Source organism: Mus musculus, chromosome 1 (assembly GCF_000001635.26).
Source record: "Mus musculus strain C57BL/6J chromosome 1, GRCm38.p6 C57BL/6J".
Lineage (NCBI taxonomy): Eukaryota > Metazoa > Chordata > Mammalia > Rodentia > Muridae > Mus > Mus musculus.
The window spans coordinates 9,666,410-9,810,588 of record NC_000067.6 but is presented as its reverse complement, the minus strand read 5'-3'; the positions used below and the strand labels follow the sequence as shown (position 1 = coordinate 9,810,588).

General features: G+C 39.7%; 3 protein-coding genes, 2 long non-coding RNA genes and 2 pseudogenes across 15 annotated transcripts in view; 4 read left to right on the top strand and 3 right to left on the bottom strand.

The window, feature by feature from the left end:
* Positions 1-12,459, bottom strand: part of Sgk3 (serum/glucocorticoid regulated kinase 3) — a 104,441-nt gene extending 91,982 nt beyond the window's left edge. For both annotated transcript variants that reach the window (NM_133220.2, NM_177547.3), the window contains exon 1: positions 12,343-12,459. The gene's annotated coding sequence lies outside the window, so the exon portion shown is untranslated. The remainder of the gene's footprint in view (positions 1-12,342) is intronic.
* Positions 8,036-8,401, top strand: Gm6195 (annotated as a pseudogene).
* Positions 12,460-19,269: 6,810 nt separating the features above from the next.
* Gm39590 lies at positions 19,270-34,353 on the bottom strand. 6 transcript variants are annotated; one of them, XR_865181.3, is made up of 5 exons: positions 33,836-34,353; positions 29,776-29,859; positions 28,981-29,056; positions 20,809-20,933; positions 19,270-19,464 (listed from the first exon to the last, which is right to left on the bottom strand). It is a non-coding gene; the product is annotated as a predicted gene, 39590 (long non-coding RNA). The 6 variants fall into 6 exon arrangements; XR_865182.3 differs by lacking the exon at positions 33,836-34,353 and adding an exon at positions 30,158-30,264; XR_865179.2 differs by lacking the exons at positions 28,981-29,056; positions 29,776-29,859; positions 33,836-34,353 and adding an exon at positions 26,598-26,900.
* Positions 28,231-28,727, top strand: Gm51615 (annotated as a pseudogene).
* A 4,979-nt stretch (positions 34,354-39,332) lies between the features above and the next one.
* On the bottom strand, positions 39,333-62,941 carry 1700034P13Rik (RIKEN cDNA 1700034P13 gene). Its single transcript, NR_040462.1, has 4 exons — positions 61,985-62,941; positions 58,025-58,140; positions 39,794-39,917; positions 39,333-39,629 (listed from the first exon to the last, which is right to left on the bottom strand). It is a non-coding gene; the product is annotated as an RIKEN cDNA 1700034P13 gene (long non-coding RNA).
* Positions 62,207-91,967, top strand: Vcpip1 (valosin containing protein (p97)/p47 complex interacting protein 1). Its single transcript, NM_173443.3, has 3 exons — positions 62,207-65,139; positions 73,537-73,623; positions 85,239-91,967. Exons 1-3 carry the CDS (start codon positions 62,433-62,435, stop codon positions 86,105-86,107), a joined length of 3,663 nt encoding a protein of 1,220 aa, NP_775619.2. The 5' UTR covers positions 62,207-62,432; the 3' UTR covers positions 86,108-91,967.
* An 18,182-nt stretch (positions 91,968-110,149) lies between these two features.
* Mybl1 (myeloblastosis oncogene-like 1) lies at positions 110,150-143,182 on the top strand. 5 transcript variants are annotated; one of them, NM_008651.3, is made up of 16 exons: positions 110,380-110,654; positions 117,197-117,302; positions 117,800-117,871; positions 120,416-120,508; positions 122,808-123,028; positions 124,779-124,953; positions 127,421-127,492; positions 128,700-128,804; positions 132,084-132,317; positions 134,254-134,622; positions 136,702-136,844; positions 137,374-137,488; positions 137,933-138,049; positions 138,273-138,377; positions 138,831-139,010; positions 140,577-143,178. In NM_008651.3, exons 1-16 carry the CDS (start codon positions 110,635-110,637, stop codon positions 140,703-140,705), a joined length of 2,256 nt encoding a protein of 751 aa, NP_032677.2. In that variant the 5' UTR covers positions 110,380-110,634; the 3' UTR covers positions 140,706-143,178. The 5 variants fall into 5 exon arrangements, with proteins under 5 accessions (XP_006495524.1, XP_011236651.1, NP_032677.2 ...); XM_006495461.1 differs by lacking the exon at positions 128,700-128,804 and having other exon boundaries at positions 110,150-110,654; positions 140,577-143,182; XM_011238349.2 differs by lacking the exon at positions 140,577-143,178 and having other exon boundaries at positions 110,268-110,654; positions 138,893-139,000.
* The last annotated feature ends 997 nt before the right edge of the window (positions 143,183-144,179 follow it).

Below are 144,179 nucleotides of genomic sequence, written 5' to 3'. Positions count from 1 at the left end.
GACAAAACAAGCATTTCCTCTTCTATCTTTTACACTCTTTTCTATGCAGTACATCAGTCACAGCAACACTGAAGGAACTAATGCACGTGGCAGGTGCTGGCAAAATACTACCATTCCTTTGAAACAAGTTTATATATGTAGTTGTCTTTTTTAAACAATAAGACTTCATTAAGAGCTATATGAAAAACTCAGGATATCCTTCTTAATAGCTGAGTAGTATTCCATTGGGTAAATGAACCACATTTTCTATATCCATTCTTTCATCGTGGGACATCTGGGTTGTTTCCAGCTTCTGGCTATCACTGTTTCCAGCTTCTGGCTATCACAAATAAAGTTGCTATGAACATAATGGAACATGTGCCCCTATGGCATGGTGGAGCATCTTTTGGGTATATTCTCAAGAGTGTCATTGCTGGGTCTTCAGGTAGATCTATTTCCAATTTTCTGAGGAACCTCCAGAGTGGTTGCACCAGTTTGCTATCCCACCAGCAATGGAGGAGCATTCCTCTTTTTCCACATCCTCACCAACATGTGTTGTCACCTGTTTTGAGTTTTGCAGGCAAGTGGATGGAGCTAGAAAGTATCATCCTGAGTGAGGTAACTCAGACCCAAAAGGACACACATGGTATGTACTCACTAATAAGTGGATATTAGCAAGAAGAAGAAAAGGAGAAGGAGGAGGAAGAGAAGGAAGATGAGGAAGAAGAGAAGGAGGAGGAAGAGGAGGAGGAGGAGAAGGAAGGAGAAGGAGAAGGAGAAGGAGAAGGAGAAGGAGGAGAAGGAGAAGGAGAAGGAGAAGGAGAAGGAGAAGGAGAAGGAGAAGGAGAAGGAGAAGGAGAAGGAGAAGGAGAAGGAGAAGGAGAAGGAGAAGAAGAAGAAGAAGAAGAAGAAGAAGAAGAAGAAGAAGAAGAAGAAGAAGAAGAAGAAGAAGAAGAAGAAAAACAAAGAAAAAGTACAGAATACCCAAGATACAGTCCATAGAACTAAAAAAGGTCAACAAGCTGAAAGGCCCAAGTGAGGACTCCTCAGTCCCACTTTGGAGGGAGAAGAAATCAATCACAAGTGGGGAGGGAGAGAGGGAAGGTGGGTTGGGGGGGCTGATCTGGTACTGGGTAAGGGAAAAGGACTGAAGCCCTGAGGGCCAGCAGAAAGAACTGAAACAGGCAACCTCAGTTAATAGGAGGTTAGGGACCCCTCCCCCCAGAATGCACCAGAGACCTGGGAGGTGAGAGACGCTCAGGACTCAAGGGAGGGACCTTAGATGAAATGCCTGACAGTAGGGAGAGGGAACTTACAGAGCCCACCTCCAGCAGGAAGACAGGGCATCAAATGAGGGAGGGGGGCCATCCCACAGTCACAACTCTGACCCATAATTATTCCTGTCTAAAAAAATTACAGAGATGGAAATGGAGAGGAGCCTAAGGAAAAGAAGTTCCAGAGACAGGCCCAAAGTGGGATCCAGCTCAATGGGAGGTCTCACAGCCTGACACTATTACTGAGGCTATGGAGCGCTCAAAAAAGGGACCTAGCATGACCGCACTCTGGAAGACCCAATAAGCAGCTGAAAGAGTCAGATGCAGATATTTGCAACCAACCAACAGACAGAAGCAGCTGACCCCTGTGGTTGAATAAGGAGAAAACTGGAAGAAGCTGAGGAGAAAGGACCAGCAGTCCCAATTAACCTGGACCCCTGAGATCTCTCAAACACTGGACCACCAAACAGGCAGCATATACCAGCTGATATGAGGGTCCCAACACACATACAGCAGAGGACTGCTGGGTCTGTGTTCATTCAGAAATGATATACCTAACCCTCCAAAAACTGGAGGCCCCAGGGAGTTTAGAGGTCAGATGGGATGGGGGGGGACGGGACATCCTCATGAAGACAGGTGGGTAGGGAGGAGGAATGGGATGTGGAATAAAGCGGGAATAAAATCTGGAGTGTAAAAAAATAAAAAAAGGGCTGGAGAGATGGCTCAGCAGTTAAGAGCACTGACTGCTCTTCCTGAGGTCCTGAGTTCAAATCCCAACAACCACAATGAGATCTGAAGCCCTCTTCTGGTGCATCTTAAGACAGCTACAGTGTACTTACATATAATAATAAATAAATCTTTAAAAATATAAACAAATTTTTAAAAGATAATTTTAAACACAATCTATATGAAATATTATGGATGGATGGATGGATGGATGGATGGATGGATGGATGGATGGATGGAAGGACAGACAAACAGACACCAAGATTCTAACTCCAAAAAACACACGCAAGAAATTGAAGAGATGGTTCCATGGTTAAGAGCACTTTACTCATGCAGAGGACTAGAGGTGGCTCCCAGTGCTGACATCCTACAGGTCAACGACCTCTTCTTTCCTATGTTCTCTCTCTCTCACCTACACACACACACACACAGTACCTTTACACACATAAGTGAGACTATTATATTTATTTAAAAACCTATTCACACAAAAAGAGAAAAGGAATAAACAATGATAATAATAGTAGAAGCCAGAAGTAAAGGAATTCTAATACAAAATCCAAAGAGGAAAAGGGGGCACACATAGAAATAATTAAAACCCTCTGCTAAAACACTGGAGTACTTTATCTTTCATTAATTAAAAAAAAAATCCCCTTTCAAAGAAGAAACTAAACCAAATACTGGTGAGGGGGGAAACAGATAAAAAAGAGAACAATACTCATGTCCCAGTAAGCTCCCCACTGTGCAAGTTTACATACATATATAAAACCACAACAGAGAAGCCACACAGTGGAGGCACAGGCAGGAGGATCTGTAAACCGAGGCCAGCCTGGTCTGCATAGTGAGTTCCATGACATCCAGGGCTACACAGAAAAAAACCTGCCTTGGTGGGGGCAAAAGCAAAAAAATACAACACAAAACAAAACAAAACAAAAAGACAAAGGAAAGGTGGGGGAAGGAAGAAGGCAGGCAGCTCCACCAAGGGGCTCAACAGGTAGGGTGTCTGATACCAACCCTGATATCTGGTCTGGGTCCAGATCACACAAGGTAAAAAAGAAAGAACTGGGACTGGAGAGATGGCTCAGTGGTTAAGAGCACTGACTGCTCTTCCAGAGGTCCTGAGTTCAAATCCCAGCAACCACATGGTGGCTCACAGCCACCTGTAATGGGATCCGATGCCATTTTCGGGTGTGTCTGAAGACAGCTACAGTGTACTCATATTAAATAAATGAATAAGTAAATAAATCTTTAAAAAAAATAAGAAAGAAAGAAATGAAAGAAAGAACCAACTTTTGCAAGTTGTCGACACACACACCCCACACTAAACAAACACTTTCTTTTAAGAAGAAGAAAGGACCGAAAGAAAAAACAGTAGTCTGAGTTCTGAATGTTTTCTAACAATGTCCAAATAAATAAAATAGTAGTTCATGTTTCACTTTTAGTAGCCTGCTGTGGGGAGGCTGAATAAAAACATCTTTTAAAAATCTACTAATGTTTATAAAAAGTAAGCCTCTACTCCTATGCAGTTCACGCAGCTTCGCCCGCGCCGCAAGCATCTGATCCAAGCACCTATGCAGACTCCCTGGAGTCAGTCTGAGTCACCGCCCACCCGCCCACCCGCCCGCCCGCCCGGCCCCGGCCGGCATACCCACGCACATCTCCAGCTGAGGCCCTGCTCAAGGAGTTTTGCTGCGTCTTTGACCCCAGAGCACTCAGCTGGACCCAAGATCTCATCCATGTGTACCTATGATGGAAACTTGGAGGGAAGAGTTCAGAAACTTGATATACTACTTCCCAAAGCTCCATAGCCTTTGGTCTGGGATTGCCTTAATCTTCGGCTTATTTGAAAACCAACAACAACAAACAAGTTGTTTTTAAGCCAGATACTTGAACTTTGGATGTATTGTCTAAAGGCAACGTGTCATATTGCAGAGTTATCTTTCCAGGCCAAACACTCTATTTGATTCATTTATATGCCTGATACCCTTTATAGAAAACAACAACAACAACAACAAAACAAAAAAACCACAAACCAATGTTGTTGCAATAGCATGAAAAAAAAATATAAATAGTGTACATTTTTTTAGGTCATATCAATGCTTAAGGACAAATAGCTTATTTACTGATGAGGAAGTAGGTGAAGTTTGTGTGGATATTTTTAAAGGAATTACTGGGCATTCCACAGGGTTTGGAGGTTGAAACCACTCATTCTTTATAATATCTACCTTTCCTTGCAAACTAAAGGCTCTCCTTTTCCTTATTAAAGGCCTTCTCTTAAATGTACCACTATAATTAGTATCTTTTTTTGTTCAAGTTCAAAGTGAAGACCCAACAGAGAAAAGAAGGCTGGAGAGATTGTTTGATGCTGAAGCTAGAAAGAAGAGGAAGGAATGAGAATAGAGAAAGAGAAAGGCAGAGAGGCAGCATTCAGCAAAGAGGAAGACACATGGGGCTGGAGCCGGTAGGTGTGGATTGCGTCTGTACACAAACTGGTAACACAAAAGGGAAGTGAAGGATGTCAACACAGATGCTGTCTGGAAAACCTGGGGTTGTCAGGATGCAAGGAGGGGATGTGAGCGTGAACTTTAACTACGTGTTATCTCCCGCAAGGCAGCCTATCTTCAAGTAGGATCATAAGAACGCCACATTTCCACCTTTCACGACGGTGCCGTCCCACCACTGACCTCAAACAATGTGCTTATGCTTACTAGAACCTTCTGCTTTCCTTCCTCACAGCTTCAGAGCAGCCACTTTTTCCTTGGTTCAAATCCATCATTTCTGCTTCTCTTAGTGATTACAGCAAACCATCTGTAAATACCCCATCGTTGCTTTTCTTGATTTATCACATGTTTTAATGCGCTGGCAACACACGCCCATGACCCATAACGTGTGTTATACTGCTTGGGGTGGATTTGCCAATCCACGCACACACTCACTCATTCTCTTTATTAGCAGTAGTATAAATTTCCAAGAACGTCAGCCAGGTTTGGGGCATGGCAGCTGGCCAGGAAACACAGGCAAATAACTGATTCAAAGGTGTATGGAATCTCTGACGTTCACTGGCTGCATAAGCATGACTCTAACCAGCAAGGCAAGCCTGTTTGTTTTTAAAATGGTACCAAGGGTCTGGAATGGTGGCTCACGCCTGTAATCCCAGCTCTTGAGAGGTTGAGATGGGAGGATTATCCAGAATTTAAGCCTAGTCTTGGTTTCAGAACAGCCTGAGCTGCAGAATTAGACTCTCAAACAAAATAAAACAAAAACACCTCAGAAAATATATGTGTACATGCACATAAAAATAGAAGCCTAGAAGACTATCTTTTAAGGTACTTCAGAGACACTGACAGGCTCAGCCATGTTCACTGCTGTTCTATTCACAACAGCTAAGAAGTGGAAACAGCTTTGATGTCCTTCACTGATGAGCACACAATGAAAACTTTGTACATTTGCACAAGGGAATTCTACCCAGATACCAAAAAAGAAATTAAATGAAATATGCAAGTAATGGATGGAACCAGAAAATATTATACAGTGAGAAGCAACTCCAGGGAGATGTGACGCTTCCAGCCTCAAAGACACCAGGACTCGTATGCACATAACACATATAGACACAGACTTTAAAAACAAACAAACAAACAACCTTCCTTCTAACTACTGGTCAGGGGGTCCATGAGACTCCCAAAACAAAGTAAGCTCTTGCCATTATGCTCGGGCCTCCCAGAACATTAATTTAAGTCTCGATTGCTGAAGACAGCACAATCTTCAGACACAGGACTTGGAGGAAGTCTCCTCTCTGAGGACGAGATCTCACAGTGTTAGGAGGCGCTGTACAAGCTGCCAAGGACAGAAGCAGTCCCTCTCAGCTACAAATCCTGCCAACTAGGACAAAGACAGCTTCCCCAGGAAGACATCCCCAGTGGTGTAGTAATAGTACTTGTGTCTTAAGATAGCCAACAGCCATCTAAGTGGATTTATGGCTCCCCCCATTGGATGAGAATTCAGGCCCAGTACTGTAAACCTAGCCAACCACCATGGCTGTTCAGATCCCAGATCCCAGAGGAACCTACTACTGCTATTTTCCTAAATCCATACAGTGTCTAACTATTTTCTAAACACTTACACCCACAGATAAATGTAGACATCACCTTCACCAAAGGATTTTCATTTTTGCAGCAGATGGAGACTGCTACACAGATCTTTAACTGATCAAAATGCAGACAACAGATGAGCATGGGGAGCCCATTGCTAACTGTACATCTACAACGTAAGCCCAACACCCAAGGCTCAAGGAACATCATGGACGAAGAATAAAAACATTCAAAGCCAGAAGACTCAGATGCCAGCTGGAAGATAGTGTCCTCTAGACATGACAGGGATTTGTGACCATAAACTCTCAAAATATGGTTGCATGAACAAGACCTCCCTAGTGACCACCCCGGTGGACATGCCTATGTGGATGGGGGAAATCTCACAAGGTTCCCCCACCTAAGCATGCATCTCATGTCTCATACATGAGCATACCATTTTCACACTTGTCCTGCAGTACTTGGTACTTTCTCTACATATGTAAATGATGAATTGCAAACTCAGAAATTTAAAATTAACTAAGCTCTGTTTTAGATGGCCTTGATACATAGCCCAAGCTAGGTTCAAGCTCTTGATAGTCACTCGTCTGAGTTCCAAACACTGGGATCACAAATGCGCCTTCCCACACTCAGCCCAAATTTAATCTGCTTTTATTTAAAAGCCAGAATAATACCTGACATGGTGGCATGTGCCTGCAGTTCCAGCTACTCAAGATGCCTAGGCAGGAGAATCACTTGAAGCCAAGAGTTGTGGCCCCACTAGGCAACAGACTGAGAGCTTCCATCTCAAAAACAATTAAAAAGTAAGAAGCAAGTGATGGCAGCAACAGGTTTCCTCAGTTTCAACTCAAACAAGGAAACGACTCCGATCCTAATGACATACCTCTGAACTAAGTTACAATCCAGGGCTCCCAGCGGCGGTGTGTGTGTGTGTGTGTGTGTGTGTGTGAGGGGGGGGGAGCACACACCCATGCACATTCACAGGGAGGCCCAGCCCAGGATCTGTCTTACTCTATCATTTCTGTCTTATTACCTTGAGACAGAGTCGCTCACTGACCTGGAAACAGTGCTAAACTTTTTGGCTAAGCTAGCTTATCATCCAGTCTCAGGATCCACCTGCCTCCACTCTCCAGTGTTGGAGTTACAGGGATATGCATCCATGCCCACATTTTCCCGTGGGTGCTTGGGATTCAAACTCAGGACAGTATAGCAATCTCCCCTCCAATCTCCCCAACCTCAGAATCCCACTTTTTATAGCTGAGTGTTATGAAATACATTTTACCTAGATGACCGAACCCGTGGCTTTAATTGCTTAGCAATTATACCAGAAAACTGGGGGAGTTTGGGGATAGCTAAGTTGGGAGCCCTTTCCAGATATGCATAAGAACCTGAGTTTGATGACCAGAATGTATGTATAAAGCAGGGAATGGCATGCATCTGTAAATTCAGCCCTGGGGACAGGTGATTTCAAGGGGCACACTGGCCTGCTGACCTAGACTGACCTAGGCTGACAGGCAAGTTCACAATGAGAGACTCTGTCTCTAAAACAAGGTGGACATCTCCTGAGGAATAATGCCTGAGGTGACATCTTGCCTCATGCACATGTCCACACACCTGTACAGACATGTATACACACACATATACATGTATATGCACAAACATACACACAATACATGAATCATGCTTATTACTACATGTTATGTAAATAGTGTTATTTGTTTAAAAATCACAGAGGAGACTCACAGTGCAAAGAATGACATCTCAGTATGGCAGACATTCTCAAATAGTACAGTCTTAGAAAGGAACAAAAGCCAGGCCACTATTCAATCCAGAGTCACCCTTGCTCTCATGTTTCAAGCTACTAAATCAGTTCTCTACCTTTTAAATTATCTGCAAAGCCCTCACTCAGTGGCCTAAAGAAAGAGCTACTGATTTTCTGCTTTCCCGTGGGTTGCGAGTGTTGGCGACAGAATCATGAAGGACATAATGGGGCACCCCAAAGCGCGCATCAACACCAGCATGTTACCACAGTATATCGACCAGTCCGTGTGCTTCGTGGGGAAGCTAGAAAAGATTCATCCCACTGGAAAAATGTTTATTCTTTCAGATGGAGAAGGAAAAAATGGAACCATTGAATTGATGGAGCCACTTGACGAGGAAATCTCTGGGATTGTAGAAGTAGTTGGAAAAGTCACAGCCAAGGCGACCGTGCTCTGTGCGCATCTTATACCCTGTTTAAGTAATCGCTTTGATCTTGAACTTTACAATGAAGCTGTGAAAATTACCAATGAGTTTCCTCAGTTTTTCCCTTTAGGGCTTCCACAACATGAATGAGCTTCTTCAATTTCTTAAGATTGCCAGTAAGCTACATTGAAGGCTATTAAAGAAGACTCCTGCAGTTTAATGGAGCGACTCCTATAATTTCTAATATTCAATTTGTTCTTTTATATATATATATATATATATATATATATATATATATATATATATATACATATATACATATGTACATATATATTGTAAATCTATTATGACAGTTTACAACTAAGCCTTTTTATAAACGTTTTAAAAAGTGATACTTCAATATATGGTCTGAATAATAAAAATCAAAATATAAAAAAAGAAAAAGAAAGAAAGAACAAACTGCTGGTAAGGACACATCAGCCCATGTGAGCTTACAGGAACTCTCTGCACATGGAAACTTACCACACGGGTAGATATTTCTAGCCCTTCCCAGGTGTCAGTCCCCTTAGGTTTTTCCTATGTCTGTCTCCATGGTAGAAACCGAGTCTCCCTACAAAGGAATCTCTCAGAGTCTGACTAACATCTCTTATTTCACCCATACACCTTAGAAAAGATCAGTCCCTAGCCAAGAGACAACTGCCTCACCCATAACCTTACACGAGCAAACATCATTGGGTTTATTCTGTTTGGTTTTGAGACATGACCTTGCTATGTAATCCAGGCTCCATCAACCTAGGGATGCAAACGACTGAGTCTCCTACCCTAGTTTATAGGAATGGGACGCCATGCCCGGGTAGACTTCTATTGTTCTGTTTGATTAATGACAATGGAGATCATGCCCGGGGCATCCAGAACAGTGGGGAAACACTCTACCAGTGGAGCTACATACAGTTTGGTTTTAAGTAGAACAGTGGATACCCAGAGATAGACATAGACACACTTACAAGACCCTTGTAAGGGATGAGTCTGAAAAACTAGAAGAAAGCAAGGCTTGCTGCACACTGCCCTAATTCTCTCTGAAGCCCTTGGCCTTGGTCTCATGCAGCCTGACACTCTGGGCTGGCCCACATCTTCTTGGCAACAGTAATTAACTCAGCGATCCTGTTAAATTAAATATTGATGTGAACTAAAAGACCGGGCATCTCAGCCCCTCTTAGATTTATCACTTTTCTCCATGAAATGAGGGGCGGGGTGGGGGGGTGAATCAAGATCAAAGCTTCCTTCAACAGGAATGGAGCAGGTAAAGAAAAACAGAGACACATCTTCACTTAAAAGAGTGTGGGAGCCATTTCTATCAGGAATAACACGTTACATAATTTGACTCTCATGAATCAGCAGTTTAGTCCATAATTTACATTAAGTTTTAAAAGAAAGAACACGTGAAGATTGAAAGGGTAATGGTAGTTTCTACAAGGCAGGTTTGAAAAGCACTTATTCCACCTCCACGCAGAGGGCTGACAGGCAGCTGACTCAGATGGGCTTCATTACGATGTTCTAGCTACCTAAAGTCCCTGGGGGAACTGCCATGCTGTCTTTCACCCAGTGGCCCTTCTCAAGTCCTCTCCCAGGTAGTGGCCATACTGTCCTCCCTATTTAAAGGTAATATATCTGGGGCCACATAGTTTAGGATGCAGAGGCCCACACTTAAAGGATATAAATAAATGAAGATACTTTTTTTTGCTTTTTTAGAAGTATAAACTTAAGTAATTAGCTTCAGAAAACACACCGCCATGTCAGACACTTCAGAAGAACACTGAGAAATCCCTTTGATCATTGTATTTGAACTCCCTCATAAACCCAAGTGCTTAGAGACATATGTAAGAAAGCTTTCAGCACAAGAACAAACAGCATTTGTCCCACTTAACACCCCTTAAAACCAGACCAAAAATAAAATAAAATAAAAAATAGGCAGGGTGTTTGACAAGAAAAAAAGAAAGAAAAAACAACCACTAAGTTATTTTTCAAAAACTAGAGATGATAAATCCTTAGTCCATAGGGTATCTTTGTCCTTTTTATAAGGAGAATACTGCATCAGGTACTGTTTGAAATAAGAGAAGCACTGGGTTAGGCCTCTCTTCAGCACAAATCAATTACGATGGTATTTTGGGATGTATGTTTTGAAAGAGCAAGCTTTCTGAAGCCATTCATTCCACAAATATTTATTACAGGCCTGCACGTGCCAGGCTCCGCCCATTTATGCGCCTTCTCCACCTGGGCTCACCCTCCATTAGCTTGGCAAACAGGCAAACAGCAAAGCCAACAGTTTGATACCGTGGTGTCTTTACTTGTACAAAAGGGAGAGCGTTTTGAGATGTACTGACCTCACACGGTCTCTCTGAAGACAATTATTAGATGTTAGGTTGAATTTAATTCACGAGTAGCACTCATGTCTGCGGTATCTACAGAAGCTGTACTGGGGCGGGAGAGCCCCTTTGCTTCGTACAGTCCTATTAATCAGGCTTACCAACTCATTTAGTTACCTCCCAGGAAATGGAAATTTATGAGAAGGAAAAGAACCAACAGAGGCAGTGAGTATGATAAAAAAAAATCTTGATATTACATTTATAATCACCACAGTTGTTATTATTTATTGACCATTCTCAGTCTTTACCATCTAGGCACCAGGCCCAAAACACTCATTTAAAAAGATCATTTTATTTTGGGGGAAAATCCTCTCTCTATATATAAGCCGCAAGACACAAAATGGACACCTTACAGGATTCATCAACCAATTCAGTGCCAGCAACAACCAACCGCAAAAAAAAAAATTACCAAACTGTTAATGGTAATGTCTACAAACAAAAAGGGTTCTGTTTCACAGTTCAAGTTTAATCTGATGCTCCCATCTGAGCCACGTCATATAAATTGTCAAACATATTGAAAACAAAGCTCCCTATAAAAACAAAACTAGGTTCAGTCCAGTGGCAGTGTAAAGAAAGGGAACTTCTGATGTCTGAGTTGTCAGACTTGGAATCAGAGAGTCCACCTTTCTGAAGTTACATGGGATCTGGCCTGAGACCTGCCAGCAACAGGTCCCATCTCTCCACGCCTGAATCCTACGGGGAATGAAGGGTAAGAACTTGCCTTAAGGGAGTGGTAGCCTAAGGGGGCAGAAGGCACACCCATTCCTAAAATATGTCTGAAACTTCCTCTAATGTTTCCAGCTCTTTCTATAACATTGGGGAACTAGAGTATGCATGGCCTCTTCGTGGCTACAACCACAAATAACTTATCATTTTGAGTTAAGAATTTGAGGTAATATTTATAAAGCACTTAGGAAACAGAGCAGTTCATAGTATGAGCTGTGTTTGCTAAATAAAGCAGGCACTTTCCAGGCCTGTTAGGTAAACAATCTAGTGAGAAGGGCAAGACTCTACCCAAGAGGCGTTTTTGGGGTTTTGTTGTTTTGTTTTCCTCTCTCTTTCTCTCTCTCTCTCTCTCTCTCTCTCCCCCTCTCTCTCTCTCTCTTTCTTCTTCTGTGTTTATTCTCGAATCCTAAGTGCATCCAGCATAGTCTCTGCCTGCAGAACTGCAGTTCAACCAGGCATTCGGTGCAACATTAAGTCAAAGACCTTTGTTTCAAGAGGCGAATCCCTTCTCTTTTCTACCGGTCCAAAGAACCATCCCTAAGCGCGCCCTAGAACCGAAAACCTCAGCGCGCTTTAAGGCGGCATTCGTCGGTGCTTGAACCGTGAGAATCGACCGAGCGAAAACAGACCGAAGGGTTCGAGTCTGAGAACTTGAAAAAGAGTGGCGACGCGATCTAGCCCTGCCGACCACTTCACACCGTCGCCCCGGCGGGTCCGCGCAGAACCCCATCCCGCGTCAGGTGGGCTCCCGGGTCCTCGCCACCCGCTGCCCCGCTCGGGGGGCCGGGCGAGCCGCCCGCGCTCCCCCGCGCGAGGGAGCCCCACGCCACGGCGCTGAGCTCTCCCGGAGCACACAAAGACCGCGCCGGGCCGCGGCGGGACCCCGGCGCCCGAGAGAGCCCGGCCGGGACCCCGGCACGCAGACCGGCGCACCCGCCCCGCACCTACCCGGCTGTGCGGCGTCCGGGCGCCCGGGCGCGGAGCCCAGAGCGCTGGCAGTTTCTTCTTCCCGGCGGCGCGGCCGGGCGCCGGCGTTTCCTCCCTGACGCGTCACGGCGGCTCCTCCCGCGAAGCGCCGGGCGGCGGGCGGGCGGGCGGGCGGCGCGAGGGGACGGCGGGGTCGGCCGGGACCCGCGCGGATGGCGGGACCGCTCGGCTACCCGCGCTCGCCCGTCACGCGGGGTGCAAAGTTCAGGAGGAGACGCCGCCGGACTCCTGCGCTCAGCTGACGGGATGCGCGAGGTCCGCGGCGAGGGTGACCTTGGCCCACTCGGGAGCCCGGGCGGCAGAGCGGACCCGGGCGGTGGCAGAGGGCTGGGGGCTGCGGCTTCCTGCAAGCTGGACGCTGCAGAAGCCAAATAAGTATTCGGACGATCTGGAGAGCCCACTGTGCTTCCTTTAGCTTTTTCTGGGCAGTTTTCTACACTTTTTCCCACGTCAGCAGATTGATTTTTTTTTTTTTTTTTGACCAGTGTTTATGGATGAGCGAGGGCTCTCACAAATTGGCAGATAGATGCTATGTACAGATAATATGCGTTTCTCTTGATCATTTTAGATCTATGGATTATTTTTGTTTGTTATTTTTAAACTACCCAACACACTCTACTGCTGGTGCTTGTCCATTTAACTACAGAAGCTGCGTTTTTAAAAACCCGTTCTGTGAATGGGGAACTAAGAATTACACGATTCAATGGTTGTGGAGTAGAGTTAAAATTTTGAACTAGAGAGCCACACCACCACTGTAGTTTAGGTTTTATCTGATACCACGTGAAAGTAGACCCACACAACTGTTTAAAGGATTTCTGTCTGCATGGCATGCTTCATATTTTACATTAATCTACCCTTTGAATCATATGGTTCCAGAAAATTTGCCACAAATCTATGAACAAATAGAGGAACTGAGATGAATGAGTGAGTTCCGTAAATTCAAAGAACTCTTTATATTTTAGAACGATACTCAGAAGATTTAGCCTCATGAATAAATGTAAGAAAAGTTATTTGTACTATCCATGCTGCAATATGGCCTTGTCCTTAAAATAGGTTGTGAACCCAAATTCTTTTATACTGTGAAACCTATTATTCTCACAGGACTTTCTTAACAGCGATTCTCCATGGCTTTGGGAAATGGACAAGAAAATACAGTTCATAGAGCCCAACATATTGCAGCAGTCATTTATATGTTCCACTATGATCTGCTTACAAAGCAATACACACAATAAAGCACACATCTTCTCTGTGACAAAAAAACAAGTGATCAGTGTATCTGCTAATTAAAGCCATATTCATAATACTGAAGAAATGCTCTTGGACAAAAGGAAATTTTATGTCAATAAACACTAAGGGAATGACATCATTCTCGATTAAAAGATAAATACCTAACTATCACCACATTTTGACGTTAGGGAAAAAAAAAAAAACAGATGGAAACCATTTTAGTGTTTCCAGGATAAATTTGTCTTACCACTATAAAGAACGTGGGGCGGGGGAGGGGGGAAGAGAGATCGAGAGCCCACCAACATTTATGGACAAGAAATGAGGATGATCTTCATTTGATTAAGAGGAAGTTAGGTATGGGCTTGTGAGTGAGTGTGTGTGTGTGTGTGTGTGTGTGTGTGTGTGTGTGTGTACATGCACACACATGTAAGCATGCATACAGGGTGGAGATCAGAAGTAGTTTTCTTCCCCAGACGTTGTCCGGCTTATTTTCTGAGATGGAGTCTCTTGCTGATCTTAGACCTGGCTGTTGGCATCTTGGCTGTCCTGTGAGCTCCAGGGTCCTCCCCTGTCTGCCTTCCCAGCGCTGTGATTAGGCACCATCATAGCTGGCTTTGTACATGGCACCCAAACTCAGGTCCTCACATCAGTGCAGCAAGCACTCTACTGACTGAGCCATCTTCCTCACCCTTAAAATTAACTTTTCTACTTAATTCTAGGGATCAAATCCTGGATGCTGTATATACACTAGGCGTCTGCTACACCGCTGAGATGCGTCTCCAGATGCATGTAAGGGTGTGCTTTGAGTAGCATCCCTTTAATTAACTCCTATGGTGATACAGATCTTATTCCCATTGTCCAGTATGTTTAGGGTTAAACTATAAAAGTTGTTGAGTGTTTGGTTAAATACTTATGTCTTTTTAAAAGGCTTTCTGTAAAATCAAATTTTAAAATAGGTGAAGCTTTTTTGTTGAAATGTAGATGTTAATGTTTTCTTTGAAAGAATGGCTCTGTTCATGCACACAAGGCAAATATTTTGCCTATCTGTTCTATCTTTAGCGTAGAGATTATAAAAACAAACTTTGGAGTCGGGCCCAGGGTTAATGCATATCTTCCCCCTTTGGACTTTGGGCAAACCATTCCACCGCTGTTTCAGGAGTAAGAAGAGGGTGATGGTAGTGCTTTTTCAACCTCAAAACAGATATGACAGTGCATCATGGCATGCTGTAAAGATCAAACGAACTTAATTAAATGTGGGCAACCTAGGATTGATTGACCAGTGTGACTTAACAGAGCTCAGTTGAGAAGCATAGCCTGACAGAGGATTAGGTCCTAAAGGATAAACCCCCGCCGGGGCGTGGTGGCGCACGCCTTTAATCCCAGCACTCCGGAGGCAGAGGCAGGCGGATTTCTGAGTTCGAGGCCAGCCTGGTCTACAAAGTGAGTTCCAGGACAGCCAGGGCTACCTGTCTGGAAAAAACAAAAACGAAAAAAAAAAAAAAAAGGATAAACCCTCAGGAGTGGATGGACGGCTGAGTGATGTCATTATTGAGGATGCGCTACTGAGAGAGTGCGTCGTTATGCACGAGTCTGAGCCTCTTCTTACTTGCATCTTGGGATAAAACAACATGGGGTTCTTCACCTCGTGATGGCACTTTTGGGTGAGCCAGCTATAGAATCCTGAGCCTGATGGATGTCTGCTCAGGACACACACCCGTTCCGTGTTTTGGAGGCTTGTTTTGTTTGGGGCAAGGTCTCACTATGTAGCGTCAGCTGGACCGGAACTTGCTTGGGTGCCCAGGCTAGCCTCCAGCTGCTTCCAGAGCACTGGGATTAAAGGCATGGGCCACCACTGCCCAGTCTGGTATTCTTTTATACTAGCAGAAAATAGAAATAATATGTTCAGAATCTTGGAAAATTAAGCTGAGAATATGAATTGTTGACCTATGTATTTCTTTTAAATTCCCAACCACTTACCCAGCTAACACATTTTTAAAATAATATATTCCACTGCAATGATCACTTGGATTCTCATTATTGCTATTCAGAGTAGAAAACTTTTTCTCTAAAATGGTGCCTAATCTGAAAGCATTATTAATCTTAATGTGAAAATAATGCCCTGCATTACTTGTAGTTCTTTTCTTGTAGCCTTCCAATAGGTTAGGGGCTCCCAATAAAAGAAAAATAACTTTCTTTAGGGAGGACGATTGGTTTAATGGCTGACAGGACCTGAATGATTTCCTTTCATGAGTTAACTGTTAAGGCAGTCAGGGCCACCATTGGTTCTATAGAGATGAATGTCCAGGCAAGAGATAACCAATGGTTGGTTACAAGAGCAATGATGTTTTTGATGTTTGCACAGCTTTTATAGTCCCCTTTCTGTAGTCCTAGTACAGACTTGTCTGCTTAAGTGGGTCAGCCATCATGAGTTGTTGATGTAGTTTTTGATATATTCACCAGTGGAAATGCTGATTTATAGCACCCGACACCCTCAAATAAAAGAAAGCCATTTTGAAGAAAGGTAGTTTAAGACATGATACTAACCATGAACTGCTTATGAATACAGACAGAAATGAAGTAAATATTGAAAAGGAGTTAGCTTTCTGAGCAAAATCCCTTTGCATAGAACACAGGGCAACCTAAGATATAGCTAGAAAAACCCGCAGACCAGCGGAAGGGAAAAGGCCTGTCACTGCCTCCTTGGCATAGAGCAAGGTTAATGTGTTTCTTTGATCTAAAGAACAGTGCTCTGGGTGCTGATGTGGAGCTGAAGGATGCAGGTAAAAGGCACAGCTCATCCTTGTTTCTGGGACCAAATCAGCCAGCCTCAGACAAAACATCTGATATGAGTGCCTGAAGTTTAAGTGTGTCTTATAATTAAGGGAAAAATGCATTTTAAAGCATTTCAGGTCACAGGTCACTCTTTCTATGTTATTTAGAGACATGAAAAACAAAAACAAGGGAAATTTTAAAAGTTTAGAGCTCTTAAACTGCTCACATCAAGATTTTGAGAAACAGCCAGGAAGTGATGGCCCACACCTTTAATCCCAGCACGTGGAAGGCAGAGGCAGGTGGATTTCTGAGTTCTAGGCCATCCTGGCCTACAGAGTGAGTTCCAAGGCTATACAGAGAAACCCAGTCTCAAGAGAAAAAAAAAGTTGGCAGTAACTCATTTACATAAGTCCTGTCAGCGTTATTTGTGTTCAAAGAATTCATTAGTCCTCTGAGGTCCAACCTGCCAGTGGAATTTGAAGATAACTATTATTTTAATTGCTTATCAGTGGGAAATAATAGCTTTTCTTAAATGCTGTTCATTTAGTGACTCAGTCATTTATGTTGAATTGTCTCTAATTAATGACTGAACTCATCTCAAAACCAAGGGCTTACGAGTTTGTAGTTTGGAAACATGCACTGTTACTTCCTCAGCTAATTCTCTGAGCAGTCTGTCCGTCTCAACCAGACGTGTCAGGACTTAAGCAGACCTTAAGAGCTTGTAGCTACTCATACATTAGAAGACTCCAATTCTTTAGCTTTTCCAAGATAAAGCAAAACACTGGTTCTTTTTGACATTTCTCACAGTTTTTACATTTTATGACTCATATAACTTTTTTCCCCTACTCTCCACGTTCCCATCTAGATTGTCGATGGCATATCCAGTAGAAGATGTGGAACTCTGTAAATGATGGCATAGTTCCTTGTGCTTACATTGATGGTGGTCTCTCATAGCTCAGTCCATACTGATAAGGCAGCCTAGTCCAGAGTTATGTTTAACAATCATACTTCCTAACAGATTTTATTATCTGTAACCTCCTTTTGTTTCTCAGATTATATTTAAAGAGTTGTTTTGATTAACCCATTGAATTCCTCTGTGCCTGTTTTACTAACACTATGTTTTTCCTGAATTTACTCCATATTCTTCATGTCTGCTAAAGAATTTCAGCAAATTTCTTCCTGGGTGGAAGGAAGAAGGTACACAAGACAGTCTCCTGCAGTTGAGTAATACACGTGACAATGTACATTTTTCATCTACACATAAAAATGAAATGCCACTTCATTATTTAAGCACACTTGCCGACACTAACATACTCATGCCCCACAGGCCTTTGTCAGGTGACTTGAGGAATGAGCCGTCCACAGCTTGAAAGGTTTAACGAGGTACTGTAACAGTTCAATTTTTAGTCACTGGGCTAGTGACAAGATGCAACTTAGAGGAGGGAAGGTTTGAGCTGAGCTAAAGTTCAGAGGAATGCAGCCCACCATGTTGAGGAAGGCCTGGCAGACATAGTAGCTTGCTCAGCAGGGAACACCAGGGAGCGAGAAAGAAATGGCTCTGTCTCAACTGGCTTTCTCCTTTTGTCAAGTACAGAGCTCCCTCCTACTGTAGGGCAGGGCCATCCACATTCTGGGTGGCTTTCCTTCCCCAGGGAAATTGTCTCTGGAGACTCCCTCGCAGACAGACCCATAGGTGTGCCTCATTGATGCCCCTGGGTATATTCTAATCCAATCAGGCTGGTCATAGAGATTAATCATTGCAGGCACCTTCATCCATGATCAGTACATTATACTTTTATGTAGTACAGGAGTGGATCAATATGCTTCATTTTGTAAAAGTGGATCCTTTCCATTGAGAGTATTAATGCCTGCAGGGTGAGACTGAAAATTATCATTAAAACTTTATCTCCAGCAAAATACTCAAGGCACTCCTGATTGAAAAGAAGTACCTGGGCATGGTACTCCCAGCAAACACTTGAGAAGCTGAGGCAAAAGGATTGAAAGTCACTTAGGATACATAGCAAAACCCTGTCTTAAAACAAGCATAGGTCCTCTGCATGTATGTTATGACTATGTGGCATGGTGTTTTGTGGCACTCCTAACAGTGGGAGTGGAGTGACTCTAACTCTTCTGCCTGCTCTTGGGACCCTTTTCCTCCTACTGGGTTGAGTTGTTTAGCCTTGTCTTACTGTATCATGTTATCCTGAAAGACTCCAAGAGGAGCCCCTCGCTCAGGCCTCAGGACAATAGCAGGCACCCAAGAACTTACGACAGACCGAGCTTGTTGCAAACCACATGAGGCTTTATTCGGGGAAAGCCAGAGCTCTGGGGACGACTCATATCCCACGCAGGGGTAGAGGAGTCGACCTCGAGGGAAAAGAGTTCCCAGTTTTTATAGGCCCTCAGGGGGGAAAGGAGAAGGGGGAGATTAGGGGATTTCCAGATCTAAACAATGTCTATTCTCAAGAAATGGGTATGGGAGGGGTACAAGGAAAGAGTCTAATGAAGGTGCAGCAATGGGCACACACCTGGTCAGAACATTGGCAGACACACAGGTTCAAGGAGTGGCCAGAGCATTGTGCACTTCTATTTTTCTAAATCAGTGAAGCTAGTTCTGCTAACACTGACGTCTATCTTGCCAATTTCAGGGCTTCTGTCCTTTTACATTCTGCCAGGATCTTTCAATCCCATGTTTGGTTCATATCCCTGGAAGGCCTTCTGTTTTCTGAAGGGAAATGGAGGAGTGGATCTAGGGGAGAGGAGAGGCATGTGGGGCACCTGGAAAGGATGGAAGGAGGAGAAACTGTGGTTGAGATGTAGTGTGTGAAAGAAGAATAAAAAAATAATTAGAAAAATAAAAAGGCAGGCAAATGACAACAGAAAAATATATGCACTGTTTGGCCTTGACTATATTTTTTTTTTTGTCACCAGCTATGAATTCCTAGGAATGTTGCCAAGTTCACATCCAAACTGTCATCTGTAAAGTGAAGATAGTAATTGTATAGTGTCTCAGCTGTTCTGAAGATGGAGTATATTTTCAGTGTCTTCCATGTCCACAGGTTCCACTCCTCTGTTGAATTGTCCCTGTATCAGATAGGAAGATATTTTTCTTGTCATTGTTACCTAGCTAGAGCAACTATCTGTGTTGTTTTAAGTATTACAAGTAATCTAGAGGTGACTTAAAGTATATGGTAACATACATTTAGAATATATACAAAATGATACTTTTTTATTTTTAATTTATTTTTTATGTATTTATTATATGTAAGTACACCGTAGCTGTCTTCAGACACACCAGAAGAGGGCATCAGATCTCATTACAGATGGTTGTGAGCCATCATGTGGTTGCTGAGATTTGAACTCACGACCGTCAGAAGAGCAGTCTGTGCTCTTAACTGCTGAGCCATCTCTTCAGCCCCCAAAATGATTCTTTTAAAAAAAACATTGTGATGCTGGAAATCTCCCCAGGGCCTGCCTGTTAGACAGACCCCTGAGTGTCAGCTCCAGCCCTTGTGTTTCTTTGAGACAGGGTCTCCTGATTTGACCCAGTGTGTCTTTGAACTCAGGACCCTCTGTTCCAGCCTCCTGAGTGCTGGAGTGACAGAACTGAACTACCATGCCCAGCTATGCCACTTTAATGCTATTTTAAATATCATTTTCTATAAGAGAGTTGAGCATCTGCAGATCTTGGTATCCATGGGGGTCCTGGAGCCAATCTTCCATGGATACAGAGAGACAGCAGTATATGGAAATCTTTGTATAATAAGTGTTACATAAGCACTAGCTGTTATTACTAAAAAGAGTACTTGACTTTCAAGATGAATTATGCAGTTTTTCTCTGACAAAAAAAAATCCAAATAATCAAAATTTCTTTACCTTTCATGTGATACTGCCTGTGGGAGGTTGCTACACAACTAATAAGTATGCATAGACACATAGGTTCTCTCTCTCTCTCTCTCTCTCTCTCCCTCCCTCCCTCCCTCCCTCCCTCCCTCCCTCTCTCTCTTTCTGTCTGTCTCTCCGTAAAATTTTAGCAGTGACCTAAAAAGTAATTCCCTTCCACCATCCACTTTTAAGTGTATACATGTTCTGAAGAAGTACTTTGCCAGGGGTAAGGGGGCGGGGGGAACATTTTGAAAAGGTTTAGAATATTTCTAATCAATATATCATTGTAAAACAGTGATCTTTGTGTGTTTTATCCAAGCATTCTATCACTAAACTACATCCTCAGCCTTTGGTTTTGCTATATAGCCTAGCTTGTCCTCAAACCCCTGGTCCTCCTGACTCCAAATGCTGGGATCATTCTTTGAAAAATAATTCAATGTGTATATGAGAAAAAGGCATATTAAACTCTATATACATTAAAAATTTGAAGAATCTGTTTTCCACATATTTAAAAATTTCCCAAGTAACTTTAGTGAGTCTCACTCGTATCTGTTGAAAGGGTCATCTGCGAAGTCTTGTGTTGGGAAGGCTTGCTGATCTGAGGCAGAAAGGTTGACAATTTACTAGTGGAACTTCAACCAAAGCCTCCACAGAGCTGGGTGATAAAACTGAAAAGAAAAACAAGTTACTTAGTAGATACAGCCAATGGCAAAGCAATTCTTCTAATTAAATCAAAATAGCTTTTTGAAATATCTTTTCAGCAACAGGAGCTATTAAAGTGAAGCATTCCAGTAACAAAACCTGGATCCTGACCTTCAATTCACTATATTCACAGAGACTGAAAACCAACAGTAAAAAAACAGCATGTATAAGTTTTGTGTTTTAGTAGTTCGACAGATTTTTGCAGAAAGACTTTTTTAATAAAAATAAAATAAAATGCTGTCAATAAAATGCTATGTATGGGGCAGGGTTGGGATAAGTGTGCATAGTTGACAGATGGGTCAGCTGTTCAGAGCACTGATTACTCTTCCACAACTGTATCCTGTAAGATACCGGACATGAATTCCCAGCATCTACATTGCAGCTTACAACCATCTGTAACTCTGGATCCAGGTTTTACAAGGCCCTCTTCTGGTTTCCACAGGCTCCAAGCATGTACACATACATGCAAGCAACACACTCATACACAGAAGTAAACTTAAAAATGTTTACACGAGCCGGGCGTGGTGGCGCATGCCTTTAATCCCAGCACTTGGGAGGCAGAGGCAGGCAGATTTCTGAGTTCAAGGCCAGCCTGGTCTACAGAGTGAGTTACAGGATAGCCAGGGCTACACAGAGAAACCATGCCTCGAAAAAAACAAAAACAAACTAACAAAAGTCTCAGCAACTATTCACTGAAGGGAGAGAACAAAGGACATTGTTTCCTTAGATGACAGGAAATTAAAGAAGTTAACAAACATTATGTGTTTTACATTTTTTTTTTTTTTTGATTTTTGGTTGTTGTTGTTCCAGACAGGGTTTCTCTGTGTCATCCTGGCTGTCCTGGAACTCACTCTGTAGTGGCTGGCCTCAAACTCAGAAATCCGCCTGCCTCTGCCTCCCGAGTGCTGGGATCAAAGGCGTGCACCACCACTGCCTGGCTAGTTGCTGAGACTTGATGTAAGCCAAGTCCCGTAGGTTCAGAGTAGAAAAATAAAGAACATGATTATTACCTTTAAACCGTATTTGCCATCATGTACAAAACACATGATAAAGGAACTATACTCACAACCAAACTCCACAGACTCATTTGATTCTCTGCTCTGCCTTCTGGCTCTTCTCAAAGGCCTTTAAACAAGCAAGGGTCTTCTACTTAAATTCAAGGATTTGCATTTGAAACTGATCCTTTGAACACTTTACCTAGTTTCTCCATGAAACTTTGTGACCTTTCCTTTTTCTGGATAGCTAGCTACAGGGTGGTTTATGGCAATCATGTGAACAGAAGCCTTACTGATTGGACAAACGTTTCCTTTGCGAAGCACTGTGTTAGACAAGGTACAAGGTACAGAGATACACTGGATTTTCAGGGGGTGAGGGGTTCTTTTCTTTCCTTGCATGCTGTGGATTGAATCCAGAGCCGAGTGTGTGCTAGATGTGAGCTCTATCCCTGAGCTCAAGGGGATGTTATGTCCTTGACACAAGGTGAGCTAACTGAAGGAAGGAGGAAAGCCCCTGCTTTTCCTTCGTGGTCTGAGAATTCTTTCCTCTCCTGAGAGTACCAGTGGTTACTTTGTGTTTCTAACTATTGTGTTAATTCCACTGCCAGCTGTTATCTCTAGCCTGGTGTTGTATTGTTTTGGAGGTTTATGGTATTTTCTTTATCACTTTTTAACCTCTTTCAGATGTTGTCTCTTTCCTTGTCATGCCAGTCTGAGACAGGCAAATTATGTTTTATTTCTATTTATTTGCACTGAAAATCAGTCATCTGAAAAAAAAAATGGACAAGAAAGCACGTTTACTAAGACCATGGAAAAAGGTTGAGCATATGCCCCACCCAGGCTGGGATTGAACTCAGGGCCCTGTGTGTTAAGGTGGAGTCCTATACTTCTCCCCAAACAGCCATGAAAAGTGGTGGCAGGGAGGTATTTAAGGCAAAAGGCCGACCACATGACTTCCTGTGGGTTTGTTTACTTTTAGATTGCAAATAAGCAAACCCAAAGCTCCCAGATTTAGAAGACTTTACTCCAGTTTTATTTACTTTATTTATTTCCAAACAGGGTCTCTCTGTGTTATTACCCTAGCCTAGAATTAGTGAGCCTCTCCTTTCAGCCTCCAGTGTGCAGGGATTTACAGGCATGTGCCACCATGCCTGGCCAGCTTATCTTTTTTAAATCAGCAGTGAAGTTCAGAAACTTCAGACGTGGAGTGAGAAGAAAAAAAAATCACCTACCTATAGTGTCTGGTGATTAATCATCTACACGTGATGGTGACCATGTTGTTTAGTGTGCTGTTTGTTTGAATTTTAACTGGTACTTCTTGCTCTATCCCTCCCACAAAATGCCTGTTTTCATTACAATAATCTTTTGTTGGAAAATAAAAAGACAAGCAGTTTGAACCAATTTTTAAAGCAGCCAATGATGGAGGACACAGCTCTAGGCTTAAATCTCACTGTATCACTCACTTATCAGCCCAGGATCCAGACACATTTTTAAGTAGCCTCATTTCTTTTTTTCTTTTTTAAGATTTATTTATTATTATACACGAGTACACTGTAGCTGACTTCAGATGCACCAGAAGAGGGTGTCAGATCTCATTACTGGTGGTTGTGAGGCACCATGTGGTTGCTGGGATTTGAACTCAGGACCTTCGGAAGAGCAGTCAGTGCTCTTACCCGCCGAGCCATCTTGCCAGCCCGCCTCATTTCTTATAGTAAAAGTAACTTTTACTTCATAAGGTTATTTGAGAATTTAGTTAGACAAACACATACACGATAAAAGAAAAAAATCTGAACCATCTCCTCTGAATTACACATATAAAGGATACACACATGAAGGTTGACTGGTGATTTCTTCCAGCCACTACTCTGAAGGACACATATGTTATTTGGCAAAGACTTAATGTTCCACATGGAATTAAGTTTGTCTACCAGCTGTCAATAAGAAGGTGGGTCCAATGTAGGACCCTAAAAAATAGAAAAGGGAACAAAAGTGTCAGAATAAGGAGCTGTTGCTGTCTAGAGTATGTGAGGCTCTGCGCTTGATCCTCAGACTGCAAAAGAAGAAAAAGGCAACATACACTATCAAGGTTGTGGTGGTGCATGGTGCTTGCCTTTAATCCCAGCATTTAGGAGGCAAAGGCATGCTGATCTCTGAGTTCAAGGCCAGCCTGGTCTACAGAGCAAATTCCAAGTCATCCAGGAATATAGAGAGAAACCCTGTCTTGAAATCAAAAAACCAAACCAAACCAAACAAGTACCTTTTCTTCCTTCCTTCCTTCCTCCCTTCCTCCCTTCCTTCCTTCCTTCCTTCCTTCCTTCCTTCCCTCCCTCTTTCTTTCTCCCTTTTTCTTCTTTTTTCCTTTGTTTCCTTCTTCCTTCCTTCCTTCCTTCCTTCCTTCTTTTTTAAAAATATGGATAGCCAGGCAGCGGTGGCATAAGCCATTAAATCCGAGCACTCAGGAGGAAGGTGAATCTCTATGTTCAAGACCAACCTGGTCTACAGAGTGATAGAGTGAGTTCCTGGACAGCCAGGGATACACAGAGAAACCCTGCGTCAAACAAAACAAAACAAAAAACCAAAAAAAACAGAACACGTCATGAATTTTGGTTGCATTCTTGAAAAGACCCCTACTAGTCTCTATTTTTAGTATATGTGTGTAGTGTTTCTCTATGCTAATAATGAATTTGTGAATCAAGAAAGAAAGTGGGAGGGGGTCTCACAATAGCTTTGGTACAGAAGCAGATCTGTAGACCACTGAAATAGAATAACCGGCTCAGAAATCACACAGCTATAGCCACCTAATTTTTGGCAAAGATGTTAAAATACACATTGGAGGAAAAAACATGATGCTTGAAAAACTGGATTCCTACATGAATGAAATTAGATATGTTTCTCTCACCCTGCACAAAACTTATTCAAAATGTATCAAATATTTTAATGTGAACCTAAAATTTTGAAACTACTGGAGGTAAAAGACTTCAACATGTAGACATTCCACGACAAAGAGATGGCTCAGTAAAGGTACTTGCCAACAAGCCTGACAATCAAATGTGAATACCTTTGATCTACAATGGTGTACTATCTACAAAATATGCTAGGACAAGGTGGCACAAAGCCTGTGGGAGTGAACAACCAATGTCTTATCTGACTTAAGGTTCACCCCAAGAGATGAAACCCGCCAGGCATGGTGGCACACGCCTTTAATCCCAGCACTCGGGAGGCAGAGGCAGGCAGATTTCTGAGTTCGAGGCCAGCCTGGTCTACAGAGTGAGTTCCAGGACAACCAGGGCTGTACAGAGAAACCTGTCTCGAAAAACAAAACAAAACAAAACAAAACAAAACAAGAAAAAAAAAAAGAAGTTTCCTTCTGCAAGAGATGGGAACAAATACAAAGACTCCCACACCAACATAATACAGAGAGAGATACTTTGGAACACATAGCTTTTATTGGGATTTCTCCATCAAATCCCTCCCCTCAGAGCTCAGGGAACCCCGCAGAAGAGGAGGCAGAGAGTGTAAGAGCCAGAGGGGATGGAGGACACCAGGAGAACACAGTCTTCTAAATCAACTGAGCAGAGCTCCTCTGAACCCAGAGACTGAAGCAGCAAGCTCAGGGCCTGCAGGTCCTCTGTGCATACCTTACAGCTTTCAGTATAATGATAGATGGGACTCCTGCATGTGAGAGCTAGTGGGGCTCTGATTCCTGGGCTTTTGCGTGAGGCTCCTTCCGTTGATCTGCCTTGTTCAGCTTCTTTTTTTTCTTTTTTCTTTTTTTTTTTTTTTTAATATTTTTTGGTTTTTCCAGACAGGGTTTCTCTCTGTAGCTCTGGCTCTCCTGGAACTCACTCTGTAGACTAGGTTGGCCTCGAACTCAGAAATCTGCCTGCCTCTGCCTCTGCCTCTGCCTCTGCCTCTGCCTCTCTGCCTCTGCCTCTCTGCCTCTGCCTCTCTGCCTCTCTGCCTCTCTGCCTCTGCCTCTCTGCCTCTGCCTCTCTGCCTCTGCCTCTGCCTCCCTGCCTCTGCCTCCCTGCCTCTGCCTCCCTGCCTCTGCCTCTCTGCCTCTGCCTCCCTGCCTCTGCCTCCCTGCCTCTCCCCTGCCTCCCTGCCTCCCTGCCTCCCTGCCTCTCCCCTGCCTCCCTGCCTCCCTGCCTCTCCCCTGCCTCCCTGCCTCCCTGCCTCCCTGCCTCCCTGCCTCCCTGCCTCCCTGCCTCCCTGCCTCCCTGCCTCCTGCCTCTGCCTCTGCCAAGAGCTGGAATCAAAGGTGTGTGCCACTGCCGCCACCACCACCCGGCTTCTTGTTCAGCTTCTATGTGATGATTTTGATCTTGTTATTTTTGTGTGTGTGTGCTATGTTTGGTTATCTCTTAGAAGCCTGTTCTTTTCCAGTGAGACAGAAAGGGAGTGGATCCGGATGGGAGGAGGTGGGGAGGAGATAGAAGGAGTGGGGGTGGGAGGAACTGTATGAGAAAAGAATCCTCTTTTAGTGAAAGGGAAAAAAGATATAAAAATAGGAAATATATTAGTAAGTGATAGCCCTTCTATGGAGGGACAGCATGGTACAGTGAGATGTAAGGTGTCCCAGGATGGGTACAGACAGATGGCAGGGCGATTGTAACAAGGGCTGGAGTTACTTACAGGTGTCCTTGAAGGTATGCACAAAGCAAATGACTAGTAGAATGTGGCTCTTTGTAGAGTCTTTAATTTCTTATAGCTGCCAACAGATAGGGTGAAGAATAAAGGCCAGAACTTAATGGTAACAGGTGAAGAGCAATTAAACACAAACCGTGTGGTCACAGATGCTACACGAGGGCCCTTGTGGGAAAGCAGATCCTGGATGACGACTGCCAGCGTTGGGGCAGCATGAGTGAGGCTCTTATTCTGTTTTGTTATGCTTTGTTGTTATCTCTTAGAGACCTGTTCTTTTCTAATGAGAGACAGAAAGGGAGTGGATCTGAATGGGAGGGAGAGGAGGGGAGGAGAAACTGGGAGGAGTAGAGGGAGAGGTAATAATCCAAATTTATTAAAAAAAAGAAAAAGAAAAAGAAAAAAGAAATGGACACAAAAACTTTCTAATCAAGACTCCAATAACACAGGAACAAAATGTAAGAATTGACAAGTAGGTAAAGTTAATTAATTAACGAGAAAGAAAGAAAGAAAGAAAGAAAGAAAGAAAGAAAGAAAGAAAGAAAGGGAGGAAGGAAGGAAGGAAGGAAGGAAGAGAGAAAGAAAAGTTGACAAGTAGAGAGAGGCAAGAGTGATTGCACATATTTTTATTTCCTGCACTTGGGAAACAGAGTCAGGAGGATCTATGTGAGTTTGAGGCCAAGCCTGGTTTACATAGAAAGTGCCAGGACTACTTTGAGAGATCTGTCTCAGAAAACAGACAAACAGACCAAGAAAGAAGAAGGAGGAAGAGAAGGAAGAGGGGGGCAAAGAAGAAGAGGAGGAGGAGGAAGGGAAAGGGGAAGAAGGAGAAGGAGAAGAAAGAAGAGGAGGAAGAGAAGAAGAAGAAGAAGAGGAGGAGGAGGAAGAGGAAGAAGAAGAAGAAGAAGAAGAAGAAGAAGAAGAAGAAGAAGAAGAAGAAGAAGAAAAGACAAATGCCATGAAATCATGAAATTAACTTCTGCCCAACAAAGGAAACAATTACCAAAATGAAGAGCCAGCCCACAGAATAAGGAAAAACACCTTTGTCAACAATTCATTAGACAAATGATTAATACCGAAGACATATAAAGAACTTCAGAAATTAATTGCCAAAATACAAGTTATCCAACAAATAAATATGCCAATAAATTCCTTAGGTTCATATGCAGAGCCTAAATTTAAAACTGTACATGTATATGTGAGAATGTGTGTGTGTGTATTTTTCCAAAAGAAAAAATATAAATGACCAATAGATACTTGAAAAGTGTTTAACATCCCTAGGCCTCAGAGAAATACAAATTACAACTACTCTAAGATTCCCTTTCACTGAGTCAGAAAGACTATCATAATGAAAAAGGATCATAATAAATATGCTGGTGAGGATATCGTGAAAGAGGAACAGTTCTTCACTGCTGGTGGAAATATGAACTTGTGTGACCACAGTGGGAATCAGTATGGGAGCTCCTCAAGAAACTGAAAATTGAGCTACCATGTGACCCAGTATTCCCACTCTTGGCATTTACTCAGAGGCCTCGAGCTAACATAGCAGACATTGCACATGCATATCTATTGCTTCACTGTTCACAGGAGCCAAGAAATGGGACCAGCTTAGATGGATTTTAAAAAGTATTGATAGGATAGGATCAGGGGCTGGTGAAGGGGCTGGAGGCGCCATGTCGGGCTGGGAAGGTGGCAAAAAGAAGCCCCTGAAACAGCCCAAGAAGCAGGCCAAGGAGATGGACGAGGAAGATAAGCTTTCAAGCAGAAACAAAAGGAGGAACAGAAGAAACTGGAGGAGCTAAAAGCCAAGGCAGCCGGGAAGGGCCCCCTGGCCACAGGTGGAATTAAGAAATCTGGCAAAAAGTAAGCTGTTCCTCACATCTGGGGTAATGGTGACCCTCCTCTTCCATTCCTATGTAAACATCTGGATTCCCTGCCATAGCATCTTTGCCACCTACAGCTAGAATGAAGTGTTATCCTGTAACCTGTCAAACATCTGAATTCCCTGTCATAACACCTTTGCCATGTAATAGCTAGGATGAAATGTTATCCTGAAGCCTGTTGTACATTGTAATAAACTTTTGTAAAAAAAAAAAAAAAGAATAAAGTAAATAATGAAATAATGCAAAAAAAAAAAAAAGTGTTGATATACCCACTGGCAGCAGCTGTAACTCAAGTTCCAGTGGAGCAGACTCCCTCACAGAAACACACATGCAGGACCAACAGCAGTGCACAGTATATAAAAATTTTAAAAATAAAATAATTTTTTTTTAAAGTAAAAAAATGTAGGAAAGTCAAATGACTTCCCTTCCGAATCTCTGAATAAAGGAGCACAGCCCTGCCACCCTTGAGTTTAGTTCAGTAATGCTCATACCTGACACCATCTCACCCTGGAGCTGTGGAACGGTTCTAGCGGCATTGTTTAAAGCCTCTCCACTTATGGTCACAGTCTGTAATGGCAAATGCAAAACAAAGCAGTGTGGGTGCATATGTCAGGAGCCCTTTGAAAAAGATTGAAAAGTGAGAGTAATATGGAAAACCTTCTTTAAAAGTGTGCCTGTGAGGCAGAGGCAGGTGGATTTCTGAGTACGAGGCCAGCCTGGTCTACAGAGTGAGTTCCAGGACAGCCAGGGCTACACAGAGAAACCCTGTCTGGAAAAACAAACAAACAAACAAACAAACAAACAAAAAAGTGTGTGTGTGTAGAAGCCAGAGATTGATGTCAAGTGCCCTCATCTCTCCACCTTCTCTTTGAGATAACCTAGCTAGTCAATTACAATGGACTGCAGGGCCAACAAGCCCCATTGGTCTTCCTGTCTTGGCTTCTCTGAGTCCATGGATGCTATCCACTGTGTCTGGCTTCTTACATGTGTGCAGAGAGTTTGGATTCAGGTCATTGTGCTGTTGCAAGGACTTTACGAGTTGAGCCATCTCTCCAATACTAGGAAGTTGTGTTTGAACATTATTTTCCACAGGGAAAGTCAAACCAATTCACCGAATTTTTTTTGTTTTGTTTTTGTTTTTGTTTTGTTTTGTTTTGTTTGTTTTTTTGAGACAGGGTTTCTCTGTATATCCCTGGCTGTCCTGAAACTCACTTTATAGACCAGGCTGCCCTCGAACTCAGAAATCCTCCTGCCTGCATTTTGTTTTCTAAATGAATTTGGCTTACCATAGCATAAGATGATCACCCAAGCAGTAGATGGCTCCTGGTTTACCAAACATTTTAATCCATGATAGCTTCTTTCTGGTGGGACTTTATAGAAAATAAAATTTACTTAAATGATGTCTAGCATCATATCTTTTTCTTACACGTATACAGACACCTGAGAGTATCATACAAATGTGTTCTGTGCTGATAATACCAAAGTCTGACAGGCATGACCCTGCCCTTTCTCTGAGATCATGGGGTTTATCGGACTTTGTCAGCCTCCCTGAGAGCTTCCTGCCTCCCTTCAGCCCCATTATCATTATTGTCCTTTAATCCTCATAACTACCCCACCATTATGCTCATTCTCAGATAAAAAGCGGGGAGATCAAAGAGGTAAAGGCACCTGACTCAGTTCAGTGAAGGCCATTCTGTCCGAGGCTCTGCGCTCCCCAGGGTACCCAGAACCTCCCATGGCAGTCAGCAGTGCTGCCTGAAAGGCTTCCTATCAGAGATGTAGAAAAGTTTACAAACTTAATTTTTTTTAGCTTTATTTTTATATATATATGAGTTCACTGTCACTGTCTTTAGACACCAGAAGAAAGCATCGGATGCCATTACAGATGGTTGTGAGCCACCATGTGGTTGCTGGGAATTGAACTTAGGACCTCTGGAAGAACAGTCAGCGCTCTTAACTACTGAACCATCTCTCCAGCCCCTACAAACTTAATTTTTTTATTAGATATTTTCTTCATTTACATTTCAAATGCTATCCTGAAAGTCCCCTATACCCTTCCCCCTGCCCTGTTACCCAACCCACCCACTCCCACTTCCTGACACTGGCATTCCCCTATACTAGGGCATATAATCTTTGCAAGACCAAGGGCCTCTCCTCCCAATGATGGCCGACTAGGCCATTTTCTACTACATATGCAGCTAGAGACACAAGCTCTAGAGGTACTGGTTAGTTCATATTGTTGTTCCTCCTATAGGGCTGCAGACCCTTTCAGCTCCTTGGGTACTTTCTCTAGCTCCTCCATTGGGGGCCCTGTGTTCTATCCAATAGATGACTGTGAGCATCCACTTCTGTATTTGCCAGGCACTGGCATAGCCTCACAAGAGACAGCTATATCAGGGTCCTGTCAGCAAAATCTTGCTGGCGTATGCAATAGTGTCTGCGTTTGGTGGATGATTATGGAATGGATCCCCGGGTAGGGCAGTCTCTGGATGGTCCTTCCTTCCATCTCAGCTCCAAACTTTGTCTCTGTAACTCCCTCCATGGGTATTTTGTTCCCCATTCTAAGGAGGAATAAAGAATCCACACTTTGGTCTTCCTTCTTCTTGAGTTTCATGTGTTTTGCAAATTGTATCTTGGGTATTCTAAGTTTCTGGGCTAATATGGACTCATCAGTGAGTGCAAATCATGTGAGTTCTTTTGTGATTGAGTTACCGCACTCAGGATGATATCCTCCAGATCCATCCATACCTTGGTGTGACTCTAACTAAGGAAGTAAAAGATCTGTATGATAAGAACTTCAAGTCTCTGAAGAAAGAAATCCAAGAAGATCTCAGAAGATGGAAAGATCTCCCATGCTCATGGATTGCAGGATTAATATAGTAAAAATGGCTATCTTGCCAAAAGCAAACTACAGATTCAATGCAATCTCCATCAAATTTCCAAATCAATTCTTCACTGACTTAGAAAGGGCAATTTGCAGATTCATCTGGAATAACAAAAAACCTAGGATAGAAAAACGTATTCTCAACAAAAAAAGAACCTCTGGTGGAATCACCATGCCTGACCTCAAGCTGTACTACAGAGCAATTGTGATAAAACAAAACAAAACAAAACTCATGGTACTAGTACAGTGACAGACAGATAGATCAATGGAATAGAATTGAAGACCCGGAAATGAACCCACACACCTATGGTCACTTGATCTTTGACAAAGTGAAAGATCCTGGCAGAATGTAAAAGGACACAGAAGCCCTGAAATTGGCAAGATAGACATCAGTGTTAGCAGAACTAGCTTCACTGATTTAGAAAAATAGAGGTGCACAATGCTCTGGCCACTCCTTGAACCTGTGTGTCTGCCAATGTTCTGACCAGGTGTGTGCCCATTGCTGCACCTTCATTAGACTCTTTCCTTGTACCCCTCCCATACCCATTTCTTGAGAATAGACATTGTTTAGATCTGGAAATCCCCTAATCTCCCCCTTCTCCTTTCCCCCCTGAGGGCCTATAAAAACTGGGAACTCTTTTCCCTCGAGGTCGACTCCTCTACCCCTGCGTGGGATATGAGTCGTCCCCAGAGCTCTGGCTTTCCCCGAATAAAGCCTCATGTGGTTTGCAACAAGCTCGGTCTGTCGTGAGTTCTTGGGTGTCCGCTATTGTCCTGAGGCCTGAGCGAGGGGCTCCTCTCGGAGTCTTTCAAAAGGAGCTAATACCATCCGGTGGAAACACAGACAGCATTTTTAACAAATGGTGCTGGCTCAACTGGCAGTCAGCATGTAGAAGAATGCAAATCAATCCATTCTTATCTCTTTGTACAAGCTCAAGTCCAAATGGATCAAGGAACTCCACATAAAACCAGAGACACTAAAACTTATAGAGGAGAAAGTAGGGAAAAGCTCAAAGATATGAGCACAGGGGAAAAATTCCTGAACAGAACAGCAATGGCTTGTGCTATTAGATGGAGAATCGACAAATGGTACCTCATAAAATTGCAAAACTTCTGTAAGGCAAAAGACACTGTCAATAAGACAAAAAGGCCACCAACAGATTGGGAAAGGATCTTTACCTATCCTAAATCAGATAGAGGACTAATATCCAATGTATTCAAAGAACTCAAGATACTGGACTCCAGAAAATCAAATAAACTCATTAAAAAATGAAGTACAGAGCCAGGCGTGGTGGCGCATGCCTTTAATCCCAGCACTCAGGAGGCAGAGGCAGGGGGATTTCTGAGTTCAAGGCCAGCCTGGTCTACAAAGTGAGTTCCAGGACAGCCAGGGCTACACAGAGAAACTCTGTCTAAAAAAAAAAAAAAAAAAAAAAAAAAAAAAAACCCAAAAAAAAAAAAACAAAACAAAAAAAAAACCTTTAGCCGGGCGTGGTGGCACACGCCTTTAATCCTAGCACTTGGGAGGCAGAAACCCTGTCTCGAAAACCCTAAAAAAAAAAAAAAAAAAAAAAAAAAAAAAAAAAAAAAAGGTACAGAGCTAAACAAAGAATTCTCAACTGAGGAATACCGAATGGCTGAGAAGCATGTACAACATCCTTAATCGTCAGGGAAATGCAAATCAAAACAGCCCTGAAATTCCACCTCATACCAGTCAGAATGGCTAAGATCAAAAATTCATGTGACAGCAGATGCTGGCGAGGATGTGGAGAAAGAGGAACACTCCTCCATTGCTGGTGGGATTGCAAGCTGGTTCAACCACTCTGGAAATCAGTCTGGCGGTTCCTCAGAAAATTGGACATAGTACTACCGGAGGATCCAGCAATACCTCTCCTGGGCATATATCCAGAAGATGTCCCAACCGGTAAGAAGGACACATGCTCCACTATGTTCATAGCAGCCTTATTTATAATAGCCAGAAGCTGGAAAGAACCCAGATGCCCCTCAACAGAGGAATGGATACAGAAAATGTGGTACATTTACACAATGGAGAACTACTCAGCTATTAAAAACAATGAATTTATGAAATTCTTAGACAAACTTAAATTTAAATGACCAAAACACCTTGAATAGACTACAGAGGCCTCGTGTCAGGAGAGATCAAATGAGATGATTACTGTTAACTAGACAATTAATTAGTCTCAAAGAGTGGCAGTTGTAGTGGGGGAGGTGCAAAAAAAAAACCAAAAGGTTCACGAGCCTTCTCTAAAGGGAACAGCTAGCAACAGCCAGCAGCTAGTTATTGCTATAGAAGGGCATAGACCCAGTGTTGCCCTGGGTACTAGTAACTTTTCTTGATATTGTCAAATACCAACAAAATGCTGGACAAAAGTAACTTAAGAAAGGAAAGATGAGCCAGGAAGATGGTTCAGTGAGGAAAGGCACCTGTCTCCTAAACTCACCTGATTAACTAGGTCCATACTTAATGCTTACATGCTGCAAAGAAAGAAATGACTCCTGAAAGCTGTCCTCTGACTCACTTGTGCGCGTACACACACACACACACACACACACACACACACACACACACACACAGAGTATCATGCTCATGGTGAGACTGAGGAAGGTGAATATCATTTGTTCCCATACACACTTGGCCCCCACCCCACAGGCACTAGCTCCCTCAATATCAATGTCTCCACCCCCACATACTTGTGTTTCAGCTGATAGACCTACATTGCAACATTATCACCCAAATTCCACATTGTACATCAAGATCACTCTTGGTGCTATGAAGTCTGTGGCATTGGACACACGTATAATAACATGTACCCACCATTGTTATAGCATCTTGCAAAATAGTTGTACTTCCCTACAAATCTTCCATGCTGTGTCTATTTATTCTTTCTTCTGCACAGCCCTTGATCTTTGTTACCGTCTCTGCAGCTCTGGATAGCATGCAACTGATCTATATAGTAAGTGGCCTTTCAGACAAGGTTACTTTCCCCTCGTAACATACACCCTCCTCCAGTCTTCCCATGGCTTAAATGTTCATTTGTTTTCAGTGCTGAAAAAAATGTTCCATTATGTGAACATGCCAGTTTATTTACCCAAAATACCACTCTGGGCCCTTGTGGTGGCTGCCATGCTTTCTGCAGTTATGAACAGAGTGAAGCAGTAGTTTACTTTTGTGCCACTGTGACCGAAAAGCGCAACAGAAGCAGGTGAGAGAAGTCTGGTTGTGGCTCAAAGATCCAGCCCGCCTGCAGCTGGGAAAGCCCAGAGAGCTCCATGTGTTCAGCGTGGTGGGGCTTTCCTATCATGGGACAAGGGGACAGTAGCAGAAGCAGAAGCTGCTCACCATCTTTAACAGCCCTCTCCAGGCACCTGCTTCCACCAGCCTAGGTCCCGCCCCCTACAGAGTTCAGAACCCACCCCAAATAGTAGCACAGGCTGGGGAACAAAAGTTTAAAACATGAACATATATCGAGAGACGTTTCAGATTCAAACCATCGCAAGCTGCTGTGAATATTCTTTGCAAATTTTTCTGCAGAGAGAGCATTTTTGTTCATAGAGTCTGAACATAGGTGCCAATTCTCCTGGCTAGATCCTGACGAGCCACGTGTAACCTGCCAAGCCAGAGCATTTATTTAATGACTAAATATCGCTCCTGTAAAAACACAATGGGAATCGAGAAAACAGCTGAGTAAAGTATTTGCCATGCAAGGATGAAGACCTAAGCATCCCTACAAGATAGACTGTTTTAAAAGCCGGGGCCATTGGCATTCACTTGTAATCCTAAGATAGAGACAATCAGATCTCTGGGGCTCTCTAACCAGTCAGCCTACTTGGCAAGTTCCAGACAGTCACACACACACACACACACACACACACACACACACACACACACACACACACACAGAGGAGATGGTACTTGAGGAAGGACAATAGAGATTGACCTCTGACCTCCATGTGCACACACACATAAGCATAATGAATTCAGGTATAGTGAGTGGCACATGCGTATAAACCATCCAATTGGGAGGCTCAGGTAGTATGACAGAGAGTCCAAGGCTAGCCCGGGCTAGATAATAACCCAGGCATTGTCACAGAATGGGGAGTCAAGAACAAAGGAGAGGGGAAAGCCGAGAAGGGAAGGGAGGAAAGAAGAACAATGAATTAAAACTGTATCACCATGATATTATGAAGTAAAAGTTTGAAACAGACCATCTCAACAAGTGTTTTGAGAACTATCATCATTGTCATCATCGTCACCACCACCACCATCATCATCATCACATTCATCTACTGACCCAGCATCAGACAGTCACACAGTCAAAGTGTGTCAAGGTTTCTTGGTACTTGTGTTCTTTAGCTCTGACACTTTGGACTGGATGATGTGGACAAGCCACTGTCCTAGTAAAGGTAACATCGCTATGCCTCTTCATCCAATCTGTAAAATGGGAGCTTTTAAATGTCTCTATGTCATGAATAAATGAATTTCTACCCACAAACTCTTAGAATTATAACTTGCATGTAAAGTTCCTTAGATAGGATAAATATGTATGTGGCTCTCTTGTATACATGTTGGCCTCATACATCTCCAGTGAGGTTATCTAGCTGAATCCAAGTATCAACCAGGTAGGCAGATTTTACTTGCAAGCCCACAGTGTAGCCTGTTATTCTTTCATGGGTATAGCAGAAGCACTGTCATCAAACCAGGCCACATGGTGCCAGTCCCTGAGACAATGAGGTTTGGTGAGAAAGAAAGTTTATTCTCAGGACAGCTGAGCCTAGACGGTGGCCCAAGTTCTCAGGTTAGGGTTGAGGATATTTGAGACAAGGCTGCTGACTGGAGGGTGGCGCCTGCATATTGGCAGAGAAATAATAAGAGGTCTGTGGATGTGCTAGCAAACTTCCCGGCTCCCCAGGATCCTCATGGTGTGAAAGTGGTGATGTTGGCATGATTCCACAGTGCCATGTGGCGTCCTGACATCAAATAGCGGTTATCAGACACTTAGGCAAGCCCAAGTAAAGTGCTGTTGTTATTGTTGTTTTTTAAAACAAAAACAGCTTTCTTTTTTTTTTTTAAAAGATTTATTTTATTATTATGTGTAAGTACACTGTAGCTGTCTTCAGACACACCAGAAGAGGGAGTCAGATCTTGTTACGGATGGTTGTGAGCCACCATGTGGTTGCTGGGATTTGAACTCTGGACCTTTGGAAGAGCAGTCGGGTGCTCTTACCCACTGAGCTATCTCACCAGCCCCCCAAAAACAGCTTTCTAGTCCCTGAGAAGTAATCAAGGCCACTGTTACCATTATAACAAAGTCAAAGGTCCTATCTACTGTAGACTCAGTGGGAGATTAAACGTACCCCACTATGTGACCTCCAAAAATGAGAAGTTTTCAAGTCAAGTGAAGGCACAGATCTGAAAGCAACGGAGTTACCATTTCAACGGGAGATGTCTGAGTCAAAAAAAAGGAATTTTATATTCATAGCACAGCAAAGCCACCAAACATGAACACCGGTATGCTGGTGTCCTGCCCGTTGCCCACAAGCCTTCAGGGGAGACATAACATAGAACAGACAGCTTGGGGAACGAACACATTGCTTTCACAACAGGTGAGAAAGCACTGAGTTTAGCCTGTCCTAGAGGAACTTGTCACATGCCACAACTCAAGATTGCTCTTTTCATGTAGGAGTGTCTCTCAAAAGCCTGTCTGTCTTTCTCCCTCCCCCTCCCTCCCTTTCCCCCCCCTCCTTCCCTCCCCACCTCTCTCAGATTCCACCAAGACTCTTACCACAACCTTTGTAGGTCAGACTACAGCAGTATTCTCAGAGAGGGGAACTGGTTTATTTAGTGGCCACTGCCTAAGCTGCCGAAGTGGGAGGCAGATAGTGAAGTGGAACCTGGAGCTTGGGCATGCTTGTGTAAAACTAGCCTGACCAACCCTGAGTGAGTGAGTGAGTGAGTGAGTGGAAAACTGACTTGGTTCAGAACCTTATGCCGGGTTTAAAAATAGGGATGTGGCCACACTTCTGTTCCTGTATATACTGGGAAGCAAGGAAGAATTCTTTTTCATTGTCAAAATCGTACACTGCATTCATTGAGCCAAATTATCCAGCTGTATGATCTTTCCCGTACTCATTAACCGTCTATTTGACTGAAGCAATGTGAAATTTTGAAATATTTTCTGGTTTCATTAGTACTCTAGGAATTTGAGTGCTTGACCCACACTATTCAAAGGGAAAGCCCGCCCCCTAGAGGCCAGGGCGCTCATGTTTACAGTCCTCCAGGAGGCTAGCGTTAGAAAGTTCCATGCTGTAAACACAGTACAGTGTGTGTGTATGAAATTCTCACAAAAGATTTAATAAAATAGCATACTTCATCAAGGATTAATAAATAAATATTTGGTAAATATTTAAAAACATTTTTATCTTAAAGCCCTCAGTAAACTGGTGTGTAATGATTAAAGAATTAGAAATACTTATTACTTGATTTAATTATTATATACTATATATATGTATACTAAATTGCCAGCTTACTTCATACACTAAGCACAAAAAGAACAAGTAGTATGTCTCAATAAAAAATAAAATACGTGAATATGTATGGAAGCTTTATTTTTTAACACAATAAGGACTTTTTCCCCCCCAAACAAGTCAGCTTAGGGAGGTGGGATGGTATACACCCGTTTCCAAAACTCTAGAGGCTGGAGCGGAGCTAGGGGGAGTTTGAGGACAGCCTGGGTTATAAAAAAAAATGACAACAAAGGTTGATTTGAAATGTGACAGCTTTTCTTTGTTGCTCTGTATCTGGAAACAAACGTGTAACTCTGTCTACTTACAAATGTCCAAGTTTCACTGAGGTGTTGTTTTATTTCTTACTGAATCAGAGTCTTGATAGGTAGCCCAGGCTGGCCTTGAACTCCCTATCCTAAGTCAGCTTCTTGAATGCTGGAATTATAGATGGATACCAACATGTCTGGCTAGCTCATTAGAATAAAAAAGGTAATTCAGTGAGGGGACATATACAGTGTCCTCACTACTTGACAACCTTGGCATGTCAGAGCCTCTGTGAAGAGTTATCATCACTGTACAGGATGCTAATAGTATTTCAGATGAGAGCTTCTGTAGATATCAATTGGAGTAAGTACGGAAACGGAAGACTAAGCTACAAGAAAACCTAAGAACATTTGTGAGGATATGGAGAAAACAAAATCTGTGGAAACTTTCTCCTTCTTCAGAATGAATTCCCTGTTGTGACTGTTAGTTTGGTGGTGGTGGTGGTGGTGGTAGTGGAGAAGGTCATTTTTGTTAGGTTTTTATTGCTGTGTTAAACAACATGAACAAAAACAACTTGGGGAGAAAACACACACACACACACACACACACACACACACACACACCATCAAACTCTAATCAGGACAGGAGTGCTTTGCTTTGTTTTGCTTGTTTTTGTTGAGTCAGGGTCTCCGTGTACGAAAGGCTGGCCTTGAGATTCTTCTGCCTCCCTTAGGATAGATGCTCAGAAGATGATGAGACGAGTAAGGGCACTTGCTACAAAGCCTAATGACCCAAGTTAAATTCCCAGAATCGACAGTGGGAGGAAAACACTGACTTTTGCAAATTGTCTAACTTCCATTTGTGTACACAATGTGCCACACCCCTAACACAAAATCAATAACTGTGAAAAGTTTTTTAAATTTTACTAAGAGAAAAATTTAAAACCCATTAAAAAGCTAATTATTAGACTGGGCATGGTGGCATATGCCTTTAAAACCAGTACTCAGGAGGCAAACAGAACCAAAAATAAAGGGACAGAAGGTTGTTTGCTTATCTGGAGGATAAGAGTTTTGAATGCCTATAAAGTTGTGAAAAAATAGCTTGTGAGCTGAGTATAGTGACCCACAACTTTAATCTCAGTAATTAAGAGGCAGAGGCATGTCTCTGTGACTTCCAGACCAGCCTGGTCTACATAGTGAGTTCTAGGCTAACCAAGGCTACATAGTAAGATCCTGTCTCAGAACAACAGACAAATAACTAAGAAACTTGTTATGAAATAGGACTTGGTCTATAAGACACTAAAAAAATCAGAAATGGGGCAGAGTCCAGAAAATATTCCAAGACTGGTGCATATACAAGATCTTACACATTTTCAAAGTAGCATTTCAAATTAGTTGAGAGAAGATAAACATCTCAGAGATAATTTGCTATCTTCAGACTTCTGGTATTTTAAGATCTAAATGTCTCCTGTAATACAAAAAGAAAAAAATCATGAAATTATTTCTAAAGTGAATAGAAACAAATATTTTTAATGAACTTTGGGTAGGAAAGTACTTTCTGAGGCTGACAGAAGGCCATGAAGAAAACGACAGATTGGCCAGATCCAGAGATTTAACACCTTGAGCTCAAACCTGTTCTTCCTTGCATATTTTCTTCTCCTCAGGAGTCCCAGAGGCTAGCCGTGTTCAGCAATGACAGCATGTAAGGAACAGGGCTTGGAGCGGGGAGGTGTCCTGTGGGCTGGGCTGGGCATCACTGCATGCCCGGGGAAGAAAAAAGGATTTCACATTTAGGGGGTTGATATATAGGCTTGCCAAACATTTTAAAATGAATTAAATGGAGTAAAGATTCACTTATACCTTCCCCTCAACACCAACATAATTTCCACACTGTACAAGACAACATACTGAAATAAAGAGATGAGCAGGGTGTAGTAGTCCACACCTGTAAACCCAGTGCTTGGTGGCAGAGATGTGTATGCTCACAGTTCCAGACCATCCTGTCCTACATAATGGAATTCTAGGTCAGTTAAAGCTACGTATCAAAAAGCCAAAATAGGGGCTGGAGAAGTCGGTGCTTAAAAGTACTTGTCCTACCAGAGGACCCAAGTGCTTTCCCAGTGCCGTTATCAGCACAAGGCTCTGGGAACCCAAGCTCCAGGGGATCCCATACTTTCTTCTGGTGTTCATGGGCACAGGTAAACATGCACGCGCATGTGCGCGCGCGCGCGCGCGCGCACACACACACACACACACACTGTAAATAATAACAGTTTTAAAAGTAATCCAAGTATGGTGACACACACCTGTGTTCCCAAAACTTGGGAGACAGAGCAAAAATATTAGGATTCTTGGCTACACTGTAGTGAAAACTTTGGTTTCTTAAAAAACCCAGTTACATGAATATGTTTTTGGTTAATCCCAGGTGTGGGGTAAGAGGCTGCATATAGCAGGCGATTACGATTTGCCTTGTGTACTAACAGGGCTGTGATTTTTGCCAGCTGCAGATAGTTCAATTCTGGGGATTCCAGAGAAGATACAAATGAGAGACCCCGAGAGGGCCTGTGGGGGTTGCTGCTCTCCTTGCTGCTGTGTTTGCTTCAGTTACTGGTTTGCTGCACTGTTGAATATTCTGACAAGTATTGGGATTGCTCAACGTCCCTATTCAACAGGAAGTGGCCTAGAGTAGTGTGCATTCCCCTTTCTCTCTAACCTTCATTTCCTCCTAACTACTGTGGAGGCGGAAGGGATCAGGGTGGGAAAAAGGTTGGAAGGGAGGCAGAGGTATAAGAATCCAATAAAAGGACAGCCAGGGCTATACAGAGAAACCCTGTCTCGAAAAACCAAAAAAAAAAAAAAATAATAAAAAAAAAATAGTAAATTGATATACCAACACTACACAGCAAGTTCAAGGCCAGCATAGGCTACCCTGTCTCAAACAATGACTTACAAAAAGAATATCTTCAATTGTAACAAAGGATTATTATTTATAATATATAAAGAATTTATTTAAAAAAAAAAAAAGAAACAAAAGCAAATAACCAAGGGGTTGGGAGACAAAGTAGAGAATTGTCTTGGTTAATGCTTTATGCTGGGAAGGGACACCATGACCAAGGCAGTTTATACATTTAAAAAAGGCATTTAATTGGGTGCTTGCTTACTGTTTTAGAGGGAAAGTCCATGACCATCGTGGAGTGTATCAAAGTAGCAGGAGTGGAGGAACTGGGAAGAGTGCGCGCGGGGGGTGGGGAGGGGGCCAGTGGCCACGGGGGCGGGGGGGGGTGGCGGGGAGATAAAGGGGAGTGGAAGAGAACTGGTGTCCAACCAGAGTTCCAGTGCTCTGGGCGGGCAGACTGCTGCACGCTTTCCGCAGCCCAGGGTGGGTGTCTGCCTGTGGGAAGCCACAGAATTCCAGCTCGGCCTGGGGTGGGGGGTGGGGAGTGGGGGCGTGGACAAAGGGCAGCCCTAGGCTCCAGGTTCTCAGCCTTGGGCATTCCATGCTGGATACTACGGAATAGCTGAGAACAGAATGCCTCCCACCCCCAGGGGGTGCGGCTCAGTCAGCTCGGTCAGTCCCAGGGCCAAAGGGAGGAAAGGGCAGGGAGAGAGGGTAGTTCTCACTTGGTGGGGGGTAGTTCCCACTTGGTAGGGGTGGGGAGGTGGGGGCTGTGAGGATGGTAACTACGTGACAGGAGCCAGGTGCTCAGGAGACATGGCTGAACTCTTGCCGTCCCATGCAGGTGGAAATCTCTGGCCATCGGGGCTCTGGGGTTCAAGACCTATGCTTGACTGGAGACCAGGCTGCCAGTGCTCAGCCACTGCCCCTCAAAAGAGCTTACGTCCTAATCCAAGGCAGCAGGCAGAGGGAAACTGAGATTGGGCCTAGCCTGGGCATTTGAAACCTCAAAGCCCTCTCCCAGTGACATACTTCCTCCAACCAAGCCACACCCCCTAATCCTCCCTAGGCAATCCACCAACTGGGAATCAAATATATGAGCCTATGGGCGCGTTCTCATTCAAACCATGGTCAGTACACAAATGCTATTTATGGAATCACATCTTTTGTGGGTGTCATGCTGAAAGGATTAAATCATATTTTAAATATGTATTTTTCCTTGCCCTACTTGTTATTTTGGACAGGTTTTCACTATGTATCCCTGGTTATCCCAGAACCCACTATGTAGACCAGGTTGGCCTTGAACTTGCAGCAATCCTGGCTCTGCCACCTTAGTTCTGGGAACTAAAATAAAATATGCATTAGCTTAATGAAAGAGACATTTGGAGGATAATTCAAATAATAACTGCTACATTCACTCAGGTAGTGACCCGCATGACAGGCCAAAAGCCTGGACACAGTCCTGAGGCGAAAAGTTCACTGAAACTTAGTCTCCTGGAACCGTTGCGAATGGATCTGTGTGCTTCCTTTCAGTATTGTTTTATTATAGGTGCCTCCAAGCAATGACTTGCCAAATACCTAAAGAAAATTGAACTTTGCTTCCTGGCCTTCACCAATGCCCTAGGTAGTCCTTGAGCCGACCCTAGGCTTGGAATTCAGTAAGAATGTTGCCTATTCAGTGACATCTAGATACAGCACACTCCCTTGTGTCAGTATTTGTTTGTCACTTCTCGACGACTCCTGTCCACCTGTTGGGAACCCTGATTTCTTCTGTGGACTGGGGATGGGGGTGGGGGGGCGAGTGAGGCTGGTCCTCGGCAAATAACCACTTGAAATTGAGTAAACAAATTATAGTATATGGTAGAACCCTGAAGTTGGTAGCATATGGGGCTTTATTTGTTCTCAGATTTCTTCAGTTCTGATATTATAATCTTAATTTTAGACTTTTGAAGACAATTCCAAATTAAGGGCATTAAAAGAAATTTGGGCAATGACAGCATTAATGGGATGACTATGAAATCCCTTAGATAATCATCAAGAAGAAGACATCTTAAAAATTTTAGAAAGAGAAAATTAATTTTAGAAAATACTTTTCCTTTAGGACTAGGGGTATAACTCAGTGGTCAAGGGCTTGCTTCATATACATAAGGCCCCAGGTTTGATCCTCAACCCAGAAGAAAAAAATCTTTAAGATAGTTTAAGAATTATTTTTTACATTGTATGTGTATATGTGCATGTATGTGCACATAAACATCCCACAGAACACACATGAAGTTCAGAACATGAAGGAGTGTCTCCTACTATATGGGTTCCAAAAATAGAACTCAGGTCATCAAATTTGGTGGCAAGTATCTTTATTGAATAAGTCATCCCACTGGCCAATGTCATAATTTTATGTTAAGAGAAGAGTTCAGAACAAAGATGGCACAGTTTCCACATGCTCTTTATATTAGTTACTTTCCTTGTTGCTGCTATGGGTGCTGGGAACTGAACTTGGGTCCTCTGCAAGAGCAGCAGGTGCTCTTCACTGTCAGCATGGGCACCACGGCAGAATCAACCCCAGGGAGAAAGGGCTTCTTATGGCCAGAGGAAACAGAAAGTGACAAGTGCTGTGCTCAGCAGGCTTTCCCCTTCATGTCTTGTCCGGGACCTAACCATGGAATGGTGCTGCCACATCCAGGGTGGTTCTTCCCATTCCAACTCTTATAATCTACATACTAGTTTACAGACATGCCCAGTGGCTTATCTCCTAGATGACTCTAGAGCAGTGGCTCTCAGCCTTCCTAATGCTGTGACCTTTAATACTGTCCCTCATGTTGTGGTGACCCCAAACCATAAAGTCATTATGTTGCTACTTCATAATTGTAATTTTGCTACTATTATGAATCATCATGTAAATATCTGATATGTTACCTCCCCCAAATGGGTATCAAGACATTGCCTGAGAACCACTGTTCTAAAGCCTGTTAAGTTGACAATGTTAACTGTAATAGTCTATCTAGTTATGGTATATAAAACAAAGAAATTGATGTTTATGCAGGTACTGTTGACCAAACCACAGATGTAATTCAGATTTCACCACTCTTTCCATTAATGTTCTTCTCTTCTTCCACAATCCAGTCTAGAACACCATATAGCATTTAGTCACTATGCCAAATATAAGATTCATTATATAAGGACCACCATTCACATGTGGTCCTAGAATAACCAAATTCATAGATACGGAAAGTAGAGTAGCAAATGCAGGAGGCTGGGAGAAAGAGGAGAATGGATTGCTGTTCAGTAGCTATAAAATTGCAGTTTGGTGAGATGAAAAAATTTCTGGAAACTGGGAATGTACTTACTACTAAACTATACACTTAAAAAATAGTAAGCCTGTGGCTGGAGAGATGGTTCAGTGGCTAAGAGTACTTGGTGCTCTTTCAGAAGATCTAGGTTCAATTTCTAGTGCTACATGGTGACTCACAACCATCTGTAACTACAGTTCCATGAGATTTGACACCTTCTCCTGCCCTCTACAGATACCAGGCATACACATGATGTTCATATATGTATGTAGGCAAAACATTCATACACATACATTTATAAAAACGAATCCTAGAGTTAAACCAATAAATTGCATACTATGTACCTTATCACAACTTTAAAAATAATGAATGGGAATGGAGAGATGGCTCAGTAGTGAAGAACACTTGCTGCTCTTGAGGAGGATCCAAGTTCAGTTCCCAGCACCAACAGCTGGTGGAGGATCAATGCAGTGCCCCTGCTCTCCTCAGGCACCTGCACATGTCCCATACATGTAATTAAAAATAAAATTTAAAAAATCCAAAACGAAAACATCTAAAACATGGCACTAAAAAAATCATGGGCAAGGTGATGGCTTAGTTGGCAGAGTACTTGAGGATCCAAGTTCCTCCCCTGAACCCACATAGAATGTTGTGCTTAATGGCCCACCTGTGCAGTCTTGGTGCCCAGGAGGCAGGGCCAGGATGTAGCCGGGGCTTGCTGGCCAGCCAGTGTAGGCTAATTGGTGAGTTTTGGGTCAAAGGGAGACCGTCTTGATGGAAGTAGATGCCTTCTTGGGGAATGACAAACATGCACTTGCGCGCGCGCGCGCATGCACGCACACACACACACACACACACACACACACACACACACACACACACTTCTTCTTTGTCTCTCATTTATTTGGAAATTGTGTTTGACTGCATCATTTAGAGTAAACATTAGAAACATTGCTATTACAGCTACATTGTGTCTATACTACTGTCAAGAAGGCAAACCACAGGCACTGGAAGGAAAGATTTGGGGATTTTCAGACTTGGACACGTCTGCATTTTATTCTGGAAAGAGTGGAGGACCAGGCTTGAGACAGAGTACAGACATCAAAAAAATCTTCCCTAAATTTTTGAAACATTTTGCTGTTGCTGTTGTTGTTTATATGTTTTTTTTTTTTTCAGAGACAGGTTTTCTCAGGGTAGCCAACTCAGAAATCTGCCTGCCTCTGCCTCCCAAGGGCTGGGTGTGGGGATTGAAGCCATGGTCACACAAGTCCTAGGCCCTACCACTGTTGTACCCGTTTTTAAACAACCAGATTTTATTTTTCTTTTAAAATTATGTGTGTGTTTTGAGGGGTGGTGGGGCATGTAAGTACAGGTACCCTCAGAGGTCAGAAGAGGGCATCAGATCCTCTGGCACTGGAATTACAGGTGGTTATAAACTTCCCAGTATGGGTACTGGAAAGTAAAATCCAGTTCTTTGGATGAGTAAGAAGACTCTTACTTAACCACTGAGCCATCTCTACATCCCTATCCAATCCTGGTTAACAACCTTTATGTATATTGTGAACTGTGCAATGTCATTGGGGTTCTCATAGTTTATCATACATGGTTTCTAATATTTGCTCAAAATCTTCACTGGTGATTCAGTATTGAGTAATATTTAATTAAAGCTGTCAGACTGATTCTATTTCACTTACTAGCCATTGTGGTTTTAGGCTAATTACCTAATCTCTTCAAGTTTCTATGTCTTCATCTGTAGAGATCTTCATCTGTGAGGATCATATTATATGCAGAAGCAGAACGACTAGTCTAGATCCTGACATAGTTGATATCCAAGGAATCAGTAATTGTCCTTCCTCACAGGACTCCCGAAATCTCCAAATCCTCATGTGGTCTTTCTATTATTGAAGATTATTCATATGTTAAATGCAGAAATTACCACAAATTCCATGAAGGCAGACACTTTGTCTTCTTACCTTCCAATCATGAATAGTATCTGACATACAAGACGTTCCAATCATGAGTAGTATCTGACATACAAGACGTTCCAATCATGAGTAGTATCTGACATACAAGATGTTCCAATCATGAGTACTATCTGACATACAAGACGTTCCAATCATGAGTAGTATCTGACATACAAGACGTTCCAATCATGAGTAGTATCTGACATACAAGACGTTCCAATCATGAGTACTATCTGACATACAAGACGTTCTCAGTAAATGGCTGGCAAGTGGATGAATAAAGATTCAGGCCCATATTTTGTGATAATTATAGGATGAAGAGATATCAGCCAATCTAATTAAACAAACATTTATCAATTTCTTGAGTTTTTTGTTTGTTTGTTTTGTTTTTGTTTTTGTTTTTTTCGAGACAGGGTTTCTCTGTGTAGCCCTGGATGTCCTGGAACTCACTTTGTAGACCAGGCTGGCCTCAAACTCAGAAATCCGCCTGCCTCTGCCTCCCGAGTGCTGGGATTAAAGGTGTGCGCCACCACCGCCCGGCTTTTAAAAAATATTTATTTATTTATTATATGTAGTTACACTGTAGCTGTCTTCAGATACTCTAGAATAGGGAGTCAGATCTCATTACGGATGGTTGTGAACCACCATGTGGTTGCTGGGATTTGAACTCAGGGCCTTCAGAAGAGCAGTCAGTGCTCTTAACCGCTGAGCCATCTCTCCAGCCCCCATTTATCAATTTCTTATTGTATTACAAAGCTCTGATCTAAGCCTACAACATTAAATAAATAAGCTATGACCTGAGCTCTCAAGATGACTTTAGTAAGGTTGAAAGCTGGCTCAGCAACCTTCTCCCTAGTGCCTTCTACCTAGACGATTGCCTGGTTTTAATGTCAACTTTGCACAGGGTAAGATCAACTGGGAAGAGGAAATCTCAAAGGAGAAAATGCCTTTCTTCATCAAACTGACTGTAGGCAAGCCTGTGGGGCATTTTCTTGATTAGTAAGTGATGCTGTGAGGTAGGTGGTACTGCTCCTAGGCAAGTAGGCCTGGACTACAAGGCAAGCAATGAGAAGCAAGCCAGCGAGCAGCACTTTTCCATGGCCTTTGCTTCAGTTCTTCTCCAGTGTCCTGCCCTTGCTTAAGTTCCGGCTTTGGCTTCCTTTAGTGGCCTGTGACCTGGGATATGTTAGGCAAAGCTTCTGTTTCCCATAAGTTGCTTTTGGTAAATGTTTTATCACAGAAATAGTAAGCAAACTCAAGTCATATGACAACATGTTGAAGCAATAAAACTCCAGTGCTCTGATTCTAGTTACAGCCAGCATGAAGACCTTGTGCCACTGACTTCAGAGGCTATCATATTCTTAGGGAGGACTTCTACCGAGGAGAATAACATACATATTGCTTGCCCGGCTTCTTCTTGTATGTACACTTTTTTTTTTTTTTGAGACAGGGTTTTTCTGTGTAGTCCTGGCTGTCCTGGAACTCTCCACTCTGTAGACCAGGATGTCCTCGAACTCAGAAATCTGCCTGCTTCTGCCTCCCAAGTGCTGGGATCAAAGGTGTGCGCCACCACTACCCGGCAGTGTACATTCTTAAAGTAGAAAATAACTTGGCTTTTACTGATGCTACCTCCAGTTCAACTATTTGTAACTTTCTAGTTTCAGAGATTAAGAAGACCATGGTCAGCGAACTGAAGTGTCATCTTAATTGTTTTAAGAGGGTTGGAGAGATGGCTCAGCAGTTAAGAGCACTGACTGCGGGCTGGTGAGATGGCTCAGTGGGTAAGAGCACCCGACTGCTCTTCCGAAGGTCCGGAGTTCAAATCCCAACAACCACATGGTGGCTCACAACCATCTGTAACAAGATCTGACGCCCTCTTCTGGAGTGTCTGAAGACAGCTACAGTGTACTTACATATAATAAATAAATAAATCTTTAAAAAAAAAAAAAAAAAAAAAAAAGAGCACTGACTGCTCTTCGGAAGGTCCAGAGTTCAAATCCCAGCAACCACATGGTGGCTCACAACCATCCGTAACCAGATATGACACCCCCTCTTCTGGAGTGTCTGAAGATAGCTACAGTGTACTTACATATAAGAAAGAAAGGGAGAAAGGGAGAAAGCAAGCAAGCAAGCTTAGGGAGCGCGGGCCTGAGAGAGCAATCATCCAAAATGAGATGTAACTCCCTCTTCTGGAGTACCTGAAGACAGCTATGGTGTACTTATTTATAATAGATAAATATTTTAAAATTGTTTTAAGAATGTTTGTGAAGCTCTCTGCTATTTTCATGTCTGGTAATTCAGTAACAACTGGCAGACTACAGTGAGCAAGCAAATCAGACCTGAGAGTGGATTAAAGCATGGGGTGTGGGGATGTGGCCTCATGGGTAATGTGCTTGCCTGGCACTCATGGAACTGCGGGGTTGCTCTCAGGTGCCATGTAAACAATGTATGATGGTGAGTAGCCGTCATCCTATAATTTGGGATATAGAAGCTGAAGGACCAGAAGTTAAAGCTCATCCTTGGGCTGAGGCCGCCTGGGTCACATAAGAACCTGTCTCAAAAAGGCTAAACACTAGGCACGTTCTTTTAAACAGCTCGGTTATAGGTGCCAAGTGTGGTGAGTTTTATAGTTCCCTGAGCAGGCTGTCTTGTATGCCAGATACTTCAAAGAACGTTCCAGAGATGGTTTGACTCACTGGCAATTTCAAGCTAAGCCCCAAACTCTGTATTTTGCTCTATTCTCTTTCTTTTTAATTAAGAGACCTTAAGACTATACTTACAGGGACCACTTCTATAGTCCATTAAATTAAGAGCTTTTATTATGGAGTGTTGAGACATTTTACAGGGCACTTTAGTTCCTATAAGTCAATGACATAAATCTTGAAATTGAGAGGTAGATGGGGAGAGGGGTCAGGATGAAAGAGAATTAAAAGTTCTATGACATCATTTTTATCCTGCCTGAACAACGATAAAAGGATTTTTTTTTTTAAAGAAAATCAAGACTATTTGGTTATGGATGGGGCTGGAGCAGTGGTCACAAGTGACTCAGTGGTCACCAGCACCGTTCCTCCTCAGGTTTTTCCTAGATGATCTTAATTGCCTTAAGTTCTTAATTTAAGTTGTGGCTTAAGCCATTCTTTTTCCTCTCAAATCTATTAAAGAAGATTTTTCCAGGCGCTGAAAGGATGGCCCAGCAGTTGAGAACACAGGGTTCAATTCCTAGTGCCTACACAGTGCTCATAGCCATCTGTAACTATGATCCCAGGGGATCTAAGACTTATGTGGGCACCACATACATGCATACATGCAGACAAAACATTCACACACATAACATAATTAAATAAATCTTTTGTAAAAATGTAAAGATGAGTCTGGCATGGTGGCACACACCTTGATAACCAGCATTGGGAAGTAGAGGCTTTGTGAGTTCAAAGCCAGCCTGCTCTACAAAGAGTTCAGGACAGCCAGGACTACACAGAGAAAACTTGTTTCAAAAACACACAAATAAATTTTAAAAGATATTTGCTAATGGAACTGGTATTAGACCTTATTGGTGTTAGTTTTATGATCTCTTATTGTGTTGTATAAGAAAATGCTCGTATTAAAAAGAAAGAAATTAAAAAAATTGTATGAATGTTATCTGTGGGTGTGTGCAGGAAAGTTGCAGGTGCCCCAGGGATCAGAAGATGGTACTGAGTGCCCTGAAGACAGAGTTAAAGGTGGTTCTGAGCTGCCAGATGTAGGTTCTAGAAACCAAACTCAGGTCCCTGAAAGAGCAATAGGTGTCCCTGACTACTGAGCCACCTCTAAAGCCCAGAACATTTAGAGCTGAATGACTAATATACCAAGAACAAAGTCCACGATATTTTGAAGGCGTTCTGACACAGTTCAGCAAGAGAAGAAGACAAGGACAGACGGACAGACAGACAGATGAAAACATCAGCACACTGAATAATCTGATCATTTCAGAATAACAATGGTTAAGACAATTTTTTCTCTGAGACAGGGTCTAGCTACATAGACCAGGCTGGCTTCCTTCCCTGGCTCTCCAGGTCCTGGGAAAACCCACGCTATCCCACACCTGACGTACCGAGGTTGTCTCTTGCCAATTACAACTTCCTATAGTTGTCTGAATTGCATGCCCGATTCTATCAAACAAAGTCATTCATTCTCCATCTACCAGCTACGGTTATACTTAAAAATACAAACCCCTGTCATCTGAGGCCATGTGGATGGCCATGGTCTGTGCTACCACTGACTGTAAAGGACAAGGAAGCTACTTCTACAATGTTATCAATGACTGCAGACTCATGGTTGAGAAAGAGGGACATAGAAGGCTTCTGTGACAACCCTTACCTGGGCCCCAAAAGTAACAGCCTAACAATTTCGATAGGGATGCTGAAGTGTAGCTCTCCACAATTGAAAGCTTCCGGTTGGGGAAGGGGAGGGGTCCAGGGGCGAAGGACTCAGTTATTTTTTTTCCACCTTGTGCACTTCACTGAATCTAGTATGGACAGATCTATGAAGGTAACATTTAACATTTGCATATGTGTAGTGTAAAGGGTCAAGGCCTCAGCCTGATGGGAGAGCCAGATGTGGACATTGGAGGATGGGGCAGGACTAGAATCCAGGACGTGACACCATTGCATACACTAGCAAGATTTTGCTGAAAGGACCCTGATATAGCTGTCTCTTGTGAGACTAGGCAGGGGCCTAGCAAACACAGAAGTGGATGCTCACAGTCAGCTATTGGATGGACCACAGGGCCCCAATGGAGGAGCTAGAGAAAGTACCCAAGGAGCTAAAGGGATCTGCAACCCTATAGGTGGAACAACATTATGAACTAACCAGTACCCCTGAGCTCTTGACTCTAGCTGCATATGTATCAAAAGATGGCCTACTCGGCCATCACTGGAAAGAGAGGCCCATTGGACTTGCAGACTTTATATGCCCCAGTACAGGGGAATGCCAGGGCCAAAAAGGGGGAGTGAGTGGGTAGGGGAGTGGGGGGGGGAGGGTATGGGGGAGTTTTGGGGTAGCATTGTAAACGAGGAAAATACCTAATAAAAAAAAAAGAAATTAAACCAAAAATCTTGCAGTTATGAGAACAGCACTTATGTAAGAAAAATCTTTTCAGTAATAAAGAGAGATTTATATTTTGTCTACTTCCAAACTAAAAAAAAAAAAAAAAAAAAAAAAAAAAGAATCCAGGACGTGGTATCCTTTGTGAAAAGGCTTTGGTGGAGACAGTCAAGATGTAGACGATGGCTGTAGGATGCTGAAGACCAGGGACTGCTGTTTGGAACTTGCCAGTGGAGGGCTAGGCCTGGGCTCCAATCATCATCCAGCACCTTCCTGTCCTTGAACGTCACAGAGCAGGCATAACAGGCAGCAGCTGCTCAAGAGTAGGGAGGTGAAAGGGGACCAGACCACCTGGTGTGGCACGGAGGTCAGGAACAGAGACCTACCTCTCCGAGCATGTTGATCACAGAGGTCCTCACAACGGCTGAGTTGTGGGGTTCCTGCAGCTTAGTCACCCCTTACTCCTCTTTGATTGTCTCATAGCTTGGAGAAAGTCTGGCATTGGTGATCAAGGAGGCTTAGGAATTGGGGCTTATGGTATTGACTCTGAAACAATGAACTCAGTTATCTTTAAGAGCCTGACCACTGGGGGTTTGACCAAGTTCCAGTGAGTATAGGGGCATCACAAATTATACTTGTGTTTCTTCTTTGATCAGAGTTATGATGTGAAATTCTCAAATAACTAAAAATATTATGTTGAAAAACAAAACACAAAGCTTTTGTCTTATTCTCTGCTTAAAACCCTTCAAAAGATTCCAGTTCCTGAAATGTAACCAAAAGTCCCCGTGGGAGCTGGCTGTCTGCTACCTCCCTCCCTCAGCCTAACCTTGCTGGCTTCTTGCAGATCTTCCAGGCCAAGGTCTGATTAGGCCCCTGGCCTTCCCATGGGACACCCTCCTCTACCCATTGTTTTCTCTGCTCTACAATCCAGCTACTTTAGACAACAATTTTTATAGCTTGTTCTTTTGTTTCATGCCTGTCTTTTTCCACCCCTGAAATCTGTGTGTGTGTTCTATTTACTACAGTACAGACAATAGCATTTCATTTTATGGATTCACTAAGAAACATGTTTTTCTAAGCTTCAATCCTGCGTCACAGAAATACACTTGAAGTGTAAGCTTAAAAGTGTTAGGAAGAGGGAATTTGGTGAATGCTATCTAAAAGGTTGGCTCAAACTTTAGAAGAAACAGGGCTGAGGAAAAATAATTTGAATGAAGTATCAGAGGACAGTACGTGGTGACTAGGCTCCTAAGTGAATTGTTAATAACAGGGACACCAGGGAACCACAGTGGTTCTCTGTGTGCCTGGATTCATTCATTTCTAGGCCTGTGATGCCCCATCTTCTCAGTCAGTGCCTGACCTGCGGCTGAGTTCTTTGAAGTGCAGGGAAGGAAGCACAGCCCCACACTAATGGGCTGCATCAGGGGGCAGGAGACAGATGAGGGGCACAGGGCTCTCACTTGAAGCTAGGAAACCAGAGTTGAGACGTGCAAAAGTGTATCACTGCACAAATAGAGAGAGCTGAACACCATGTTCTGAAAACAAGAATAGGCAAACACACAAAATTCTAGTAAGAGAGTGAAAAAATTGAAGTCTATAAACTTAAGTAGAATTACATAATAATATTTATTTTCAAAACTCAATACTACATAGCATTTATGGAGAGGGCACTAGAACTCATTTAAAGAATTAGAGAGTACACATTAATTTCCAGGTTCTATGGAACATTTGGAAAAGCACCACACACTGGGCCACAAAGCAAGTGTCAGTCTCCACCAGCAAGTCAATACTGACAAGTCTAATGAAAGGGAGCTCAGAGGACGAAAGCACGTTAGAGAGTGGGCTCCATGACAGAGAAAAATAAACACAGGATGAGGGAGATGAGTGAAGAAGAGAGAGATGGAGGGAGGGAAAGAAAGAGAGAGAAAGAAATCAGAATTGAGGGACGTTCTACAGAAGTAACTGTAAGAATGTCAGCATTGTGCTGTTCATTGTGGTACACACACACACACACACACACACACACACACACACACATATCCTAAGCACTTGGAGAACAAGACAAGAGGATTGCCAGTCCAAGGCCAACCGGACCTACACTGTGAAACTTTGTTTCAGGCCGACCAGCAGCACAAGGTCAATGGTCAGAGAAGATAGAGGCTGAAGAGCTGACTCTTCAGAATAAAGAAGATTATAGACACATATCAGGAAGTAATGCCTGACCCAGGATTTTCTGTAGCCATGAAATATGTTATAAGAACAATTGGTGAGTTTGCAAACCAGTCTTTTATAAACATTGGTTTCCTGGATTTTAAAAATTGGTTTATGGTTATAGAGAAAATGCCCTTGTTTTAAACAAGGACTGGGGTGCTAGGGGTAGGGATCCATCATGCCTGTAAGTAAAGTAGTTCAGAAAAGCTCTGTGCATGCAAGACAGAGATGAAGACCAAGTAAGCGGGGGAAACCCTAACTCCAGGGAAACCGTCATGGGCGAGAGAAGACTTCTCATTATATTCTTTCAAATTTTCTTTAAAAAATGTAACAAACTTGTATGTATGTACATGTGTGTGCATATGCGTGTGTGTGTGTGTGTGTGTGTGTGTGTGAGAGAGAGAGAGAGAGAGAGAGAGAGAGAGACAGAGACAGACACACACACACACACACACACAGAGAAAGAGAGAGAGAGAGAGAGACAGAGAGAGAGAGAGAGACAGAGACAGAGACAGAGAAACAGAGACACAGAGAGAGAGAGAGAGAGAGAGCACGAGCACACACAGGCATGTGTCTGCCATAGCACACCTCTGGAGGTCAGAGAATAACTTCCTGGAGTCTCTTGCCTCCTTCCACCTGGTTTCCTCGGCAGGGTCTGTCTTATGTCTGCCGTTTACGGGCTTTGTATCCAAGCTAGCTGGCCCAGGGGCTTTCTTTGGTCCCTCCCTCTCTCCCACCAGGTGCAGGAGAGCGAAGATTACAGATGTAATCTGTACCATGATGTAATGTACCATGTCATCTTTTTTTAACAAAGATTCTGGGGACTGAACCATGCCATTAGGCTTGTACGGAAAGAACCTATACTCACTGAACCAGTTCTTTGGCTCCTTTTCCAACTTTTCTAAAACTTTGAAATGGAATAAAAAAAATGTGTATGTGTTCATATGCCTCAAAAATTTAAAGTTACTGTATTCAGAGGTCTCAGTTTTGGATAAATAGGTACTTCATTATCCCCTTTATGTTTTAAATATTTTATAATTTAAAGGGAAAAAATGTAGCCTAGCCATTAAATCTAGCCTTTGTTCTTAAAAGGACTGCCCTGAGTCAGAATTGCTGAGCTGTTATTCACTGCACAGAAGGTCACCTGTAGATAGGACAAAGTGCCCTCTGGGCTGCATTCCTAAGGCTTTAAGCACACAGGATGTGCTGGAAGTGACCTGTCCAGTTCAGCAGCTCTGGCTTGACTTCTTATCTGTAAACAGCAGGGGCTCTGTTTTTCTCTTTACTTTACAGGTTACAGAGGTAATAAACACTTAAAAACAAACAAACAAACCAAAAAACAAAAAAACAAGACCCTTTAAAGCTTGTTTACTCCTTCAGTTCCTGTACTTTTGCCAGTGCAGTCAACATTTATACACCACACTGTAACTGAAACACTGTACTGATGATATAGGCAGGTTATCAAAATGAATAAAGGGGGCCCTTGAGGTGGCTTAGTAGACACCTGTCCAGCAACCGGCCAGCCTGAGTCTAACCTTCAGACCTGTGATGGCAAGACAGAACCAGCTCTTGAAAGTTGTCCTCTGACTTTCACATGTGCACTGTGGTACGAACATGCCTAACACACACACACACACACACACACACACACTGAATAAACAATCAAATAAAGACACAGTGAGCTCTTACTCCAAATCCACAACCCAGGATAAGGGCCTGGAAAGTGGAACTCAAGACCCAAAGTGGAAGTCCAAAAGAAGTCAGCTTGTTCCATATTATACACCTAGTGACCAATAAATCCAAGATTTGCCTTCTCTGTCTGACTCCAAGCCACATCACAGGAGAGAATCTCATAGACTGGATGTCTCTAGGGATGAGTCACGCTGGATAGAGAAGTAAGTGAAAAGCTCTAAGCTACTCCAGGTTAGAGCAGAAACCTCAAAATCATCTGGGGAAGGTTTCCCCCATGAGTTACTGTTACTTCTAGAGATTCTGGGATAAGAAGGCCAGCAAACTTGGTCTTTACAGACAAAGTCTCCCTAAATCTTCTGGCAGAAGATAGCTAGAAAGCCCTTTAACCAGTTTTGTGCTCCCCCAACCCAAATAAGACAAACTGATAGTTCAGTAATAATTTTAGTGTATATAAAAGAAGACAGGGGCTGACGAGATGGCTCAGTGGGTAAGAGCACTGGCTGTTCTTCCGAAGGTCCTGAGTTCAAATCCCAGCAACCACATGGTGGCTCACAACCACCTGTAATGAGATATGACACCCCCTTCTGGTGTGTCAGAAGACAGCTACAGTGTACTTATGTATTATAATAAATAAATCTTTGGGCCAGAGCGAGTGGGGCTGACTGGAGAGAGCAGAGTCCTAAAATTGAATTCCCGACAATGACATGAAGGCTCACAACCATCTGTACAGCAAAACCCCTCAGCCAACATTCAAACAATGAGGTTTGCTGATCTGGCACACATTTTCCTGTATATTAAATACTCTGAGGTAGTTCCAGAGAGCACGTGGTTTGTGTGGTTTCATAGGCCTGTGTCCAAGCATTTCTGCCCTGATACACTCACACACACACACACACACACACACACACACACACACACACACACACACAGCGCAGCATCCTGCTATATAGTCTAGTTTGGTCTTGAACTCACGATCCTCCTGCCTCATTCTCTCAGGTGTCAGAATTATGGCTATGTTTCCTATCTGATTACTATTTTGCTATTTCCTGGTCAAGAAACGTTTAGTATTGCTATGAGTGAGTCCTAGAAAGTGATCTAATGAGTCACTCTAGTCTTTGATATGTAACCTCCCTGGTTGTAGTTTTTTTGGTCTGTATGAAAAGGAATAAAAGCCTGTCATTCCAACACTTGGGACACAGAGGTAGGAAAATCAGAAAGCCAGACTCAGCTATATAAGGAGTTCAAGGTCATCCTGGTCTATGTAACACCTTGTCTTAAGACCACAAAAGAGGTGCCTCTTTTAATCCTACCACTCAGGAGGTAGAGGCAGGCAAATCTCTGAGTTCGAGGCCATCCTGGTCTACAGGGTAAGTTCCAGGATAGCCAGGACTACATAGAGAAAGCCTGTCTCCAAAACCCAAGTCAAATTAAACCAAACACCAGAAACCTTAAATCAAACCAATTCAAAGAGCAGCAGGTACACAAATACAAACAACAAATAAATAAACAAACCCCCTAACTTACAAAGATCAATGGGGGAAAGCATAAAGTCTATGATTCCCAGTGAGTACTCTAGCGATTTTCTTCTCCCACCTCTGCACACATAGCTAACAGTAATACTGACCATATGATGATCCACCCTCGCACATGGCAGGCTATGCTCTAAGCACTGTCCAGGATCTCCCTATTTAATCCTCAGTTCAACCTGCACAATGAGCACCTTTATTCTATAAATGAAGATACAGAGACTAGGGCAGGACAAACACCTATTTACTAAATTAAATATTCTCATGTTGCTTTAAATATATATCCAATTCTGGCCAACACTGGAGTTTTAAAAAAGATCTATGCTAACTTTTAAGGCAAAACTCTACCCCTGCTTTGCACATTTCTTTTTATACATATCGCAGTTTCTTATTTTGTTATACTGTAAGGCTCTTTAAAGTATGAGAATGGCACAAAAAGAAAAAGGTGAAATAGATTTTAAAAAAAGTTAAATTTCTCCCTTATACTGTCTACAATACAATTCATGTGGACTAAAATGTTAATGGGACAAGTTTCCATGTAACTTACAAGAGAGTATGAGCCAGCATAAACTGATCTTGGCACAAAGAGAAGTTTTTTGTTTTTTTTTTTGGTTTTTGTTTTGTTTTGTTTGTTTTTGGAGACAGGGTTTCTCTGTATAGCCCTGGCTGTCCTGGAACTCACTTTGTAGACCAGGTTGGCCTTGAACTCAGAAATCCGCCTGCCTCTGCCTCCCAAGTGCTAGGATTAAAGGCTACTGATTAAAGTGGAACCCATGACAAGGGCACCGTTTGTACACGGTTTTCCAAATGTGTGCTTCTGATATAGTTCAAAGTGGTTCACTACTTATCAATCGTACCAAGAGATGGCTTTGGAAATCAATACCATGATTACTCAACCTATCAGTAATTCAAGATCACCATACATTATACACTCTAAACAATGCAAACCCAGCAGATGTATCTGAAGAACATGGTCCAGTATCTTATGCCCAAAGCATACCCTTGTGTATTTTTACTGGTTGGACTTTGTGTGTGTGTGTATATGTGTATGTGTGTGTGTGTGTGTGTGTGTATGTGTGTGTGTGTGTATGTGTGTGTATGTGTGTGTGTGTGTGTGTGTGTGTGTGTGTGTGTTGGAGGAGGGGGAGGGAAGAAACAGAGATTCTCTAAATACCCCAAACCAGGCCAGTAATCTTTATCTTTACCTTTATCTCCCTTCCCCATTCTTCTGAGAGTTAGGAGCAGCCAGCACACCTGATTTCTTAAAGCAGACACTTGACAGACTCCTGTCTTCAGACAGTCTGGAGCCACCACTTGTCCTCTGCAAAATGAAAATCCATTAGCATCAGAGGTTTGGAGAAGTACTACCATGGAAAACAAGTCAAACTAATTGTATTCTTTACTTTTTGGTTGTTGTGGCAAAACACTATTACTAAAAGCAACCATTGAAGAAAGAGTTTATTTTGGCTGGGGAAGAAGGTCTGTGTGTGTGTGTGTGTGTGTGTGTGTGTGTGTGTAAAAGTCCATCACGACAAGGGGCAGCATGGCTGTAAATGGACATAGCGGCAGGACCAGGAAGCTGAGAGACTATGTCTCCACCATTAACACAAAGCAGAGAAAGCAAGCTGGAAGTGTGTGGCAGGTAGCTATAAACTTTGAAAACCTGCCCCCAGTGACTTACTTGCTCCAGCAAGGCTGCACCACCAACTGGGGACCCAGTGTTCCAGTATCTAAACCCACTGGGGAAACTTCATTCAAACCATTACACTGACTTAGTCTGACTTGACTACAAAATCTTTCCTTCAACTTGATGCTGCTAACCTCCATCCGTTAAAGCATACTTGAGTGGGAAAGTGCAGTTGTCTGTGGAGAAAGTGCTGTTGTCCCTGTGTTGTAATTTTCTTGATTGAGGCTCCATTTGAAGGACTTTCTGAATGCCCTATTGAGACTCAGTTCTGATGCTGTAAATACACAAACTCCACATTAACTTGCTGTTTGCCAAAATACACATCCCCCAGAAGACTGCCTTAGACTTAATTTTTGTTATATCATATTTTGATATATTCACATGTTAGAGAACTATAAAATGATTTACATTAGCAACAAATAGTTCTAAAATGTATTTTGAATTATACTTTGCCTTTATCCATTAAGATATCTCCTATGCAAGTATGAATATGAAGTACATTTTGTTATGATTTTTTTTTTTTTTGATTTTTCGAGACAGGGTTTCTCTGTGTAGCTCTGGCTGTCCTGGAACTCACTCTGTAGATCAGGCTGGCCTCGAACTCAGAAATCCACCTGCCTCTGCCTCCCAAGTGCTGGGATTAAAGGCGTGTGCCACCACGCCCGGCTGTTATGATTTTTAAGTATCACAAAATTAGAACGAGTTATACTGTTTAAGGAACAGAGCTAATTGGAGGGAAGGAAAAAGGAAGGGCAGAGGAGGGAGAAGGAGAGAGAGACTAAGACCTTTGAGAAAAATGCAAGGTTATTACTAGAATTAAGTTGTAACTGTTAAGTGACCTCTTAATCCTTATTTTCCTTCCTAACAAACGTATACATTGTGTACTATGTAAAAAGAAAGAGAGAGGAGGAAGAGGAAAAGAAATACAAATGCAATCACAAACAGCCCTGGGGCACTGGTTACTTAGGCTGGCTATTTAAATTCATATTGATTTGAACTGTAAAATGTTAGGTTTATGTCCATTAAGACTCAACTTCAAGCCAGGCACGATGGTACAAGCCTTTAATCCCAGCAATTGAGAGATAGAGGCAGACAGACCTCATGAGTTCTATGCCAGACTTGTCCACACAGTGAATTCCAAGCTAGTTATGATTATATAGTGACAGCCTGTCTTGGGAAGGAAAGAGCTTCAACTTCAGCCATATATTGTATCTGTAATCCCAGCACCTATAAGGAAGATTGAGTTTGAGGCCAGCCTGAGCTAGAGGTCAAAACTGATAGCCTGTGCTACACAGAGAGACCCTGTCTAGCAAAACAAAATAAGACAAAAACAAAACAAAAAACCTCCTCTGTGCCTATGGCTCAGGCCTGTAATTGCAGCTAGTCCAGAGGCATAGACAGGAGGATGGAAAATCAGGGGTCTATCTGGGCTATAGAGTGAGTTCTAGACCAGCCTAAGAAACTTGGGCCTTGTCTCAAAACAAAGATTAAAAAGAAGCCTGGGATCACAACTCAGCTGTAAAGTTCATTTCTAGCATCCATGAGACCCTAGGTTCAATCTTCAACATTACAAATTAAAAACAAATACAGCTTTGGAACAATTTCTATTACATTTGCTTTTAACCCTAATTATGTTACTAATGAGGACTCAGACACTGAATAAAGTACTTAACTTACTGTTGCTCAGTTTCTTCATCTCCAAAATAGAACTGGTTATGATGGTACCTGTTTCAATATTTTAATGTTAACTAAATACACAGGAAAGATGCTAATGTACAGTTGGTGGTAAGTAAATACACAGGAAAGATGCTAATGTACAGTTGGTGGTAAGTAGGCGTTAGTAGCTACTACTACTACTGTTATTATTAAACAATTTTGATCCCTTTAAAAACAACAATAAGCATACTAAAGTGGAGAGGTGAAAGCCTGTATGGCCCCAACCCTGCACAAAGAACTCTAAGCAGTGAAGGAATGTTGAGAGGAGAGGAAGCAGTCTTACCTAGGGAAGAGCACACCAGTAACTTATCCCATACCAAATAATCAACCTTGAAAACATGCATGCAAATAACAGTATACAGACTGAACAGGTTGTACTTATGTATTTAGAAATACATGACTATGTCATAGTAAGCAATGAAAAAGCTATTATTTTTACATTACTTTTAATTAAAATAATAATCAGATAACTTCAACTTCTGTCCACTTCTGTCAAGTGGACAGAAATAAACATAGAGCCTAATTATCCTGAATTTCAGAGAAAAGAGTGTGTTTAACACAAAGAACAGTTATAGATCTACACACACACACACACACACACACACACACACATACAGTTTGAAAAATGCATCAGTTGAGACCACGAATTTGAAAGAGAGCAAGGAGGGGCATATATGAGGGTTAGGAAGGAGGAATGGGAAGGGACATATAATTATATTATAGTCTAAAAAATAGAGTGAAGTGAAAATCTCCTATATATTATGCAGGCTGGGATTATATCTCAGTTAGTAGAATGCCTGCCTATCATGCATGAAGCTCCAAGTTCAGCCCTTAACACTGCATAACCTAGGTGTAGTGGTATGTACCTCTGACCCTGGCATTTGGGAGGTGGAGGCAGAAGACAGAAAGTTCAAGGTCAATTCTCTACTATAGGGAGTTTGAGGTCTGCCTGGGCTAAAAAAGTAAAACTGTATACTATATATGCATAGAAAAACCTTAATAATTGTGATCTCTAACTGCTAACAGACAACGTTAACTTTCTTTTAAACTTATTTTTTAAACATTTGATGACAAGCAATTTCCTTAACACTTAAAAAAGAAGACAGGTTGGTGGCAAACATCTTTAGTCCCATCACTCAGGAGATAGAGGCAGGTGGATCTCTGTGGATTTGAGGCCACCCTCGTCTATTTAGTGAATTCTACACAAACAAACAAACAAATAAACAAATAAACAGACAGACAGACAGACATACAAAAAGACAAATATAATAACAGGATGTTTTCTTTAAAAGTGTTCTTACAAGTTGGCGATCAGTAATTCTCAAACTGTGACCTTTCATCATTAACCTACCAGCTTATAACTACGAATAAGATAGAAGCTCAGTTACGGCACTTGCTAGCTAAGTGGTAATTTTAAAAAAATGACATCGTATTTGAAAAATTAATATACTTAAAAAAAAAAGTAGCCTCATAGAAAACTCCTTCCATGTTCTTAGGACCTTTAACCCGGACTTCCTAGCAGTGGTGGTGGACTTTAGACCCTCTTCCACACCAATCCTTTGCACTTTTGTTTTCCCCAAGCACACTCCTTTCTGCGCAAGGGGAAAGTGCAGGGGGACACTACCCACAGCAGCCTAGGAATGTGATTTCTCTGACTCTTTCTCGTGGGCCATAGAATGGGGGACAAACTACAAAAGAGATCCAGTTAAAAATACAACTACCGACAAGCTCCGCGAATCATCGACTTCCTTTCTGCCCCCACCTTCCGAGTGCCTTCCTCTTCCTCCTCCCCGCGTGCGTCGAGTCGCTTTGCATCACGGTATTTGAAGTTCTTTCTGGACGGAAGCGCCTAGCACTCCTTCGCGAGAGAGGAGCCGGAAGACTCTGGTTCCCAGAGGGCAGAGCAGAAGCTACGCCTGCGCAGTCTCAGTGAGGGCGTGTATGTCTGTGTCTGAGGGAGAGAGCGAGAGTGAGTGAGTGTGAGTGCGGGGTGGGGTGGTGGCCGTTACGTTCGGGGCAACGGCTAAGGCAGTGGAGAAGTGAGAAGAGAAACAACGTCCGGCGCTTCCGCCTTCGCCTAGGAGGAGGAGGAACTGGTAGGAAAAGGAAAGCCATTCGCCCTGGGCCTGGACTAGACCTCGTCGGGCCGGCGGAGGTCTGGCTATGTGCCTTTGAGGGTCGCTTGGGACGCCGAGCGAGAGCCGAGAGCGATGTCTCAGCCGCCGCCGCCTCCTCCGCTGCCGCCGCCGCCGCCTCCCCCTGAGGCTCCGCAGACTTCGTCGTCTCTGGCGGCGGCGGCTTCTCCGGGGGGCCTTTCGAAACGAAGGGACCGAAGAATCCTTTCCGGGAGTTGCCCGGATCCCAAGTGCCAGGCGCGCCTCTTCTTCCCGGCCTCGGGTTCTGTCAGCATCGAGTGTACCGAGTGCGGACAGCGGCACGAGCAGCAACAGCTGCTGGGAGTGGAGGAGGTGACCGACCCGGACGTAGTGCTGCACAATCTGCTGCGGAACGCGCTACTCGGAGTGACGGGGGCTCCCAAGAAGAACACGGAACTGGTAAAGGTGATGGGCCTCTCCAACTACCACTGCAAATTATTGTCGCCAATATTGGCACGCTATGGAATGGACAAACAAACGGGCCGGGCCAAGCTTCTCCGGGACATGAACCAAGGCGAACTGTTCGATTGCGCGTTACTTGGTGACCGGGCCTTCCTCATCGAACCAGAGCACGTCAACACAGTGGGCTATGGCAAGGACCGCTCCGGAAGCCTCCTGTATTTGCACGACACGCTCGAGGATATCAAACGGGCTAATAAAAGTCAAGAATGCCTCATCCCAGTGCATGTGGATGGGGATGGACACTGCCTAGTGCATGCTGTGTCTAGGGCTCTAGTAGGCCGAGAGCTCTTCTGGCATGCTCTGAGGGAGAATCTTAAGCAGCACTTTCAGCAGCACCTAGCCCGATATCAAGCCCTGTTTCATGACTTTATTGATGCTGCCGAGTGGGAGGACATTATCAATGAATGTGACCCTCTGTTTGTGCCACCTGAAGGTGTCCCCTTAGGCCTGAGGAATATCCACATATTCGGCCTTGCCAATGTGTTACATCGTCCCATAATTCTTTTAGATTCCCTCAGCGGCATGAGAAGCTCTGGTGATTATTCAGCCACCTTTCTACCTGGCCTCATACCTGCAGAGAAATGCACTGGGAGAGATGGTCATTTGAACAAGCCAATCTGTATTGCGTGGAGTAGCTCTGGTAGAAACCATTATATTCCCTTGGTAGGCATAAAGGGGGCTGCCCTGCCCAAACTACCCATGAATTTGTTACCTAAAGCATGGGGTGTGCCTCAGGACCTTATTAAAAAGTACATCAAGCTTGAGGAGGATGGTGGCTGTGTTATTGGAGGAGACAGAAGTTTGCAGGATAAGTACTTACTTAGGCTGGTTGCTGCTATGGAAGAAGTCTTTATGGACAAACATGGTATCCATCCTAGTTTGGTTGCTGATGTACATCAGTATTTCTACAGAAGGACTGGGGTGATAGGAGTTCAGCCTGAGGAAGTTACAGCAGCTGCTAAAAAGGCAGTAATGGACAATCGCCTTCACAAGTGTTTGCTTTGTGGTGCCCTTTCTGAACTTCATGTCCCTTCTGAGTGGTTGGCTCCAGGAGGGAAACTGTATAACTTGGCAAAAAGTACTCATGGGCAGTTGAGGCCTGACAAAAATTACAGCTTTCCCTTAAACAATTTGGTTTGTTCATATGATCCAGTAAAAGATGTTCTGCTACCAGACTATGGATTGAGTAATCTAACAGCTTGTAATTGGTGCCATGGCTCATCTGTGCGAAGAGTCAGAGGAGATGGCTCTATTGTGTATTTGGATGGAGACAGAACTAATTCTAGGTCTACTGGTGGCAAATGTGGTTGTGGATTCAAACATTTTTGGGAAGGTAAAGAGTATGACAATCTTCCAGAAGCTTTTCCTATCACTTTGGAGTGGGGAGGAAGAGTAGTCAGAGAAACAGTATATTGGTTTCAGTATGAAAGCGATCCATCTTTGAATAGTAATGTTTATGATGTTGCAATGAAACTTGTTACCAAGCACTTTCCAGGTGAATTTGGGAGTGAGATCCTAGTTCAGAAAGTTGTCCACACTATATTGCATCAGACTGCAAAAAAAAATCCGGACGATTACACTCCTGTAAATATAGATGGTGCTCATGCTCAGAGAGTTGGAGATGTGCAAGGACAAGAATTGGAGTCGCAGCTACCAACTAAAATTATTCTTACTGGACAGAAAACAAAAACTTTGCATAAGGAAGAATTAAACATGAGTAAAACTGAAAGAACTATTCAACAGAACATCACAGAACAAGCTTCTGTGATGCAGAAACGGAAAACAGAGAAATTAAAACAAGAGCAAAAGGGGCAGCCCAGAACTGTTTCTCCAAGTACTATTCGTGATGGGCCATCATCTGCACCTGCCACCCCCACCAAGGCTCCCTACTCACCTACCACTTCTAAGGAGAAGAAGATTCGAATAACAACTAACGATGGACGGCAGTCTATGGTTACCCTTAAGCCTTCAACAACCTTTTTTGAGCTTCAGGAAAGTATAGCCAGAGAGTTCAACATTCCTCCATATTTACAGTGTATTCGATATGGCTTTCCTCCTAAAGAGTTAATGCCACCCCAGGCAGGGATGGAAAAGGAGCCAGTTCCTTTACAGCACGGTGACAGAATTACAATAGAGATCTTAAAAGGAAGAGCAGAAGGTGGTCCATCCACTGCTGCACACTCAGCCCACACTGTGAAACAAGAAGAGATTGCTGTTACTGGTAAACTGTCATCTAAGGAACTTCAGGAGCAAGCTGACAAAGAAATGTACTCCTTGTGTCTTTTAGCTACATTAATGGGTAAGAGCAATTAAACTCTGATGGTGTATTTTTATTGTGAGTATGAAATACTGAGGATTTTGTTGTTGTGGAGAGGGAAAAGAAAAACCTGTTGTTACCATAAATATTTGATTCTATACATAGGAGAAAATTATTTTCCTGTTTGGTAGTAGATACTAATATGATTATTGAGTGAATTAGAACAGCTTGAAACTACAGAATGAAAGTAGTTACTCAACTGTAAATGAGATTAATTAAATTTATTTCAAAATTTATTTTTAAAAAATGTATTTATAGTTAAAGCCCTTTCTTTTTCTCCCTTTCTGAGCTCCATCTTGATCATTTTTCATTTATTTTTAATTTCATTTTCCTGTCTGTCATGTGATTTCAGGACTTCCTGTTTGATGAATTGCAGTTTCTGGTGTTTATAGTCTCACTGAGCTCCCACCTACTAGCCTATCTCTTCCATTTCCGGTTCTTCCTTCATTATGTTTTTCTTATGTGTATGATAGGTTTTGTGTTTAATTTTATGGTTCAGTGACTCTGGCATAATTGCAGTGAATAGCTCATAAGAAACAAACAAGAAAGATGGCAATGGGGTTAGGAATTTCTTTTTGATAATTTAGTATAAATTGAAGGAAAATATACTATCAGCTAAATACTGTAATTTCAGCCTTTAGATAATTTGGGATCCTGCCTAGTGGTACGCTATTTACATTATTTGCTTAATCTTTGTCTTTAAGTTGGTGTGTTAACATGCTTTACACAGTTTTCAAGTATGAAGAAAATTTAAAGGTTAGTTGTTACAAGAGACTTAATTTTGTTGAGATTAGACCTTTTTGCTAGAAAAGGGCTGGCTTTTAATTCTGTTTTCTCAGACTACTAAATAGTAGTGAATTGGGCCTTGGTCTACTATAATGATTTGTTATTACTGGCTTTAAGTTGGGAGCCTACTCATGGGAGATATAAAAGCTGTACAAACTTTCAACTTGATATTGTCCATTTTGGTTTGGTAGGCATAAAAACTGAATTGGGTAAATGAGGAAAATACCTAATAAAAAATATTAAAAAAGAAAAAAAACTGAATTGGGGAAATCATCCGAGGTATTTTCTATATTTCTGAGACATTGTGGTTTCTTAGAGATTTTGTGGAATAGAAGAATGGCTGTATGATGTTGGGAATCAGAAGACACAATTTGATTCTTGGCTCAAATTACTTAGTGATTTCAGGAAAACTATTAACTCCCCAATATTTCAATTGCTTCTGTACAAAAGATCACTTGTAGTTGATATGAACATGGGTAAAGTATTCCCAGAACTCTGAAAATAACATCCTCACAAAATGGGCAAAATTAGGTATATACAGAATTTTTTTTTCTGACTGCCTGGCCAGAAAATATTTTAAGACTGGCAGTTTCCTAAGCTAAAACAGCGTGATAATGTCTGTCTTAAGAGAGGGTAAATTTGAACATTTATGTGGTGAATATCTGCTGTTGACTTTGTATATCCCATAGCTAGTGCCCAACGTATAGTAAGCAATTTGAAGGGTTTTGTTTTGTTTTTAATTGAATTTAACATGTTTAAAGAAAGACTGTAGCCGGCGTGGTGGCGCACGCCTCTGATCCCAGCACTTTGGAGGCAGAGGCAGGCGGATTTCTGAGTTCCAGGATAGCCAGAGCTGTACAGAGAAACCCTGTCTTGAAAAACAAAAGAAAGAAAGAAAGAAAAAGAAAGGAAGAAAGAAAAGAAAAGAAAAGAAAAGAAAAGAGACTGTATCTGCAGAAATGGAATGGATAGTCAGCATTCAACATTGAAAAAGAGTCTGAAAAGCAGAATTTGGCAGTGCTTATACACTGTTGTACATAAGAAATTTATCACCTGGGGTTCATGATAATTCTGGTAACTAGAAAGGTAATCTTTGCTGAAGGATAGGAATATTTTTTGAGTCCTGGTTTTTTGCGCCTCTGCCAGAACACCCTCTTTACCTGATTCCATGATTTTATAAGAGCATTTACTTTTACCATTCATTTAGCTTCATTTGATAACAGGGGAGAGTATAGGTAAGGATTCCGTTTACTCCATTGTAGATTAATACATTGGCATGGGTGAGATTATGAATCAGTAGTCTTAAGTATTTGCTTAGTATGGTAATATATTCTGTATTGAAAGTTAGTAAAAATACTAGCTTATAATTACTTTTCAAAAAGTATTGATTTAAGCTTCCTGCATCTAATTTTCTAGGAACGAGTTTAGACTATAATGAGTTCCCCAAGATGCTTCTATTCTGATCCTTTGCTGAGGAAGTCTTCTGATTTTATAGCTTTTATCAAAACACAACCAACCTTCTTTTCTGTAGACATAAAAAATGATAAACCTCAAATATATCAGTCATAGCATTTTAGAAAAATGTCTTATTTGATTACACACACACACACACACACACACACACACAGGGTTGGGGGAGAGAGAGGGGTGTGTGTGTGTGTGTGTGTGTGTGTGTACTTGAAGTAGCCAGGGATGTGTTTTCCCTTTTTTTGGGCTGGTTCTTTTAGCTAATGGCTTCAGATGGTTCAATTTATCATGCTGGGGAGGGTGTGATAGAACACAGTTTATATCATGGAGGTCATGGGGTAGAGAAAAGGGCTGTTTTGAGCTTTTATTTGTTTTTGTGGTGCTAAGATTGTACTTAGGACCTTACCTTCTTATGTTTTAAAGTACAATATTCATTAAATAGATTTTGTATTAGATCAACAAAATAATATTTCAGTCATCTTGGTATGGGGCATTCATGGAAACAGTCACAGTTGCTTTGAAACATTTAATGGTAGTATATTTCACATATACTTTCAGTACATTTTATTCAGACCATTGGAGTTTATTTAATTTAGTTTTTGCAGACTGCCATCTTCATTACTTGTATAGTGTCTAAATCAACCCCTAACTATGACTTTGCAAAATATATTAGTACAATTCCTTGTAGATCACTTGTTTGTATTTTATTATATGATAACTATGGTAGATATGATCTACCATAAGAATTTGGCTCATTTCTTTTTTCTTACTATTTTCTGATTATCATAGCATTATCAGGAGGTAAAGATAGGTTTAGTGAAAACAAAAATTGACTGTAGTTTAGTTATCTCAGTTTGCTACCAACTTTTGAAAAATGGAGAAGCTTATTGGATTTTATTACACTGTTTTTCTTCCTGAAAGGACTGTGGCTTTTTACTATATTTTTAAAACATAGGACCTATTTGCGTCAATCCCCAGCATCCAAAATTCTCATAACACTTGTAATTTCTTTTTTTCTTATTGGTGAAGGTGGTACTGGTAGTTGAATCCAAGATCTCATGCATGCTTAGCAAACGTGTTTCTACTTACTAAGCCCATCATAATACCCCAGGATTTTCCAAGATCACATTTGGAATTCAGATGTTTATTTTTTAGGTGATGTTGGATCTCTATATTATTATTCTCTCTTTATGTTTTTCTTCAAATGCTAGGTGAAAGTTTGAAATCTAGATTATGCTTATACATTTATTTATGGTGGTATTCCTTATGTGCCAGTGAATGGTTTCACTTATTTATATTTATCTGTAGTGAGAATAGTCATAAAGTTGAATATGATGTTGATTGTATACATTATAGGTAATTTATATAATTATACTTTGAAGATTAAGTTAATCACTTCTATGATTTAGCCATTTGATATATTTTACTTGCTTTTATTTTCTTCCAAAGAATTGCAATATATATAAAGTAACATGTGGTAGTTTTTTTGTTTTGGTTTTAGTTTTAGTTCGAGACAGGGTTTCTCTTGGTAGCTCTGGGTGTCCTGGTACTCACTTTGTAGACCACCTGGCTTCAAACTCACAAGAGAGCTACCTGCCTTTGCCTGGACTTAAAAGTGCACACCACCACACTCCACCTTGAAACAAGGTTTTTAATGTAAATTTTAAAAATTGAAACTAGCTTCTGTTTTTTTTTTTAAAGATTCTAATATATATACATGTATATATTTAAGATTCTAATATATATATATATGAGATATGTACACTGTAGCAGCTGTCTTCAGACACACCAGAAGAGGTCATCGAATCCGGTTAAAGATGGTTGTGAGTCACCATGTGATTGCTGGGAATTGAACTCAGTACCTCTGGAAGAGCAGTTAGTGCTTTTAACCGCTGAGCTATCTCTCCAGCCCTAAAAATCGCTTCTGAAATAGAAAAGAAACAGTAGATAAAGTAGAAGAAAATCATCTTGTAGTACTCCTGCTATGTATATCTCTGTTTAGAGAGGAGAACTGAAGGCTCTAGGAAGGATTCCAGAAGAAGACAGTGAAAAGAGATTATTTATGGTGGTTTATTTTCTATCTTCACACATAGTACATCAACTAGAAATGTTTACTGTTGTACTATGAAAAACAGCTGACTATCAAGTAAAACTAGTTGGGGGACTATCACAGAATACTGTGTTGATATAATGGAGGCTTCACCATAATATTCCTCTTTTTTTTTTTTAAAGATTTATTTATTTATTATATGTAAGTACACTGTAGCTGTCTTCAGACACTCCAGAAGAGGGCGTCAGATCTTGTTACAGATGGTTGTGAGCCACCATGTGGTTGCTGGGATTTGAACTTCAGACCTTCGGAAGAGCAGTCGGGTGCTCTTACCCACTGAGCTATCTCACCAGCCCTTCTCTTGAGAGTTTGTCCTAGCGCTGGAGAGATGGCTTAGTGGTTAAGAGCACTGACTGCTCTTCCAAAGGTCCTGAGTTCAAATCCCAGCAACCACATGGTGGCTCACAACCATCTGTAATGAGATCTGATGCCCTCTTCTAGGGTGTCTGTCTGAAGACAGCTACAGTGTACTTATAATAAATTAAAAAAAAAAAGTTTGTCCTAAAAAGATGGAGCTACTTTTTGTTTTTGCTGAGTTGATTTATTAGTCTTGAAAACAGGTGATGGTGTTGGTTAGGCTTTACAGATTCAGTTATGTTACTGTCATTTTTTCTTCTTTTCATACATGCATGTGTGTACCACTTGCTTGCCTAGTGCCCCCAAAAGCCAAAAGAAAATGTCAGATCTCCTGAAACAGCTGATTGTAAGTGGCCAAGAATGTGTTGAGAATTGAACCCAGGTCCTTCCTGTAGAAGAGGAGCAGGTGCTCTTAACTACTAAGCCAGAAAAACAAACAAACAAACAAAAACCCCTCATTTGTGGTACTCATTCTATGTGTTTATTCAACCAGTATTAAGAATGCAGTTGTTCAGTGCTGTGCCAGGTCCTGGGAATAGAAGTCTAATGAACCACTGACCTTTCCCTGAATCTGAAAACCTTTTAGTTTAAAAGAAGAAAGAAAAAGTACACTAAGTTAGCCAGCAGTATAATAGTGGCCTTGGTATTTCTGTAAATATTGATATCAAAGTAGGTATTACTCCACCACTCAGATGAATTGTAGAGGAAGTGACACTTACATTGAATTTTATACTTTATTTTTATTGTACCTATTTAATTTGTGTGTGTGTGTGTGCATGTGTGTACATGCTCCACAGCACATATGTGTAGGTCAGAGGACAGCTTGAGGGAGTTGGTTTTCCTCCTACCATGAGGGTCTGGGGATTGAATTTGGGTTGTCACGCTTGGCAGTAAATGTGTGCCTGTACCTGATGAACAATTATTGAATTTTAAGTTTATTCTTTAAACTGCCTTTTAAGGAATACGTAACAATTATTGGTCTTAGGACACTGGAACCGTTTTGGTCTTAGGACACTGCAACAGTTTGCGTTGTGTCATAGAAATTAAGGCAGAGGGAACTGGGCTTGATGATGGTGTGTGCCTATAATTCCAGCTCTCAGGAGGTGGAAGAAGAGGAAGGACGATTGGGAGTTGTAAACTAGTCTCAGCTACTTGGTGAGACCCTGTCTCACAACAACAAAACAAAACTTCACGGGAAGGTGTGGTGTGAGGCTGGTAGAGAAGGACTAGCTCTTGTATTATGTAAAAAAGGATCTTGGGCTTTTATCTATGTTCTTTTCCTTTTTTTTTTTTTTTTCTTCTTTCTTTTTTAGACATTGTCCGATAACTTACACTGGCCTTAGGACTCCTTGTGGAGCTGAGGATTTCTTTTGGACTACTTTGCTTCAGTGTGGGAGATTTAACTCTACATGAACAAGGGAGTTGGGGAGGACAAGACTCAGGGAAAACCAGTTGAGTGGGGGCAGTAATATAGGCAGGAGACAGTAGTAGGAGAAGGTACCATGGAGACCTTTATGTGACTGTGGTGGGCTTGTACTAAGATCCTGATCTCCAGTCCCCTATCTTATTTATTTCTCTTACCAACAAAGATAACTTACTGGAGGTATTTATATACCAAAGGGAATAATTTCTCTTTTTTATAGCCAGTTAATATCGTGCATATTTATAAGGCAGGACCCTGAATAGAGCTGTCATGTTTGTTTTAACATGATTTGAACTCTAGTAGATGTTTAATTTTAGGGTTATGTATGAACTTTGGATTGGTGTGAAGATTCATACCGTATCTTGCCACTGCTGCATGATCTTGGGAGAATTATTTAAGCATTGTTCTGAGCTTTGTTTGCTTGTAAATGAAATAGAGAGCTTAGTTGTGACAGTAGAAGATGATATTAAAGGTACCTTCTCAGCTCAAAGATAGGTGAATAATAATAGCAGCTTGGATGGTATTATATTTCCTTTAACCTATTACCCTTTCTGGGGCAAAAATTAGTTCTTGGGGGATAGAGAGTAAAAAACTTTACCCTTAATGTATAAAATTAAACACAAATACATAACATAAACAAAATAGTATAGTAGAGTTATCTGCTATTCATACTTTATGGGGAGTGCAGCTGATGAGACTTTATGGGGAGATGATGAAAAACAAAGAGATACATGACCTGCTTAAAGATGACATGGTCTGGAAATGTGCTATTTTTCACATTACTCTCACTTTGGCACCTGTTCAGATTCTTACCCCCAAAAGCCAAAACAACAACAAAAAACCCAAACCAACCCCAAGCCCTGCTACCCTTATGTTTTCCAAATAAATAATATCCTTGAATATTTTAGAAAAACTGTGACTATTTAGGATAAGAATGATCGTAATTAAGTGAAAGGTTATCACCATAGAAAGAAATTTTCTAGATAAAATTTAGTCAGTATAGCTGTTATTAGTATAGGAGTTATTAGTTTATTTGTACTTGGGGGGATTTGATATTTTAAGTCAAACTTTCCTCTATGTTTTTATTTAAATATAACCATTTTGGTAATAGTACTGTATTATTAGTAAAAAGTGTTTTTGTAATTGAATGTTCTAGTTAAATGAAGGTTCACGTGCCAAGGCTTTTAAAATTTTCTATTTTAAATTGGTTCACTAAAGATAAACTTTAGGGGGCTGGAGAGATGGCTCAGTGGTTGAGAGCACCGTCTGCTCTTCCAGAGGTCCTGAGTTTGGTTCCCAGCTACCACATGGTGGCTCACAACCATCTGTGATGGGATCTGTTGCCCTCTTCTGGTGTGTCTGAGGAGAGCAATGGTGTACTCATATACATAAAATAGATAAATCTTGAAAGAAAAAGAAAAAAAGATAATTTTAGCTGAGTATTGCAGACATATGATTAATTAGCATCAGTTATTTCCATACAAGACTCAGGCCCAGCAGTATAATTTTCTAGTAAGAAAGACAAAAATTAACCCATTATTGCTCTGTGTTCTTATTTTCTATGATGTAATGATGAAAATAATGAAAGTATAAAGAAGCAGCGCATTGGCATATTCTATTCTTCCGTTCTGGTGCTTTCAAATACTGTTATCTTTTTTTCCCTTTTGTTGGTAGGGATTGAACTCTGGACTTTGGGCAACAAAAAACAACTAGTTAATTGCTTATATTTAATCTCTACTTATTTTTCTCCATGGCTGTTTCTTTTTCTTTGCTTTTAACACACACGTACACAATATAATTCTGTATTCTAGTTAAAAGTGAATATCTTTTCATAATCTTTTCTGTTCCTGACCAGTGTTTACCAGCAAGTTTTCCTTGAGGAACTCTGAAACTTCAAATATATTTTGTTTTATATGCTCAATACTGATTTGTGCAATTTTAAGAACATTTTTGTTAGCTCCTATATTTAAAAATTGAGGGAACTTATTAAAAATGTAGATTGTTATGGTGTCCTGAAGAGTGACATGGGCCTTCAAACACTGGGTTAGGCTTCTCTGTAACAGCAGTTAGCAGTAACTCTCACCTTTACATGGTCTGTCTCTTTTCTAGAATGCCATTGTATCTGTGTTATTCTGGATCTGGGCCCTGCAGTCTCCTTTAGGCTAACCTGTGTCAGCATAGTCAACGATGGCCCTCTTATGTTTGAGCTCACACTTTGTCTGCTTTTGTCTTTCAGGAGAAGACGTGTGGTCTTATGCAAAGGGACTTCCTCACATGTTCCAGCAGGGTGGTGTATTCTACAATATTATGAAGAAAACTATGGGTATAGTTACATTTTGCTTTTATTCTTGGATAATGTTTCCATCTAAGCTATTATAAACTTGAGAACACTCAAATAGGGGCCCAGTGAGATGGCTCAGTGGGTAGAGGCAAGGCCTGTGCTGACAAGCTTGAATTGACAACCTGATTTTCACCCCTAGGACCTCCATGGTAGAAGGGGAAAGGCAGGTTCTACAGCTGTCCTCTGAGCTACACAGTGCACTGCGGCCCATGTGTACCATACACACACACACACACACGCACGCGCGCGTGCGCGCGCACACAAACACACACACACCACACAAAAGAAGTCAAATACAGTAATAGTATACAAGGACAGTCAGGATAGTTTATTAGAAATACTGACAGTTGGGCTTAGTACCACATGCCTATACTCCAGGTTGGAGTGTTGATACTGGAGAACTCCTTGAGCCCAGGAGTTCCCACCCAGCCTGGGCAACATAATGAGACACCCCACAACCACCATTTTTTTTTCCATTTTTTATTAAGTATTTAGCTCATTTACATTTCCAATGCTATACCAAAAGTCCCCCATACCCACCCACCCCCACTCCCCTACCCACCCACTCCCCCTTTTTGGCCCTGGCGTTCCCCTGTACTGGGGCATATAAAATTTGCAAGTCCAATGGGCCTCTCTTTCCAGTGATGGCCGACTAGGCCATCTTTTGATACATAAGCAGCTAGAGTCAAGAGCTTCGGGGTACTGGTTAGTTCATAATATTGTTCCACCAATAGGGTTGCAGATCCCTTTAGCTCCTTGGGTTCTTTCTCTAGCTCCTCCATTGGGAGCCCTGTGATCCATCCATTAGCTGACTGTGAGCATCCACTTCTGTGTTTGCTAGGCCCCGGCATAGTCTCACAAGAGACAGCTACATCTGGGTCCTTTCGATAAAATCTTGCTAGTGTATGCAATGGTGTCAGCGTTTGGATGCTGATTATGGGGTGGATCCCTGGATATGGCAGTCTCTACAAGGTCCATCCTTTCATCTCAGCTCCAAACTTTGTCTCTGTAACTCCTTCCATGGGTGTTTTGTTCCCAATTCTAAGGAGGGGCATAGTGTCCACACTTCAGTCTTCATTCTTCTTGAGTTTCATGTGTTTAGCAAATTGTATCTTATATCTTGGGAATCCTAGGTTTGGGGCTATTATCCACTTATCAGTGAGTACATATTGTGTGAGTTCCTTTGTGAATGTGTTACCTCACTCAGGATGATGCCCTCCAGGTCCATCCATTTGGCTAGGAATTTCATAAATTCATTCTTTTTAATAGCTGAGTAGTACTCCATTGTGTAGATATACCACATTTTCTGTATCCATTCCTCTGTTGAGGGGCATCTGGGTTCTTTCCAGCTTCTGGCTATTATAAATAAGGCTGCTATGAAGATAGTGGAGCATGTGTCCTTCTTACCAGTTGGGGCATCTTCTGGATATATGCCCAGGAGAGGTATTGCTGGATCCTCCGGTAGTACTATGTCCAATTTTCTGAGGAACCGCCAGACTGATTTCCAGAGTGGTTGTACAAGCCTGCAATCCCACCAACAATGGAGGAGTGTTCCTCTTTCTCCACATCCATGCCAGCATCTACTGTCACCTGAATTTTTGATCTTAGCCATTCTGACTGGTGTGAGGTGGAATCTCAGGGTTGTTTTGATTTGCATTTCCCTGATGATTAAGGATGTTGAACATTTTTTCAGGTGCTTCTCTGCCATTCGGTATTCCTCAGGTGAGAATTCTTTGTTCAGTTCTGAGCCCCATTTTTTAATGGGGTTATTTGATTTTCTGAAGTCCACCTTCTTGAGTTCTTTATATATGTTGGATATTAGTCCCCTATCTGATTTAGGATAGGTAAAGATCCTTTCCCAATCTGTTGGTGGTCTTTTTGTCTTATTGACGATGTCTTTTGCCTTGCAGAAACTTTGGAGTTTCATTAGGTCCCATTTGTCAATTCTCGATCTTACAGCACAAGCCATTGCTGTTCTGTTCAGGAATTTTTCCCCTGTGCCCATATCTTCAAGGCTTTTCCCCACTTTCTCCTCTATAAGTTTCAGTGTCTCTGGTTTTATGTGAAGTTCCTTGATCCACTTAGATTTGACCTTAGTACAAGGAGATAAGTATGGATCGATTCGCATTCTTCTACATGATAACAACCAGTTGTGCCAGCACCATTTGTTGAAAATGCTGTCTTTCTTCCACTGGATGGTTTTAGCTCCCTTGTCGAAGATCAAGTGACCATAGGTGTGTGGGTTCCTTTCTGGGTCTTCAGTTCTATTCCATTGGTCTACTTGTCTGTCTCTATACCAGTACCATGCAGTTTTTATCACAATTGCTCTGTAGTAAAGCTTTAGGTCAGGCATGGTGATTCCACCAGAGGTTCTTTTATCCTTGAGAAGACTTTTTGCAATCCTAGGTTTTTTTGTTATTCCAGATGAATTTGCAAATTGCTCCTTCTAATTCGTTGAAGCATTGAATTGAATTCTTCTAATTCATTGCTTCCTTAAATTAGAAGGAGCAATTTAATTAAATTGCTCCTTCTAATTCGTTGAAGAATTGAATTGAAACTAGATTTTTTTATCCCCAAAAAAAATCTAGTTTCTTTGTTACACGTTTTTTTCCCATACTATATTGGTTATTTAGGAATTTCACATCATGAACCATGATCACATTCCCAGTCTTCCCAGATCTTCCCAACCCTTGTGGCCTTACCCCCTCAAAGGAAAGCAGGAAAAAAAAAAAACCCATTCAGTTTGTGTTGCCCATATACTCAGTGGAGCATGGTCAAACTCCCAACGGCCAGTCCCTTAAAGAAAACTCAAGTCCTTCCCTACCCACCTCTGCCAGAAGCCATAGTTATGGAGAGCTATACTTCAGCAATCTTTATCCCAATTTTTAAGATTTCTCGTCAATAGCTTTCTGTCTAGGCTGTTACTTTTTTGAGGGAGGTGGGGGTGGAGTGGGAGTAGGGGTTGACATAGAAGCCTTCCATGTCCCTCTGAGTCTGCAGTCATGAACATTACTGCCAGAGTATCTTCCTTGCCTTTTATAGTGAGTGGATGATGGACTTCCACGTAGTTTCTTGCAACAGCATGGCCCTATTTCTTAAAAGATTTACTTTATTTTAAATTATGTGTATACATATGTGTGTGTGCACATGAGTGCAGGTACTCTCAGACACCAGAAGAAGGTGTTGGATTCTCTTGAGCTGGAGGGACTTTGAGCAGTCCAACCCTATGTGCTAGGAACTGAACTGAGTCCTCTGCAAGAGCATTACATGTTCTTAACCATTGAGCCATCTCCAGTCCAAGAGACTCCTCCCTCCAACCCCTGATTTTTTCTCTTTTTAAAGTGCGTGCATATTTCTTTCTTTCCTTTTTTTTTTGTCCTCCTTTAGTGCTAGGGTTTGAACCAAAGGCTTCACTCATGTTAGGCAAGTGCTCTACTACTGAGCTACATGTATGTGGTTGTGTATATATGTATAAGTATCCCACCACTGAGCTACATCCCCAGCCTTGTGTATAAGTGTGTGTGTGTGTGTTGTGTTTGCATGTGTGCATATTTATTTAAATACATTTTTTTTTTGTTTACCAAACTGCCTTGTTGTTATCCTGATGTGATCAGGTATGTTTTCTGCAGTGTAATTAATACATTTTTATATTGCTTTCTTGCTTCTGTTTTGGTCCTTAATGATGAAAGTATACAAGCTGCAAAATTAGAGGCAGAACTGATTACACTTCTTATGACTGTCCCAGGAACAGATAATATGACATTTTTATTGTTTTGTTTTAGTGATGACTTACTGCTTTTTAGGTTTCGGGAAGCAGCTTGTTTTACATTTAACTTCTTTGTTTATAAAGATAAATACACTTGTATGTAAGTAAACAGTTACCCCTGTAGGATCTTCAGATCTTGGGAGAGAAGATGGCAGGGCACATATTTGGACCTCATATGTTTTTGCACAGATGCAACATGAGTACTTTTAGCTTCAGATTTATCATTCTGGTTTAGCTTATTATTTCTCCTACCTAGCTTTACAGACATTAAATATAAAAATTTTATGGTGTATACTTTGAACTTTTTTCCTTCAAAACAACAAATACCAACTAGGCTGCTGTAGAAATGTTCAGACATAGAAAGTAGCAAGAGTATTATGAGTCCCGTGTATCTATCACCTGACTTCCATAACTATGAGTATAGTTCAACTTTCTTCTCAACTGGACTGCTTAAGTTAGTCTCAGATATATAGTTGCAGAACTAAGTCCTTTTAGTGTGTATATAAAATGTGAAATATTTTAATTTCACCAAATATCAGTGTTTAAATATCAAACAAATGTTTTCTTTCAGTTCATTTGAATCAGGGAACCAAAGATTATCTTTTTTTTAAAATGGATTATTATTATTTTAAACGTCTTAATTTTTTTTTTAATTTGATTTTTCAAGACAGGGTTTCTCTGTATAGCTCCGGCTGTCCTGGAACTCACTCTGTAGACCAGGCTGGCCTTGAACTCAGAAATCTGCTGCCTCCGCTTTCCAAGTGCTGGTATTAAAGTTGTGGTCCACTACTGCCTGACTAAATGTCTTAATTTTATTGCTATTGTGTATAAAAATGACGTGTGTGTGTGTGTGTGTGTGTGTGTGTGTGTGTGTGTGTGTGTATGGGTGTCATGTACCACAGCTTGTTGGTTTGTTTGTGGTCAGGAGTCAATTCTTTCCTTTCACCTTGGGTCCTGGCATTGAGCTCTGGTTGTCAGGTTTGTTTGTTAAGCACTTTTCATATCACTATGCCAGCTCAGAGACAGGTTCAAACTAAGTATCATATACCCAAAATATTTGGAACCAGAAACATTTTGGATTTTGGGGGACTTAGGGACACTTTGCATATACATCATGATCTATTTTGTTGATGGAACTCAAGTCAAAAATTGATTTGTGTGTCCTACCTGTCTTAAGCACATCACCTGCAGATAATCTCATACAATTTCCTTAAGTAATTTTGTAGTAACATGAAGTAATTTTTAAGTCACATGAAGCCAGTTTCATAGTGTAGAATCTTTTACTAGTAGCATTATTTTGTGCTGAAGAAAGTTTCAGATTTTGGCACATTATGGATTGTTAGATTAGAGGTACTTAGAACCTGTATATTCTTTAATACGCTGTATATGGATTTTGAGGGACATGCACTCATGTATCAACCCCAGTAAAAATACAGAATATCTTTCATCAGTCCAGATTTTAAGCCAACCCCCATTTCCCAGTCCCCATACATTGACAACCACTGATTTGTTTTCTGAGTTCATTCCTTTTCCTTTTTCATATTGTTGTATTAGGGTGACTTTTTGTGCATGGTTCCTTTTGCTTAGAATAGGCGTTGGTAAATTAGCCTGAGGGACATGTCACATCTGTTGCTTGTGAAATTTTGTTGGCATGTAGCCATATTCTTGTCTACTTACTACATATTGCTGCTTTTGCAGTACAGCACTAGAATTGACTAGTATTAGAGACCATACAGTATACTGTAATCAAAGTTTCATAACTGTGTCCTTTAGAGAGAAAAGCCTTTTTCTGTTTTGTTTTTAATTATATAAAGGATTTTTATTTTTGCATATGGAAGGAAGTCAGATGTCTATGGTCTATGATCTGGTAAATAGCTTTCTTGCTAGTAAAGTCCTGCAGCAGTATAGGATATAACATGGCAAGAAACAGGGATAATGAATGTGTCTTACTGTTTTAGTATATATTGGCAGGTAGTAGTAGTTTTCATTATCATTGCTGAATAATATTTTATTTTATTTTTAAAGATTTATTTATTATTATATCTAAGTATACTATAGCTGTCTTCAGATGCATCAGAAGAGGGTGTCAGGTCTCATTACGAATGGTTGTGAGCTACCATGTGGTTGCTGGGATTTGAACTCAGGACCTTTGGAAGAGCAGTTGGTGCTCTTAACCACTGAGCCATCTCTCCAGCCCCATAATATTTTATTGATTGAACATATTACATTAAAAAATAATAGAGGCTGGAGAGATGTCTTAGCTATTGATTAAGAGTGCTTTCTGCTCTTGGCAGAGGATTAAAATTCATATTCCAGTACCAACTTTGGGCAGCTCACAATCCTATAACTCCAGCTCCAGGGAAGCTGTTGCCATTTTCTGGCCTCTACAGGCACCCTTATACATGGAACATAAGGTCACAGACACACAGACATACACACACATACACATTTAAAAAAAAGATCTTAACCAAAAGACATTTGAACTGTTTTCGATTTTTAGCTACTATGAACCTAGCCCTGTAAACATTTCATGTATGTACAGGTTTTTGTATTCATGTAAGCTTTTCTCTTTTCTTTTTTCCTTCTTTTCTCCCTCCCTCCCTCCCTTCCTCTTCTTCCTCCTCCTCCTTATCAATATCATTGTTATTATTTTGAGATGGGATTTCTTTAGCTGTCCTGAACTGGCACTATAGACTGGGTTGGCCTTGAACTCAGAGATCCGCCTGCCTCTGCCTCTCCAGTCCTGGGATTAAAGGCGTGCGCCACTATACCTGGTTTCATGTAAGTTTTTCATTTCACTTTGGTAAATACTTAAATGGAACTTATGATCATATGGTGAGTATATATTCATCTTTATAAGAAACTTCTATGACTAGGAAAATGGCTCAATTGATGTGAAGGGCCTGCTACATAAGTGTGAGGATCTGAGTCCAGATCCCCAACAATGGTGGCATGTGTCTGTAATCCTAGCAGAGTCAAGAATATTCCTGTAACTGGATGGTCAGCTAGTCTTGCCAAATCAGTGAGCTAGGGATCAGGTGAGAGGAAGATAATCAGTGTTGACCTCTGGCTTCCACATGCACACACGTATGTACACACTCTGCCACCATATAATACACACACACACACACAATCACTCATATAAACTTCCATATCGTTTTCCAAAGTGATTAGACCATTTTTCATTTTGTTTTAAAATTGTGTTGGCATTTGGTAGTGTCACTTGTATGCGTATGTGCTTGTGTGTGTATGTACAGGTACATGTGTATGTTTGGGTATGTGTTCATGTATGTATGCATGTGGAGACCAGAGGACAACTACTTCAAATGTTGTTCCTCAAGAGTTGCCCACATTGATTTTTTAAAAATTTTATTTATTTTATGTACGTAAGTACACTGTTGCTGTCCTCAGACACACCAGTAGAGGGCAATCGTTCCCGTTAAGAGCTCCAGCTGCTCTTCTGAAGGTCCTGAGTTCAAATCCCAGCAATCACATGGTGGCTCACAACCATCCATAATGAGATCTGGCGCCCTCTTCTGTCTGAAGACAGCTACAGTGTACTTACAGATAATAAATAAATAAATAAATTAAAACAACAACAACAAAACCCAACAAACCTCTTCATAGGTTTATCGCATTAGCCCACTGTGGTTTATTTCTCCAATACAGTGATGTTGAATATCCTTTGATGTATTTGTTTGTTTTTTCTTTTTGCTCAGTGTTGAATTGTTTTTATTTTTTTTACTATTAAATTATATGTTTTTTTAATGTACAATCATTGATCAGATGAGTGTTTAGCAAATGTTTTCTTGACTAACTTGTCCTTTCATTCTCTTGATATCCTTTGAATGTGAGAGTTTTAAAAATTTAGATAAAATCCAGTTTAACAATTTTTTTTATAGTTCATGCTTTTCCTGTTCAAACCAAGGTCGTGAATATTATATACTGTTTTATTCTATAAGTCTTATAGTTTTAGGTTTTTATATTTATTTTCAGGTGTATTTTAGATAATAATGATAAAAATGTTGTAAGTAAGCTTGGTGGTAGTGATGTACGCCTTTAATCCCAGCAATTGATATGCAGGGGTAGGCTTCATCTCTGTGAGAGTTTGAAGCCAGCCTAGTTTACAGAACTAGTTCTGGGACAGCCAGGGCTACACAAAGAAACCCTTTTTCAAAAAAAAAAAAAAAAAAAAAAGAAGAAAAGAAAGGAAAAAAGAAAAGTTGTAAGTATAAAAGAAGTTAACTTTTTAATGAGTTGCAAAAGCATAAATCAAGATTTGTTTCTAATTGTGGATGTTCAATCATTCTTTTACTATTAAAAAGCCTGTATTTTATCCATTGAGTTATCTTGATGCCTTCTCAAAAATTAGTTAACAAGTTATATATTTGGAAAGGATAATTTAATACCATATGCAAAATATCCCTCAGTAAATTTGCTTTAAAAGTCACTTGAAGCCAAGTGTGGTAACATATATCTATAATCACAGCTTCTTAAGACACGGCCAGGCAGTGGTGATGTGGATTTCTGAATTCGAGGCCAGCCTGGTCTACAGAGTGAGTTTCAGGACAGCCAGAGCTACACAGAGAAACCATGTCTCTCAAAAAAAAAAAACCAAAAAAACAAACAAACAAAAAAAAAACCAAAAAAGGCTGAGACACTCAGGAAGTTGAGGCAGGAAATTATTACAAGTTCAAGGCCTATTGGGAAACCTAGCAAGACCTTATCTCACAATTAAAAAGGGTTGGGAATGTAGTTTAGTGGTAGAACACTTGCATAGCATGACTGTGTAAGACTATGTGTTCAACTCTGAGATTACCCAGACCAAACAAAACGCAAGCAATTAAATACATATATATATATATATATGTACATTTTCTAGAGTTTCTTTTTTTTTTTTCTTTCTTTTCTGTCCTTTTTCTAATGTCATGACTTGACTACTGTATTTTTATAGTGATTCTTCACTGAGTATTTCTTCTGCTCCCAAATGTTTTTTGGGTATCCCTGGTCCTTGTTAATCCACACAAGCTTTAGGATCAGGTTGTTTATTTCAACAACAACAAAATCAACTGGGATTTTTTTATTGTCATTTCATTAAATGTATAGACAAATCAGAAACATTTGATAGCTTAACGATACTGTTTTGCAATTTATGAAAATGTTTCTTCATTTACTCTCTTTTACCCAGATTTTATAGTTTCAGCATACAGACATTGTACGTATTTTATTTTTGGACTTTTAATCCTGTTATTAAAAATTGTTTCTTATTGTTTATTACTAGTGACTAGAAATAAAATTGGCTTCCTGTGTTAACATTGTACCTTGTAACCTTGCTAATAAGCTCATAAATACTTTTTTTACTTTTTTTAGCAGGTCTCCCCCCCCCCCCTTAGGTTGTGTAGGACAACATGGCTTTTGTAAATAAAAGATAGCTCTTGCTTTCATCTGTAAGTCTTATATTCTTTTCTTACCTTATTGAAGTGGCTAGGACTTTGAGTTCAGTATTGGGTCCCTTGGAGCTGGAATTATTGGGGAGTTGGGCCACCTGATGTGGGTGCTGGAATTGAAAGGAGAAAGCACACTGAGCTGTGAACCTCTCTCCAATCTCCTGTTGGGCAGGCTTTCACTGAGAATTTAATTTCTGGAATAGGTAGTACTCCTAAGCTGATTTCTTCAACATGTCTGTTCATTTCATCCAAGTTGTCAAATGTAATGGCATCAAGTTTTTTTTATAGTATTCCCTTGTTGTCCTTTAATGCCCGTAGCTCTTTCTGATGTTGGTCATTTGTGTACCCTCCCTCGCTCCGTTTTGCTACTGCTCCAGCTAATGTTTGGGTTACCAGTTTTATTGGTCTTTTTCAAAGAAACAACATTTGAATTCATGGGTTTTTCTCTTCCCTTTTGCTTGCTTTAGACAGGAGATATGAAGGAAGATATAAACCTAATTGTTGTTTTAGTTCTAATTCTCTTGTGGGTATTTTTGTTGTTGCTTGGTGGTAGATAAATACATAAAATATGAACAATATTGAGTGTGTAAAATTTAATGTGAAGTTTCACACTTCTGTTTTGAGTGCCAGTTCTAACTTTAAGTTCATTAAGTTGTATTTTTATTTGCAAGTTTTCCTTTAATAAAGTTTTGTTTTGTTTTGTTTTTTGTTTTGTTTTGCTTTTTTCTGGACAGGGTTTCTCTGTATAGCCCTGGCTGTCCCTGAACTCAATCTGTAGACCAGGCCGGCCTCAGAAATCCACCTGCCTCTGCCTCCCAAGTACTGGGATTAAAAGTGCAACCATTGCCCAGCTATAAAGTTTGGTTTTAAAGGTTTATTTTCCTTCTAGTTCTCTTAAGTAGAAGCTTAGGCTAGTATAATTCATTTCTGTTTCCTAGTTATAAACATAATTCAAGATTTTGTTTTGTCTGTGGATTTGTGTATACACTTGTGGCCATGATGAGTCGCTGTGCATGTGTTATCAGAGGACAACTTGTGGAAGTTGATGCTTTCCTTCCACAGTGGGCTCTAGGACTCAAACTCAGGCCAGGCTTGAATGGCAAGTGCTTCTATTACCTGAGTTATCTTGCAGGGTCTGATTTTTTTTTTTTTTTTTTAATGTTAGGTGTAGAATTGAGACTTGAATTAAAATAATCTATTTTAAAATGGTTATTGAGACAACTGGATGTCCACATGAGTGAAAGCAGGGAACAGTGGTGGAATATCAAACCTTCTGGCAGTTCATTCAGTCTGGCCTTGAACTCCTGATCCTTCTGCCTCCACCTCTTGAGTGCTGGGATTAAAGGCATGGCCACTATGCTTTGTTTTTAATAAATAAATAGCCACTTAGATCTGACTTGATGTTTTCTTTCTTTCATTTGTATGGTTTGGCTGGACATGAGGATGTGCGTAGTGGAAGCTCCCTGCTCCTGAGCTAAAGCTCTGGCAGCTTCAGGGTTTTTGTCAGTTGACTATGCCAGAAACATGTTAGGAGAAATTTCTACCTGGATTTTTATTAATTCACATTTTTCCTACTATTGAAATTAATATTTGTTTGAAATTATAGTTAAATTTTAGTAAATAAAATTATATATTTTTTTGGTTTACATTGTGGTTGGATGTTGTTGTTGTTTTTGTAATTCAGATGTTTAAACTTCTTTTCCTAACTTCTCTATAGGATGATGATTTCACATATATATCTCATTCCCTGGTAGAAGTACTTTAAGGCCTTACTGATGCCTTTTTTTTTTTTTTTTTTTTTGGTACTATTATCAATTATTTTCTAGCAAATAATTTTTAAATTTTATTTATTTATTATGTCTAAGCACACTGTAGCAGTTTTATTTATTTATTTGTTTGTTTGTTTGTTTGTTTATTTATTATATCTAAGTACACTCAGACACACCAGGAGAGGGCGTCAGATCTCATTACAGATGGCTGTAAGCCACCATGTGGTTGCTGGGATTTGAACTCAGGACCTTCAGAAGAGCAGTCAGTGCCTTAACAGCTGAGCCATCTCTCAAGCCCAGCCAATAATTTTTTTAATGTTTTTTTTTCTTTATTTTTTGGTTTTAGAGGCAGAGTTTCACTGTGTAGCCCTGGCTGTCCTAGAACTTACTCTGTAGACAGGGCTGACCTCCAGCTCAGAGGATCTACTTCTGTCTGTCTCCTGTGCTGGAATTAAAGGCATGCACTAACACTGACCAGCTGCAAATAAATTTTGAAAGTTGTTAATCTATCAATTGCATTCAGAAATTTTATTTTGACCATAAATGTCTTTGCTATGCTTTTGATAGTATTGTAAACAAGATTTTAACATGTTAAATATCTTTCCTTTTCTTTAGGCATGGCTGATGGCAAACATTGTACTTTTCCACATCTACCTGGCAAAACCTTTGTTTATAATGCTTCTGAAGATAGACTGGAGTTGTGTGTCGATGCTGCAGGACATTTCCCCATTGGTCCTGATGTTGAAGATTTAGTTAAAGAGGCTGTAAGTCAGGTGCGAGCAGAGGCTACTACAAGAAGTAGGGAATCAAGCCCTTCACATGGGTTATTAAAACTAGGTAGTGGTGGAGTAGTGAAAAAGAAATCTGAGCAACTTCACAATGTAACTGCCTTTCAGGGGAAGGGCCATTCTCTAGGAACTGCATCTAGTCACCCGCACATTGATCCCAGAGCTAGGGAAACTCTGGCTGTGAGAAAGCATAATACAGGGACAGATTTTAGTAATAGTTCCATTAAAACAGAGCCTCCCGTGTTCACAGCTGCTTCTAGTAATAGTGAGCTTATTCGAATAGCTCCTGGAGTAGTAACAATGAGAGACGGTAGGCAGATTGATCCTGATGTGGTTGAGGCCCAGCGGAAAAAATTGCAGGAAATGGTTTCTTCTATTCAGGCTTCAATGGACAAGCACTTGCGGGATCAAAGTGCAGAGCAAGCACCATCTGATCTTTCCCAAAGAAAAGTCGAAGTTGTGAGTTCTGTGAGGCCTGTGAATCTTCAGACTGGCTTGCCTGAACCGTTTTCTTTAACTGGTGGCACTGAGAATTTGAATACTGAAACAACTGATAGTCATGTAGCAGATGTACTGGGAGCAGCATTTGCCACAAGGTCAAAAGCACAAAAAGAAAATTCCATGGAGGAACCTGAAGAGATGGATAGTCAAGATGCTGAGACGACTAACACAACTGAGCCGATGGATCACTCGTGATTTAATTTAGAGGCTAATAAAGGCAGAATGTTTATTGTGAATATGTAATATTTGTTGGCTGGGCCACATAACTTGAGTAGTCATTAAAAATCTTGTACGTATATAATTCAAAGATTATATCTTGTTATTCAGTGCATGATAGCAAGTGTGTGATTGGCAATAGCTTTTAATATACTGCTGCCCAGGCTGGCTCTGAATTCTTGTAAATTAGTTTAGATCTTTTGAAAGGGTTTCTTCCAGATATGTGGTTCATTGGAAGTTCTTTGTCATTTTTAATTCCATGAAAGTCTTAATTTCCAGACATGAAAATTCTCTTGTTAAATGTTTGGTTTCTGCACAGGCCAGAATTGAAGAGGAAATGACAGTTTGTACACATTGTTTTCAAGGTAGCCGTCCTACATTTCATGAGAATGTTGATTTCAAGTTTACCTGAACTAAATGTATCTTAAAATACATAAAACACTTTATTAGATTACTTATAATATTATAGAGACAGCTATTGTTGGCAAAAATATCTTGACAGAAGAGAGTAGTGATACAACATTTTCCTGATTTGAGCAAACTTGGGAAGAAATATCTACCCTAGTATGATAAAATCAGTGTGATTCAGTTAGTTGGTCTGAGATATGGCCAGTTGTGTGCTCTTGTTGATAATATGTTGCCAGTATTTTTTAAATCTTGGCCTTGTCAAGTTCCACCTATTATTTTTAAAATCTTACATAAAAGAGAATGGCATTTTGTTTTAGAATATTTAAAAATAATGGTAGCAGTAGTTAATTTCTAATTTTCAGAGTATGTCAGAGTCACAAAGAGTTTATCTGTATGAATGGTTCTATAGTTTTGACACAGTGGTGTGTAAGCCTGTATATGCTAAATGTCTCTAAGCCCCTATGAACCAAAAATGTTTTCCTTTTTTCTTAGTGTCCTTAAGATTTTCTTTTTGTCAGCTTCACTTGAGTTTGGATGCATAGTTTACTCCAGTAGACCATTAGCATTTGCTTATATTGCTTTCATGCTTATGTAGTAAAAACAATGCATATTCCTGAGATTGGTACTGCTCTTGTATTCTGTTCTGTAGATTTGTATTTGTAAATGTGTTTTCAGTCCATCTTCCTTTGTTTACTGAAATTAAGTTGAATTTGAATGAACGAATGACAAATGTATGTTAATATAATCTCTTAGAGCATTCAAAGCCCGGCTATCTCTGTTTGCACATGTAACAGATGCAGAACTGTTTGCAATTCTACAAAATTGTATGTCAGAAAATACATTATCAGGTGTTTAAAAAAATCTCTTCCTGTTCATTCGAAAAGAATGTTGTACTTGAACTTTTTCTAGATAAGGGAGGTTTTTTGTTTTTTTCTGTGATAGTATCTTTAAGTGAGTCTACATACTGAAAGTCCACTTTGTTGAATGTGGAAGGAAGGGAGAATCTAGATGTTTTTAAAGTGGAGCTGAGTTTAAGATAATGTACACCACCACACACACCTGGGTTAGTGTTTATCACATCATACTTTGAAATATTTTATCTCATTCATTTATATTAAAGTTCCAGGAAAATATATAACTTTCATATACTAATTTTGCATGAAGTAAGATAGCCAAATTCTTAACAATTAGCTGTGCTTTAATGCCCCCCCAACCCCTCCACTAACCACTATTATTTTGGCTTAGTCAGCCACTGAGATACTCTTCTCAATTTTTTTTCCTGGTTTAAGTACACAAAAACTGCTCAATAAGCAGAAAATGTACTGTGTCAAATAAATTATATAATCACCCTGCTTTAACAGATGCTCTTCTGTGGCTTGGTATTTTAAGTTAATAACTGGCAGGATCTCAAAGTAGGAGTATCAGAAACAAGTTTTGTTTTTTCCAGACATGGTCTTACTACTATGTAGCCTTGGCTGGCCTGGAGCCCACTCTATAGACCAGGCTGGCCTTAAAAAGAGATCTGCCTGCCTCCGTCTCCCAAGTGTTGGGACTAGAAGGCATACTATACCATGCCTGGCTAGAGACTAATTTTATCTCTCTATTAAATACTTGAATTTCGTGTAAATTATGCACATGTGAATGTTAGAAGATGGACTTAATCTCTGACAATACTTCATTGTCTCTAGTGACCGTAGTGGTATTTAGGGTTAGAAACTTAATTGGGTATAAAGAAAAGTTTGGGTTCTCCCTTGATAGAAAATACAGACAAACAACCAAACAAAAAACAGGTTTGAGAATTCATCAGAATTCTTGAACATATTTCAAATCAGTTGAATGAGATTATTAGTGGTTTGGGGTAAATTTTGAGAGAGTTTGTTTTAAACATTATTTGTGTATTTTATGTGAGTGTAGATGCATTTTTACCATTGTGATACCACTGTGCTATGTCAGGGCAGCACAATAGCTTGTGATCTCAAGTAAAAATGGTTTTTTAGCCCTAGAAGTAACATAACTGTAACTTAAAGCTATTCAGTTCTATTTGCAGTGTTCACTGAATACTGAAGTAATACTGTAAATATTTTTCTTCAGTAATCCATTTTGTAACCATACCAAGTTTGAGTTGATGACCCGAAGTCCAGGCAGTTAAAGGTAGTGTATGTCCAGAAGGCTGGTAATGAACAATTGCTCAAGTTGAAGGAAACAAGACACTGCCAAGTATTATGAGTAGTATACAATTAGCTCCAAGGGAATGGTCACTCAGAAACTAAAGAACAAGCCTATCTAGCCATTTCATCTTCCACCCCTTAAACTATGTTTCAGGTGTTTATTGGAAATAATTAGGAAAGAGACCTGAGAAATTTAGCAAATGCTAGTATTTGAAATGCTTTATACCTTCCTATAGTCTTTAGTTTGGTTTTTACAATTAAGCTTTACTGCTTGCAGTTGAGATAGCATTCTGGAATGTACTTGTGAGACTAGCCACAGGTCTTACAGATCTTTATTGCCATTATTTTAAGGATCATATTCATTGGATATTAACACTGTCTTAAATAGGGTCTCTTACCTCAGGGAAGATAATTTGCTAGCAACTCCTATATTATTATTGACAGGTTTTGGAGAACTACTTTGACATATCACATGTTAGCTACCAAATGCAAAAACAAGTATTATGTAGTTACCTGCTGTCTGCTACTGAACATTTCTCTAGATATTTAGGGCCCTATTATTAAGTAACATTTAAATACGAAATAAACTTCTAAGTTCTGTCATTAGATACTTCATGTTTTCACTATAGTGATACTATATTTTTTTAAATTTCAGAACATTAATATAGTTTTGTCCTCATTTTTCAAGTCAATTTAATTTGCCCAAACTTAAATACTCAAATACAAACAAATCTTGAGAATTTTATTTTTCTTGCTTCCCCTCCCACCACCCTTGATCTCAAAGCAAGATTTTTATAAGATTCTTATAAAATCAGAGCCCTTGCAAAATTGGTTTAAATTCCTCTCATTTTAAACTTAGATTCAAAGTTACTTTTTTATAACATAAATAGATGCATATTCTAGGTTGGCTAGATGTTCAACTTTCCAAGACTATAACAAAATTGTACAACATAGAGGCTCTTCACAGTTAGATTTTTTTTTTTTTTCAAACAAGAACAGCTCATGAAAATAGGCCATGGTAGTAAAATGTGTATTTAAGTAACGAAGGGGAGATAAATCACTAATGTCACAGAGTTAATTGCAAGTTCTGCCATTCTTTGAGATGCCAAGTGTTTCAATTCATATTTAATGATACTCAAATCGTGGAAATTTTAACGTTTGTTCCAAAGTAGCAGAAACTGTAAAAAAAAAAAAAATTGTGAATTATTGAAGAAAATACCATTACTTGTATACCTGACATTTAAAGTTTTTAATTATGGAGTTGACATGTTTTTGTAGTATAATAATACAATGACTATTCTCTTGTAAAAGAAAAGGAAAAACTAGTAAAGAAAAAGTTTTAGTTGATGTTATTTGCTTGTATCAATTACTAGTATTTTAAAATTTAAGGTATTGCATACTTTACGCTAGAATGCAGAAATCCCTCCTGGAGCCTTTATGCCTGTTGTAGAGCAATAAAGGACTGAAAAGCTTATCAATATTTTCAGGTTTGTTTGACTGAGTATTAGTGCTAAGAATTGAAGAGTCTCCTTTTTTGGAGGGAAATGCTACTTAGATTAAAACAAAGCCATAATAGTATAAATATTTAGACAAAAAACTAACAAGTACTTTAACTTGGCAGTGAAGTAGTATAGATGCTATTATCTGTAAGGCACAAGCTGTTAGACATTACTTTCTGGTTTCATGGTTGTTTAGTATATATTAAAATTGAGAATAAATAATTGGTAGCAGTATAACAGTATAGTGTTTTTGAGCACACATCACTGTACAGTATTTGAAATTTTGTATTAATAGAAAACTAAATAATATATTCCCCCTCAACTTCACATTGGCTTTTTAAAAAGTAATGTTCTTTAGTTTCCTCTAATTAGAGTTTAATACCATAATGCATGAACAAATAGTTCAGTTTTATAATAACATTTTTAGCATAATAAAGTTGTTTTTAAAACTTATGGCCAGGCAGTGGTGGCACACGCCTTTTATTCCAGCACTTGGGAGGCAGAGACGTGCGGATTTCTTAGTTCGAGACCAGCCTCGTCTACAGAGTGAGTACCAGGACAGCCAGGGCTGTACAGAGAAACCCTGTCTCGAAAAAGGAGGAAAAAAATCAAAAACAAACAAAAACGAAAAACAACAACAAAAAAATGCCCATACATATGAATTACCCAGGAACTGTAATTTCTTTCCTTAATGCAGGTTTTAATATTAGATGAAATGAATCCAATTATAAAAAAAAATATGCAAAATTTCTCTAGAAATTTTGGGTCATGTAATGCTTACTAAATATTTCAAAATGAGATATGTTCTAATTGAGAATTTATTTTTGAAAAGAGTACTTGTTATGATGAGGATATGAAGGGAAAATATAGAAAACAGCAGTAAAGTCCTCATAGCTCACCACTCAACTGTCCACTTTGATTTATTTTTAAGCCTTAGTTTATTTATTTAATATCTATTGGATCACAGTATTGGATCAGTGGTTAGAACTGCCCTAGACTCCAGACTCGGGTCCAAGTCAAGCATACAACCTACTGTGTAACCTCTGTATCACTCCCAAGAAGGATGATAATGGCATTTATCAATAGAGCTGGGAGGATTGATGAGTTATTACCTGAACATTAAAACCATGTCTGGTACAGTGTACCTTCAAATACTTTCTGTGGTTAGTATGCTTTTAAGTTGTGGTAAGAGTTCACCTGCCACTGACATGCAGTACAGCCTTACATGTAGGCCATGTGTGTTATACTCTTAAATCTAAAACTTGTTGAATGTGTATAGTATGTTACCAACGAGTAGAAACTGGATATTTTTACATCCAAATATTTCTATGAGGGCTTAATCTCACGAACTACCAAGAACCTGGAGAGTTGGCCTTCTGTGCTTTGTGATTGAGATGTGCTATGGAGCCTTTAAAGGCCCATAAAGCTGCTGTAACCTTGAGGTTTGCAGTTGTACCTCTGTTCTGTTGACCATAGGTACAATGCTGAGAGTAGTGCTGAAGCAACAGGCACTGTGAACTCAGAATGCTGAGACTACAGTCACAAACTTGAGCTTGAGGTCTTCTGTGTGTGTGCATGCCATTGTCCATATACCATCAAGATAGAGCTCTCAAAACTTCAGTCAATAAAGAAGATAAACATTCCACTTAAGATAGTTCATTACTGGTTTTAGTTTTATTGACTGGCTGTCATACCCCAGTAAGTAAAATAAGGCTGAATAATTGATTGTTTCTAATAATTAAAAATGTACAGAGAAAAGTTGAAGTAAGTCCATTGATTTTTCTACACTATGGCACATGGAAAGTGAAAAACGTTCTTCAAATTTATGCTCTTTGGAACTAAACCAGCCTTTGGCCTACTTCTTAGCATATCATGTGTGTGTTTGATTATTCCTGTCTTGGTTTTATGTATAGAAACATAGATGAGATGTAGTCTGCCTGTAAAATTACTAATTTTTACATTTGATTTATAGAACTAGAGTATTGTGTAGTCATTCTGTAATCATTCATTCAAAACAAGTATTTGTAAGAAGCCACACTTTTCTAGGAGCTGGTGAAAGAGTTCTGAACAACAAATTTCATGTGCTCTTGAGTGCCTGCAATCAAGTAAAGACCACACTGATAACTCATTACAGTGATAAGTCACTATAACTATTAAAGTATTAAAGTGATTGTTTTCCATGTGTTTAGACAATAGCTTAAACACTTAGCAAATGACGATTAACCTAGATGTCTATGTTGGGCTGAAAGCTTATACAGATTAGGTAGTTTACCCAAGAGTATAGAACTGTGTCTCTGGACATGACATGGTCATCATGGTCTTGAAGTAACCATCAGAAAACTAGCTCCCTTCCTGAAATTGGTTGGGTCTCAAGAGCTCTTGAGATAGTGTGCTGAAGGAAACAAGACCCTTCTCTTCTTGGGGCTGTGTAAGCATAGTGGCTCATGCTCCTGTCATCAGCTTCTCATCCATGATCTTGTAAGTAGACCTGATTGATCTCTTTACCAAGCTAGTCTTGGGTTGAATCCTTTCTTAGGTCTGTTGTCTTGTTTGGAGTGAATAGGCATTTTTTTTTTCACATCTCCCTAGGAAAAGTCACAAAACACTAGTGTCTTGTAGTTAAGTGTCAGAACTAGGTAGCAACTGAAATAAACCCAAATGTTTATGATACACAGCCTATGCACTAAACCTCGATGCTACATTTGTAAAGAGTGGTCCTAGGTCTTTTGAATATCATTTAAATCTAAATTTTATGTTTTTGAATATCATTTAAATCTAAATTTTATGTTCACCAATCTGTGTCGAACTCTGAAAGTATAGTACATGGCTTTAATATTTCCCGCTGTTTTGAAGCCCAATTACCTACCCAAATTCCTACTTGGGGCTTATATTCCTGCCTCCAAATGTGCATGTTCCTCAAAAAAAAAAAAAAAAAAGAAAAAAGAAAAGAAAAGAAAAGAAAAGAAAAAAAGTTTCATATTTTCTTCAGTGACTAATCTTGGTAAATTTGAGAATCAGTGGTAAGATAAATGTCTAACAACTTTACTTCAAAGTTCTAGAATACTGATATGCTAGCTAGTTTCTCAGTTTGGCTGGAGGGCTCTCCAAAGGTCATGTTTCTCAAAGTGTAGTTTGTGTACCATATGCACTGCTAGAATTCCTGTGGAATCATGTGGCAGGTACTTTGCATCAGTAATATGTGTGAGGATGTGGCGTGGTTGGTAGATTTCTTATCTAGTGTGCACAGAGCACTGGCTTTCAACTCTAACACTAGCTAGACTGGGCATGGTGGTGCTGTAATCTCAATGCTTGGGAGGTGGAGTTAAGAGGATCAGAAGTGCAAGCTCTTCAGTTACATTGTGTACTTGAAGCCAGCCTGGGCTACATGAAAATGGTTGGAGCAGTGGATCTCAACCTTCCTAATGCTGTGATCTTTAGTACAGTTCTACAGTTGTGGTGACCCCCAACCATAACATTATTTTCATTGCTGCTTCATAGCTTTAATTTTGCTACTGTTACGAATCATAAATACTTTCGGAGATAGAGGTTTGCCGATGGTTACAGCCCACAGGTTGAAAAACACTGGTCTTGAAAAATAGACAACGAGCCGGGCGTGGTGGCACACGCCTTTAATCTCAGCACTCCGGAGGCAGAGGCAGGCGGATTTCTGAGTTCGAGGCCAGCCTGGTCTACAAAGTGAGTTCCAGGACAGCCAGGGCTACACAGAGAAACCCTGTCTCGAAACAAACAAAAACAATAACAAAAACAAAAAAAAATTCCATTTATGGGGCTGGCGAGATGGCTCAGTGGTAAGAGCACCGACTGCTCTTAGGAAAGTCCTGAGTTCAAATCCCAGCAACCACATGGTGGCTCACAACCACTCGTAATGAGATCTGACGCCCTCTTCTGATGCACCTGATAAATCTTTTTTTTTTTTAAATTAGGTATTTTCTTTTTTTTTTTTTTCAGTTTTTTTTTTTAATTAGGTATTTTTCTCATTTACATTTTCAATGCTATCCCAAAGGTTCCCCATACCCACCCCCCCAATCCCCTACCCACCCACTCCCCCTTTTTGGCCCTGGCGTTCCCCTGTACTGGGGCATATAAAGTTTGCAAGTTCAATGGGCCTCTCTTTGCAGTGATGGCCGACTAGGCCATCTTTTGATACATATGCAGCTAAAGACAAGAGCTCCCGGGTACTGGTTAGTTCATATTGTTGTTCCACCTATAGGGTTGCAGTTCCCTTTAGCTCCTTGGGTAATTTCTCTAGCTCCTCCATTAGGGGCCGTGTGACCCATCCAATAGCTGACTGTGATCATCCACTTCTGTGTTTGCTAGGCCCCAGCATAGTCTCACAAGAGAGAGCTATAACTGGGTCCTTTCAGCGAAATCTTGCTAGTGTATGCAATGGTGTCAGCATTTGGAAGCTGATTATGGGATGGATCCCTGCATATGGCAGTCACTAGATGGTCCATCCTTTCGTCACAGCTCCAAATTTTGTCTCTGTAACTCCTTCTATGGGTGTTTTGTTCCCATTTCTAAGAAAGGGTAAAGTGTCCACACTTTGGTCTTCGTTCTTCTTGAATTTCATGCGTTTGGCAAGTTGTATCTTATATCTTGGGTATCCTAAGTTTCTGGGCTATTATCCACTTATCAGTGAGTACATATTGTTCGAGTTCCTTTGTGATTGGGTTACTTCACTCAGGATGATACCCTCCAGGTCCATCCATTTGCCTAGGAATTTCATAAATTCATTTTTTTAATAGCTGAGTAGTATTCCATTGTGTAAATGTACCACATTTTCTGTATCCATTCCTCTGTTGAGGGGCATCTGGGTTCTTTCCAGCTTCTGGCTATTATAAACAAGGCTGCTATGAACATAGTGGAGCATGTGTTGTTCTTACCGGTTGGGACATCTTCTGGATATATGCCCAGGAGAGGTATTGCGGGATCCTCCGGTAGTACTATGTCCAATTTTCTGAGGAACCGCCAGACTGATTTCCAGAGTGGTTGTACAAGTTTGCAATCCCACCAACAATGGAGGAGTGTTCCCCTTTCTCCACATCCTCGCCAGCATCTGCTGTCACCTGGGTTTTTGATCTTGGCCATTCTGACTGGAGTGAAGTGGAATCTCAGTGTTGTTTTGATTTGCATTTCCCTGATGATTAAGGATATTGAACATTTTTTCAGGTGTTTCTCTGCCGTTCGGTATTCCTCAGGTGAGAATTCTTTGTTCAGCTCTGAGCCCCATTTTTTAATGGGGTTATTTGATTTTCTGGAGTCCACCTTCTTGAGTTCTTTACATATATATTGGATATTAGTCCCCTATCTGATTTGGGATAGGTAAAGATCCTTTCCCAATCTGTTGGTGGCCTTTTTGTCTTATTGACGGTGTCTTTTGCTTTGCAGAAGCTTTGCAATTTTATGAGGTCCCATTTATCGATTCTTGATCTTACAGCACAAGCCATTGCTGTTCTATTCAGGAATTTTTCCCCTGTACCCATATCTTCGAGGCTTTTCCCTACTTTCTCCTCTATAAGTTTCAGTGTCTCTGGTTTTATGTGGAGTTCCTTAATCCACTTAGATTTGAGACCTTAGTACAATGATAAATCTTAAAAAAAAAAAAAAAGCACTGACTGCTTTCAAAGGTTCCCAACAACCACATGGTGGCTCACATCCATCTGTAATGGGATCTGAGGCCCTCTTTTGGTGTGTCTGAAGACAGCTACACTGTGAAAAAGAAGAAAAAGAAAAAAAAAAAAGAAAAATAGACAAGGAATAATAAGCTTGTACGAGCAATCTACACTCCCTGTTTTCACTATGCTCACATTTCTAGTGAAGGACAGCGACACAAAGGAGAGGAGGTGCTTTGGTGTTATACTACAGGAAGAGCTGAACTGACCTAGTGATCAGGGACGCTTTAGGGAATGCTTTCTGAGAGATGGGTGGATGATCTGTTAGTTGAAGCAGAATTATTAAGGTACTTAAAAATCAGTGTCAAGATTGGGCACTTCCACAAAAACTATTTACAAGGCTAGTCCAACAAGCAAAATTAAGTGTAGAGAGCCATCTCGGAAGTAGGCACTGTTCTTGAAGAATAACAGTTTCATTCCCAGCACCTACACTGGGTGGCTCATGGCTATCTTCTGGCCTCCTCAGGTACTAAACTTGTGTACCTCCCCAGCCCCAATGAAAAACTTTTAAAACTTAAGTGAGATGCTTATGTTCACCACACTGTAGATTCTAGTACATCCTATGAGGAGGTAGTGATGATGGAGAAAGATTAGAATTTGAGAGGCTTGTCAGAACAGACTGTAGGGTCCAGCATGATGATTCTGGGAAATGTGCTTATTGTCAAGCCTGATTACTTGAATTCAGTCTCAGGAGACCACATGACAGGTGAGAATGGACTCTCACTAGTTGTTGTCTGAACTTGGCACATGGACCATACCATGTGTGGACTTATACACACACACACACACACACACACACACACACACACATAAGTAAATGTCTAATAAAAAGTTGGTTGCTAGGAAAAGAGAAAAATTTAACAGATAATGAGAGTTTGTACTGAGTGTATGAAAACTCATATACATGTGCTTTGGGATCAAAAGCTGTCTCTGTTACTAAATATATTCAATATATTTAAAATACACACATGCACACACAACAAAAATGTAAGCAAAGATATAAGGCAAGAATCAAATTAGGGATTGGAACCCAACCCGCAGTGTTGCTTTTAAAACAGGGTCTCATAGCTTAGGGTCTATGACCTTGAACTCCTGATCTTCTTACCTCTGCCTCCTATATAGCAGGGTTACAGGCATATGTCTGTTTTTAATGTTATGCTGGAGAACTGAATCTAGTAGGGCTTCATGCTAGGCACACTTTCTACAAGCCACGCTGCATCCCAGAAAGTCATCTCCAGTCATTTCCAGTCTTTGCTCCAGAAAGTCATCTCTTCTGATTTCTTCCATTAGATTATAGAAAAATTCTATAAGGATTATAGAGCTTCACTTATGGCTCTGGACCAGTCAGTCTTTCACCTTTTCCTGCTTCTCTTAAGAAGTGACTAGTTAAGTGTCTGAATTAAGTTTCATTACGGAAATTCTTTTTCAATGTAATATTACCATTATATGATATTTCTTATGAACTGTTGAAATATTCTTTGGCTCTTTAGTAAATGTTACATTGTTATCACAGTTATTTTTGGTTCAGTAAGGTGATTGAAAAATCAAGTGTAAACTGAGCATGGTGGTACATGCTCTATTATCTAGCAAAAGGGAAGCTGAGTTAGGGAGATCAGGAATTTAAGGTCAACCTGGACTATATAATAAGACTCTATATTTAAAATATAAGTAAATAATTTTTAAAGGGCCTAGGAAGATGACTTAGTGGGTAAGAGAGCTTGCTCTGATAGCATTAGGATATAGATTTCAGTTCCTATCACCCATGTAAAAAGCTGGGTATGGCTGTGTCTACCTGTATACCTACCAGTAGCAGGCAGAAACAGGCAGATCCTAAGAGCTTTCTAGCCAGCCAGCCTAGTCAAAAAGCCAGGCTTCTAGACATGAGAGATCCTGTCTCAAGGTAATAAAATAGACACTAGTGGAGGAAGATACTCACAGTTCTGCTCTGGCCCCCGCAAATGTGCACAGGGCTGAGTGCTTCTGCACACTCACATGTATGACTGTACATACATACACTACACATAGACACAGAGACACACAGACAAATACACCCCCCCAAATGGAAAATATACGAAGAATAAGTTCTTATTTAAATATAGGTCTTAGCCTTTTCCAATTTAAAGGTATCAGTCTGTCTGTCTATCTATCTATCTATCTATCTATATATCTATCTATCTATCTATCTATCTACACAGTGGTTCTCAACTTGTGGGATGAGACCCCTGTGCCCAGGGGTAGGGGTTTAGGGGATGGATGACCCATTCATAGAAATACAGAAAATTAGCATTTTTACCCAAGTAGCCATTTCCAATTTATTTTCTAGCTTTAAAAAAAAAAGATTTATTTATTTATTTATTTAGATGTATGTGAGTACACACTGTAGCTGTACAGATGGTTGTGAGCCTTCATCTGGTTGTTAGGAATTGAATTTATGACACCTCTGCTCACTCTGTGGGTGGTTGTGAGCCACCATGTGGTTGCTGGGAATTGAACTCAGGACCTTAGGAAGAGCAGTCAGTGCTCTCACCAGCCCTATTTTCTAGCTTTTAACAGCTATATTACTTATCAAGATTTGAGATGTCAAAATGATGGTCTTGGAGTCATAATTTCCTTAAGTAATAATTATCACTACTCTTTATATTTTGTGTGTATGGGTATTTTACCTGCATATATATCTGTGCATCATATATGTGCCTGCAGAGGCCAGAAGAGGGCATCAACTGTCTTAGGACTGGAGTTAGAGATGGTTATGAGCTGCCATGTAGGTCTGGGAATTGAAACCTGGTGTGATGGATTGAAGTGGCACTATCAGGAGGTGTGGCCTTGTTGGACGAAGTGCATCACTATGAGGGTGGGTACTGAAGCTCCACCCAGTGCGGAAGAGTCAGTTTCTCCAGGTTGCAGTCAGTACTCTCAGCTCTTCCTGCACCATGCCTATCTAGACGCTGCCAGGCTTGCTGCCTTGATGATGATGGACTGAACTTTTGAACCTGTAAGCCAGCTCCGATTAAATGTTGTCCTTTATAAGAATTGCTTTGGTCATGGTGTCCACAGCAATGGAAACCCTAAGACACTGGTCTTCTGGAATAGTATCCCTTTTTCTTAACTACTGAAACATGTTCCTTCATAATTACTTTTTATTTGCCAGTCTGTAGTTGGACTAAGCTGACAAATAACTGAAGGTGGTCTTAAATATTAAAATGAATAGGCCCCCCTCCCCCCACCATATCTACTACAAATTGGCACTTTCCCAAGGCAGATACCTGTTTTTGCCTGGAAATAAATGAACTAATAGTTACTCCAGAAGAACGTTGGACTCTGCTATGGGGGAGATTAACATAGCTGTCCCATAGACAATTCAACTATTGCGTTTTGTGTCCTACTACCACTCTTATCTTTAGACCTTCACTTCTCAATCTGGAGCCTTAGGATCCCATTGGGAAATTCAGCTCCTATTTTGCTGCTGTCTTCTGTATAGCGTCTGAACTGTGAAAAAAAAATATTGCTCAGGGCTTGCATGCTAAGTACAATTCTGCTGAGCTACACTTGCACCTTCTGTTATCAGTATGCCCTATACATCAATATTTTCCATTTCTTGTCTTCTAGAAACACTTTAGTAAGAATATGTCTGGGGCTGGTGAGATGGCTCAGTGGTTAAGAGCACCGACTGCTCTTCCGAAGGTCCAGAGTTCAAATCCCAGCAACCACATGGTGGCTCACAACCATCTGTAATGAGATCTGACTCCCTCTTCTGGAGTGTCTGAAGACAGCTACAGTGCACTTACATATAATAAATAAATAAATAAATCTAAAAAAAAAAAGAATATGCCCCTCCTAGTCAGGCGTGGTGGCGCATGCCTTTAATCCCAGCACTTGGGAAGCAGAGGCAGGAGGATTTCTGAGTTCGAGGCCAGCCTGGTCTACAAAGTGAGTTCCAGGACAGCCAGGGCTACACAGAGAAACCCTGTCTCAAAAAACCAAAAACCAACCAAACAAACAAAGAATATGCCCCTCCTGCTTCTCTTAGGTATCTTAGTTCTGGTTCCTTTATCTTCTTACTATAATAACATGGATTTGGGATAGAACATCAACTATAATGAACCAACAGCCAAGATTTTAAATTTATAATGAGATTGTAGGTATAATTCCAGGTTTTTGTTTGCTGTTTTTGTTTGTTTGTTTGTTTGTTTGTTTTCAAGATAGGGTTTCTCTGTAAAGCTCTGGCTGTCCTGGAACTCACTCTGTAGACCAGGCTGGCCTCGAACTCAGAAATCCACCTGCCTCTGCCTCCCGAGTGCTGGAATTAAAGGTGTGCACCACCACGCCCAGCTTGTTTGTTGTTTTTTAAAATGATGTCATCATTTTGTAAACCAGAAACATTTTGATATCAGAGAAAGGAAGAAATATTAAAAACTAAAATTACTCTCTAGCTGTTTTTGTTTGATGTTTATTTGTTTTGCTTTTTTGAGACATGGTTTCTCTGTATAGCCCTGGCTGTCCTGGAACTCATTCTATAAACCATATTGGCTTTGAACTCAGAGATCTGCCTGCATCTTCCTCCCAAGTGTTGGGATTAAAGTTGTGTGCCCAGCTACTCTTTAGCTTTTATTTATTCTTTAACACTAGAGAGCGAGAGAGCATGCTTTTACTGCTGTGCAGTTTTTCTCTATCCCACTATTTTGTTTCACATCAGATCACAAGTTAAAGTTCCTTGAATGGCTGCTATGAGAAAAACAGCTCTCCAAAGCCTTTGACTGGCTAAGTTTGGTAGGCCCTGGGTAATACTTTACCCAGATTATTTCTGGGTGTTGTTTTGCAGCTGGGGATTTTGAAGTAATGTGCTGCCCCAAACAAAAAGCAGGTTCATGTACTACAAAGCTGAGAGACAGGGGAAATGGAGTAGAAGTTTAAAAGTAATGGATTCCTCTAAAGTTTTGTATTTCTCCACTGAAGCACAAACTCCCTGGGCACACAATGCTCACCTGGGCCCATTCACTTACTCATCCCCTTGGAGGGCTAAGGGATGTGGCACAAGTATGTTGGTGATTATGGTGTCTGCTGTGCTATAATATAATAACCCTTCATTACTGACCTAAAAATGATCGTTTGGAAGCACATATGAGCCAGTCATAGGCTCTCTTAGCTTGTAAATAATGTAAAGTCAAATCCTAGACCCAATTGCTACTGGGTCAAAGTGTCCTAAATAAAGGGGGACTCCTAGATATTATGGATCCCGTAATTCTTTTTATTAGAAAATTTCTATAACGTTCATTTTGGTTTTCAAAAGTTTCCGAATTTCTATATGTGCATGTATATCTAAACGAAAACGTTCATGAATTCCCGAGTCCAACTTTGATTGTGTAAGAGTGTAGTTCAGTAGTAAGGTAACTTTGCAGCATGTATAAAACCCGGGGTCAATCCCAGGAGTAAAATTCCTATGTACGTGGTTAAAGAGAACCACAGAGGATATTGGTTGGATGTGGGATTACAGGGACATTGAAAGCATTCACACCAAGTTGATCCTTTATAAAGATTTCCAAGTGTTTCCTTTTTATATTACTGGGTAAAAATCTTTGAAAATGAAAATCTGAACACTGATTTTTGTTTTAGAACTATTATTTGGTGTATCGAGAGACAGCTCATTTGGAAGAATTAGGTAAAAAAAAAAAAAAAAAAAGGAGGGGTTAAATTGGGCTACTAAGATGCCTCAATGAGAAGAGTTGCTTGTTTACAGAACCTGATAGCCTGGGTTTGATCTACAGATCCTGTAAGTTGTCAAAAAGGCCAATTTCTGGAAGTTGTCCTCTGACTTCAGCATGTGTGCCATGACATGACCACATGCATGCACATACAAATAAATATTTTTTTAAAAGAAGGTTAAGTTATGTAATTCTTATTTGAGAGGCTGGCTGGCAGTGCTGTTGATTTAGGATAGGACACGTAAGTAACTACAGTTGGTGGACTGGAAGTGAGTTCTACTTTGGACATGGCAAACTTGTGTGTTTCATGCTTAAGAAGGAGAAATATGAAGTTCAAGTGTGAGTTTGGGACTGAAAGAAAATATTTGCTAATCACAGAATACAACTGAAGTCATGAGTGTGGATGAGACCGTTTAATAAGAAAGTGTAGGTTTAGCTAAAAATAAAATGTTGAATTCCGAGAAGCCAGCAGAACAGGCTTTACAAATGAGCCCGAGGGATGCAAACTATGACATGATATCACAGAAATCAAAGGACAAGTAAAACTGAGTGCTATATGTGGTGGTCTGAATGTGCTTGACCCATGCGAAGTGGCACTATTAGGAGCTGTGGTCTTGTTGAAGTAGGTGTGGCCTTGTTGGAGGATGTGTGCCACTTTGGGTGTGGGCTTTGAGACTCTTCCTAGCTGCCTGGAAGACAGTTCCCTCCTTTCTGCCTTCGGATCAAGATGTAGAACTCTCAGCTCTTTCTCCAGCACCATGTCTGCTTGGATGCTTGCTGCCTCAATGATAATGGACTGAACCTCTGAACCTGTAAGCCAGCCCCAATTAAATGTTGTCTTTATAAGAGTTGCCTTGGTCATGGTGTCTCTTCATAGCTATGGACACCCTAAGACACTATACAAACTTTACTGAAGAGTACCTCATTTTCTACCAACATCCAGATTGATAGGATTTTGGCTACAGATGCAATGGTATGGGGGTGTTAGTACAGTCAGAGTACTAGAGGCTGTAGTTCTGATGGGGACTGAGGTCAATATGCTCTGTAGGAAAGATGGAGGCCGCCAAGACAGAGTCGACTTAAGATGCAATTCATAGACTACTTATAACTTTAAAAAAAAAAGAAAAAGATTTGTTTATTTATTATATGGTACACTGTAGCTGTTTTCAGATAACCCAGAAGAGGGCAGCAGATCTTTTTACGGATGGTTGTGAGCCACCATGTAGTTGCTGGGATTTGAACTCAGGACCTTCAGAAGAGCCGTCGGTTCTCTTAACCGCTGAGCCATCTCTCCAGCCCCCTATTTACAACTTTTTAAGAGCACTTTATTTCTTGTCTTGTTTTGATTTTTGTTTTTTGAGACGGGATTTCTCTGTATAGCCCAAACTCAGAAATCCACCTGCCTCTGCCTTCCAAGTGCTGGGATTAAAGGCGTACACCACCATTGCCCAGCATCTTGTCTTATTTTGGATATGCTTGGTATGTCCTTCAAGGTTTCATTCATGGAGGTTTGGTCCCTAGAGTAGCTGTGCTAGAAGATGAGGTCTTGTGGAAGTCTTCAAGTACTTCTGGGACTCTTACCTTCTGGCTTTCTGTTTTTGACATGATATTCTCTCACTCCTATGCTTGGCATCTTCACTCTCTCTCTACAGTTAGGTTAATACTGTGGGACAAATCAATGTTGCACTCTCCAGCATGATCTTGGATTCTGAAGTTTCAGAACTTTGAGCCAAATAAACCTTAGGCATTTCATCACAGTTACAAAAGATGGGACCAATACAGACTTCTACTGACACTGTAGAGAAGAAATAGAAGGTCTCTCATTGAATTTGGAACTCATCAATTTACCTACACTGGCTGGCTAGCAAGCCCTCTGTCTCCACATCTTCAGCATGGCAACTGCAGGATTACAGATCTGCACTGCCAGGTCTGGCATTTTGCTTGAGAGCTGGATCAAACTTACATCATTAAGCAGGAGGCAAGCACCCTTAGCTGGTGAGTTATCTGGCTAGTATGTTCCAATGTATTGTTAGACAATGTAAAAACCAGTCACAAACTTGTGTTCATGTGTGAAAAGAATTTAGGGCTACACATTGTTCCTTTAAAGCAAGGCTTCCAACATGAGAACCATGTTCTCCACCATCACATAAGCATATATATGTGCTGTTTCTGTTCCATTCCTACCCTGAATGTTGTCACCTTCTATTTTATCAGAGGCAATATTTCTTATTCTTTTTCAGCGTTGTTGTCTCTACAGATTGCATGTCTAGGTGTTTCCACAGGGAATAGCGAATTTTAGAAACTCACTAGCTGACAATTTATCTCTGCTTCAGATGTTGACATCTCTCCTGACCAGGCGTTCCTGTCCTCCAGTTTTGAATACTGGGTAGTAGGATTACTTGTAAATATTGGCCAAAATATGGACACTGTGAAAGAACATTTTTAAAGATTTGAAAGCATGATTTTTTACTACTACAGATCAAAAATTTGAAAATGAGTTAATTTTCTATTGGTGCAATAACCAGTTACCACAAATGTGTAACTCAAAATAACACAAATCTCTTCTCCTGTGGCTCTGAAGGCCCGCAATGAGAAAAGGATCCCACTGAGCTAAAAGCAAGGCGCTAGGAGAGCTACATTCCTTTCTTAAGTTCTAGGAGAAAATTTGTTTTCTTACCTTTTCTGGCTTCTAGAAGTTGCCTGAAGTCCTTGCTTCATGAGCCTTTCCTATTTACAGCCAGTGGTGTAACATCTTGTAATCTCTCTCTTCTGCTCCCCCTTACTCTTTAAATACCTCATGATTAGTGCCTCGGGGCTAACAGGCAGTAGTATCTCCACTCAAGATCTTCTATGGGATCATTCCTGCAAAATCCTTTTTATCATGAAACATAATATGTTCACAGTTCTAGGGATCGGGACATGAATAGATTGGGGGAATTGTATCTACCCCCAAAATACAGAGTGAGGAGACATGGGTTGAAACAAGAATACTTGAAACATTTCTCACTGGGCAGTGGTGGTGCATGCCTTTAATCCCAGGATTTGGGAGGCAGAGGCAGGCAGATTTCTGAGTTCGAGGCCAGCCTGGTCTACAGAGTGAGTTCCAGGACAGCCAGGGATATACAGAGAAACCCTGTCTCGAAAAACAAAAACAAAAAAATCCAAACAAACAAACAAACCCCATTTCTCTCTTGCAACTTTTTTTTTTGGGGGGGGGATCAGTAAAAGTATTGATAGTGGGGGAGTCAGGTTGGAGCAAACATTTCTGTACCCAAGATCTAGTTCTCAGCTAAAGTTTTGTTTTCAGATGAAATATGTAATGTTTAATAATGTATGTGTAATAAATATGTCTCATCCTTTCTGCTGGAGAACATTTCTTTTAGCATTATCGATGCAGGAGTAGAGGTCTTATCACCTTTTTGCTGCATTAATGAGATAACCAAGAGGACTTAACAGTTTGGTTGTTCCAGTTCATGGGTTGGCCTTGTCTTTGGGGGTTGATCAAGAAGCACATCATAGCAGGAGAGCATGGTAGGGAAACTGATTAAATCAAGAGCTAGGACCAAAGCAAAGGAAAGGAGGGGGCCAGAATCCCATCGTTTCCTGCGGTATACACACCCAATAACCACCTCTCAATGGTTATACCGTATAGTAACAGTGTTGCTCTGAGAACAAACTTTCCACACATGAGCCCTTGGAGACATTCAAGATCTGTAGAGTATGTACCACACCTGTGCTGCTTCTAGAGTTTTCAGTTACTTTTAGCATTTAACACCATCTTAAAAAAATAAAAACAAAATAAATTAATGTTTTTAAAGAGTCAAATAATACAAGAACAACCCGTAAAAAATGCAAAGGCTCTTTTGCTTCATTTGACTTTTTTCTTCACAGTCAAATATTATTAATAGTTGATTTAGTCTACAGACCATTTTCTAGTGTGATAGACATGTGCTCATTACATCATGCATGCTTATCCTAAATGATGTCATATTTATTGTAAGCACCATAACTATCTCTTTGCACTGCACTATCTTATATCTCACATGCACTGTATTTATAGCTGAGCACCCACAGTCACTACAGGATTAGGAGTGGCAGCTTGGCTCTCATTCTAGTCTGCCATTGTATGCCCTTGGACAAATTAACCTTTGGGTGTCCAGTTTTCCAGATTTATAAAATAGGTGAAAATAATACCTATACTTCTTCCAGTTGTTATGATTAAAGAAATTGTGACTATTATCTAAGACAAGTGCATGTGCAAGGTCTTAGAAGAGAAAGAGCCATTTAGTGGGGTCTTAACTGTATACAATTTTTATTAGCCAAAGAACCATTTAAGCCAGTCTAAGTGTAAATGTTTTTTACTTGGGGTAATGATGAAATATACTACTATAAATATTCAGACACATTGTTTCCTCAACTGAATTATGTCCTCAAGTTAAATTATCTGTCAAAAAAATAACTGCCAAAGGCTGTATATGTATTTATGGATTTTAGTCATTATTGCTTTATAAAAGAATGACATCAGTTTTCAGTACCAGTATTAGGGAATTGCTTAGATGCTGTTCTCAGAACTTTTGGGAAATTTGCTGTTGCAGTAGCTGGTACATGGCATTTCAAATATACTTTAATTTATATTTTTTATCACACTCTTGTGTGCATACATATTCATATCTCTTGCTTGTCTTCATCTATTCTACAGAGATTTGATTTATTGATAGCTGGGTATGCCCCAAGGTAGCTGTAAATAAACATAAAAAAAAAATCTCCTCATGGAGCCGGGCGTGGTGGCGCACGCCTTTAATCCCAGCACTCGGGAGGCAGAGGCAGGCGGATTTCTGAGTTCGAGGCCAGCCTGGTCTACAAAGTGAGTTCCAGGACAGCCAGGGCTACACAGAGAAACCCTGTCTCGAAAACTGAAACCAAAACCAAAACCAGAATCTCCTCATGGAAATGATTGTGTACACACTTTTGTTAAAATAATTTCATAGGTAGTACATGAACCAAAGCTTTTCAAACTAGCAAATCTTGGGTGAACTTGGTCTTTCTTCATAGAGGATGGGAAGAAGGTACATCTCCCTATGGAGGAATTTACTTAATAATCTCAAGAAAGGGAATTAGTAAAGTGTGTGTGTGTGTGTGTGTGGGTGTGAACAGTGAAGGAACAAAGTTTCTCACATATTATAAGCAGCTGCTCTGTAGGTGAACTACGAGCCCTAGAAAAGCTTTTAAACATTATTTTTATAATAAAAATATCTGCCAGGTATGGAAGAACATGCCTGCCATCCAAGGACTGGGAAGGCTAAGGCAATAGGAGGCCAGCTAAAAGGGCAGCGTGACGACGACAACAACAACAAATTCTAGAGAAATAAATAACAAAATAAATTTATCATGGAATATGAATATAAAGAGAGCTTGAAGGAATATTCATTGCGAAAGCTTGATAGAAGCATTAACTGTCCAAACCATTCGTAGCTGTTGAGGCACAAAAAGAAAGCTGTCCCTTCTTAGGTTTATGTTTGTTTGTTTATTTTTTTCAGACAGAGTCTCATGCTGTAGCTCAGGCTACTGTAGCTCAGGCTGCCTTGGAGTTCATTATGTAGTTTAGGCTGGCCTTGAACTCACAGCAGTCCCCTGGCTCAGCTGGGATCAGAAGCCTGTGCCACCCACCATCCTGGCTTATGTTTGGTTTATGATAGACACATACCCAGGTTTGCCTGTAGTGTAGTGTTAGTGGAAGCCAGAAGAGGGCATCAGATCGCCTGGTACTGGAGTTGCAGTCCATTGTGAGCTGCTATGTGGGCTGGGAATTGAAACCTGGAAAAGCTCTTAACCACTGAGCCATCTTTCCAGCTCCAGCTTTTTTAAATTAAAAATGAAGCAATTATAAATGCTTTCCAAAGTGCCTAACCCACCTGCATTCCTATGAGCAAGCAGGGAAGTTCTATATGCTTCAGTATTTTTATTTTTAGCTCTTTTTTAGATACCTCACTACTACTAAGTGTATGCATTTTTACCATATATTGTCAGACAAGGTCTCATTGTATAACTCAGGAGACTCAGAACTCATAAGCCTTTTGCCTCAGCGTTTTTAGTTTGGGGGTTACATTTCTTGCTTCTTTGTGGTTGAAAATCGTGTAAGTGAGAGATTGTTACATGTGTTTGTTACTTTTCTTTCTTCTCCCCTTCCCCCCACCCCACTTTCTTTTTGAGACAGAGTTTCAATTTAGCTCAGACTGGGCTGGAATTGAACTCCCAACTGCTGGATACTACTGGATTACAATGTAAACCACCACATTCAGCTCGCTTTTATATCTTTTGTTTTTGGCAAAGTAGTCATCTTTTGTAGACTTTAATTGTTTTTATTCCTCTCATTGAATTTTGAGAGTGTAAAACCTCTCTGAATGTTATATTGTGTGTATGTGAGTTCATGTGAGCATGCATATATGCTACACTTCAAATATGGAGGTCAGAGTATAAAAACATTGGGTGTTGATCCTTGCCTTCTACTCTGTAAGACTGTAAAAGTACTGGGCTTTTCTATGCTTGCTCTTGTTCTGAAATAATGACACAGGGACCTGGTATATTTATTAATAAGTTTCAAGTACTACAGCTGAGTATATATCCATCTATTCTAACCGACTGTGCTGCCTACTACACAGCCACATGACCCATTACTTGCCATTTTAGGCTCTCCTGGCTGCTCCTCTCCATCTGTGTCCACAAGGTCATTCTCTTGTCTGGATACCTCCACCTGGGACTCCCTCAATGGGATTGGAAGTCCTACCTTCACTCTCCTCCCAATTATAGCCCGATCAGCTCTTCATCAACCAATCAGAAGTGGCGGGGAACAATACACAGGAAATGCTTCAATAATAATGACAATGCTAACTCTCAGATCTCAGGGCACAGTAGCAGCATCTGAATACACAGCATACAAAACTCTCCCCCAACATCAGAGTCTTGTTCAGCACTACATAAAGCAGTCCAGCTGGCCAGAGAACTTCAAGTGTTCTTCTTTATCTGCCATCATCTGCTGTAGGCGCTCTGGAGATCTGGTCAGCCTTGAGTACATAACACCACCTTGTCTCAAAGTATTCTGTAATACTATCTTTGGGAGGACGTTTCCCTATATAAAACAATGAGAATAAATTTTACTTAAAAATCTGATGCACTTACCTTCAAGTTCTAAAACGGTTGTTTGTATAAAGCTGATCATAACCTAAGAATATCAGTTTTGCTTCCTGTTAGAATAAAAATGGAACAATGCATACCCAAGAGTAAATATGCTTCCAAATGACATTTGAAGACTAGGAGGAGCATTCCATCATGTAGCCCTGGTGAAGCTAAGGTAGATCATGAAGAAAGTCTGGGCTCTATACTGAGTTCAAGATCAGCCTGGGGTACATAACAACACCTTGTCTCAAAAATATTAATTTCTAAATTAGTCTCTCTCTTTAGAAGCTACTATGGAACTCAGAAAATAATTTAAAAGTGCTTTTCCTTCCCAAAATATATCTTGAGAAAAAGGAAGTTATTTTTTTTTTAAAAGCGAGTGTGTATCTACCTGGTTGTTTTGAATTGCAAGCTCATCTTGATTTGTATTTGCACCTGTATCTCTGATTTGCAAAAGACGATGCGTACAGTTTCAAAATAGCAAAAAATGTCAGTTTGTAACAACATTGATCTGTGGTTCATCACTCTATGCAGTAGAGCATGGTGTCTTGCAAATTTGGGCTCTTCGCCGTGTCTAATCGCTACTGTAGTTAATAATCTCCTTGTATGCTTCTTTAACCGTGTAACTGTTGAGAAGTTGCAACTGTAAGAGGCCCCTTCCCCTATGCAAGATTTCAGTTACTCCAGCTTTCAGGCGCACCTCCGGGACTCTGGGTTCCCCGCGAAGAGCATCCCGCCCCCTTTGTAGACGGAGTACGAGGTTGAGCTTCTGGAGCACTATCAACCTTTTCCCGTTCCACGCAAGCCTCGAGATAACAACTCCCCACTTATCACACTTTTATTCATCTCTGGGGAAAACAAAAGACACAACAACAGGGTCTTGGCCAGTTTCCTTGTCCTTTCGGCGCAGAACTAACTCACACATGCTTAAGAAAATAACGGCCGCGCAAGTTTCCTGGCTAGAAGGTTAAGTAGATGACCGCGCCCTTAAGTGGCGAGACTCACAGCGCGAACTAGCGCCCGCGAGGTCCTCCCCTGCCCAGGACCCCGACTGTCCCCGCCCCAGAGGCACGCTCCGCACCCCTCCGGAGGTGGCGGCGGCTGGATCGGCCCCGGCGCCTCTTCCGGCACACACCCGGGGCGCAGAAACTCGCCTTCCCAGCAATCTCCGCGCCCCACTGGGTGGCTCACCCCGCGTTCCGTGTCCTGTCACCTCGGCCCGTGAACCGGCCTCGCGCCTCCCCCATCCCGCCCCGCCCCTCCCCCGGCTCCACGGCGCTCCGGGACTCCCGCGAGTTCCAATCCTGGCTTCTAGCCCCGCCGGCCCCGCCCTCTGCCGCGCGCGCCCTCGCCGCCCCGCCCCCGCCCCCCTGCGCGCGGCCGCCCCAGCCAATGAGGTTCGGGGCCGCGTGCGCAGATTCAAACGGCGGCTCTTGAGGGAGGCTGGGCGCGAGATTCGGCGGTGCGGACAAAACCCTGCAGGAGGCTGCGAGTGCTGCAGTGCTGCTCGCTGCGGGGAGAGGGCGGGGGTCGGCGCCCGTGACGGAGCGGCGCAGGGCCGGCAGCTCTGAGGCGGAGGCGGCGGCGGCGGGCGGGGCGGCGGCGGGCGGGAGCACGCCTCCTGACATGTCCAGGGCATCCCTGGCCGGGCCCGGCCGCGGCTAGGAGCAGTGGGTCTTGGTCCGCCCCTCTGTCCCTCAGTCCCGCCTGGCCCTGACCTGACCGGGCCTGCTTTCCGCTCTCGGTCACCTGAGGGAAGGAGTTGGGGAAGCGGCGGGTGGGTCTCGGAGAGGGAGCATTGGCCCCAGGCTGGAGGAGGCTGACCCCGCGTCCCCGCCCAGCCCGCGCCTATGCGGTACTTGAAGGATGGCGAAGAGGTCGCGCAGGTGGGTGCCATCCCCTCGGACCCGGCCTAGCGGCCCTGTCTCGACTCTTGCTCTCTGTCCTTTCCTGCTGGTCCCCACTTAGGCCCTCTCGAGCCTGGGGGGCATAGGTTTTCCTGTTCGGTGGGTGTCCCACACCCGCTTCGGCCGCGCTGGCCTGAGAGCATCTATCATTATTAGACTCCATCATTATTAGACGACTGTGTGTAGGACTCTCTCTAACAAATGCTCAGGTTGCTGCATTGACGGATTCTCCCACAGCTCACGCCCAGACTTCTAACTTCTCACAGCCACTTTCAGGGAGGTTTCTTGCCAGGTAAGTTTGCCCACTGTCAGGGGATACGCCACGCCAGGGGAAGCGGTTGTGTTTGCCTGGATGACTTGAAATGGGGTTCTCTCCTCTGACTTAATCGTGCCAAATCAAAACAGATCTCCTTGACAAACCTGGGCGGGCACGGTTCTGGGAAATCTTGAGAAGGGAATTCGCTAAATCTCCCTTGTGCGCACTGCTCTTCTGAGCTTTTCTTTTTCTTAGTATCTTCTGAGGACATTGTTACGTTGTTACTATCGAGTAAACTTGATCCTAAACCAATGTGTCTTAGTTACTTTGTATCTCAAGTATTCATGTTTGATTCTGATTGTATCGGCATTGTAACAAGTAGGACACAATGTTGTTGTTGTAGAAAGATGTGCTAGGATGTCTTTATGCACCTAACTTTTATTTTATGCTATTGTAATAGCTACTCCTAAATTGTGTGGCATAATCAGATGACAAAAAAATCTAGTGTCTCGATTTTCAGTATTAAGGAAACCTGAAAAGTATTTCTCAGAATTTCCATTTATCTAGATACACAGCTTCAAAATCTAAGAGTCATATTCCCTGAGCTGAAATTTAGTACTGAGAGTCATTCATTGCAGAGTTTGATTTAAAATAACTACGCATAAAATACTTGGCTTTATTCATATATTCTTCTATATGTAGGTTGGTTCTGCAGATATCAACATAAATTTAATTATGACATAATTACTTTATATAAAGTGGCTGCAGAATAGATTGAACATTGAAGTGGAACAAGTGTGCATATACGCATACACCCACAGGCACACTACCTTGGTCTTTTATCATTTTGGATGAGGTAGTTGTAGGGGTTTTTAGCAGCACCTTTACCTTTACTCAGTAGAAGACAGTAGCCCTTTTTCCTACAGTCAGGACAACCAAAACTGTTTACAGATGGTGCCACATATCTCTGGGGGGATGGAATCTGGACCATGCAGGTAAGAACTGCTGATCTACAACTTCAAAGACATAACATTCCCATCTTCATAAAAGATGCAGATTTAAAGATAAGATTGCTGGAGTACTGCTTTAGGCTTTTTGAGTTTTGAAGTCTAACAATGCTTTTAAATGATGTGTAAGTTAATTGAGACAATATAGAATGATGTAAAAAATGATGTAAAAAGTTATAGTTCTGGAGTAATTGTGCTGCAGTGAAACACTTCTCTGGAAGTATGTAGATAGAGGGTGTGATGAGAGATCACCATCTCTGGTCTGTTTCTTTGGGTTTTCTTCAGTGAGTTCCAGGTGCTGTTAAATTTCTTATATATTTAAATATGATTCCTGTATTAGAAGATAATGAAATGTTTGAGGATGAAATACCTTATTCATTGGGCTTTCTTCTTTGGCTGAGAATCTTAGTAGATATGAATTCAATATATAATAGAGAAACAAAGGTCTTCAGCATACAAACACTGAGGTGAATGCAATATCTTGCATAAGGATATGGGCATAAATATAGTAGACTTTCTCTATGTTATTTGGGGGAAAAAAACACCTAAAAGCAGAAAATGTTTACCCTAAATATAAAACAACTGAACAATGTTGGTTCTTTTTAGCTTTCTAATGGCTGCAGAGTTTTTCACTAAGATTTGCATATAGAAAAGGTTATGTAGTTTTGTGACTTAAAATAGTTTTAGAATTTAATGGGGATTTTAGTGATACAATTTACAGCTATTTCTTATTAGGATATCTATTAACAGTATGTATTTGATTTTTAAATATTCTATGTATAGTTTCATTTTATGGTATGTGTGTGCTCATGCATGAGTGCATGTGTGCCTGTGTACATGCAGTTGTGCCAGGGTGTGAAAGATGAAAGGACAGTTATCTGGAAGTTCACTGCTGCCATAGTTGTCCTGAGGATCAAACCCAGGTTGACAGGCTTGGCAGCAAACACCTACTGAGTCATCTTTCCTGCCCTAGTTTAGCTTTTAAAGGCCAATTAAACCCCTAGAAATAAGTTCACAATAATTCTGATGCTACAAAGCCTACTTACTAGGCATAGGTTAAGATATTTATACTTAAGATGACCAATGATTAAATTAAAATGATAAGATGAAAGCTAGGTTCTACATAGGAAGTTTTTTCCTTAGTGGTGTGTGTATTTGTGTGTGTGTAGCAAATTCATGTTTGTTTCTAGAAACATGACTGAAGTGAATGAATGCAAAACTATAAGAAATATTTTTAGGATGATAAAGGATATTTTTAGGATTTTTTTTTTGTGTCTTTAACTAGCAATATTATTTTGGGGAATCAGGTAAAATCTATTTCAGTTTCTTTTCGTTTATATATGGGACTTGGACTTTTTAGTCTGTAAGGTAGCTTATAGTTTTAATCCAAATCTTTGAGGACTTTTGTGACCATCCTGTTCTGTTTAAAAATAACATTCTCTAAAAGAATTAGAAATATTATCCATTGTTTTTGTTTATGGATAATTATATAGTTTTTTTAAAAAAGTATTTATTTCAGTGTTTGTAATATTAATGGTTCTGATTATCTGAAGTCAAACTTTGTCTTTCTCTGATAATGCTAGTTTGCAGTCTAGAGGTGGAAGCCAATATTTGCTATATGCAGTACAGCATATTAACCGCTGGGTGGCCTGATTTCACTTTGTTAAATCAATTTGATAAATGAACATAAATTGAGTGCAGTTGAACTGAAAATAATTAAATATACAGTTGCCCTGACCTTAAATTGACCTGAAATTAAAGACTTTTTTTTTTTTTTGAGACAGGCGCTCACTCACTAGTACTGGATAGTCTTAAATTCACTGTCTCACTATGTAGCCTGGGCTGGACTTGAATTTGTGAAAAATCCTCTAGAATCAGTCTCCCATGTATTGGAATTACAGATATAAGCCACTATGACCAGCCTTGTATTATTTTTTTCTTAAAGATTTTTTTATTTTATGTATATGAGTACACTGTCACTGTCTTTAGACACACCAGAAGAGGGTATTAGAACCCATTGCAGATGTTTGTGAGCCACTATGTGGTTGCTGAGAATTGAACTCAGGACCTCTGGAAGGACAGTCAGTACTCTTTTTTTAATTAATTTATTTATTTTTAATTTATTTACATTTCAAATGTTCAACCCCTTACCTGGTTACCCCCTCCCAGAAACTCCCTATCACATCTCCCCTCCCCCTGCTTCTATGAGGGTGTTCCTCCACCTATTTACCCAACCACTCCTGCCTCCCCATCCTTGATTCCCCTACACTGGGGCATCTATCAAGCCTTCATAGGACCAAGGACTTCTTCTCCCATTGATGCATGGACAAGGTCACCCTTTGCTATATATGCAGCTGGAGCTATGTGTACTTCTTGGTTGGTGACTTAGTCCTTGGAAACTCTGGAGGGGTCTGGTTGGTTGATATTGTTGTTCTTCCTATGGGGTTGCAGACTCCTCCAGCTCCCTCAGTCCTTTCTCTACCTCCATCATTGGGGAACCTGCACTCAGTGCAATGGTTGACTGCAACTCTATATGTGTAAGGCCCTGGCAGGGCCTCTCAGGAGACAGCTATATCAGGCTCCTTTCAGCAAGCATTTCTTAGCATCCACAATAGTGTCGGTGTTTGGTGACTATATCTGGCATGAATCCCCAGGTGGGACAGTCTCTGGGTGGCCTTTCCTTCAGTCTCAGTCAGTGCTCTTAACCACTGAGCCATCTCTCCAGCCCAACCTTCTATTTTTTTTTAAAGAGTTATTTATTTATTTTATGTATATGAGTACACTGTAGCTGTACAAATGGTTATGAGCCTTCATGTGGTTGTTGGGAATTGAATTTTAGGATCTCTGCTTGCTCCAGTCAGCCCAGCTCTGGTCAACCCCACTCGCTCAGTCCCTGCTCCCTCTGGCCCAAAGATTTATTTATTATTATAAATAAGTACACTGTTGCTGTCTTCAGACACACCAGGAGAGGGCATCAGATCTCATTACTGATGGTTGTGGGCCACCATGTGGTTGCTGAGATTTGAATTCAGGTACTTTGAAAGAGCAGACCTGCTGAGCCATCTTACCCGCCTGTTTTTTTTGTTTTTTGTTTTTTTTTATGATAAATATTTGAGACTTGAGGAAATTTGGATTAAAAATGTGATCAAGTTGAGGGAATTTTACTAGAAATTTCTAATTTCTCAAATTTCAGACTAGAGGTTACTTTTTCAGTAAACAATATTTTTCTTTGTTTAATTCATCTTTATTAGGTTGTCTGTTAGTCTGTATTTCCCCCAAAAGTTTTATCTTAAAAACCAAGTTTAATTTGTGTATTGATATATAAGTAAAATCATGACTATCGTATCCTATTAGCTTATAATACCCCAACATGTTAAGATATTTTTTTGTTGTTTCATAATCCTCTTTATTTACTCATAGAACAGTTTTCATTGAAAATAATTTGCTTATGTATTAAAAATTTATAGAATTAACATTTTCCTGGTAAAGTGTGGTGGTATATATACATCTGTAATACTAGCTCTTAAAGACAGGAAGGGAGTTCATTAGTTCAGTGCAGCCTAGGTTACATAGTGAAGTTAAGGCTACCTTGAAATAGTAGTATATTGTTTTAAAACCAAACAAAACTAAAAAGAAAACAACAACTAAGCCAGCAACATCAACTTTTAAAAAATAATATTTTTCTTGACTCTAAATAAGAACAGTAACAGTGACTGAGGAAACCAAGCACTAGATTGGTGAGCTTTTAGTTTTTAATTAGAGTAACATTTTATTACTTCTGCTGTTCTCTAGATTAATTATGTTAGAGTAGATATTATTTATTTCGGGGCTGGAGAGATGGCTCAGCGGTTAAGAGCACTAACTGCTCTTCCAGAGGTCCTGAGTTCAAATCCCAGCCACCACATGGTGGCTCACAACCATCTGTAACAAGACCTGATTCCCTCTTCTGGTGTCTGATGACAGCTACAGTGTACTTACATATAAAAAAATAAAATAAATCTTAAAAAAAAGAAATTATTTATTTCACTATAAAAGTAGAAAGTTCAAATTTATTAAATCATTACATATTACTAGCACTGATTTCTGCAATACAAAAATGCCTTCAAATGCTGTAAGACATTGAAAAATGATTACATCTGTCTTGGTAGTTTCTAACTACTACTGTTAAGAGGTAGAATAATTTCATTGTTAAATATGAAAGTGGAACTTTGGCAAAGTTACACATGAAGACTAATCCTTTTCCCTTAAAATTTTTTATAGCTGTGTATGTGTTTAGTCAAATGGATTTGATAAGTCAGAGGAAATTAGGGGTTCCTACATAGGGTGTATGTATGTATGTGTGTATAAAATCTAGAGCTTGATTTTTGTGAGATTGAATTTGTATATTGCATTTAGATATTAAAAGTCATTCGTATATTGCATTAAGAATGGCCAAATCTTCAGACTTGATATTTGATATCAGAATGAATTTTTAGGAACTATATTTAGTAAGGCAAAAATAATTTTGAATTCTATTATATTAGACCATCTATTTACAAAATGCTGAATCACTTTTTCTTAAAGGTAGGTAATATATTCATCTTATAGTTGTGCGAAGTTAGTCTGTTTAGGGTTATACAGTTACAACTTGAACCTTGTTCTCATTTTAGAATACACTTAGGTTAATCTTTGGTAACTTCCAGTTTCTTAGTATGCTTTCTTCAGTTTTAAAATGTGCTCTATATATTAAGGTGGTTGAATAGTGAACTTTAGCAGTCATTCTTGCCAGTGTTGTTTTCAGATGGTCATTACTCTGGCTACTTAGTATCATCTAATTCATTATCATGGAGGCTTCATTCTTTAAAATGTCCCTCCCTCCTTCCCTTCCTTCCCTCCTTCCTTCTTTCTCACCCCACCCCCCTTTTACCCCATACAATTCAGGCTCTGAGCTTGTAATCCAACTTATTTTTGGAGACAGTGTTTCTCACTGAACCTATAGCTTGCTGATTTGCCTTCCCCCAATTGCCTTTACTCATCATTTTTCCTAGGTGCCCTTCCTTTCCCAAATAGTCTCTTTTTGCTTTCATTTCACAATATATTCCAGTACCACCTAATGTTCCCGTCATCCCCTTTAGGACTTAATTTTGTATACTCTGATTAATATTGAGATTGTATTGTTTATTCTGAGTAGCTTCTTTAGTCATGTCTGCATATACAGACTCAGTGCTTTAAATAATTTAAATGGCATACTTTAGCTTACATATTGCATTCTTTTGTAGTGAGGACGAGGATGATGACCTTCAATATGCTGATCATGATTATGAAGTACCTCAACAAAAAGGACTGAAAAAACTCTGGAACAGAGTAAAATGGACAAGAGATGAGGTAGTTGCCTGGGAAGCTTGACTAGTCTCATAGTTATCAGTATTATAGTCACGAAAGGAATTATGAAAACAATGTGAGAAAATTATCAGCTTAGTTGTGCATTCTTTTTAAAAAATCAATGATATGAACAATTGTTTGATTTTGGGATTGACTGAAACAGTGTAATAGAGGAATTTGTACAATAGTGACTTTAGTTCTTCTCAAAACAAGTACCAAGTATGACTCAAGAGTATGAGAATAGGGCTGGTGAGATGGCTCAGTGGGTAAGAGCACCCGACTGCTCTTCCGAAGGTCCAGAGTTCAAATCCCAGCAACCACATGGTGGCTCACAACCATCCATAACGAGATCTGACTCCCTCTTCTGGAGTATCTGAAGACAGCTACAGTGTACTTACATATAATCAATAAATAAATCTTTAAAAAAAAAAAGAGTATGAGAATATCATCTACATACCAGGGGTGGAGGAAATATTTCTAATTTTTATTCCTCTCAATAGGATGACAAGTTAAAGAAGTTGGTTGAACAACACGGAACTGATGATTGGACTCTAATTGCTAGTCATCTTCAAGTACGTGAAATGTCAAGTTGTATTTCTGTTACAACATTTCTTTATTTAAACCATTAGTTTATATATTCTATTTTTCAGAAATGTGTCTGTATAGTTTGGTTTTCATCCTTAAAACATCTGGTTAAATTATTTTCTGGTATGTTTGTAGTTGTTTGTTAATGGTTTAGAAAGTAATTTTCCAATTCAGGCTGAGTACCTGAAATCCAAAAATTGGAAATTTCTAAAGTGCTTCAAAATCTACAACTTTTTGAGTACTGATTTAGAGCCACAGTTTTACACTTGACTTAATGTAATACATCACAGTAAAAATGCCAGGTATGCCTGAAATGTTACTATTATTAGATTATGTGTATAAGGTAGATATGAAACATAGATGAGTTTCATCTATAGACTTCTGTTCCATCCCCAGGACATATTATTTTATGCATATGTACATATTTCCAGATCTCCAAACTGAAATCTGAAACAATTTTAGTCTCAAAAATTTTGGATAATGGCTGCTTAACTTGTAAAGCATTTTTCCAGGGGCCTAAAAGAACTTTTACTATAAAACAAAATGGCATTAACTTTTGGTAGAACTTCAAAAATATTTGTGACAAGTGGTTTTATTTTATTTTGATTTTTGTATGTTGGTAATTGAACCTAGGGCCTTGTAAACTCAGCCAAGCACTTTACTATTGATCTATGTCCTCAACTGTGATATATGTGAAATTATTTTGAAGAACTTTACTATTAAAACATTTTGACAGCTAACAAATAAAATCAAGAAAAAATTGTTAGGTTTCTTATCTAATGCATATGTTTTTGGGTATTTTTATTGATTTTTTTTTTTGAGATGAAGTCTTACATAGTACTTACTTACTTACTGGGTAGCCTGGAAGTCATTATGTAAATCAGGCTGGCCTCAAACTCATAGATATCTGCTTACCTCTTTCTCCTGAGTGATAGGGTTAAAGTTGTAAAGTATCATACCTAGCTATTTACATTTTTATTATTTTACAGTATACTTGTTCATCATACCAATATTCGCATATTATTGGCATATAATTTTATATGCAATATGAAGTACTTCTGCATGTACTCATTTGTTTCTTAAGAGCATTGTGAGTTGTTAGATAAATTACCTAAATTTTAAATTTCAGTGTTGATTCTTTTTGGTTTCAGAAACAAGGTTACCTTTGGGTTTTTGTTTGTTTATTTGTTTTCATATAATCATAGAATCTCTCAGTGTAACATGAAAACTGAGAATGAAATAATGGGAGAAAACAAATTATAGAGTTAGTGCAAATTATATTCAAATGTCAGCTCTGTTAATTTAGAGAAAATACTTCTTTGGCCTTCCGCTACTTGCTTCTATAGTATTGTGAGAATTACAAATATAAACAAGGTTGGCACAGTTCCTGACATTTAGCATTTAGTCAGTAAAAGCAAACTCAAGGGCTGGAGAGATGGCTCAGCAGTTAAGAGCACTGACTGCTCTTCTAAAGATCCTGAGTTCAAATCCCAGCATCCACATGGTGGCTCACAACCATCCATAATGAGATCTGATGCCCTCTTCTGGGGTGTCTGAAGACAGCTACAGTGTACTTACATATAATAAATAAATAAATCTTTAAAAAAAGCAAACAATTAGAAGTTATGTATACTAGATTTAAACTAGAGGTTAAAATTTATTTTATTTATATAAGTACACTGTAGCTGTCTTCAGATACACCAGAAGAGGGCTTTAGATCCCATTACAGATGGTTGTGAGCCACCATGTGGTTGATGGGAATTGAACTCAGGACCTCTGGAAGAACAGTCAGTGCTCTTAACCACTGAGCCATCTCTCCAACCCCCTCCCCTCACCCCCAGTTAATTTTTTTTTTTTTTTTTGGTTTTTCGAGACAGGGTTTCTCTGTGTATCCCTGGCTGTCCTGGAATTCACTCTGTAGACCAGGCTGGCCTCGAACTCAGAAATTCTCCTGCCTCTGCCTCCCAAGTGCTAGGATTAAAGGCATGCGCCACTACGCCTGGCCCCCAGTTCATTTTTTAAAGTGTCAATTTTTAATCTACTTAATTGAAGTATAATGTATATCTTCTATGAAAGTGTTTCATGTTTTATTGGTAATTTGAAAGGTATAATTTATAAATATACTTTCACTACCACATAGAGACTAGTGATGCCTTTAAGATGCTTGTACTAAATTGAGCTGCTATGCTTAAAATCTTATATCTGCTTCATATAGTTTAATCCTGTCATTTATTTCTCAATTCTGGATTAATTTTTTATGGACTATGTCTTGCTGCTTGCTGTATTATAAGGATAGTATAGAGGTACATGTCTTAATTTCAAATATGTTGTTTTTAATTTGTAGCCTAAACCTATGATTAATTGAAAGAGCAGAATTGGGATTTTAGGCATGTAAAATAAGCATTGCATATAATAGTTTGATATTGAATATTTTTTTGACTAATATTTGTTCATATGGGTATACTTAAATTTGGGCTAATTTACTTCCTGGAGATATATAGTCAACAATAAAATTGTCCAAATTTTTTCAGAATCGTTCTGATTTTCAGTGCCAACATCGATGGCAGAAGGTTTTAAATCCAGAATTGATAAAGGGTCCTTGGACTAAGGAAGAAGATCAGAGGGTAATATATTCATATTCTTTTGAAAAAATTTATTATTTATTTGTGTATATATGTTTGGGGACATGTATGTGTGTTTATCCTTATGCCACAGCTCACATGTAGAGGTCAAAGGATAATTTGTGGGAACTAGTTCTCTCCTTCCACCCACTGTGTGGGTCTTAGAGATCAAACTTGGTCATCAGGTTTAATGCCAAGTGCCATGGAGCCATTCCTTGCTCCTTGTTCATATTCTTTATGTTCACTGTACTGATGGATTAGATTAATTTTCTTATTAACATGGTTTAACACAAAGTATGATATGTGTGTGTGTGTGTGTGTGTATGCTAAGGTTGGAGGTGGACATACATGTATTGCAAACATATGTGAGGAGGCTGGAGGACTGGTGGTGTTTCTTAAGACAGTATCATTCGGGATTTATTTTTATGACATGGGGGCTCTCATTGGTCTTAAGGTTGCCAAGTAGGAGTAGGTTGGTGGGCCTGTGAGCATTATGGATCTGCCCCATTGCTGGGATTGCATGTATATGCCATTATGCCTGGCTTTTAAAAATGTTGTTTCTGGGTATGGAATTCAGGTTTTCATGCTTGCAAGGAAAGCACTTCAGTAACTGAACCATTTTCCCCAGTGCACACTTTAAGTTTGTTGGTTCTGTTCTTTGGAGGCTATAAGCATAAGAATTGAATGTTGAATGCCTTGAAATGTAGCTTTTTCTCTCCTAGGGCAAGGATAAGTGAGACAATTTATAATAAGTACTGTCCTTTTTGAGAGCTTCATTTACAAAAGGAAAAATACTTTAAAGTTTGGCTTAGCAACATGTCAGGCATAGTTTCCTATCAAAATTTAATTAACATTAAAAATAAATTTTAATTTTATTTTCATATTTAATAACTTGATATATTAGGAAATCACTCTTAATTTTTCCTCTTGACCGTAATGAATCTCATGATTAGACAAGTATCAGGACATCATGTTTCCAGAGGGGTTGTAATAAAAACCAATTATTTGTGCAATAAAAGTTGTTGAAGAATAGAAGCATCTGCTCTCTACTAGGAATTGCTCTTTAATTCTTACCCTTAGCTTTCCTGTTGCTAAGGTGCCTGTGGAATTAGGACATCCTTATACCCATAAGAGCAAACAAACAAAAGTTACTTCATGTGGCTCAGGACTGATCTGACTTTTCTTAATGGGCGATGATAAGTTTTGAAAATGTGATCTGGGGCTAGTGAAGAGGACAGTTGTCTTCTGTCTTCTACATAGTCACTGTGGTTTGTATTTGTCTAACACTCATACTTACAAATCATAAACATGCAAATAATAATAATAAAAATGATTAAGTAAAATACAATGTGAGCTCTGTTAAAAAGATATTTAATGGCTGGATCTAGTACATTGTCTATAATTCTAGCTACTCAGTAGGTCTAGATAGGACATTCATGGCAAGTTTAAGGCCTACCTGGGTAACTTAGTGAGACCCTGTTTAAAAATCGAAATGAAGAAAAGGGCTGGGAATATAATTCATGGTAGAACACTTGTTAAACATACCTAGTACTGGGCAAAAAAGAAAAACCAAAAAGCTGTAATCAAATAATCAAAGCTGTACATTTAACCTTTAAGTCTTATTTTTTAAAAATATGACAAGTAGACACATTTCAAGAAAATTGTGATAGATGTTAAACTTAATTAATCTACCAATACAGAGTGAGCATAATTCTTTGTGATTCATGTGATACTTGACTGGGTCAGAGTAGCAGCGAAGTAGGTGGGCCAAGGAGATGAACTGTTCTTTAAATTTTAGTTAAACTAAAAGCAAACAAAATATAGGACAAATGTACAAATGTTACTTCAGTTACTTCAAATTACTTCAGAATAATTATCTATGAGTAATTAGCCCCTTGAACTTTTTGATGCATTTTGGGTATTGATTTTTGAACTCGTTGAGTGCTGAAGGATAGCTATTATTAACATTACCTTCTGTGAATTATAGTTATAGCTGAAATTTAATCCATGTTTTCTTTTTTTGGTCTTTTGAGACAGGGTTTCTCTGTGTAGCCTTGGCTGTCCTGGAACTCACTCTGTAGACCAGGCTGGCCACCACGCCTTAAGTAGAATTCTTAATTTGGAGTTTTTTTTCTCTTTTTGTTGTTGTTGTTGAGGTGCTTCAGATCAAACCTAGGACCTTGTATTGGGAATAAAAGAAAAACCAAAATGTTCCGTAATGACCCCAACCTTGACTTGTTTGAGTTACATTTTAAAATTCTTTCATAGTAATAGTTTTTCAATCTTTGATTTTGCTTCTTAGGTTATTGAATTAGTTCAGAAATATGGGCCAAAAAGGTGGTCTTTAATTGCAAAACATTTAAAAGGAAGAATAGGCAAGCAGTGCAGAGAAAGATGGCACAATCACCTGAACCCTGAAGTGAAGAAGTCTTCCTGGACAGAAGAAGAAGACAGGATCATATATGAAGCACACAAGCGCCTGGGAAACCGTTGGGCCGAGATTGCTAAGTTACTTCCTGGAAGGTGCTTACATAAATAAGTTTCTGTGCTTCAACATGACCTTGACTACCTTACTATTGAATATATTTTCAAGTATTTCCTTTCTATTATTCACAATTCAAGTTTAGTCTGCATGCTATGAGCAACCATTTGGGTACATTTGTAATTTTGTGGTAAAGAATATAATTTGTACAATAAAATGGTAAAACCTTTAAGCTTTGCAAACATTTCATCTACTCCACAAGTCATGTTTATGTGTTATTGCTGGTAAGGCAGAACTTGTACAGCTGGTGGAGTGATATCTAAATTAGAGATCTCTTTCACATACTGTGCACAAGGCCAGGGGACTACAAGTACTTTGATTGAAGTAAATTCTTGTGAATGCATGTTACGGAAACTTAGCTCTTAAGCTGTGGGAGTAGAATATGAAAGCCCATGTAGCTGAAGTGTAGTATTCTCCTCTGAAGCAGTGACTAAGTGCATTCTCCACTGTACTGTTCAGACACCTTCTGACAGCCACTAGGACTGCAGATCTTATCTTAGGCAATTTCATATCTTAACTCAGAATACATATCCTCATGCTTCATAGCTATAGTCTCTATGTAGTACTTATAGTAACTAATATGCTTTTATATGCATTCCTTAATCTTTGTATACTTTAGAAATATGTAAAGGAAACATTAATGCTTTGTTTCATAGGAAATTAAGATGCAGTATTATATTTTCTTTTGTCCAAGTTACTATCCCTGGGCTGTGAACTTCTGATATATTCAGTATTTTATGCACCTTTTTACTCTGTGTAGAACCTCACTTAGTGCTTTAACAGAGTGGGTTTCTAGTAAGTGTATATTTTATGCAGAATGAAATTTATACTACAAATAGCTTTAGGTTCATCTTTATAAAAAGAACCTTGGGCAAAAAGGGAGCTGATGAACTCATTGTTTAAAAATATAATATTCTGAGAAATAGTTAAGAATATTTGAAATCTGTAACTTGTACTTTTCTTTTTCTTCCTGTCTCTTCTTAATGGAATTGAGGATTGACCCCAGGGCCTCATTCATTATAGACAACTAAACAAGCATGATTTTTTTTTTTTGTTTTTTGTTTTTTGTTTTTTGTTTTTGTTTTTTGGCAGTTTGGGTTTTTTTTCCCATTTCCTGTTGCAAGGCCTTTGTACTTGGTATGCCTTTTATCCAGAGGCTCTTTCTTTTATTTTTTGTTTTTGAGACAGGCTCTTACTATGTTGTCCAGGCTAGCCTTGAATTCCCTCATCTGTTACCTTCAGGCAGATGATCCTACGCCTGCCTTTTTTCCTGTTCTTGTACTGGCAGCTCATCTCCTCTTTGAGGTCTCGTGGCTAGAGATCTTTCTGGTCCACCTATCCAGACTTAACCCCACTGCAATGATAATCTTGTTTTTTATTTCTTTGTTTTTGTCTTTCTTCTGTGTTACTATGCTTTCAGTGAGAATTTAACCTCGGTGACACAAGGGACTAAATACTCAATTTTACCAGTTGTAAAAATATGTCTTATAAGCCGGGCTGTGGTGGCCCACGCCTTTAATCCCAGCACTTGGGAGGCAGAGGCAGGCGGATTTCTGAGTTCGAGGCCAGCCTGGTCTACAAAGTGAGTTCCAGGACAGCTAGGGCTAGACAGAGAAACCCTGTCTCGAAAAACCAAAAAAAAAAAAAAAAGTCTTATATATTTGTTCAAGTTTGTGCTAAAATTTGTAGAATTCCTTTCCCCTTTTAAAATTATATACTTTCATTTCTTAGGACTGATAATTCTATCAAAAATCATTGGAATTCTACCATGCGAAGAAAAGTGGAACAGGAGGGCTATTTACAAGATGGAATAAAATCAGAGCGGTCTTCATCAAAACTTCAACACAAACCTTGTGCGACTATGGACCATTTGCAAACCCAGAATCAGTTTTACATTCCTGTTCAGGCACATATTTTTAATATCTTTATTATTTAAAAACAAGTTCTTTAGTTGCTATATGGGAACTATTGGATTGGGTTGGGCTTTTTTTTTTTTTTTTTTTAGGACAAGTAAATTTTGTTTTGGGGAGTGACATGGATAGACTTAAATTTCTAATCTGAAAAAGTAAGCCATAATTTTGACAAATATTTTAGTACAAATTTCACTTGAAAGTTTCCTTCTATATGTGATTTCCACATTGAGAAATATAGTGCGTGCATATAATAGTACTCTTTAATTCATTTCATTTATGGACATAAAGATGTGCTTTAACATCTATGTCATTTCTCCTCCAACATTGTTCTGTGTAATGTAGTATTGCCTATCTCACAGGTGTGTACAGAGCAGTCTAAAGGAGAAGTAGTAAAACGATCATGGAAACAGTCCTTTGGGAAACAGTAAATAGCTGATCTTTGATCTTGTTACACTGCTCTTTGCCTGAGTGATTTAGCCTTCATTTAGACAGACTCATTAGAGGTTACCCAAATTCAAATTCAGGGAGCTCTCTGTCTTGTCCCCTACAACACACATTTACCCACCTGTAAGAAATATGTTTAGTGATCTTCATAAGACTTGCTTTCCCCTGTCTGTATATGTATTTATAGTAGACAGTTCTTAGTTCTTTTTACATAAAATGTAAAAGGCTGTTAGGACCAAGTAGTATCTCACAAAAGATAGACTTGGGCACAGTGTTAAAGTCTGCTTCCTAAGCCTCAGGTTTCATTTCATTCTACTTTTTATGAACATTACTAAGTTCTTTTAGACTTACTTTTAAAAGAAACAAAGTAGTCACATCTTAATTTATAAATAGGAAAACATGGGACTACAGCAGTGTAGTTAACTGCTGTCATTTGACCTTAAGGATTTTAATGTTTTGTTTTTAAAACATTTTCTTTAAAGTTTTAGATTTCAATAGTGTAAACAGCAAGGTTTTGCTTCTGTCTTAGAAAAATTACCATTTAAAGTTTTTTTGACTTACAGAAAGATAATTTTAAAAATTACTTGTTGCCAAGGGAGTGTTTGACAATCTCAACCACAGTGTGTTGAAGAGGATAAGGGTAGTGTTTAAAATATTAAGAATTGTTTCCCATTTAACAATTTTGAAAACTTTATATAATTTAAATTTTAAACTATTAAGAAGATAATTCTAGCCTGGCAACTTTGGCGCATGCCTTTAATCCCAGCACTTGGGAGGCAGAGGCAGGCGGATTTCTGAGTTCGAGGCCAGCCTGGTCTACAGAGAGAGTTCTAGGACAGCCAGGGCTACACAGAGAAACCCTGTCTCTAAAAACAAAAACAAAAACAAAAATGGATAATTTAGTTTTTCTTAAGAAGTGTGAAGAAAAAATATGTTGGTTTGAAATACTGTGGCAAATTTTCATTGAAAACTTTGAGAAAAATAAGTTCCTAATCTATTGGAGCTTCCAAGTTGAGCAATAACTGATCCTAATTGAGTATTGTCACAGCTAACCTCTAGGTTAGAGCTCAGATAGAATGATTTTTGCATTAGATGATGATTTAGGCCAATATAGAAAGTAGACAGATTATACTTATTTGTATTTGATTGCCAGATTTTTTTTTACAAACATCTCATACATTTTATTAGTGCCCCTAAATTAAAATAAACTTTACAATTTTTATTACCAATGTTTTAGGAATGAGGCAGTGATACTTAGTGTGCTGTCAGAGTGTCTGTTAGGACTACATGCCTGACTCTGATTGGTTTCTACTTGAGTAACAGAAAAAGCCCTCTTTTCTTTTTTTCTTAGAGATTGATAGTAGGTGGTGATAAGAGTATGAACACAATTTATTATCTTCTGTAGGCATTAGGGGAGCCCTCAAAAGCTGACTTTTTAAAACATATGGTAGATGATGTTGGTAACAGACAATTGGCTGATAGAACCAGGACTGGAAGCCAAGTGTGGTGATATATACCTGTAATTTCAGCACTGGGGAGGTGAGGGCAGGAGGACCAGGACTTTGAGACCAGTCTCAGCTATATAGTTAGCTCCAGCTTGCTTGGGCTTCAAGACAAAACCCTGTCTCATAAAATCAAAAGACAAAAATACAAATCTAAATGTAGGTTATTTCCTACACTTAGGGTTTTATCAGTAGATTCTAAGGACAGATGATACAATTATTAAATAAAAAACTATTGTAGTTATGAGTTTTCAAAGTTGCTAGACAATATTCAGTCTCCAGGTTTTTGTTTTGTTGTTGGTTTTTTGTTTTGTTTTGTTTTTCTGATACAGGAGCTCAACATCTAGCCTTGAGATTTTACAGAGTTCTGTCTGCCTCTACCTCTTAAGCATTAAAGGCATGTGCCATCCTTCCCAGTGTTCCACTTTTAATGGACATTTTATCACAACCTTTCTTGACATCAGATTCTTAAAAAAACGTATAACCTCTAGCAATACTTTACTTCTTGTTTCAGATCCCTGGGTATCAGTATGTGTCGCCTGATGGCAATTGTGTTGAACATGTTCAGACATCTGCCTTTATTCAGGTAAGGCTAATTTGTAACAGAACCACAAAGGAAGATAGTAACCATGTGTTGCTTACCTATAATCCCAGTTTTTGAGCTGAGGCAGGAGGATTGCCACAGTTCAAAACAAGCAGAGCTACATAGCAAGTATCAGGCCAGTCAGGGGTACAGAATAAGAAGCAAAAACAATAAAAGTCTAACAAATGAAAAACAGGAATCCTGGTGATATGTACAGACCTGTGATCCCAGCACTTGGGAAGATGAGGCAGGAAGATGCTGTGCCCTCCCTCCACTAAAAACAAAACAAAACAAAGCATTTGACATAGTTTTAGATGTTGAATAGTACTCATTTCCTTATCTATTAAACTAGGATAAAGAACATTGCTGAGTTTTTTTTTTGTGTTTTGTCTTTTTAATTTTTGTTTTTACTGTAAGTATTATTTATCTAAAGGAAAATGTATAAATGGATTTGAAAAATAAAAGCCATAAAAGTATGAGGTGACTAGCAGCACTAGTGTGGCAATTTGTTCACTTTTATAGCTTAAATCATTCAAACAGTTCCTGAATTGTATAAAACACTTTATAATACATTTATCTAAAATATTGCAGAGGTACATTTTTGAAACATAGTTAATGCAATATGTTTTTAGGATCCCCCCTGCTATTCATTTGTAAAAGTATTATGTAGCCCTGGCTGGCCTTGTAGTTGATATGTAGCCCAGATACTCTTATAGTCCTCTGTGGTCCTCCTGTTTGCACCTTCCTACTGTAGGGATTACAGCTGTATGCCATCATGCTGCATGGTTTTAGGTGATGCTGGAGACTCGCCTGGGCTTCTGCATACTAGACAAATTACTACCTGAATTATATCATTACCACTGTTTTTTGTCTTTTTTTTTTTTTTTTTTTGCTTTGTTGAGATAGGGTGCTACCATGTAGCCCAAGGATAGCTTTAAACTTGAAACCCTCCTTTCTTTCTGTTTCCAGAGTGAAGGAATGACAAGTGCACTACCATACCTGAAATAATGCCCCCCCCCATTTAAATTTTCCCAGTTTTCTTTTACAAATTTGAAAATATTTACAAGTACCCTTTTAGATTCCAGAGGAAATGTGGTATAGATTAGTAACATTTGGATTTAGTATTATTAAGCTTTTTATAGGCTGATGAAAACACAATCTTAAAGCAGTTGTGATGGTGCTTGTTTTTCTTTTATTTAACTTATTTTAGCAACCCTTTGTTGATGAAGATCCTGATAAAGAAAAAAAAATAAAGGAGCTCGAGTTGCTTCTTATGTCAGCCGAGAATGAAGTTAGAAGGAAGAGGCTTCCACCTGTAAGGAACGAACTTACGTGTTTGCATTTGATGGTTGGAGTCCTCACATGGACGCGCTCATTCTTTTCACTAGCTGTGGAGGACATTTTCCCATTTAATTTGCAGTTTTGATGTTTCCAGAGTGTTGACATGGTTCTGTATTAGGATACTTTTTTTTTCCTTAAAAAATGTTTCTTAAATCATAAATGACTTAGAGTAAAATCTTTCATTTGTATTTTTTTGTGTGTGTTATATTAGGCTTTTAAAACTTGGTATTACATGTAAGGGTGGATTAAATTGAAAAGCTTGTAAAATACATATAGGTATAGAGAGATAAACTCTAAATTATTTTTATTTTCTTTGAAAAATTGTCTTTCAGTTTATTTAGGCTATGAATCAATAACTAATAGCAGAAGGGAGCATTTGGATTTACATTCTCTAAAGAACTTTTTCAAAAGAAGAAGGCTGATATGGATGCCTTTGATTTAGCCAGAATAACTAGGAGTATTAAATTAAGATAAGCGATATAACTGCTAGTAGAATTAAACACGTTATGCTAGATGGATTAGAGAAAAAAAAGATGTACATTTATACTTGGATAAGAATTTCAGAAGTTTAAACTGATACCTGCAGTCTTTATCTTTAGAGATGGGTTTTCTTAGACTGAGCCTACAGCTCAGTGGCAGAGAATTTATCTAATAGATATTTGATCTTGGGTTCAGTCTTAGCACTCAGAAAACTTGCTTTTCCTCTTCTTGACTTGCGACTTAATGAGAGGGCAAAAATGTTGAGAGTTATGGGAACTTAAGGTAGCATTACTCTGAGAGAATAAAGCGACATGTTCAGTTATTATCACAAAACAACTGGTATTATCTTAGAGGATCTAAGAGGGTATTTAAATGTCATGTTATAATAATTATTATAGGTGAGATTTTACTATAGGAAAGGCAATTTTTGTTTTGAAACTATAACCTATCAGTAAATAATAAGATCGCAAATGTGCATATTTCAATGATAATTTTAGCTCTGTTAAAGAAATGACAAGTAGTCCTTATTTGTAGATGACTATGTCATATTTAAGCCATTTTGGAAATTTTTGGGCTGGGATGTAGCTCAGTGTTAGGAGCCTTTTCCTATGTTTGAGGCCTTTCGCTTTGTCCCCAAATGCTTCAAACCAAAACCAAAACAAAACAAAGTCACGTTTTAAAAATATTAAAAATGTTAATTTCTTCATTTTATTTTATGTGTATGAGTATTATCTGCATGTATATCTGTGTACTGCATATATGAAGTGCCAGAGGAGGACAGAAGAAGGTCTTAGGTCCCCTGAACTGCCATGTAGGTGCTGGGAATCAAACCCAGGTCCTTTGGAAGTGCAGCCAGGGTTCTCAACTGCTGAGTCAACTTTCCAGTCCAGTTTGGTTTTTAAAAAAGTAATAGTGTTGGGGACATGTTAGGGGGGGTATGAGGGATACAGAAGGGGAATAGCGGGTGGAAATGATCAAGGTACATTGTGCACATGTATGAAGTTATCAAAGAATAAATACTTTAAAACTAATAACAGTACCTTAGCTCAGGATGCAGTATATCTGTCTCATTTAATAACAAAACATACTAGCTCAAGTAGTTTACATTTTATATTAAAAGAGAGAAATTTGCTGACTTCTTTTTAAAACTTGATGTCAAAGTATGGCTAAATGGGCTATTTTAAATCCTAGAGGGATGTTACTTTAGCCTGTAGTATAGACTTCATACAAATTTATTTATTTTTTAAACAGATGTATGATAATAACTATTATTATTTTACTGAATTCTATTATGCTGTACTTAGCTATTTCATGTATATACTTGGTGATTCTCATATTAATTAATTAAAGTAGATGGAATTCATTAGAGATTAAGGTTAGGTCTGTATAGTTGCAATGCTGTGGTTTTTCTGTTTGGTCCAGTGGCTTCCATTTTTGTTTGTTTGCTTGTTTGTTTATTTAATGCGTATGGGTATTTTGCCTGCATGTGTGTCTGCATCGTGTGTGCAGTGCTCGTGGAGGTTAGAAGAGAGAGTAAGATCCTTGGAGACTGGAGGTGTGGATGGTTCTGAGCTCACATGTGGGTGCTGGGAACTGAACGTTGAATCCTTGGAACAGCAGCAGATGCTCTTGTCCACAGAGCCATCTGTCAGTCCTGATGCATTTTTAAACAGTAGAAACCATTTATTGAGTGATTTCTTTAAAATGGGCAGTATATTCTTAAGAATATTATTGCTATATGCTATATTTAATGTAAAATATAATTTAAAATTCCTCATGTGCACCAGCCTCATTCTGCACATATGACTGCTGGTTCCCATACTCATTTGCTAAAGATAAAGAATACTTTCATATTTCAGAAAGTTCTATTGAATAGTGCCATACGTGCTACAAGTTATCTTTCCTTCATGAGTCTTCAAGATCTCATTATTATAAGAGCAGGAAACGAGGCTTCCAAGATAAGTAAAATGCCTTGGTCATATTTCTAAAAAGAGAAAGAAAACTAGTATAGCCCCTGATATCAGAGTACTTAATCTGCAATGAGATCAGAGATGAGGAATAGAATATGGTAGGATGAAATAAGTCACTTAGTTTTATAAGAATTGAGGAGAAATATGTACTTTAGATTCACAGTTGGGATATGTTCTTGGAAGAAGTCCTATTTGAACCTAGTTAAAACTCAGGATGACTATCTATTAGCAAGATAGATGAATTAAGGCAGTATTGTAAATAGAAGAGATGAAAGTATATTGTCAGTCACATGGCATACTTCTTAATAGTTAAACTGTCTCTTAAATCAAGACTAGCACTTTTTGTGGATAGTGGGTTAGGGAATATTCTAGATAAAATAACAGTTTGTAAAGAGACTCTCCAGAGTGAAAGAGATCATTCATTGGGGAGTTAAAAATGCTATAGCTTTGGGGAGTTAAAAATGCTATAGCTTTGTAGTCACATAGAAGGAGAGTTGTAAGTGGACTTGTGGAATGAAGTTTGTAAAGAAAATGAGGCCAGGTTTTAGGTCTTTGTTATGTTAAGTGGTAATTTTATTGAGACAGTGACTTTATACTTAAAATTTATTTAGGAAATCTAGCTAAGTTATGAGATTTAGTGGAAACAAATTATATACTAATATTGAAGAAAGACTGTATTTGGGTACTATATATTTTTAGCTAAAATAATGTGAAGTATGTTATTGAAATTTTTCATTTAGAATCTAAATTTATGCCTACATTGAGAATAGCAAATAATACTCAAATTTCTTTTGTACTTTTAGCAACCTGGAAGCTTTTCTAGCTGGTCTGGTAGTTTCCTCATGGATGATAGTATGTCTAACACACTGAATAATCTGGAGGAACACACTACTGAGTTTTATAGCATGGATGAAAATCAGACTGTTTCTGCTCAGCAGAATTCACCCACAAAGTTCCTAGCTGTAGAAGCAAATGCCGTGCTGTCTTCTCTACAGACCATCCCAGAATTCGCAGAAACTCTGGAACTAATTGAATCGGTAAGTTTGAAGTTGTGAAATTAATTATGTGATCTAATGTAGAAGCTTAGTTTAAATATTTAATAAACATGTACCAACTTAATGTTAAGCATTGCCTAATTTTGATCTCTTTTGTAAAGGTTTCTGGCAAAAATATTAAAGGTTTAAGTTCTTAAGTGTGTATCTTAAAAAGATGTTTTTATAATTAAAAACAATTCATTGTTTATTAGATTACACAAATTACACAAATATATTAAAGTGTTCGAAATTAGGGAAACTATAAAGAGGAAAATTAAAATCCCCTGTACATTTAGTCTTGATCATTTGATGTATATAAACACAAATATATAACTCATGTTATATTTTTATCTTTTACTTATATTATGAGCCTGTCTTTGGTTTCTCAGCATACATATAATTTTTAAAAATTAATTAATTATTTTATTTATTTCTTCCTGAATGTTGTCCCTGATCTTCCCTCTCAGAGTTCTTTTCCCCATTCTACCTCCCCTTTGCCACTAAGATATTCATTCTTTTTTTTTTTAAGGGATTTTTTTATTAGATAATTTCTTCACTTACATTTCAAATGCTATCCCCAAATCCCCCTATACCCTCCCCCCGCCCTGCTGCCCAACCCATCCACTCCCTCTTCCTGGCCCTGGCATTCCCCTGTACTGGGGCATATGATCTTCCCAATACCAAGGGCCTCTCCTCCCATTGATGACTGACTAGGCCATCCTCTGCTACGTATGTAACTAGAGACACAGCTCTGGGGGTACTGGTTAGTTCATATTGTTGGCCCTCCTATAGGGTTGCAGGCCCCTTTAGCTCCTTGGGTACTTTCTCTAGCTCCTCCATTGGCAGCCCTGTGTTCCATCCAATAGCTGACTGTGAGCATCCACTTCTGTGTTTTCCAGGCATTGGCATAGCCTCACAAGAGAGAGCTATGTTAGCGTCCTGTCAGGAAAATCTTTCTGGCATATGCAATAGTGTCTGGGTTTGGTGGTTGTATATGGGATGGGTCCCCGGGTGGGACAGTCTCTGGATGTCTTTCCTTCCATCTCAGCTCCAAACTTTGTCTCTGTAACTCTATCCATGGGTATTTTACATATAATTTTTGAGCAAGATCTAACTGTATATTCCTGTCTGGCCTGAAACTCATTATGAGACCAGGCTGTCTTTGAACTTACAGAAATCTGTCTGCTTCTGTTTCCTGAGTGCTGGGATTAAAGTGTGTGTCCATGTCTGGATCTTAAATATATTTCTTAAACATGAATTTTAGATGCTTTATAGTACTCCTTTATATGACCGAAAGGCAGTTGATTTACTCAATGCATCATTGTAATTGTGCATTTTGAGGGTATCTAGATTTTCAGTATCACCAACAAGTAATACTAATAGAGGATGTGTTGTTGAGTCATGACAATTATGTGCTTGGCTGAATGGAATTTCTAAATCAAAGTATATGTTCCATATACATATTACCAAATGGTTATAGAGTTTCATGGTGTTTTCTTGTTAAATAGAATGGTTGTATGATAAATTATTTTTTTTAATAATAGCCTAAAATAATCTGTTCTTTTTATGTAAAATATTCTGATAGAAAATTTCAGCTACTGCATTAGATGAAACATTATCTTGGTATTATAAAAAATTGTAGTATTTTCTAAGGTGGTTATGCTTAATTAAAGAAAGATGTTTAGACAAAGCTTGCTTTTACTGGTTAAAAATGAGTAGCTTTTTTCTTTGGTTTCTCTGTATAGCCTGGCTGTCCTGGAACTCACTCTGTAGACCAGGCTGGCCTCAAACTCAGAAATCTGCCTGCCTCTGCTCCCAAGTGCTGGGATTAAAAGCATGGGCCACCACTGCCTGGCTGTAAATAACTTGTTAAAAATTATTATCATGTGTTACTAAACTGTTAAGAGCTTAACTTTATTAAGAGTTCATTTTTTTGTAGGATCCTGTAGCATGGAGTGATGTTACCAGTTTTGATCTTTCTGATGCTGCTGCTTCTCCTGTCAAGTCTACTCCAGTTAAATTAATGAGAATTCAACATAATGAAGGAGCCATGGAATGCCAGTTTAACGTCAGTCTTGTACTTGAAGGGAAAAAGAACAGTCGTAATGGTGGAGACAGTGAAGCTATTCCTTTAACATCCCCAAATGTGGTCAAGTTTAGCACTCCTCCAACCATCCTCAGAAAGAAGAAAAGAATTCGAGTGGGTCAGTCTGCAGGCAGTGAGCTTGGCGATGGCTCACTTAGCGAAGTTGGTAATGCAGCACTCAAACACACACCAGTGAAAACACTACCATTTTCTCCTTCTCAGGTACAAGTGTTTTACATTTGCCGATGGTGACTAAGTTAGACCTTTAGTATCTTTAAAAGCAATTGACTGTTTTTTTTTAAATCCACAAAAATAGATATGTTTAATTGTATGCATGAGAATGGTAAACCCAGAAAGTCAGAAAGGGTAATATTCGCATCACAGCACCATAGACTTTCAAGAGTTAAAAGGGAAGTTTCCTTTGTCATGTAGTCCTATTTCTCGATAAGACTGAGGAAAACTGGCCCCTAAAAAGTAAAATGATTTATTTGCCCAAAGGTCTCTAATGCAGAGCTGAGACTAAGATCTAGTATGACTCTTTGATTCTTGATTGTTCAGCATATATTCCTGACATGGTATAAAGAGACCTTATCAGCAATTTAGATTTTCATTTATATGTTAATTTTCCTCTTTGACAGTCTTTGGAAGAAATGAAGATAGCAGTTTACTCTAAGAATCTCATGTTTTGATGTCCAAGACCATCTGCTTTAGTCCTTAGTGATGTTCCAAGGAGCAGATGTATACATTAGGATTATTTTTTTATTGGGCACTTGTTATATTCCAGGCTGTGTGTCTCTTCTTACAGCATCTCCTGTTAATCTTCTTTCAAATGACATTGGAAGCCAAAGGGAGTAAGTTTTAAAATGAAGCAACTTGTGTTTTGATATTTTAATTTCTTCCCTGTTGCTGAGATAAAATATCCTGACAAGCAATGTAAGGAGGAAAGGATAGAATTATTTTAGCCCCCAGTTCCAGGTGACAATGTTGTGGAAGTCACAGTGGTAGAATTTGAGACAGCTGCGCATGTCAATATCCACTATGAGTGCGTGCATGAATACATGCTGCTGTTGCTGCTCAGCTTCGTTTCTGAGGCCCTCCAGAATCTGCTACTAGGGGAATGGTTCTTCCACTTTTAGGCTGAGTTTTGCCACCTCATTTAACCCAATTAAGGGCCTCACAAGCTAGCACAAGCCCATTTCCCAGATGATTCTAGGTTTTGTCAAGTTGACAGCATTAATCATCACATAAATGTTAAAAGAGAAGTAGGGAGCTTAATGATCAAATATGGAGAATTCTGGAATTTATTGAAGGTTTGTTTTAAGGTTGGGAAGGTGGTAGGTATGGTAGTACATAATAGCTACTGTGGTCTGAAAATGTTTGAGATAATCCAATTTGCATGGTCTACAACGTCCTTTAGCTCTCAAGTTCAGAATTATCCCAGGGAAAGTTTCCACTTCCAGAGCTTTATATGTTAGTAGTTTTTACTGAAGTCGATTCTATCTAGAAAGCAAGTAGATGATACTTATATCCCATGACATTTGGATTTCATCCTGTGAAAGACTTTGATATTTAATTCTAGGTGAGGTGATTCAAATATTAGGAGACAGGAGTGATAGAGCTTGAGTAGATTGCACTTGTAAGTGGCACTCTTGAAGCAATTTCTACTTCCTCATATCACTACTGCTAGTCTGCTAGCTACAAAAGTAAATTAGGATTTCATAGTAGTATGAAATGTTAAGTCTCATTGTATAGTTTAGAAAGTGATCTCATGTATTGTCTGCTTAAAGTATCTGGTCTGTCTTCTAGACAGGCAAGTTTGCCTGGCATTTAACTTTCAATAAATAAGCTAATTGGTGTCTTTACAGGTATGCACATACACCCAGTCTGTTATTCTATTCTGAGTTCAAGATACTCGGAGAGAAAAATGCACTTGGCCTTATTCACAGTTGTTTTTTTCAATTATACTCTTATCTCAGACCAGGAGATAGTTGTTGTAACAACTCTCGATGGCTTCTGTAGATCAGTACTTGATGTGCACTGCTTTATATTTTTGTGCTATTAGAAAGCATGACCGAGTTTCTGTAATGTTTAGTATGTGCTTATCTGCTCAAAGTGCTGGGAGGCAGCAGTCAACAGAACACAAATGTCTTGCCTTTATGAAGCTTAATTTCCAAGAAGTAGCATGTAAATGTAATATTACTGATAATCTTTTCCTAAAACAATAGAGAAGTCTTAGCAGTTTGATATTTATACAGGAACTTTGATGTTCTAAAAATTGTCTGAATTCACTTCCTCATTTAGTTTTTTAACACATGTCCTGGAAATGAACAACTTAATATAGAAAACCCTTCCTTTACATCAACCCCAATTTGTGGGCAGAAAGTTCTCATTACAACTCCTCTTCAGAAGGAAGCAACCCCCAAAGATCAAAAAGAAAATGTAGGGTAAGTCTGTATTAAATAATTATGTTAGGAAAAACTGGAAGCATGTTAGAAGTATGTCAGCATTTTATTCAAATGAATGGTGTATCCATAATCTTTAGTTCTATAGGATTTAGAAGTTTGTAATTGTTGTTTTTAAAGTCACATCCTCTTGTTTCTGTAGAATACTGGAAACTGGCTAAATTTAGCATAAAAATTTTATTGCAAGCAAAATATTCTTAGTACTTTTTTCTAAGTCATTTTTTCTTTAAAATTATACGAGTATAACCGACTCTAGACAACCATACTTTAGATAGCTCTGTGTGATGCATTAAAAATCATATGTCTGGTCTACAGAGTGAGTTCCAGGACAGCCAGGGCTACACAGAGAAACCCTGTCTTGGAAAAAAAAAACCCAAAAAACAAACAAACAAACAACAACAACAAATCATGTCTATATAAAAATATAGCTTATGCTTTTTATGGCTTTGCTTTTGTTAACATTTATGACCTCACATGTGACAATAATATAAATATCTGAATGACTGACTAGATTCAGAACTCCTACTATTAGAAGATCTATACTGGGCACCACACCAAGAACTCCTACTCCTTTTAAGAATGCACTTGCTGCTCAGGAAAAAAAATATGGACCTCTTAAAATTGTGGTATGTATACTCTTTATTCTCAAGCACTTTTCTAGTTTTAATTTAAAAAACTGGGTTTTATCATTTTGAAATTTTTAGTATTAAAAAAGTGTACATTGAAATGGAAACATTTTGTTTCTTAATTTATAAATATGAGTTTGTTTAATCTTCCTTGGTCTTTAGATAACCCTTTACTTGGCTTATTTTAAATTTTTATGTTCTCGTGTTAACTAGAAGAAAACAGTTGTTAGTGGCATGCTTAATGTTAAAACACGTATGTAGTAGTTTAGTAGTTTCACTGTAGTAGAATTAATATTTTGACATATCTAATCTCTTAAATAATGTTGCATAGGAAACTAATGGGTCAGGGAATCTTCTTGAAGTTCAGTTTTTTCTTCTATGTACAAGGGAGGTGGGGAAGGAATTTCTGGCCGTTGCCTTTTAAAATCTTTAAAAATAATTTAGTCCCAGCCACTTGCCTTTTTGGAAGAAGACATTCGAGAAGTTTTAAAAGAAGAAACTGGAACAGATATATTCCTCAAAGAGGAAGATGAACCTGCTTATAAAAGCTGCAAACAGGAGGTAACCTTGAGTATTGTGTATGCATTTCTTTTCAGAGTTAGTTAGAGGCGGGTCTTTATGTAATTTTGGCTGCCCTCAAACTTCCAAACGCCCGCCATCACTTTCTGAGAACGGTGATTGCAGATGTGCTTCCCATCCCAGCTCTTCCAGTATTGTTGTAGTCAGTGTTTACCATGTTGGAGAGACTTGGCTATAATGTGACCCTGTAAATTACTTTTCTTAGCACTCTGCATCTGTGAAGAAGGTCAGAAAATCCCTTGCCTTAGAGAGCTGGGACAAAGAAGAACCAGGGACTCAACTGCTAACTGAAGACATTTCAGACATGCAGGTTTGTAAAGAATTCATATATGTTTTTAAATGGCTGTCTTAAGTCATAATTGTTCTCATTTCATATGGATTGCTTGGCCAGATAATTTAAAAGAGAGTTACAGAAAATTTAGGGTTATTTTGCCTAGTTCAGAGAGAATCTATTATCTGTGAAGAATATATGATTTTTTTAAACTTGTTTTATTTTGAGAAGTTAGATTTTTGTATGATATCAAAAAGTGGAGGTTCATAAAGCTTTAAGTTTTAGTATTTTATGAAATTACCAAATATTACTATAGCACTAGAAATGTATTTATGTAATTACCAAGCTATTACTATAGAACTTAGTGAGATGTTATTATAGAGCCAGATGCTTCCTAGTAGGGCAGTGAGCAGGGCTTCTATTACCATTCACTCAGTAGTTTCTTGTCTCTGTTTTTGAATTAGTTATTTTCCTCTTTCTTTTTTCTCTTAGTCAGAAAATATTCTTACAACATCTTTATTAATGATACCATTATTGGAAATACATGACAATAGGTGCAACTTGACTCCTGAAAAACAAGATATAAATTCAGCCAACAAAACATATACACTTAATAAAAAGAGACCAAACCCTAACCCTTGTAAAGCTGTCAAATTGGAAAAGAGTCTTCAGGTATGGATTCATAAATTTCTTGAGTGATTTTTGTTATTGTTTAGTCAATGATCACTTAAACTTACTGATCACAAGTTATCCTTTTTCTTTTAAAGTTGAAATTGACAAGTACAACAAAGAATGACTATTTTGTCACTGAAAGCAGGCTTGGGTTTGAGAGAGACTCATTCATCAGTGCACATGTCGTCTATACAACTGGAACTGTAGTCGGAGATTTTTTGGCTATTTTGTTTGTTTTGGGTTTTTTTTTTTTTTGCTCATTTTTGTTGTTGTTTTGAGACAGGATCTCACCTCATTATGTAGCTGAGCTTGAACTCATATATGCAGCTTCAGCTTCCTAAATCCTGGGGCACAGACTTTTGACACCATGCCTGGCCCTTCGGTGATTCCCTAATTTATTTTGTGTGTGTAGATATTTAAATCCACTTCTGATAAGTAATTGGAAACATTTCAGCATGATTTTGTTTGTATAATGGCTCCCAATAAACTTCGTGGATTAAAACTATAAAACAAAACAAAACAAAACAAAATCCCCCTATTCCTGTGTGTTCAGTAAATAGATGAAAATGAAGGCTAGAGAAATTCTTATCCTGTTATTTTAGGAGTTTTCCCAGAGAGGAAAATTAGAGAAGAAGATTTCTTCTTTATGCCACACTATATGCAGAGTAAATTCTGACATTTAAGCATTTCTTGAAAACATCTTTGGCAATCAGATATAGTAGCTACTTGTCTGTCTTAAGCTATGGCTTTCAGAGAGTGACATAATACATGCCCTTAGTTGTTTAAAATGTTTTTAATTCCCGGTGTTTAGTTAACTTAGAGCTCCTTGGAAAAGTTCACTATATAGTAGCTCTTATATATTAATATAGGAACTTTTATTCTTTAATAAGGAAGAAAACAAAGAAGGTGCACTCCTTGTTCACATTTAACATTAGATCTTCCCTTTAAGTTAGTCTGTCTCTGTCTGTCTCTGTCTCTGTCTCTGTCTCTGTCTCTGTCTCTGTCTCTGTCTCTTTTTTTCTGGCACTGGAGTCCAAACCTGGGCTCGCACATGCTAGACAAATACTCTACCAATGAGCTACATCTCCAACTCCTTTTTTTGTTTACAAAACTAGAGGGCAAAAAGGGATTATTTTTTTCCCTATTATCCATTTGCTTTGTGGGGAGTTGTTGGGAACAAAACTATTATACTGTCATTATAGGCCAGTGAACAGTGTACATAATTGTAATAATTACACAAAATTATCATAAATATTTTAGTATGTATTTAAAATAAAGCATCTCATTTAAAAAGATTCAATGTTATCAAAACATTTTTAATGCAATTACTTACAAAATTCCTAGACAAAACAATTGATTTTTGGAAGTCTAGTTGTATGGATTGGCAATGTGGCTTAGTGGGTAGAGCTGCCAAACCTGATGGCCTGGGTTCAGTTCTGCAGCCCACATGGCAGAATGAGAGGACTAACTTTTGAAAGTTGTCTTGATTTCCGCGTATGTTATGTGCCCCCCCTTTGGTATTTAATTTTACTAATCTTCATATCTCTATTCACCTTTCCTTCATAGTCAAATTGTGAATGGGAAACAGTGGTATATGGGAAGACAGAAGACCAACTTATCATGACTGAACAAGCGAGAAGATATCTGAGTACTTACACAGCTACCAGCAGCACATCAAGAGCTCTAATACTCTAACTGTTACTAAAGCTGATAAAATGCCCTACCCCTTTACTGTATTTTATGCTAAATTAGGTTGCAATGAAATTTGTCTCAATTAATTCTTTTAAAGGTTTTAATACATCCCTAAAATGGTTCACGTTTTTTTCTATATTGAACAGGCAAAAAACTAATAAGCTACTTAAAGTAAGGGGTAGGCAAATTTATTATTTATATGTTTAAGAAATGAGAGTTTTAAAATTTGTTTTAAAGAACAAAATGGGAAAATAAGCATGTTTCTGGATATTCCATAGTAAATTCTCACATAATTTCTTTACAGGATATATGTTGCTACTGTCTCAAGGCTGTAGTCTGTTATAAACAAGTTAAGTATGTGTGACCTCTGAAAGTCTACATTTAGGAAGCACAGAGGCTTTATGAAGTACTTTTGCATGTGTGCTGATTTACTAAGACTACCATTCATAAAGAAACACAGTGGGAAGGAGTCTCAAGGAAGCTAGAAGTTGCACTACTAATTTTGGTATTTTTCAGAAACAATGAAATTAACTACAGTGTTAAGGATATTTATTTGTGCATAGTACTAAAAATGCATTGAAAATGGGCTTTTTCTTACTAGTAAAGAGTCAGTATTTCTTCATAAGTCTCAGAAGAGCTGAGAATTTTGTTGAATGTATTGTACAGTATATAGGAGCAAGAAAACTTTGTAAATTGGAAAGATGTCTGTTTTTATAACTTATTTTCATTTTTAAAGCTTAAATGTAGATATTTATATATACAGGGTGTCTAGAAGCCAGTGTTGTTTCTTGCCATTACAGCTAACATAGTAAACAATAACTTTGACTTTCAAGTATGAAATAGTTAAGTTATAGCTGCAAAGAATACAATATCTAAACTGTATGTCACATCTACCTAAATATTGCACTATATCCTTTAAATCATGTTGGTTTTAAAGTAGTTCTAAAATGTACTAAATAATAATTTAATATTTTCTTTTTAAATTATATTGGAGGGTCATATAAATTAATCTGGTGAATTGTATATGTGTTTGAAATTTTCATTTTGTTTAAAAAACAATACGGTACCTTGTTCCCTAAAACAGTCTGCACTTAGAAGTTTATTGTATTTACTCAATGTTTCAGAAGTAGAAAATATTATCTTTATTTATACAAATATTTTTGTCCTTTTATAAATGTTTTGTGTTTCCAGATTACAACATTTGCTTCAGTTGCCTGTTTAGGTGTTTGCACTTATTTTATCTCTTTTTGAAAGAATGTCTTTGCTTATGTGGTAGAGATTTTATGTAATTTTTTGAGATGTATAATGGTGTGCTGTCAACCTAAACACTGACAGGCAAATAGAATTGTACACTGTAGTTTGAATTATTTATAATTGACACACTCTCTCCCTCTCCACTCCTGAAGTATGCTGCTATAGAAAGTAGCAGAATCGGCTTGCTGCTATGAGAGATGGAAAGAGCGACCACCACTTGCACTGTGTGAAAAGATAAGCAAATGATGGCACGTTCTCAAGTTAACTAATGGATTCAACTATTCCCAAGCAGATTCTTACAAAGACCAAAACACCACTATGCCTCAAAACCAAACCAAACAGCTTAAGATTTTTAAAACTCTATTTATCTGTTAATAGAAATGGGACTACTGAATATTTTAATGCCTAGTTCTTCAACAGTAGACCTAAAGGGTTTTAAGCTTTAAATCCAATTGCTAGTTTTTGCATACTATATGTTAGTGAGAAGTAAAGAATATGTGTGGTGGTATTAAGATTATGCCTTCTTGATAACAATAGGTAAAACAATTTGAATCTTCTTAGCATGTTAAATGTTTATTTTTTCTAATTAATGAACTTCTCACAGAAATTTTGCTTTGTAAAACCAATGATTGTGGAAAAAAATCTATATATCATTTCAGTTACTTTGGGGTAACAATAGCACATAATTCCTTTTTTAAAAAATGTAGCCTTCAGCTGATTGGATGTAATAATCTCCAGTGGCCAAAGTATATAACTCAGACACGTTACATATTCTAAAACATAATTTTTCTTGAGCATTAAGTTAACACAAATGTTAATGTATTATACATAAGCTTCAGCTTATGGGACAGAGTACATATTTGGGTTGGTATTGGTTGAATCCTCCAGTTAACTGCTTTGTTGTTGTTTTTTTTTTTTTTTTTTTTTTTTGCAAGATTTGTAATCATAAAACTGTTAGGCATCTTAAGTCATCTTTTTCTACTGTTCATTTATATTCTTCAGTTTTCTGAAGATGCCAGACGTACAGGTAGCAGCCATTCATGCATGGAAACTGACTTCACACATACCAATACTGCATTTTGTTGTAAGGTTTTCACATTAATACAGCAATTACACTGATTAAATTGAGTTTTTTTAATATATGAAAAACTTTGCATTGTAAGAGAATCTTGCAGACAATGTTGAAATCTATTAACATCCAAATAAAAGCATCTGTGTACAAGCTGGCTTGGCATTGCTCATTTCACTGTGGCTCTGAGTAAGGGATTTGATTGAACCCTTAAGACCTGAGTTTAACATTGAGTTCTTAGAACTCCCTTTACAGGAATTTCATCTATTAATAAATGTGGCCTCTCCATCAGCCTTCATGCAGAAACATTTTCAACTTCCTTTTATTTTATTTTTTTGAGGTTTTAAAAAAAATTTATCAGTTATTTTGTTTATTTACATTCAAATGTTTTCCTCCTTCCTGGTATTCTCTCTAAAAACACCTCATCCCACTCCCCTCCCACCTGCCTCCACAAAGGCCCTTCCCCATCCACCCACCCACTGGAGCCCCACCACCCTAGAATTTCTCTAAGCTGGGGCATCAGACCTTCGCAGAACCAAGGGCCTCCCCATCCTTTGATTGCAGACAAGGCCATCCTCTGCTGCATATGCAGCTGGAGCCATGGGTCTCTCCATGTGTATTCTTTGATTGGTGGTTTAGTCTCTGGGAGCTCTGGGGTTTCTGGTTTGTTGACGTTGTTCTTTCTATGGGGTTGCAAACCCCTTCAGCTCCTTCAGTCCTTCCCTTATCTCTTCCATCTGGGTCCTCTGCTCAGTCTGATGATTGGCTGCAAGCATCCTCATCTGCATTCATTGGGCTCTGGCACAGCCTCTCAGGTGACAGCTATACTGGGGTCCTTCTGCAAGAATTTCTTAGCATCAGCAATAGTTTCTGGGTTTGCTTTCTACAGATGGGATGAATCCATATTTGGGGCAGTATCTGGATGCCCTTTCCTCCAGTCTTTGCTCCATTCTTTGTCCCTGCATTTCCTCACAAAATCATTAGAGTGTTATCTGGGAAGGGTCAAATGGCCACAAGTTAGGTTTTGGAAATATTGCATTATCTTGATGAGTTCACCACCATTATTTAGTTTTTAGGTTTAGCAATCTGTTGGAATTAAGTTGCTGAAAATGAATTTGCCTCTCAGTAGAAGTCTTACATAATTTTTTAAAGAC

What these genes read in the sequence shown, in the direction of transcription:
- Vcpip1 (NM_173443.3), top strand. Translation starts at nt 62,433, where the DNA reads ATGTCTCAGCCGCCGCCGCCTCCTCCGCTGCCGCCGCCGCCGCCTCCC. An exon ending in TCTTTTAGCTACATTAATGG is followed by an intron (nt 65,140 to 73,536) that starts GTAAGAGCAATT and finishes TTTGTCTTTCAG; the next exon opens with GAGAAGACGTGTGGTCTTAT. An exon ending in TATTATGAAGAAAACTATGG is followed by an intron (nt 73,624 to 85,238) that starts GTATAGTTACAT and finishes CCTTTTCTTTAG; the next exon opens with GCATGGCTGATGGCAAACAT.
- Mybl1 (NM_008651.3), top strand. Translation starts at nt 110,635, where the DNA reads ATGGCGAAGAGGTCGCGCAG. An exon ending in GCTAAGTTACTTCCTGGAAG is followed by an intron (nt 123,029 to 124,778) that starts GTGCTTACATAA and finishes TTCATTTCTTAG; the next exon opens with GACTGATAATTCTATCAAAA. An exon ending in CTCTGGAACTAATTGAATCG is followed by an intron (nt 132,318 to 134,253) that starts GTAAGTTTGAAG and finishes ATTTTTTTGTAG; the next exon opens with GATCCTGTAGCATGGAGTGA.